General features: G+C 42.6%; 1 protein-coding gene across 1 annotated transcript; it reads right to left on the bottom strand.

Moving 5' to 3' along the window:
• Positions 1-6711: 6711 nt before the first annotated feature.
• Positions 6712-101245, bottom strand: TRIM71 (tripartite motif containing 71). The gene is made up of 4 exons (XM_048838663.2): positions 99658-101245; positions 30368-30535; positions 11573-11707; positions 6712-8506 (listed from the first exon to the last, which is right to left on the bottom strand). Exons 1-4 carry the CDS (start codon positions 100531-100533, stop codon positions 7055-7057), a joined length of 2631 nt encoding a protein of 876 aa, XP_048694620.2. The 5' UTR covers positions 100534-101245; the 3' UTR covers positions 6712-7054.
• Positions 101246-122172: the final 20927 nt, after the last annotated feature.

Below are 122172 nucleotides of genomic sequence, written 5' to 3'. Positions count from 1 at the left end.
AATTCACCCCCCATACACCATGCATTCTCTCACCCACTTAATTCTCTCATCTCCAAGTCTACTGAAGACCCCTCCCCCCATAGTTTCTTTCAACATTTGTCCAAAGCCGTGTGGGCTAAAGAGGACTGCTGCCTGCATGACCAATCATTATGCAATCTTGAAGCTAAACTGTGCTGCCTGGCACTTGTGCCCGCCAAAGGATCCCCAATGTACTTCACAAACAGCACATTTAGCACCCCGAGAGGTAAAGGAGTTATCACCCACATTTTACTGATGAAGAAATGAAGGCACCAAAATGAATCGACGTGCCGAAGGCTACACTGGAACTCTGGAAGAACTGAGAATATATTTTGACACAAGGTCTCATATTTCCTACTCTTTATTCCTCTGGTGTTTCAGAGCCCAACTTACACATCCTCAATTTTTGTTTTAGAAACTTTATCGTTTACAGAGAACCAGTTTTACTTTCTCCAAGATGTGCTTTGTCCTTTCTTCCAGGATGCAACAGAAAGATTTTTGCTTAAATGGATAACACACATAGACAAGAGACCCAAGTTTGCCATGAAAAACTCACATTTATTTGATTAAACAAAAATAAAATAAACTGCATAGGAACATTTTAAAGTCCAGAGAGACACTGCCTTTGTTTTAAGGCTGCCAGTAGCTGATATATCATCTCCTTGCTACATCCTTCAGCCTTCTCTATGGACCACAAAGATACATTCAGAAGCCTCCATTAACACAAGAGTTCTCTAACATTGTTAGTTTGTTCTACGTAACAGTTTGCCCATAACCTGTCATGCTTTCTTCTTTGCAGTACGTAACATTTTAAGTTACAAAGTCCAGCAATTTTTGTCTAAATAGACAAGTGAACCCTTTTTTGGATGGTGGGGGTTGTGCTAATGGAAGGGTTTTTTTGACCTGACCTGTTCCATTAACAGTTTTATATGCTCTGTTTTTAATGAGCTGCTCAGAGCAAAGTCTGTCCCACTGAGAATTTTTTATTATTCGGAAAACAGCATGATCAATCAGTAAAATAGAAAAGCAGAGTGAAGCAGAACAGGAAACTACCAGAGCAACTGGCTCAAGAAGCACAACTTCCAAGAACTGACAGAATCATTCTCGATGCTCATGGCATTACTGTGCTGAACTATATCAAGATGACAGTACTTCTAATTCAGTAATTACGTTTTATAAGATGGGTTTGTATCTACAGTAAATCAAGCGAGGACTTAAACTGTCTACAGATTTTTGTTAGACTGGTCTTAATTGGACAAAGCTTCCATTTGTTTTTGAGGTTTCCAATTTCTGTGAATCTATGCTTCAACAAAGGACCAAATTAAATGGTATGTAGGGGCCCTCACTCTTTTTACTTAAAATGTATCAACCACCAACCAAGATAGGCATGACAAGTAATGCACAATAGAAACAATAGTCACATACAGTAAGAACCCTCCCCTCCCCCCACCAATTCGGGTGACTAAACACACCTTACAAACTAGTTTAAAACTTGTTAGTCATTTTAGGAGGAAAAAAAAAGCAAAACTCAGAAACAGGACATCTCTTCCTCCGAAGGAAACTACTACATAGACTGAGAAATATTCCACAAACCTATAAAGGAGTTTACTGGTTTGGTAGTTTAAAGAAAGGTATCTACTCTACTTCGCTACATAGACACATAACATTCAGTCAGTAAGGCTCTGTAAAAAGAGCTTTAAAACAAAAATATCTACCTGAGTTGTAAGCTGATACAATCATTAAGAGAAGGTCTAAGACCATGCAGGTACACAAATCTTTTTTAGAACCATTATTGGTTAAACCATGATGGAAAAAGATGCCAAACTGGCTTGTTAACCCGTAAGATCACTTAAAAAGACATCAAGGTACATTTTCCACCATAACATTTACCAAACCCAACACAGCATATAACCATTAGTGGTTTTCTGTACCCACTCTGCCAACTTTTGTCACTCAACAATGACTAGGGGAGAAAAACAAGAGTTTTTAATACAGTAATCTGATAATGTGCTTCTCTAAACTTTACATGTAAAATAATGGGCCTGTTGAATGCCACTATTAAAGTCAAATAAAAACCCAACACAAGGGCTGCCTCTGGTAAGAACATTCAGTCTGAACTGCCCTCCAGGAACTTGGTTGCACTGTCATGGTGGAAAACATCCTGTTGCATCAAGAAAACTATATATACAATCACCAAGTCAAAAAATCAATCTCATTCCCTTCAAGCATTTGGTATAGCATTGCGTTTAAAGAAATTATACCCTTAGAGTCTTTTCTGACAGGATACATTTGTAGGCATGCAAAAATAGATAAAATATTTTTCTCTTGTAGAGAGAAGACCTAAAGGTCTTAAGGACATAAGAACTCTGCAAATAAAGACACAAAGCATGTCATGTCAACCAGTACGTGTCATAATACTGAAAAAAAATCAGTTTCCCTTTGCATAATTTCTAGTGAAGACGAGTCACACTTACAGGAGGATGATTAGAATTAGATTTGCCTGAGTGTACGAATATTTGGTTTTATTTACAGTTCTTTAGCAAGGGCAGCCTAATATTTCCACAAGGAGGCAAAAACAACAAAAAAACAGCCACTTGTACACATCTAATATTTCCACTTAAACAAAAATGCATCTCCTACAGGCAGGATGTACCCTTCCCCTGCACGCAGACTAACCCTTTCTTCTGAGACCTATCTGATACTAAATTGAGGTAGATGCTTTACTTCTCCATGGTGAAGTAGAACTTTAAGAAACAAAAACAGTTGGGTCTCTATTTGTGCATTCTGTACCACAGCAAACTGGGTTCCACTGATCTCCAAAGGACTCAAGGACCTGAGGTACAATATTTGTCTAACGCAAGTACCAGTGTTTAATTTTTTAGACAGCTCCAAACTGTTTGTCTAAACATCTCTATTTTTATTTATTTTCTTAAATACCCTATTACCTTTTGGCACCATTTGGATTCACTCCTTTAACAAATAAAAATAAAAACACTTTGGCACATGTTTTTAAAAACCAGAACTGAACATAGAAATTTTATGATCTTCAAAAGAAATAAAACGTATGGCTGGATCAAGCCTAAAGACTGCTCTGGAAATAAATTAATTTGGCTTAACTATAACTAAACAGACTGAGTCGATCGCCAGCAATTCCCAATGGAACGCCACAACGAAGTGCCTTCTTCTGTTTCCAACTTGATTATTTTTGGCCCTCATATACACTAAATTTTAGGTTTTTCCCTCTTTATGGTATGCACTTGTGGGCTTCCCCATATAAGTTATACTTAAAGGGTACAAATGAAAGGAGTGACTTACCGGAGGGTACTGCATCATCTAACATCATGGCTGCCTCATAAGCCCTCAACCAGGACATCACTGAAACTCTCACTAAAACAGTTCTGAAATAACAGGACTGCTTCATATGGCTGAATTAGGAGATTATGAGCGTTAACGGATAACATTTCACAAAGCAAAAATTTACTGACAGCCAACATTGGTTTAACCTGGCACAGTTAAATTCCTTTGGGAGCATTCAGAGCACAAGTCTGTAGATCCAAATCTGTTATTCTTCTCCAAAGCTAGAGCCCGGGGGGTGGGAAGGGGTGAAAAGATAAACCAACCTTCTCCTTCCCCTAATCCACTTCTACCAATTCAGGAGATTATACTGAACAGTTTAAGAAAATGCAGGGGTTTGTAACCCAGCGTCAAACCTTTGCTTACCTTTCCTACACTCCTCTCCTGTATGTCTATTCGCCTATTTTCTACATGTATCAGGACACTGGAGGCATTATCCAACAATTGTCCATGAACATACATAGAACAAACGCTGAGCCAGATTTGAAATCCTACCAATTATATACCAAATAAACAAGCCCCTATGGGACATATGATGTTGGCATTAAACTTTTCCCTATAATATTACACTACTTACTCTCATCGTATTATAAGCACTTCATTTTATAAGCTACACTAATATTTTTCAATGAGAACAAGTGTGCTTAGCACTATCTATTACAGTAACAGTATAGGAAATCGTTTGGGTAGCTATACAGCCGTTTTTTAAAAACAAAAGCCTCCCAACATGTGATGTGAAACACTTCAAAGTCAAATAGTCTTGTTTGTGCTGTAAGCAGATCCAGTGAATTAAGTAAACAGCAACTGTAAAGAAAGACATTGTGCCTCCCCCAAATAAAGACAGGCTTGTGGCCTTCTCCAGTCTTGTGCAGCAACATATGACATAGTGACGGTCAATGGAAATTCCACCAGCCTTCACATCTCTATGCAATATAGGGATGGAGACAGACAAGAAGAATTTTGTTGCAATTCAACTCAAAGCATGTCAGGAGCCCCAAAACACTTTATATTTAAAAAAATAAAATAATAAAAAAAAAAGCCTGGGGGCTGGGGTGGCCACACAGGGAGAACAGAAAATACAAAAGGTCACCATCAGTAAGCATTAAGCATAATAGCTTTTCTGGCATAATCCAGCAGTGACAACCACAAAGGTCAAGGTAAAAAGGCCAAGCATTTTTAGTAAAACAGAGGTGAAATGGAAGTATTCTGCAAATTGTCAAATTAAAGCTTTCAACCGGTTATCTTTGGTATCTAGGTCTTTGAGTCTAATTTGTTTTCACAGCCAAGTTAAAAATAATTCTCTCAGCAAAAAACACAGAACAAACAAACAAAAACAAAAACAGTATCAGCTTCCACAGGCTACCACAAAAGGAAGGAAAGTGGGTTGTGAAAGCTAAAAGGGGTAATTTGCTTTCCCTTACACACAAATTCTGAAGAGTCATATACAGGTTTAATGACAAATCTCTCTAAAAGATTATCTTGGATTTTTTTTTAACACTATCCCTAAAATTAAACCCAGTTTATGCCCATTGCTGAGCATTTGCTTCATGAGGTGTTAGCTGAAAATAGCACAGTTACGTTATCCTGTATAATTTAGGGTTGTTGGTTTTTTTTTTCGGTTTTAAAAGGGTTCTTGTGATCTCACTGACTCCCTCTTCATTGTCCACCTCTTAAAATCCTCACCTTCCTACGTGGCTGCTGTCATAAGTCTGGACAAATTATTAGGATTTCTAAAAACAGGAAATTAATTTCTTGGAGATGTTATGGTAATACAGAAAGCAGTGGAAGCAAGTGAAAGTGCACCTTGAAATTTCTTATTAATGTGGAAAGTCCTTCAATATTTCAGGTTGCTTGTGTATGTGGTGGCTGGTAGAAGAGATGAACCCTTTCTTCTTCAGGCTTTTAGTTAATAACCTTGCTTCTCTTTCAGGGCTCTTCTCTTGCTGGAATTGATAACACTAATCTTACACCACTACAGAGGAAAAAAAACCTAATTGATGCATGAACTCTTCAATTCTGCACAATGCAAAATCTCTCCATCCCCCATATTAGCCTTTATGGTTTGCCAATAACAGTCCCATCCAGAAGGCAAGACAATTTCTCAAGAGTCCATGTCAACATCAATATCTAACATATTAAGATGCAAGCTATTGAAATGTGGACTGTAATCCACTAGGGAATAAAATTCACGTGGCTTGGTAACCAAAGCCCCTCCTCAAGATCTCAGCTTCTCAGAAAAACAAGAAATTCCTATCCCCATTGGAGCTAAATTTTGCAGTTTATGGAGTTTAAAGAATCTGACTAATCTAGTTTTTAGACACTGTCCCCATTTTAAATGCAGTTTTTCGGTGATGCCAAGGAATGATGATGCAGAGCTTTATATGGCTCCATTTTTCCCTATGTTGGTTACCTTTCACCAGGTGCCATTAAGAATGCCTGTACATTAAAAAATGTTCTTCGATCCTTTCAATCCAACTTTTTTTTTTTTTTTTTTTTTTTTATATAAAGGGGAGGGATGAGGGAAAAAGAAAACAAAAAGTTCAGCTGATGTCACTGACTGGTTTTGTGATCTGATTTTTTAAAAAATGTGGACTTCTCTGAAATGCACCCTGAATTTCCAAAGTTGTGCTTTATGTTTATTTTTGGGAAAATTTACTTTGTCCTGACAAACCTATTAATCTTTACTCCTCTAACTAAAGCCTTTATGGGAACAACAAAACGAAACAAAAAAAACCCCACAGACATTTCACATGAAACAAATTTTAACTCCAAGGTTCAATCTTCCGTGTTTTGATGCAACAGGCATCGATACACATAACAGTGACATACATATGATGGAAGGAAGAATGGAACCTTGTTTTTAAAATGTGGCTAATAATCAGACAAAGGGCTATAAAGAAATTATAGTACAGAGAACACATTACAGAAAGTCCTGCTTTTTTCATTAAACTTTTTATGACAACTACATGAAGTCACCAAAAATGATTTTTTTCCCCAAGAAATTTGTGCATTTTCACAGGGGCTTCACTTTGTGCTGTAGGATTACTGCACTTTTCAAAAACACATATGCAAAAAAGCAAACTTGCTTTTCCTGACTAGCGAACCTCACCCACTTCCACAAAAAGATCAAAGTCTTCTGGGAACAAGACACTATGTTGAACAATAAATCAAACACACTGAGGTATAAAATGGAGAACAGGAAAAAGTTCTCTGCTGCAGCAGCATTTAAAAAAAAACAAAAACAAAACAAAAAACCCCCCACAACCCCCCCCCACAAAACCACAGTATGATCAAGAACACAAATCCTCTACAAATATCTAATGCTACTGATTTCCCCCCCCCCCATTAAAAAAAATTAGAGTGCGCCTTTTTGGCTTAGTCTACAGAATTCATCATGCACCCACCTCATGTGTTCAGCAACACATGTTGGTGCATGATGCCCCATGTGGGGAAGAGGTAAAACTTACTGCGGGGGGGTGGGGGTGGGGGAGAAGAGAGGAGAACAAAAGATAATGAGGTAGATAGAATTTATAACTTCACAGGATCACTCCCTGCAGAAAGGATAAGTACATTCATCTGTAAAAAATTAAAGATGAGGTAGGTTTGAATTAACGTTGTATTTTTTCGTTCTCTTAAAAAGAATTTCCCTGAGACAGTTTCTTCCTAATTCAGATAGCACAGATTAGAAGATAAGAATTCGATTGTTTCCGAAGTCAACCACAACAATCATGCCATCAGGGGTGACAGCTATACCTGAAGGTCGGTCCATCTGACCAAAGCCACTTCCCTGAGTGCCAAATTTGCATAAAAAACTACCATTTGACTCAAATATCTGCACTCGGTGGTTCCTGGAATCAGCCACAATGATGCGCCCCTCTTGATCCACAGCCACGCCTTGTGGGCGCAGGAACTGGCCGTTGCTGGTGCCTTCTGACCCAAGGAAGCGTGCCGACTGGCAATCTGGATGGATGACCAGGAGGCGATGGTTGTTGAAATCGGTCACTACCAGATGGCCTTCATGATTGAAAGTCACACCCCTTGGAGAATCAAAGTGCTTCCAGAGTGCCCCTTCGAAGCCATATTTATTCAGAAACACACCATCAGGTCCAAACAGTTGAATCCTATGGTTCCTCGTGTCAGAGACCAGGATTTTGCCCTCGGTGTTGACTGCCACGTCCCACGGGTAATTGAATTGCCCATTCTTGGTTCCCTTTTCCCCGAATTTCAGAATGAACTGCCCATCAAATGTAAAGATCTGGATGCGATGATTATCCTTGTCAGCCACAACAATCCTACGCGAGCTATCACAGGCAACACCAGCAGGGCGATCGAACTGACCAGGCCTGGAACCCAAGGTGCCAAATTTGTGGTGAAACGTGCCACAGGGCTTAAACACCTGAATGCGGTTATTACTGCGATCAGCAACCATGATGTACCCTTCTTTGTCTACACAAACTCCCCAGGGGCGACACAGCTTGCCATCGTTGTCTCCCTCGCTGCCAAATGAAAGCCCTGGTAGTCCAATGCCAATGTAACTGCGCCCAGATTTTACCATGACTTTGAACGGACTGTTCTCTATGTGCTGGTTGCACATCATGACAGAGACTAGATGCTCTCCCTCAAGCTGTGGTCTGTAACTGACCAGGTAGGTTCCATTCTGCTGATCATTGACATCTGCACCGAACAAGTTTCCATCAGGGCCCATCACCACTGCAGAGATCATATCGCCCCCTGAAAGGCGTGGTTCACCATCATGGTCGTAGCCTATCACTGTGAAGGAGGCCGCTTTGCCCTGTAGTGCACGTTTGAGACCTTCCCCAGTGGCTTTGGTCAGAGGAGCAAAAGCCCCACTGCTGACAAACCCCATTGATTTAATGGCCATATACAGAGCCTGGTCAGGAGGAGTGAACATGACTCTGTCATCCTCCTGTGGCTGTAGAAGGCCTCTCACATTCTTCAGCTCCTGCACTTGAGCCAACATGCGATCCCGAGCCAGGAGAATATCCATGCTACGACCCTCCTCTAGGACCTGCTGAACTGCACTAATAGTGTTGTCCAGTTTATTTAGATTCTGACGCAACTTTTCAACTTGCAGGTAAAGGGACTTGGCTTTGACTTGACGAATCTTTTCCACCTTAAAAACAAGCAAAACAAACCCATTACATTTATATTAAAAGACAGCTAATAGTTCAGAAATATTTTTCTAGTGTTGCTTTCCTACCAGTAGTGCAAGTAGGGTAGCCCTCTCCAGTACGCAGTATCGGCAAGAGATTTTTAGGGGGTACCCGAAAGACTTGGGGCTGTGGTCTGCTCCTTAAAGGAGCAGAACATGGCTAGGGAGGGCATTCATTCTTTATATGGTTTTAACAGCACAATGCATATGCTAACAAACTTAAACAAAGCCTATGCATATGCTAACAAACTTAAACAAAGGCTTTGTTTAAGTTTGTTAGCATATGCATTGTGCTGTTAAGTTGGTCGAGCCCTTAAGAAGGGAGCGGTGGGGGGAAGGAAGGTATTTAAACAGTGTTTTTGATTCTGTTTCTCCCCATTGGTCTGAATTATCCATGACATTCATACTCCATCACATCAAGTCCAAACCATTAGAAGAATGCCTCTGCTTGCACTGACCAGAGGATGTTTGGATTCTGATGTCAGCCCAGTTATGCAGCCTGACAGGTATCAGGTGTTGTCCCTAGTGTATATAGAATTCTTCTTTGCAGCCAAACTAGTCTGACAGACTCCTGAAACTCTTACTATTTGCATGTCCATAGACCACTTTTGTGGTAAGAGGTTCAGGAGTCTGTTCTATTCCTATAAAGGAAGTTGAATCTCCCACTAAAATGCAATGTTTGGGTACAATACCATGACACAGTTTAGTTTATCTGTCCAGAGACACTTTTCATGCATGTTCTGCCAGGCTGATTTTGATTGCCCCTCCTGTGTCATGCTGAAGAAAATAATACATGGCACACACAATTCTATGCCTCTTTTCCATCAAACCCAGATCGTGAAGCATCTTTGCTTTCCTAGTGCCTGGGGGAGAGCAATACTTAGATAAAGGCAAGCTGGCAGAAGCTTAGTTTGGACATAAGGGAAGAACTGATAGTGTGTTAAGGGAAAGTGGGGTGATTGTCTTTCCTATCCTTCTTTCATTTAAGAAGTTTTCAATTTGGGGTGCTGCTGGATCCTCAATGACACCTGGAAGTACAGGTGGCACCAGGGGCCCAAAGCATCGTTTTACAACTGCATCTGTTAAACAGATGCAGTTGTAAAATTTTAGACAGGTAAGGGGGGTATTGGAGGGGACAGGAAGAGCGTGGGGGCCCCGGGCTGGGAGGAGTCACGTGGAGGGTCACGTGGGGAGGTCACGTACCCTTCCTTGTGTCCCCTCCCATGAGTGCAAGAAATGATTTTTACTTGCACCACTGTTTCCTACATAAAATTGGAGCGTAGTTGCCACAGGGATGTTAAGAGATCATGAATGGAAGGGGAAGTGGTCTGCAGGACAAACGCTCTGTGAAGATGTGGTCCATGTGAGGAAAATAATTAGGGGAAATGTGGATGCACATTGCAAACTGAACCTGCTGAGAATCACTGGCCCCTCCTCTGACAAATATAGCCTTAATTAAAAGCAACACACACTTCTGCCATGACATTTTGCTGCATTAGTTTGCTACTTAAAAGAAAGGTCATTATTAACAACTAAAAATAGTCTTCTTTCTTTGCAATTGTCTCATCTTCCAGTCACAGGGAGCACTAAGTGTCTGGCATAATAGGATTTATAGGCAGAGTGACAATTTTTTTTCAGTTTATATACATGTTTTTCTTCAGTACTTTAGAAATCCATTCAAGATGTTAATGGCAAGAGACACATGCCTTGTAAAGTTAATGAAATGTGTAATCACTTCATTGTTGCAGAGTGTACTCCACCATCAGTAATGCAGCCAAGCAAACATTCAGAAATTTCAGCCAGTGTGTCCATACGGTCAATGTACATAGCGTTTGAAGACTGCAGTTATATGTTTAACAGATGAAGGAAGAAGTTCTGCAATGGTGAAGTGTGGACATGTGTTATTACACTTACAAGACATGCAGTTTCTACCAAGTGTGTTTTCAACATGGACATTTTAAAAAGATGCTCATCCCTTCCTTAGAACAGCTCCCTAAGGCCTAATATTCAAAAGTGACTAGAAAATCACTAATTGCTTCTGAAAAGTTAGGCCTAAAATGCTACTTACATTAATAATAATAAATAATTAAAGTCTTTAATTTTATCACCCTGGAGGCTTGAACTGAGAAGAAATGCAGGCAGGAGGCGCATATTTTAAAGCCTGGAGTTTCCATATAGTCCAGTACCTGCATTGGGGGCGGGAGAAACGACTCACACTGATCAAAACTCCCAAAAAAGAACCCCAATTCTACTCCTAAAACTATAAAAAGACTATAAAAACAATAAACCACTCTAAAACTAGCTGTGTACAATTGTACATTGTTAAGTGCGTCACACACAAGAGGACACTAATAGTTCCGGGCCAGACCATGCAGCGGCGAGAAAGAACTGGAAATGCGGTTGGTCTGCCCCACCCTTGGATGAAACCATGAGGCAAGACAAGGGATCAGCACGGACCAACAGACCCTACTAATTTCAAAATCTCCAGCTGCAGATGCACTGTGCACATGTGTTAATCCTCCATGGAATAGAATAGGGACCATCACTCGAAGAAGTAGTCAGAATTCGTCTGTTTAATAACTGAACAAGCCCTGTTCCCTGTGCTGCTGCAGGGCCATGCAGAAATCAGACAGAAACCAAATTTCACAATTTCTCTGCGAACCAGAAATCCTGTATTTTGGCCAGCTCTGTTTGCAGATCCAGCAAGAATCAGGGCTACTGCATTTCCTATCCATTCCTCTGTGACCGTACATTTTTGTTCTTAAAAGTACACATTTCGAATCCCATGGATATATATTTATTATGAGCCACATTCTACCGTTCTCATTCAGGTTGAAAATACCTTAATCCTCAAATTGATTTTAAAATGGGACTACCTGTATTGTAAATACCACTCAAAATACAACTCAACACAAGGGTATCATAATATGGCCCTATTCTAATTTAAAGACAGATCAGATTTCCATCTTAAAGGTTAATTGTTAGTAACTAGAACAGCTAACTATACCTATATAAAAAGCTTTTTACCTTCCACAGCAGCTCACACTCCCGTTCTTCCAGGGCCTTCTTATGTCGAGATGTCATAGCTTTGACTTCAGACTGCACCACCTTTGCTTTCATCTCAACCTGCTCCGCCACAGCTTGCGCCTGTTCAATACTCAGCTGGAGAATAAACAGGACACGCATATTGCTTAGTCAAACCAATTTAAGTTGCATTAGGTGATGGGTCTTACATTTAACCCAATGCCTCCAGCACTAGAACAGAAATAGGTCAACTGTGCTCTCATAATGCTATTGTAGGACAAAGTTCAAGGCAGCTGTTTTCATGTAGTTTTCCCGAGTGCATGTCAGTTTCACATATTAGATGCTGGAATTTATACAAAATTCACTACATAGGACCAAATTCTTCCCCAGCATAGCCTGTGAAACCCCACTGATACCACTGCAGTTGCACAGGATTCAAGTTAATGTACAATTTGGTCCAGCATGCACATGTTGATTAAGTCCAATATAAAACCTACATCCTTTAGACATGTGTGTTGAGAATCCAAAATGACCTTCTGATCCCCAAGTATTTTAGACTAACAATGCATTTGCTACAGGATACAAATCTAGTCTTCTAGTAAGACTTCTGTTTTCCACTAATGCAGAGGTCTCCAAAGTTGGAGCATGCCCCCACAGAAGGGCAATAAGGAACATCTGGGGGGGAGTGAATGCAGTGGGCCAGGCCCAGTCTCCACAAGCGTGGGGAGGGAATGCTACCCAGCCCCTCCCCACCCCCAGCTGTCCCTGGCTCCCGGCCCCACCCCCAGCCTCAGCTCCATTCCTGGCCCAGAGCAGAGGCTGGGAGCGGAGCCGCACTTTGCCGCAGGCCAGCCACTGGCCCCCACCGCAGCCCAGCTGTGGCTTTGCTCCCAACCCCAACCTCAGCCCCTGGCCCCAGACCCATCCATAGCTATGGCCCCAGCCTCAGCCCCCTTACACTTGTCTGTGTTTCTTCCCCCTGCCCCCCCACTCCCAAGCCACAACCCTGCTCCCAGTCCTGGGCTGGGTGGGGGCTTGGACAGGGATAAGGGGAGCTGTGACCCTCAGAAGTTGGGAACTACTGTACTAATGTATGCCATTTCTATGCAAGTCAATTGTATGTAGACAGCAATACTTTTTATATATGGCTTAGTAAAATAAATCAACTTGGAGAAAGGAGTGGCTGCACATGAAAATAAAATTAAGTCTATTGACACTTTAAAACTGGAGAGACATGAGCAAGTGTTTGATAGAGACTGAAACTTCAAGTCCTCTAGACACAAGTGTAGTCAACTTTCCTGTTTTATATTTAATAAAGTGAAACTATCAGCAATTTCAGAAGCATGGAAGTTGCAATACACTAGGGTTGTATGGCTAGGACCTCATGTTTTGACAGCTGAGGCTAATAATCCTCAGAAATGCAATCTTGAGAAACAGAATAGAGAAAAAGTGTTGTAAGTAGCTGTCTATCTAGTAGGGGCTTCAAACTAAGTAGAGTGTCTTGTGGTAATGGTCATTGGATGGGCTGGTAGGGAAGTTGTTAATAGAATCTTATGACATCTGGATCAAATCTGACTTGGGTTAGGAACTTTTAAGAACATCACTTTCGATAAAAGACTGTCATGCTAGAACTCTATAATCTGATTATAAATGTGGGTAAGGAACATCTACATTTAAGACAAGGGGAGCAATATTCCTGACTGGTAGAAGATCTCCTTGATAAGAGCAGAGAGGAAGTTACTTTTAAAAGGAAACTGCAAAAAAATGGGATATTAAAGTTCCAGGCACCTAAATTCGGCCTCTCAAAGCTGGATAACTTAGACCAGGGGTCGGCAACCTATGGCACACGTGCCAAAGACGGCACGCAAACTGATTTTTAATGGCATGCTGCTGCGTGCCAGGTCCCAGCTGCTGGCCCTGCTCAGCCCGCTGCCGAACCCAGGCCGGGACCCCGGCAGGCAGCAGTGTGCCATTAAAAATCCTGCCCGCCCCGCCCGCTCTTCTCCGCCCCCCACAGGGGCAGGGTGAAGAAGCTTGGTCCTTCCGGCTGCTGTTGCAGAGCAGGCAAGCTCCCCCCACCTCTTCCCCCAGCATGCTGGGTACCTGCCCCTCCTCCTCTCCCTCCCTGCTGCGGATCAGCTGATGGCCCTTGCGGGGGAGGGGGAAAAGCAGAGCCGCAATGTGCTCACTGCTCTGGGGAGGAGGCGGAGAAGAGGTGGGGACGGGGCGGGAATCAGGGCATATTTCTTCCGGCAGCTCGCAGAAGCTACTGGATCGCACGCCTTGGTCTCATAGGTGACTTTAATTTTCCTGATATCTGCTGGGAGAGCAATACAGCGGTGCATAGACAATCCAGGAAGTTTTTGGAAAGCGTAGGGGACAATTTCCTGGTGCAAGTGCTAGAGGAGCCAACTAGGGGGGGAGCTTTTCTTGACCTGCTGCTCACAAACCGGGAAGAATTAGTGGGGGAAGCAAAAGTGGATGGGAATCTGGGAGGCAGTGACCATGAGTTGGTTGAGTTCAGGATCCTGACACAGGGAAGAAAGGTAAGCAGCAGGATATGGACCCTGGACTTCAGGAAAGCAGACTTCGACTCCCTCAGGGAACGGATGGGTAGGATCCCCTGGGGGACTAACATGAAGGGGAAAGGAGTCCAGGAGAGCTGGCTGTATTTCAAGGAATCCCTGTTGAGATTACAGGGACAAACCATCCTGATGTGTCGAAAGAATAGTAAATATGGCAGGCGACCAGCTTGGCTTAACGGTGAAATCCTAGCGGATCTTAAACATAAAAAAGAAGCTTACAAGAAGTGGAAGGTTGGACATATGACCAGGGAAGAGTATAAAAATATTGCTCGGGCATGTAGGAATGAAATCAGGAGGGCCAAATCGCACCTGCAGCTGCAGCTAGCGAGAGATGTCAAGAGTAACAAGAAGGGTTTCTTCAGGTATGTTGGCAACAAGAAGAAAGCCAAGGAAAGTGTGGGCCCCTTAATGAATGAGGGAGGCAACCTAGTGACAGAGGATGTGGAAAAAGCTAATGTACTCAATGCTTTTTTTGCCTCTGTCTTCACGAACAAGGTCAGCTCCCAGACTGCTGCGCTGGGCATCACAACATGGGGAATAGATGGCCAGCCCTCTGTGGAGAAAGAGGTGATTAGGGACTATTTAGAAAAGCTGGACGTGCACAAGTCCATGGGGCCGGACGAGTTGCATCCGAGAGTGCTAAAGGAATTGGCGGCTGTGATTGCAGAGCCATTGGCCATTATCTTTGAAAACTCGTGGCGAACGGGGGAAGTCCCGGATGACTGGAAAAAGGCTAATGTAATGCCAATCTTTAAAAAAGGGAAGAAGGAGGATCCTGGGAACTACAGGCCAGTCAGCCTCACTTCAGTCCCCGGAAAAATCATGGAGCAGGTCCTCAAAGAATCAATCCTGAAGCACTTACATGAGAGGAAAGTGCTCAGGAACAGTCAGCATGGATTCACCAAGGGAAGGTCATGCCTGACTAATCTAATCGCCTTCTATGATGAGATTACTGGTTCTGTGGATGAAGGGAAAGCAGCGGATGTATTGCTTCTTGACTTTAGCAAAGCTTTTGACACAGTCTCCCACAGTATTCTTGTCAGCAAGTTAAAGAAGTATGGGCTCGATGAATGCACTATAAGGTGGGTAGAAAGTTGGCTAAATTGTCGGGCTCAACGGGTAGTGATCAATGGCTCCATGCCTAGTTGGCAGCCGGTGTCAAGTGGAGTGCCCCAGGGGTCGGTCCTGGGGCCGGTTTTGTTCAATATCTTCATAAATGATCTGGAGGATGGTGTGGATTGCACTCTCAGCAAATTTGTGGACGATACTAAACTGGGAGGAGTGGTAGATATGCTGGAGGGCAGGGATAGGATACAGAGGGACCTAGACAAATTGGAGGATTGGGCCAAAAGAAATCTGATGAGGTTCAATAAGGATAAGTGCAGCGTCCTGCACTTAGGACAGAAGAACCCAATGCACAGCTACAGACTAGGGACCAAATGGCTAGGCAGCAGTTCTGCGGAAAAGGACCTAGGGGTGACAGTGGACGAGAAGCTGGATATGAGTCAGCAGTGTGCCCTTGTTGCCAAGAAGGCCAATGGCATTTTGGGATGTTTAAGTAGGGGCATAGCGAGCAGATCGAGGGACGTGATCGTCCCCCTCTATTTGACATTGGTGAGACCTCATCTGGAGTACTGTGTCCAGTTTTGGGCCCCACACTACAAGAAGGATGTGGATAAACTGGAGAGAGTCCAGCGAAGGGCAACAAAAATGATTACGGGTCTGGAACACATGACTTATGAGGAGAGGCTGAGGGAACTGGGATTGTTTAGTCTGCAGAAGAGAAGAATGAGGGGGGATTTGATAGATGCTTTCAACTACCTGAGAGGTGGTTCCAGAGAGGATGGTTCTAGACTATTCTCAGTGGTAGAAGGGGACAGGACAAGGAGTAATGGTCTCAAGTTGCAATGGGGGAGGTTTAGGTTGGATATTAGGAAAAACTTTTTCACTAGGAGGGTGGTGAAACACTGGAATACGTTACCTAGGGAGGTGGTAGAATCTCCTTCCTTAGAAGTTTTTAAGGTCCTGGCTGGGATGATTTAATTGGGGATTGGTCCTGCTTTCAGCAGGGGGTTGGACTAGATGACCTCCTAAGGTCCCTTCCGACCCTGATATTCTATGATTCTATTCTATGATATCCCTTCCAGCCCCCTGCCGTGAGCCGCTCTGGGTAGGGGGCTGGGAGCACCCCCATGACCCTAGCCCACACACCACAGCCCTCTGCCCTGACCCCTACACCCCCCACACACCCCAGCTTCCTGCCCTGACCCTTACACCCCCCCCACACCCTCCCAGCCCTCTGCTCTGACCCCTGCACCCCCCCACTACCCCAGCCCTGACTCCAGCACCCCCCCACTCCATGCCCTGACTCCAGCACCCTCCTCACATACCCCCCAGCCCCCTGCCCTAACTCCTGCACCCCTCACATACCCAGCCCCCCCCACCCCATGCCCTGACTCTTGCACCCCCCACCCATACCCAGCCCCCCCCCATGCCCTGACTCTTGCACCCCCCACATTCCCACCCCTACCCTGAGCACCAAACGGGAGCTCCTGCACCCCTTGCACCAAATGGAAGCTGCCCAGGTAAGCACTCCACACCCAAACCTCCTGCCCCAACTCTGAGCCCCCTCCTTCATTCTAGCTCCTGGCCAGACCCTACACCCCAGCCTGCTCCTTCACCCCCAGCCCTGTGCTCAGTGCTCTCCCACCCTCAGCTCAGTGCAGAGAGGAAGAGAATGGGCTAGAACCAGGGAGAAGGTAGGTACCCACTCTATGTGGGCAGGGCTGGGATCCCAGACTGGCAGCGGGCTGAGCAGGGCCGACAGCCTGGCTGGCAGGAGATGGCGGACGGAACCCCAGACCGGCAGCGGGCTGAGTAGCAACAGGCTGAGCCCACTGCCTGTCTGGGGTCCCGACTGCTGGCCCCACTCAGCCTGCTGCCGGTCTGGGGTTCTGGCTGCCAGTCCTTTGCCAGCCGGGGTCCCGACCGCAGGCCCTGCTCAGCCCGCTGCCAGCCTAGGTGAACGGAACCCCAGGCTGGCAGCGGGCTGAGCGGGCCGGCGGTGTAAGATCAGCATTTTAATTTAATTTTAAATGAAGCTTCTTAAACATTTTGAAAGCCTTGTTTACTTTACATACGACAATAGTTTAGTTATATAATATATAGACCTACGGAGAGAGACCTTCTAAAAAATGTTAAAATGTATTACTGGCACGCAAAACCTTACATTAAAGTGAATAAATGAAGGCTTGGCACGCCACTTCTGAAAGGTTGCTGACACCTGACTTAGACCAAATTAACAAATAGCCTGTGTTGTAGGAAGAGTGGAGATTCTGTGGCTCAATAGATGAGGTCAAGGAACTGCAGCCTCAGCGAGAATGGAGTGATGAGAAGGATTCTGAGAAAGATGCATGGAGATGGCAGTAACCCATTTTCATTCCTGTAATCACAGTCTGCTGGTCTGTGAGGTCTCCCCCAGAAGCAAGACAGAGCTCCCCTTTAATGAAAGGGCTGGAATATGTGGGTTAGATGAGAAGCAAGTTCTATTTCCTCTTAGGAGTCTGCTTTAGACAGCCTTCCAAATGGCCTCTGAGAACTAAGAACCGGCTCAGTTGTAAGCTGCATTGGCCAACTGAATACAGTTTAGAAGATGATGATTCCAGTTTTACATTTAAACAAACAACAAAACTAAAGAGGATCTGAAAGCAGGTGCTCAGCAGAAGGCGTCCATAACTCTCATGTGAAGCTATGGAGGCAGACCCAGATTAATTCAGTCCTAGTCTGACGTGTTCAAAATGAATTGCTCATCTTCTACCTCACCTGCGATTGGCCAAGTAATCTAAATATTTATCAGCTTCCTCTGCTACAGTGAAAAGGTGAGTGTTTCTTAAATTGATCTGGAGCTCCACCAGCTACAGCAAGAGGTAATCTCATTTTAAAACCTGTCACTTTAATACTGCTAGGAGCCTTGTGGGTTTTTTTTTTTTTATGGTGTATCATTAAGATAAATTTGGCTTTTTGTATTTTCCTCTAATAGGTTACCTTTCCTCAAGATAGTCAAAGAACAAATCCAAGACAAAATGAATCCTCCACATAAACAAGGCTGATTTTGTGGTCTAATTATCCAGTTGAAGTAGAAATCTTTTTAACTCTATCTGAATCAAACTCTCCTAGCTCTCCATAGACAAAATTCTGCTACCCAGTGTGTTGACACTTCCATCTTCTCTAGAAATCACAGTTCAGGCAGCCTCAAAGATCCATTTTTAAATCTGTCTTCTTTTCAGGGTTCAGTTTCTTTCTCAGCTTGGTTTTCAGTAAGTACCTCAGGAATACTCTACTGTTGAGGCCAACACATCTCCTCCTACAGAGAGTCCCAAAATGAAGTTTTATTGAATTGTATTGATCATTTCTAGTTATTTTGGAGTGATCTACCTAGATGATGAAAATGTAGTGCTCAAAGACAAAGACTGCTCTTTCAGGATTTGACATGCCTCAGTTTCTGTTGTCTTTTTATTCCTGTTTTCATAGCCCAAACCTTAAAATACACCACATACAAATAAAACGTGTGCGTGTGTAAAAAGCAGTCACTACAAAACCCCAGCTGACTGTGGAAGGGAGAATAGTCTCAATGAAGGATGGCTGTAGCACTGAAACACTGCCAATCACTGAGCTATTCCTGCCAGCAACCTTTCAACCCTGCCAGCTCTCTGCCACAAACCTACTTGTACAGTAGCAACTATGCAAAGCGTACAGAACTCTAATATTAGAGGAAATGTCGGGCATACTGTATTGTTCATACTTTCAGATTTCAAAGCACGTATTATTACATATACTGCAATAGCTTCTGTTGGGATAGTCTTTATTCTCCACGTACCTGGGAGCTTTTAAGAGGATATATAATTTTTCAGTTTATTATTAATAGGAATAATTACTTAGTACTTACACAGACAACATTTTACATTTTCAAAGCACTTGAGCTATACAAACACCCCGGCATATACAAACATAGTGAGAGGCAAGGTCTGGGCTAAGGAGCCCACTGGGTAATACTGGAATCAAACATTCCATTCCAAGGTGAGACAACGCATCCAGACCTGCTCAACCAGTTCCTACACTCCGTAGCCAGAGTGGAGCTCAGTGGTACTGCCACAAAAAGGGGGAACAGCAAACTGGTATCAGAGGCATTCAAGGACACTTCAGGCTCTATCAGAGAAGTGCATCTTCTGCCTAGACTACATACACTGAGGAAGTGCATTCTGCAATTTAATATGAGACAGTCTACCACTGTGACACTCCAGAGGCCATAGGACTAGGACTTCAGAGATGTCTTGACATTAAAGGGGTGTTATCAGTTACATTCACTGTGATATAAAGGCAAGGGTGCACAGCTGGATGCCGGAAGAAACTAGAAACTGATTGACACTCAAAATAAAAGAGGTGCATTTATTTAAAGACAAAAGGAACGTTAGAGATCTGCTTATGAACTGTGTGTAGTGTACAATTAGGATCATTCAAACACATAGCTCAGAGCACATCTGTTTTCCACTCTTTAGGAGGCAAGATGAATATATGAAGAAAACCGTATCCAATCATTATAAAAAAGCTATAACAAATTATGTTGCATCAAGTTTTTACTGGTCTCCTATCAATATACTAGAAGCTAGAAACTGGGCCAAATGCTGGCATAAATTTTCAGAAACAGTTCCATCTTGATTATTTCCCATCAGACTGGTTTAATTTTTTATATCAGTAGCATAAAAATGACTGACTTTTTAGAACCATTCTTCCCCTATTGTTCCAAGATTTGACAGAAAGATTTGCCATTTAAAATCTACATAAAAGGACTACTTGATAATCCCACTGACAAACTACATGAAAACAATTTGCATCTTTCAAAGACACGGATTTTCTCCAGTCCCTTTTGAATCGTATGTAACACTCAAGAGCCAGATACTCAGCTGTTGTAAATCTGCATAGCTCCACCGAAATTAATGTAGCTATACCAATTTACATAAGCGAAGGATCTGGCTAATGTAAATGTTATCTGTGAATATAAAAAATACATTAAAATAGAGTTAAGGTTGAAAGTATGTATCAGTAACTCAAGAGTAAAATCCTTACAGGGATGTCATAATTAACATCACAAAAAGCATTACAAGACCAGGAAACTTAGAAAGAATCCAAACATGTTAAGGTATAGGTGTCTTAACTGTGCATTTCCAAGTAACTTCAATTCTAGCCTATAATGACACCATGCAAAACAAATGTACAATTATAATTAGTATATTATGGTATTTGCTGGTCTGGATTAAATTCAACTGGTTTCTAAAAAACATATTTGATTTTTCATTTTTGACTCATGAGGTCACAACAGGTGGAGTTAAGTGTTCTAAATGCCTTTACTACAGCGTTTCCAAATTTTAATATGTTTACATTTCTTTTAAATTTATGCCTTGACCCTAACTCTGAATCCTGAATTAGTAATGCTTGTTTTAGGGAGGATTACAACAGCCCCTGTGATGTGTTTATTCCGTGAACTACAGCTATATATCCTTCACCTTAAGTCCATTTAAGTAAGTTTTGTCTGGGAAGCTTCCTTTTGTAAAAGATTTAAAATGTCAGAAATGAACATCAAACAAGAATGCCAAAGAGAATGTTACACGTGGTATTTCTAATGGTTTGGAGATCAGCAGCAGCATCTTTAAGCCTTTTTACTTTAGCTTTAAGGGCTAATTTCACCAGTACACCACGTGGCTGCTTTCTCCCCCTCTGGCGCAGAGCAAAGCAGTCCGCTTCCATCTCCCCATTTCCTTCTGCACATGCCCACCTCACCACAGGCTTTCCTCCTACCCACTCCTCTGAATAGATTTGGTGCAACAAGTAGTTTGAGACGTTTTTAGGATTAATGGACATTTTTTTTTTTGCAATTCTTCATAATGGAAAGTGTCTTCTTCAGCTACTGGTTCCCACTGTTCCCCACACAAGTGAAGCCAACCTGGCTTCAACTAAGATGGTAGCTCCCCTGTGCTGTCAGGAAGCAGCATCTTAGGGCACGTCTTCACTAGCAACGTTAAAGCACTGCAGCGGCAGCAGTTTAACGTGGCTATGCAGAGAGCTCCCAGTGCTAAAAAAACCCACCTCCACAAGGGGAATAGCTACCAGCGTGGCTCCCACTGCTGGTGCACTGTCTACAGTGGCACGTCACAGTGCTGAAACTTGCAGCACTCAGGGGGTGTTTTTTCACACCCCTGAGCGAGAAAGTTGGAGCCCTATAAAGTGCCAGTGTAGAGAAGCCCCTTAGTGAGTGAACTTTGGCACCATCACTATTGGCAACAATGTGAAAGAGGGCACCTTTATGAGATTAAATCTAATTTGCAAGTGGGCTAAACAGATGGGTTAAAATAGCAAAGATGCTATATATAGCAACTAGTGACAAGTTGCGTTTCTGGATTTGTTTTGGCTTTTAATACTTTGTCAAATTAAGGTAAAACTGAAAGCTCCAATTGCTTTGCTGGTATTTGGGATGTTAGTGCTGCTTCCAATGTGTCCCTACTCCAATCCCTATCCAGTGATATTCCCCAAGTAAAAACTGACTACCCAGAGCTGTATCAGTTTGTCTCTGCTCAATATTTACTGGGTTTAACTAAAAACTATTCCTAAAATCCACCTAATTAAGCTGGTTTAAGTTTTCAACATAGACTAGGGCCAGAGACCAGCCAGATGGAAATTTTTATTTGTTTGGGGGAGGGAGGGGAGATTCTTTTGAGTTGAGAGGGGAGCTGAAGGAAGGGGGACTAAAACAAAAACGCAGAGTTTTGATGGAAATAAGGCTAAAAAAGCTAGAAAACTGGCAGACTAGAAATAGTAACAAAGCTCCATTTTTAGAGCAAAAAGCAGACAACTTTGGTTTGCATTTTTTACATATAAACTTTTCCCAGAAACTTTTAGGCATGAGCAATTTCCAGAAACGCCAGCATTAGCAACATTCATTTTTCCTGACACTCTTCCCACCCCAAGTTTTTAATTCAAGGAATTTAGCAAACACAGCGGGACAAAGAAGAATATTAAATACTTGAAGGGATTCAATCAACCTAAATATCATATGTGGTAAACAAACATTTCTACCACTTTTATAAATAAAATCTTAAATCTAAGAGTGATTTGAGTAAATCTGTTTGATCTGACACTATTTATGGTGTTTACAGTTTTACACTTCTTTTAGCTTGGGCAATAAAAAAACCAAACCAGTTTCACTGGCAAAATCAGTGTCAGTTTCAGGATCTCAGCGCATGGGGGATGGTAGTTAAAACAAGCTGTTCAAGTGGATTTATTTGTAAATTGTTGACATGTTTCTATTTGTCCTAGGCTTTATAGGGAGCTCCAGTTTGCCAAAAAGTTATATTTTGGACCAGATACAGGCTGACCTATAATAAAGTTTATCGCTATTGTTTGCAATGCCCTTTTACAGCGCACACACACACAAGTCCATGACATCTTAAAACTTAGAAATAAAGACCCTTTTCTTATACAGTAACTAGCTTAATACTAGTGCAGAACCTGCACAAGGCACGTCCTTGCAAACGAGACAGTTTAAGGAGAAGTGTAGAAACAGTGGTTAAAAAAAAAAAGATACACCCAGCAGGCCTTGAGAATATTGGACTTTTTTGGATATTTACTATGCAGCTTCACTGGTGAGAGCACTAGATCTGACAGGGCACCAGCATATTCACCCCTTTGTCATTTGACAAAGCTCAGAGTAGATCTAGGCAACAATGCTGGTGAACAATGTTGCCTTGCCTACATTAGTACTCAAATCAGTTCAGCAGCAGCAGCGGTGGTGCAGACAATTCTCTATCAAACTATAATTATGTTAAATACAGTTGCTAACTTTTTTCAAAAAAAGAAAAGGAGTACTTGTGGCACCTTAGAGACTAACCAATTTATTTGAGCATGAGCTTTCGTGAGCTACAGCTCACTTCATCGGATGCATACCGTGGAAACTGCAGCAGACTTTATATACACACAGAGAATATGAAACAATACCTCCTCCCCTCATGCTCAAATAAATTGGTTAGTCTCTAAGGTGCCACAAGTACTCCTTTTCTTTTTACGAATACAGACTAACACGGCTGTTACTCTGAAACCTAACTTTTTTCAGTTTGATATGACAATATTGTCCTGATAAATCAGTCTCATTTTATTCCATCAAGGGATTGGCAGCAGCATTTTAGAGTTTTCAGGTTTACAATTTATGTCCCCTGATCTAAGACATCAATTACAGCTAAATAATAAAAAAAAAATAAAAATCCCTTTCTCCCCCAAAACCCCACCAACTAGCGTATTGTTCCACATCTCTCTAACATTAAATTCCTATCAATGGAAGCTAAGCATGGAAAGATTTCGGGTGGCCTTCCAGACTCACTGGTGAGTGGGAGAAGGGGAAGATTGATATGTTTTGCTTTTGGTCTTTCTAGATTCCTTTTAATTTCTTAAGTGTTAGATGGTCAGACTCCACCCCATCTGCTTCCTAGCTGGGTGCTACTTATTACCTTGCCAACAGGCAATCCCCTCAGCAATCCTCTCAATTTATTTCAGTAAGACAAAAAGGCATTGCCCTAATGGCCCTGCCTACCACCAACTCTGAAGTCTTTGATGTTGGATGATAACAGAACCACTTCCTCTGTGTCCTGCTAACAACCCAGACCTGTTACAGTCTTCAGCTTTTAAACAACATACTGTCAAACACCACAGCAAAGGCAACTAAGGGATTGCCCAGGCTAAACAAGGTAGTGTATTCCTAAAATCTCGTTATCCAACTTATTTGAATCAACATGTTTTGAAACCATTGTAGATGGCGTAAATTGTATTTTAACATATTAGTCTGGAGGCCAATGCTATGGCAGGTTAATACCCACCTCAAACATCTATTAAAAATAAAATTTGCCCTGTTGAGATAGGGTTTTACAAACAAGTTCACTAACACATTTTTTTAAAACCCACACCTCTTTTATCCTAGTCTAGACATACCCTGAGATGCATGTCAGCAGGAGCGGCAGACTGAACTAACTCATTTACAACATCCTTTTCAGATTTTAACTGAGTTTCCTCCAGAACCTCAGAGAGAGTTCAAATAAATTTTCCTTTCTGCAAAACTTCCAGTTGGGGTTATCTGCATGCTTTCCAGACATCTCAACATAGGGGGCTCAATATCCTAACTCCTATCCCCACTTGAGCACAGTTTATCTTTTCTTCTCTAAGAAGTTGGAAAATTTTACATAAAGTTCATCAACATGGCAGAAACCTATCACTTCTATCTATCCTTAAGTTCCAATGTCATGGCAACATTCCTTTTAAAGCCTGTAAACACCAATCCTTCAACCAACCAGCGGGATTGCTAAAACAGGAACATGAACTGATCCTCCAAGGATTGAGCACGTCACCTCCACAGCCCTCCCTGTGCTATTTAAATACTAGACAACTTGACTAGTCTCAAAAACCAGTCATTTAAGCAGTTTGTATCAACATTTTAGAAAAGAGACTCAACCAAGCTAGTCTACAAGGTCTGGATGCAGCTTTTTCTGGACCTGTCAACATAGATTTGTTAGAGATGTGGGAAGCATTCCCTATTCCATGTGCGGAACCCATAGCTTCGATTCCCTTATGGGCTAGAAGAAAAAATCTCTCCTCCATAACTGGCTTTCCTGTGTGGCAGCATCACTAACCTTTCAGCTTGACCCTCACCCTCTGAATTTCACGTATACATTTTTTCCCCTCAGTTCTGAATTATTTGTAGGATTCACATTTACAAGATCTTGTAGATCCAACACTTTTAGTGCTTCCCCAGTCCTGAACAGTCATTAACAGCTTCACTCATCATGGAATTAGGTGTCTTCTGCCAGCTGTTTTAAGTGTGGGGAAAAAATTAGAAAGGAATGGTGAGAGAAAGTAAAAGAAGCAGAGAAAGGAATGAGGCAGATTTAGGAGGAGAAAGGTGAATGTGATATAATAATTTTATTAAGATAATGTTGAAATAAGAAACGGTACCGAGTTCAAGCACAGAAGTTTCTGGTTGTCAGGGGATAAGGTACAGATTATCAAGGGGTGCAAAATTCGATTTAGGAGCTGGTGGAGCAAGGATCACATAATAATCTGCAATCTCCCCGACTGGGGGAAAAGTTTAACCGGTCAGAGTACAGACATCGAGATATGGGGTAAGTTATCCACACAACGGCTATGTTCAGTATGCTGGGTATAGGGAGTGAATACGGGGGTGGGGATGAGTCTACCCTCATTTGGTGGGGTTTAATGTTCAGTGGGTTTACGGTTCCAGTTCATACGGTCTAATACACATAACTCTTTGCAGATTGGCACTGCATGTGGCTAATTTCTGCTTTAAAAAAATTAAGAGGCACAGTCTGCTACTCAATCATCCCAACTGGTGCAAATAAAGCATCAACATCAACAGAAGTAAAAAACAATAATCTACTTACTAACAGACAGACCCTTGTGCAGGCCAGCTTGAAGACATTCAACGTTACTGTACTACTGAGGTTCTTTTAGCTACCATACCCTCCCCTTCACTCAAACTTGGGGCACATTAAATATTTCTACATGGTTTCTATGGAACAGATCTGACATCTGTCAACTCTTGCCTCAGAAACAAAGCGGACATCTTAAGCAGGACTGGAAGGAGTTGTGACATACTAGACCCTACATGAGCACAAAGCTTTAGGTGAGCCACCTCTGAGCTCCAGAAATCCCAATGATTTTTTGTGTTCTGGCTCACGTGTCTTTTAGAGGACTACAGTGCACAACCCCCCCAAGAATGAGCCTCCAGAAACTGGGAGAGGAAGAAACAGCCTACAATTTAATATCTATGTTGTAGTAGTACTTCTTGTGCTACTCATAGTATGAGCATAAAAGTGACAGCTGCTGCCCAAGAGCTTAATTATCATATTTATGTTTTGTTCTTTATTTTTCTAGCTTAGGTACTTATATGGCCCACATTACTATACTGAGAGCCTCACAATCTAATGTGTTTATCTTCACTGCACCCCTAAAAGGTAGGGATGTATTAGCCCATTTCACAGTTGGGGAACTAAGGCACAGAGAAACTAAGTGACTTGCTTGAAGTCACACAAGAAGCCTATGGCACAGCAGGGAACTAGTCTCCCATCCAATTTCTCCCAACCCAACCCAACCCAACCCAACCCATAAATCCCTCCTCTCATGACCAGCAGCAGCAGCTAAGAGGCTCCAATTTGTAGCCCTTGGTAAGAGGACGTTCTACCAGATAGAATTAGTGATTTATCACTCAAACCTCAAAATTACTGATGATATGTACTCTCAAACGTAGCTCTATCTTAGTGGTTTTTTTTTTTTTAAATTACAAAGAGTTCCCAGACAAAAACCTCACACATTGCTACCAAACAAGGAACGGAAAGAAATACTACCATGTGGTTTCTGTAATGATTTGAATATTTTAAAAAAAATTCTAACATGTCAAGTTTCACTGGTTTGCTCTGGCTACTCCACCCTACTCTGGAGTAGCACAAAGTAGTGAGAACATACTGGTCTGCAGAAGTGGCTTTATTTCAACAATTTCCATCCCTTTCCTGCCCTCCACATCCCTCCCTCTCAGGCCAAACTCACCCTTTCCCCTACCCTTTGGGTGATTTTGAAAAGAAATAGTTAAGTGTCGTGATTTCTACATCATTTTTCATAACAAAGTTCATCTATCAGAGGCTGGAGCATAACATCTTCAGAAAAACTCAAATAATGTCTGCCCTCCTTCAAAATGGCTGCCTGTCATCTGTTTTTGTCAATGGGAGTGAAGCCGAATTCCCCTCAACTATGCGTAGGACACTGAGCATTTGGGGAATGATGTAGCAAGCATAAAAACATAAGAACAGTCATACTGGGTCAGACCAATGTTCCATCTGGCCCAGTATCCTGTCTTCCAACCAGGGCCAATGCCAGGTGCTTCAGTGAGAATAAACAAAACAGGTAATCCTCAAGTGAGCCATACCCTGTTGCTTATACCCAGCTTCTGGCAAGCACTTTTGTCAAGGGTACCTTGTGGCTTCAGTAGCATTGAGAACAATAGAAAATGGCTGCCATTTTTAAAGAGGGCAGTTTGTAGCCTTCCCTGAAGATTCTGTACCAGCCTCCATGGCAGGAAAAATTTTTTTTTTATGAACATGAACAGCCATAAAAAAAAAAATCATAAAAATAATTAATTGATTTTTAGCCTATACAAAGAATTCAGTGAGTTTTAATCATATGTAAAGTTTTAAAAGTCTGTTATTCAGTTAAGATCATTAAAGACTAAAGAAGTCTGATACCCAGGTGCTAAATTTCTTAAAGGCCTTAATTTAAAATTAATTTTAGCTCCTGAACAGATTTACTTATAAATCCTCAGAGAAAGAATATAGTGTTTTTCATTCAAAGTTTTGAATTCCTGTTTTAAAAGCAAAGCTCATCCTCAACTATGGAGCTGCAAACTAGTATCTCCATAACAGATGCAAGCTGCCAGGTATCTCTCATGCTCCAAATTGGTGATATTGTTTGTTCTGTAGCTCCATTTGGGTGTGTGTGTGTGTTTAATTACAAAGAGTTCCCAGACAAAAACCTCACACAATAGCTTTAAACAAGGAACAGAAAGAAATACTACCTTGAGGTCTCTATAGTGATTTGAATAAGCAATATCAACCTTTTTTAATTTTTTAAAAATTCTAACTTATGTCAAGATTCACTGGTATGCTCTGGCTGCTCCACCCTAGTCCGTTTGTTGTTGGGTGGGTTTGTTTGTTTGTTTTGGGGGGTAGGGGGGAGGATTAAAGATACTTCATGCTGCTACTCAGTTTACTTAGATTCAAGATGGTAAAACATAATAGTCTATTTTTAGGTTAAAAGAATTATAACAGATTTAGATCATATGGTTCTTTGGGATTGGGACAGTATTTTTGTTTTGCATTTGTACAGCATCCAGCACAATGGGCACAGGTCCATGACTAGGGCTCTTAGGTGCTACTGCGCTAAAAAAAATAATAAATCAAGAATTAATTCCACATAAACCAAACAATCTCTGATTTGTAACCTGTGTTCCTTATAACAGAAGGAATATATAAAATCGGAGTGAACATCTGAGAGTTGAACATGCAGAATATATTTATTCACAGTATTACTGCAACCAGTTCTCTTCTAACCCAGGTGCTGAACCAGACATGGCTTTTCCGCACACCCAGATTTCAAAGAACCTTCCAATACCCTCAGCCACCAGCTGCATTTAGGGTGGGGTTTCTGTCCTTACTTTTAACTTACCTTTAGTTAAACTATATTCATTAATATTTAAAATAAACTGAAGAGTTTTAATTAGTTTCTAATTAAGTAGCGGTTATCCTCCTTTTGTACGTTTATTGTGAAGGCATTAAGCATTTCTCCCCTTGATATCTTAGACAAGAGCTGTGCTCTCCAGAAGGAAACGCAGCAGCTTTACTCCACAGGCCAAGCGGCTCGGAAGTAGAATACAAAATGATAATCCCAGCTCTGCTACTAATTCATGGCATTCATAAAAGTTTGTGCTTTGAGGATTTCAGATGCCCAACGGCAAAAATCCAGGGACTGATTTTCAGAAGGTCCTGAGCGCCAACAGCTCCAAATGAAGTCTCACTTACACACTGTAGGTTTTCAGCACCTCTGATAATCATGTTCTAAATGTCTAAAGTTAAGCACTCAAATTGAGAGCATCTTTGAAAATTCAACTTATCCTCAGAGCCTCGGTATTACCATCTGTAAGATGGGGACAAACAAAATAAAACTACCAAGAATTACTGAATCTCTTGATTTTATTGAGAGTCTCACAATATTTGGTGTGGTACCTAAAGTCCTAGCTACAGAAGACAAATGATTATGTGTAAGTGTAAGCTTTCATTTAAAAGAAAAATCTTCTCTAGCCTTCAGAGTTCCAGAGGAAAACATGAAAACGTGAACTGAATATACTCTAAACAAAACAGAACAGAAAGCAAATCAAAAGCACTCAATTTTCAGGGAGGTAGGGAGGATGGTTTAAATTGCATTTTAAAGATCTGATTTAAAGTCTGATTTATGACTTTTTAAATGTTTGAGTTTGGCTATACTGCCTAGAAGGGTGTTATGAAGATTAATATTTGCAGAGCTTTGAAAGTGGGCAGTGCTGTATAAGTGAGGTGTTGTTTATTACAACTTTGGAGAAGATAGTAGTTTAGGGCCTGATTCTGTCCTGCTTCTCACGCTGACCAGTACTTTACTTGGCAAGAAGTTCTACTGACATCAGCAGAATTATCTGCAGAGTCAGGTACTACTCAGTGAGAGTAAGAATGGCTGAATTGGGTCCTTACCTGTATATCTGGTCAAATTCCTTTCTGCCTACCAAAATTCTTCCTGTCGTTTGAAGGGGTATGGCAATTTTCTTCCATCCTTGTCCCGTATTTAGATTTGTTGTGCACTGTTGAACAGCTGCTGCATTCCTCCATAGAAGTGGCACTATTTAATTCTATAACACCTTGCATACAAAATGCTTTATGATCCTTGAATGCAGAAATGCCTTCACCCACTCTCTGCTTAAATTCATCCGTGTTCCTATTCTGAGAAGGTTATATTTGTAATAGATCCCCACTCACCCACACAGAGTGGAATTCTAATCATTCTAATCCAAGTAGCTGATGCTTACTACTTGTCATGTTACACTGCCCAAAACTTCCAACCATGCTTGGGGACCCACTGTGCTAGGCACTGGTCAGAGCCATACTAAGAGACAGTCCGTGTTCTGAAAAGCTGGAGATAGTTGTTGGCAGTTATACAGCAGCAATGAGGCATGTGCCACCTCCAAACCAAGAGGGCTTTACAAGATCAGAACTTTGAGCCTAGAACAAGTTACATGTCAAACTGTGCACGGTCTCATGTGGAAACAGCATGATGTCCCTATTTATGAAAGGATGATGCAACAAAGATGCATGTGCATAGTGTGTTGGCATTTCCTTTGATTTTGCTGCTGACAAGGAAGTCCCTTCCTGAATAATTAAAAGACATCACCTAGCGCAACAAGGGAGAGGGTAGGGGACACTGAAAGGAGAGGCTTTTTGCCCTTCACACACAGGGGACATTAATTAGCAGCAGCACAGCTGGTGGTAGACAAAAAGGGAAGATTTTCTTATCCAGGTGAGCGACTTACCTGAATAGCCTGGCGTCCTTGTTGAGCATCTGCTAGCAGCTGAATGGTGAGGGTTCTGGAATCCTGGAGGGCATCTTGGAGGTAGATAAAGCTATGACCCACATGTCGTCCCATGGTGCATTCCCGGCAGATAGGGACAGAACAAGTGTCACAGTAGAAATGCAGCACCTGGAAAGGACACAGAAGAAAAAATTGTATGACACACTAAACCACCCACAGAAGAAAATAAGTATCTTAACCATAAGAGAGATATTATGGGTAGTAATGATAAGCAAAGTGTTCACAATAGCTTATATAGAGGAAAAGTGATCCCTCTTGAAAGCAGCCACTCATACGTGGACAAAAATAAAATAGAAGTGTGATTGTTTTCTTTGCAATACAATACCAGGATGTCCATCCCACCCTTCTCTCAAGAACGGAAACCATCTGCCAACACTTACCCATTTGGGTATGTCACCTATTGCATGTTTCAGATAACTTTTCTTGCATATACAAACACTGCATAAAGTTACTGAGCCATTTAAAATTTACTGTACTATTGTTGCACTAGGCACATCAAGCAAAAAAACAAGGACAATCCTCTCTCTAATCTTTCAGTCTATCTGCAAGACAGAACATTCAAGGCAAACTGGATGCAAAAGCTTGCCATCACCACCAAAGGTGGTGTCAAAGCCAAGAATTGTGGCAGGTCTCCTGTGCCACCCAGGACTTTCAGTGTCAGTGGAACTTTTGGGAAGAAGCTGGAAATAGGAGGAAGAAATTGTACACTGTAAGTCAGTTACAGAATTTAAAGATTAGCTTGTCCACATTTTTAAGACAAATGGAATCATGTTGGTTAATAAAACTAAACCAGATCCCAAACCCCCATTCACTCCAGAGTAAAACTCTGTATACGCCATATCATGTATTTATTCACTAGCAGTAACTGCTTGCATGTTTGCATTCCATCCAACAGAGGGAAGTGGTACACAGATGTAGCATCCTATACAGATTTGTGTTTTGTTAGAAGTTAAAGAAAATCAGTTGAAAACAGACCTGTGGAGGAGTGTAAAAACCACCAAACAACCTAAGAACAAGAAAGTTCAGAGTGAAATCTAAAACTCTTATACCTACACACATCATTCTTGATATAGGAGATCATAAAAAGTCCTAGAAAATCCAAAACGCTGTTGAAAAGCCAAATCCACTGTACATTGCAAGTAAGGTCTTATACCATAAGTACAGGTTTTCCACCATCCTTAACTAGTAGTTTTAACCTACTCCATAGGAATGACCAAGAGCAAAACAGAAACAAGAACCAAGTAATGTTCATCTGAGCGTGGAGTGGTGGTGGGGTGGAAGGCAAGGCAATCGAATCTAACGGCAACCAACATTCTCTGTACCAACTTGATTTATTTTTTTTTGGAGGTGGGTGCAAGGGAAAGGAGACTACCATCCTGATTTCCTTTTCCTAAAATTTACTCCATTTATTGATCATAATAAGCCAGGCAAGCAGGCTCACTCCTCCACCTGGCGTGGACACATTTTATATTATGCAGAAACATATCTGTAGCAGCATACAAAGTTGTGTGCGTGTAGTTCATCTTTAATTTCTGCATAAGTTTTTGAAGGAGGTTTTCAACAAAACCTTTTAAAAAAATGAGTTACATTTCTGGACACAGACTGTTTTCCTAGAAAAATTAAAGCATCCTTATTAGCATCTGAACAAGACTGATACCTCAAACATTCTAAATGTTTTGGAAAATATCAAGCTGCTTTAAATTCTAAATATTAAATTTGGAACGGGTGCCTCTTCCTGTACTAGAAAATTCCTTTTGTGCATAATGTGGTAAGTCAGTTTACTGTATTATAGTTTTCTCCTGCAGTGCTGTATTTTCAATGTAAGTTTACAAAGAACATACATTAAATATTGCTGGTCCATCCAACTTTTAAACTACAGGGCGGGGGGTGGGGTGGGATGAAAAGCCACGCAAGGTATCAAAGTCAAGTCGAACAAATCTGATATTATTTAAAAACATGCAACATGGATTATGCATCTCACTATCAAGGACGACAGCGGAAAAGAAAATGGCGATCATATGAGCAAGAGTCCAGCAGCAAGTTAAACCGGTCATTAGCTGTTTGAGAGAGTTAATGCCAGAAGCAAAGCTAGGGCAAAGGCCAGGGAACTGTCCTGTCACACAGATCCAGATGCTGCTGCTGCTCAGAATACAATGCCTAATGTAGGACTCACTCAGGCCACAGACAGAGAAACTAATCAAGCAGTTGCTCAATCAACCCACTCCTGCCCTCCCTCTCCTGATGGATGCAAATGAAGTAATCACATTTTTAATGAAACCAACTAACAAAGATGACAATTTTATTTTAGATATGCAGATTACATAGGGGACATGATAAAGTCTTAAGGCAGAACTGAAAAACCAACCTTCTCATTCAAGTGAGAAGGCTGTTGGCAAGTTTCTAAGGCAAAGGTCCCCAATCTGTGGGGCGCGCCCCACTAAGGGGGAAAAGAAGAAAAATTCTGGGGGGTGCGGCAGAGGCCTGAGCCAGCCCCCATGGAGGGCAGGCAGGGAGAGCCACCCAGCCCCCTTCTGGCCTGGGACCAGGCCCAGATGCCGGCCCCATACCCGGGGCCCCAGCCTCGGCTCTGCTCCTGCCCCCACCCACAGCCTCCAGCCCTTATCCTGTTCCCACCTCCCAGAGCCGTGACCCCAGACAAGGGTGGAGGGAGGTAAAAAGTTTGGGGACCACTGTTCTAAGGTGATGTATGTAGAGGCTTTGCAATCTAGATTTAATTACAAGAGAAATAGAATCAGTGGGCGTGGGGGACCATCATTTAATATGACCATGCTTACTCCAGCTCCACCACCCTTTATTAAAGTTAAGCTTTTTTTTAAAAAAAAAAAAAAGCTGTATCTATCCTTATACCCCCTCAGAGACCTCAACATATGTTCACTCTGCAATGAAGATGACTAGACATTGAAAGGCAGCTGGAGGAGGATAGAGAAGGGTAGTTAACTTCAAGGTGACCTGCTAGAATCTTCTAAGCCAGCAGTTCTCAAATTGTGGGTCAGGACCCCAAGGTGAATGGGGTCACCAGGGCTGGCTTAGACTTGGTTCAGCCCTAGGCGGCAGGACTCAGGTTGCAGGCCCCCTGGCCTGGGGCTGAAGCCATGAGCTTCAACTTGGTCCCCCACCTGGAGCGGTGGGGGTGGGGCTTTGACCTTGGCCCCTCCTCAGGGAAGTAGGGCTTGGGTGGGCTCAGACTTCCGTCCCCCCTCCTGGGGTCATGAAGTAATTTTTGTTGTCAGAAGGGGGTTGCATTGCAATGAAGTTTGAGAACCCCTGTTCTAAGCATAAGTTGAAAAAGGCAAAAAGCGCATTACTCTTTTGGAGCCAACTTCAGTTTTAATTCTTATACCTTCATACAACATAATGCAACATATTAGAGGCAGTTTAGCTGCACTGGTTTCTTTATTTATCTGAGTGTTAGAGTCTGTATACACCCCAATGTACCCACAAAGAATCAGAGGGCCAGACTGTCCCCTTCCGTACTATCTGGGTGACGGAAGGGAGTTGCGCCAGAAGGGCTCTGCGCGTAGAAGCATAGTGCCATGCCCACCCACAGCCAACTCCACAATGAATTAGTGAGTAAGAAAACTGACTGCCATCATTTATTATTCACAGTCTCCTTCTCTTAACCCAGCCCCAAAGTTCAGGGCCAGTAGCCAAGTTTCCTGTCCTTTTTTGTTTTTGGTGGTGTTCATTTTGCTTCCCCCCCACCCACTACTAAACAGGGCCACCTGAGCCCAATAAATCTAACAAACTGTGATATCTGTAGCTCAGAATAAAGTTTTGTATTGATTCTAATCGGGAAGGATTAAGATCCAAACAAACACAGACCTTGCAGTTTTTTCTTGCAGTAGAAAGATATATATATATATAAGGGTTGTTTCAAGCAGGCAAATATGTACTAAATTTGTAGAGAAATCTGCTCCTCCTCCCCCCACCCAATTCCCATTTCTGGAGTAGCAGAATCGGAAGGGTTTGGCTCATGATTATTGGACATCATATATCTTTTTAAAAAATTATCGCGAGTCTTAGATTAATAAAAACAGAATCTGTAGAAGGATAGAAAGTTAATCTTCCATTACTGAAGAGCATTCTATCATGGCAAAATGTATTCATTTTTAAGAACAGAATTTAGGTTCGCCTCAGACAAGTTTCAAAAGATTTCAAGTTCTTCCCCCACTCAACCACATCCCCTAAAACCAAACGTATGTAGCTACCTTTGAAAAAGTTCTCTTTCTGGATGTATATTTAACATTTGGGGGTGCCTTCCACTTAAATTGTTATTTTCTTGTTTTTAAAAACCATAAGGGCATAAGATTGTTTTTTTCCCTTGAGACTTCATTTTTTGTCCCACTTGAAGATACACAGATAATGAAAGGGCAGGGGCAGATTGCCACATTGTAATTTAACGGATAGGATTTTGGAACGACCTCTAAGCCATGATAGCGTTATTAACTGCTGCCCACTCATCTCCAATTCCCCAATTTAAGAACAAATATTTTGTGAATCTAGCCTCAGAAATAAACAGCCATCTTGTTTGGGGCAGGAAGTGTAGAGGAGGAAAATTGGAGCTAAAGATCCCCCTTTCCTCCTGAATTAAAAAAAAAAATTAATTAGGGATCACATGAATTATGTTTACTGCATTTACTGTTTGGTTTTGTAATTATTACTAGGCTGTTCTGCTGTAGAGATAGTTAAGGAATAAGATTTTATTTTTTCTTTTTAAATATACCATTCTCCACTTTGTTAAACTCTGGGCAATTTTAGTCAGTTAACTGGAAGACTACTGGAAAGACAGAAATGAAATATGTAAAAAGGAAGAGTAACAATGTTCTTATCAATTTGAGAATTCCAGTTTGTCACACTTAATATTTTAAGACGCTCCCTCAAAAAAATACATCATCCTGAGAAGGAGAAAGAGGCAGGAAGGTGGTGATGGGAATGATTTTAAAGATGGTTAACAGTGATTTATTCCAAAATAAGTTAACCATGGGTTGATTATTTCCAAATAGAAAATATTTCCGTGAATTGGTGGCATACAATTTTAAACACAAAACAATAAAGGCAGCCTACTTCAAATTAAACAGAGTCAGTGAACCCTATCAGAGGGCTATTCATCTTTTACAGCCGCAGGAGCCCAAGAAATACGACAGCAAGACAATAAACGTGATTGCTTCAGGAAAGGCTGTACAGTGCACTGTAAAAACATTTTACAACAGCAGAATTCCTGGGTGTCGTTCTCCCCATTTTTTGGTCCATCTGTTTTCAAAGGGTATGGGGGGGATGGGCGGAGATGTTGTTAAATGTCCCCTGGGATTCCACAGCAATCAATCAGCATCTGATGAATGGCCACTAAAGTTAAACTCTGACCCGACTCTACAATTCCCACACCAGCTCTCCCTTCCTTACTGTTGACCAGCTTCCAGAATGCCCCACCCACCTACCTCCCCTCACCAAAATTTCCAAAATACCAGGCACAGACAAAAGCATTGGAATGTAGTAGCCACAAGGAAAATTCAGTGAAAATAGTAGTTGAGGAGCCTTCTCTTAACTTGTGTTTAAAAAGTGTCCTCTTGGTGAAGCCAAAGTGTGCCCTTTTGCCTCACAGCTCTCATTAAAAACTGATTTGTCTCTCTGTAAAAACTGTATATTTTTAAATATGTGTTTGCATGTAGCTATATCTCTAAGAGGGAACAAATAGATTTCTTCAAGTTCTTATGCTATCCCACCATCATATGCACAAACAATATTGACACTGAATGTAACTGATTACAATAGTTTTTAAAACTACAACATTAAGAACCTACTGATGGAGGCAAAAATATTTAGAAGTTAAAGAAAGCCAGACATTAGGGCTCTAAAGTTTACTGTAATGTTTACACATTATTTCTCATTCTGCCCTGGGAACAGATACAAAATATATGGTGAAAAATAGCAGCATGGAAAAAAAAAAGAACCTCAGTTTTACACTTTTGAAACAAGCTCAACACTACTTTTACAGAGTCCAATATCAGTTTAAAAAGGCAAAAAGCATATCTATTCCATTCAGCGCAGAATTTTGGAAGTTCATATAGCAAAAAGCATTTCACTTCTTTTAGCTGTACTGACTACTGCATCTATTACTGCCGTCGCTTGCTTGGTAGCAAGTGCAGTAGTTAGGGTTGTCAGACTATGAAAGTTTTAAAATGCTACAAACATTTTAATCACCACATTTTCCAATGAAAAACGTGTTCTGTTTCTGTTCAAGAGCAATGTTGTAGAAGAGTTTGAGAAAAGTCCTTTTGGCCGTGTGACTTCAGAAGCATATTTTTCCATCCTCCCTTGCTGGGGCTGGGGAATATATGTAAAATAAAAATCAAGCTATGTGAGAAATGAAGATTTGGGTTCCGATACTCAAATTTGTATAAATAGTCATAGCTCAATTGCAGTCAAGAGAGCTATGACATTTAACTCAAAAAGCAGTTATCAATGGTTCACTGTCAAACTAGGAGGGCATATCAGTGGGTTCCCTCAGGGGGTCAGTCCTGGGTCCAGGAGCATTCAATATTTTCATTAATGACTTGGATAACGGACTGGGGAGTATGCTTCTAAAATTTGCAAATGACACCAAGCTGAGGAGAGTTGCAAGCACTTTGGAGGGCAGAATTAGAATTCAAAATGACCCTTGCAAATTAGAGAATTAGTGTGAAATGAACAAGATGACATTCAATAAATACAATTGCAAAGTACTACACTTAGGAAGGCGGGGGGGAGGGGAAATCAAATGTACAACTACAAAATGGGAAATAATTGGCTAGGCAGTAGTACCACTGAAAAGGAACTGGGGATACAATGGATCACAAATTGAATCTGAGTCAGCAACAACATGAAGTTGCGAAAAAGGCTAAATATAATTTTAAAGTGTACTAACAACAATATTGTATGTAAGACATGGGAGGTACACCTCTACCCCAATATAACACGGTCCTCGAGAGCCAAAAAAATCTTACTGTGTTATATTGAACCGTGTAGGGAGGGCCTGGTAGGGAAGGCCGTGCCTCCCCAAACAGCCTGGCCCCACCCCTATCCGACCCCCACCTACTTCCAGCCCCCTGACTGACCCCTCAGAATCCCCAACCCATCCAACCCCTCCCCCCCCCCGGCTCCCTGACCACCCCCCGAGACCCTCTACCCCTTATCAACCCCTCCCCCCCTCCAGCCCCCTTAAACTGCTCAGAGCAACATGTCGGAGTCAGACACGCTGCCGCAATAGGCTCAGACTCCATGGGTGCTCCGGGGCTGGAGCACCCACAGAGAAAGCGTAGTGGGTACAGAGCATCCAACGGCAGCTCCCCACCCCAGCTCACCTCTGCTCTGCCTCCTCCCCAAGCATGCCACCACTGCTGCACTTCTCCTCACTCCCTCTAAAGCTTGCCGCTAATCAGCTGTTCGGCGCAGCAAGCCTGCAAGGGAGGGAGGGAGAAGCAGAGCAGCAGCATGCTCGGGGGAGGAGGTGGAGGTGAGCTGGGGCGGGGAGCGGTTCCTCTGCACCCCCTTGCCCCCCAGTTACTTGCTGAAGCCCTCCCCGCGCCCCCACCCCACCCCAGCTCACCTCCGCCCCACCTCCTCCCCTGAGTGAGCCGCCGCTCCACTTTTCCCCACTCCCTCCCAGGCTTGCACAAGCCTGGGAGGGAGGAGGGGAAATGCTTTACCACGTTATATCCTATCACATTATACCGGGGTAGAGGTGTAATTGTAAATTCTACTCCGCAGAAGTGAGGCCTCAGTTGGAGTACTGCATCCAGTTCTGGGCGCCATGCTTTAGGAAAGATGTGGACAAATGGGAGAGCCCAGAGGAGAGCAACAAAAATTATGAAAAGTTTAGAAAACCTGGCCTATGAGGAAAGGTTAAAAAACTGGGCATGTTTAGTCTTGAGAAAAGAGGACAGAGGAAACCTAACATCAGTCTTTAAATATGTTAAGGGCTGTTACAAAGAGGATAATCAGTTGTTCTCCACGTCCACTGAAGGTAGGATGAGAAGTAATGGGCTTAATCTACAGCAAAGGAGATTTAGGTTAGATGTTTGGAAAAACTAACTACTCCATAAGGATATTTAAGTTCTGGAACAGGCTTACAAAGGGAAGCTGTGGAATCTCCATCATTGGAGGTTTTTAAAAACCAGTTGGACAAACATTTGTCAGGGATGGTCTAGGTTTACTTGGTCCTGTCTCTGAACAGGGGTCAGACTTGATGATCTGTTGAAGTTCATTCTGGCCCTAGATTTTATAATTCTATATACCCAAGGCGGGGGAGGAGAGAGAGAGAATAAGGCCCTGAAAAATTAAATTTGTGGTATATCTGGCAGTCAGTGCCACTGTTAAGTCATAAAAAAAGTGAGAAGGAGCTGAGTTTGTAGGTCTTTAACTTTTTCAGTGGAGCAACCTTCAAACTGTATTAATTTTTAAAATAAATTATATGCATGTAAAATATGAGAAGGTGCTGAGCTTGTTGGTGGAGATCATTTCTTTGGGTGATTTGTTTACCTTATTGGCACTACAGAAGAAAGTGTCCAGTTGTAAGCTATGTTCCAATCTGCTTTAAATACCAGTTTAGCAGAATTTATAGCTGTTAAAACACACATATCCAGAGCTCTGTGTTCAAGTACATAATTTTAATAGTCACCTATTAGCTTGTATGTATGAATGTTTTGAAATGTAAATATTTAGTTTGACAACAAAGCTCTAATGTTAAGCCAGTATTTTCCATACCGTCATTATAAGAACCATCCATCCAAAAACTAAGAACCTTGGAATTCCTTAGTGTGAGGACATAATGACTCCACAGGAAACTATATCATGAAATCCATGGCAGGACACCTGAAAATTTAAAAAACAAAACTGTCTCTGTCTTGCACCGAAGGCGAGCCGTTCCTCAATAACTGCTGAGCCCAAGTCTGTGTTTAAAATTGAATATCAGATCTAGAGGGCGTTCACTCCAAAATTAGGGTTAATCTTTGTCCAATAGGATTTTTACAAGAATACTGGCAGCATCTCAAGAAATATTAAAACTCTTAAATCAGACAAGCCAATATGCGGAGAAGTTAAGCATCAGGAGGGATACCAGCTCATGATTTAGTGCTGCTCAGCAACTTGAGAGCAAAATAATGCTCTTTTAGTCTCCATTTAAAGATTCATAGAGTTTAAGTATAGAAGGGACCATTAGATGCCCTAGTCTGAACTTCTGTCTATCACAAGCCATAGAATTTCATCTAATTACTTTTGTATGGAGTCCAACAGCTGCTGTTTGGCTAATGAAGATCTTCCAGAAAAACGTCTAGTCTTGATTTAAAGATCAAAAGATGGAGCATCCACCACTTCTTTTGGTAGTTTGTTCCAGTGGTTAGTCACCTATGTTGTTAAATATTTGTGTGTCTGGCTTTGGAGTCCAGCAGTTGGTTCTTGTCTTTCTTTGCTAGACTAAAAAGCATGTTAGTAACACAGTATTTTCTCCCCATGAAAATACTTATATGTGGTTATCAAGTCACCTCTCAACAAGCTAACAAATTGAGCTCTTTAGATCCCTCAGGCCAGGTTAGTACTCAACAGGCTTTGCTGCTATAGCTATACTAGTGTACACACACACACACAAAAATACCAGCAAAGTACTCTTAGCGTGGACACAGCTTATACCAGCAAAAAGGGAAGTAACTTCCCTTTTTGAACTGGAGTTTGAGGTGTCTGGTCCCAATTTGTCCCACTGTGCTCCACACACCTGAGACCACAGAATTCTTGCAAGTAGTGTCTGTTGGTCCCCAGCTGGGTTCTTGCAGTCCTCGTGCTCTGCGCAGATGGTATAAAGGGTGGTAAAGACTAACCATATCTCCAGTTTCTTCTCTAGCCGCACATCAGACGTGATCCAAAACACAGGGGAAGGAGGGCAGGCAGTGGAATATAGATAGGGACCACACGTCTTGACAAACTCCAGCTACAGAGGGTAACTTCCCTTTCATCTTTGAGTGACAAGCAGTATTCAGATTGGTGGAGGGTGCGAGGCTGCAGATGGTATAGCTGCCTGTAGAACTCCTGTCCCAAAGGAGGCTCAGACCAACCACAGATCAAAGAGGCTGGATCCAGGTGTAACATCTTGTGAATGCATGGCTGGAACTCCATGTTGCTGACTTGCAAATACAAAGCAGGGATACCTCTTGAAGAGATGCTATTGAGGCTGCTACACTCTCATAGAAAGCCTCTGCCCTATGTAGGAGAGGAAAATGTCCCAACTGATAAAGTAGGAAATAACCATAGATCCATTTAGAGATTGTCTCAGAGGAAACAGCTTGTCCTCTGACTCATTCAGCTATGGCAACAAACAGTCTAGGTGACTTTTTCATCTTTTGTTCTCTGGAGTTAAAATGCCAATACTTGTCTTACACTAAGGAAATGAAAGTCTCTTCTCTCCACTGGAAGCCTAGGGATTCAGGCATAATACAAGTAAGTGGATAACCTGATTTATGTGACACTCTGAAACTACCTTAAGGCTGAATTTCAGGTGTAGTCATAGTGAGACTTTGTCTTTATGGAATATTGTGTATGGTGGGTCTACCATTAGGGCTCCATGTCCACCTACCCATGTGGCTGAGGGGTTGGTAATGAGGACAGGTGAAACATTGAACATGTAACTACATGTTTGAGAAGGCTGTGTTGCCCCCACTTGGATAGAGTCAGGGAGGGATCCAACCTCTGGAGTGGATGTAGAGGAGGATCTGCTCTTGTGCCTATGAGATTGACCTTTGTTTTCCTGGTGAAACTGCAACAAAAAGTCCCTGAAGTTTGCTGTTTCCTCCTTCTGCAGCAGACCTTGTGCTAGGAGGAGTGCTCCTCGCTCAAGCTGGCCCATGTACAGGGCCTAGGTGCAACTGGAGCCTCATTGCTTTCTCCATGCGGTGCTTCTTTAGTCAAAGTTCTTGCTCCTTTCTGACTCCTGCATTCCTCATTCTAAGATATATAACTTTTCATATGGCTGTATTAAAAGGCACTTTGTTTGACTGGGCCAGCTTACCCAGAGATCCAGCTCACTTAATATAACTGCCCTATCTCATTTTTACCATTATGCCAATCGCCGTCACCTACAAATTTTATCAGCAGCAATTTTATATTTACTTTCACATCATTGATAAAAATGTTGAACAATATTGGGCCTAGCATCCCTAGGATCCCAGTGGAACCCCACTAGAAATATCCCCAGGTAGCGATTCCCCATTGGCAACTACTTTAAAAGTATGTTACATATACACAGTTACCTTTACCAATCAAAATATTTTTATAATCCCAAAGAATGAAATCCGTATTGTTTGGAAAGATGTATTTTCCATGAAACACATGTTGATTCATTAATTATTCTTATTCTCTAATTCTTTATCACTTTAATCCTATATCAGCTTTTCCATTATCTTGCAAGGGGTTGATATCAGGCTAACCGGCCTATAGCTACCTGGGTCATCTGACTTGCCTTGTTTGAACACTGGCAAATTTTAAAACTCTTCCAGTCTTCTGGAATTGCCCCAGTATTTCATTATTAAAAGTTATCAGCAGGCTACAGATCTCCTCAGCCAATTCTTCTAAGACTCTTGGGAACAAGTTATCTGGGCCTGCTGATTTAAATTTTTTTATCCCTAGTATATGTTGTCTAACATCCTCCTTCGTTTCTAGTGGACTGGAAGGTACTTCATCATCCTCCAGTTATGTGACTGCATCATCCTGATTCTTTTCAAATATAGTACAGAAATATTTAACACTTCTGCCTTTTCTGCAGCATTAACAATAATTTTACCATCTCCACGTAGTAATGGGCCTGTACCATTGGTAGGATCTCTTTTGTTCCTAGTGTACTTAAAAATACTCATTGCCCTTAACCCTGACATAGATTTTTCCCCAAGGTCTTCAGCTTCCCTTATCAGTTTTCTATCTTCATAATTTCTAATTTATATTGATAGCTATACATTTCCCCCTTTTCCTATTGGTTATATATAGCTTCCCCCCTACCCCCCAATTTCTGCCTTCAGTTTGCCACTGGACCAGGATGGGCTTAGCCAAAGTTGTCCTCTTTCTTGATAGTGGAATCATGGCTTTTTGGGCATCTAATCTCTTTCTAAAATTCCAAATTTTCATTTGCGTTTTTCTATCCAAGTTTTCCCCTCTGTTAATTTCATCCAATTTTCCTCAGCTTTGGGAAGTTAGACCTTTTGAAGCCCCAAGTATATATACACACTACTGGTTAGAACTGCCTTCCATTTGTCTGTACTGAATGAAATCAGGTCATGAGCACTGGTCCCTAGGCAACCAACATTTTAGTGGCACTATTACTATTTCTACCCATTTTATTTAAAGTATTTTAGTTCCGCATCACTGTCAGCTATTTTATTTCTGGTTATTCTTTTAGTACTATGCATTGTGGGACTTTGTTTTTTGAGATAGGAAACTTGCAAATCTCATGAATATCTTTTCTAGCTCCTTTCAGTAATTTCTCTCTATTCCTACACTGCTTAGGAATGAGCAAAGAGAAAAAAGTTAGCAGAAAACATATTCAAGGAAAAAAATGGGTTAAGTTCTACACTTGAAGTGAGTAGTGCTGGCAAAATTTACCCTGCTCTGTCCCGCCACCAGGGAAGGATATACCAAACCTCTGCAGTTATGCAAAAACTGGGGCCTAGGTTTTAAAAAGTGACAGCAATTTTGGGTGCCCAACTTGAGTCACTTGATTTTCAGAAAATCCTGAGCACCCTCTGAAAGTCAGGCACTTTAAGGTGTTTTAATTTGGGCACACAAAATCACTAGTCATTTTTTAAAGTTTCTGTTTCAGTAACTCTCGTTCCTCTTATCAGTTCATCATCAACAGGAAATCAAGAGGACACACTGCAGATTTCTGAATTCTGTCTAGTCACAGACCAGAGAGCAACAACACAAGCTTCTCTTCACATCACTACACGTCAACCCTGTTCTGTCCTTACATCATTACCAGTGAAACAGTCTATTCATGCTCATTTGTTTTTTGTACGGTAAAATGTTGCCAGAGGTGAAGATTAACAGAAAGCAGTGTCCTTGTTGGTAATTGTGACTAACCTTAAATAAATACACAAATTTGGAACTGTGCCTTTTTTACTTCTCTGATATACAGAAAGTGACTAAGGAATGCTCTCTTTTAAAAAACTTAGAAATATCAGAACGTGCATTCTGGTATTCCTGAACTTGTTTGAGTACCACTGGAGCACTCTGAGGATGTATAGTGCTAGTCCGTACACCTTAGCTGGAGATGTGTGTTTGGAGCGGGGGGCTTAATCTTTATCAAAGAGGCCCTCTTTCCAAAATGTTGCTTAGTTGATATTAAATAGGTATTTTTAAAATGACTAAAAGATTCTTGTCCCCTTTTGACTCTTCTGATGTAAGTTCACTAGATGTCTAGTCACTATAAAGTCTTCCTAGTAAAACAGATCCCGTGGTCCTAAATGTACAAAGAGTATCCTGGGGTAGGGATGGGGCAGAGGGTGGAGCGTACAAGTGAAAGAATCACAGGATTTTCCAGCCTTCATTGTACATCAAAGAAGCACAAAAGGGCACATACCCAATTTTGTTTTTCGTCACAAGTCTCCTTTGATTCGAGGTGTGTTTAGTGCTTATATATTCTGATACTATAGTTCCTATAGAGAGACTGGGACTTTGTTGAATGTTATGGAATTTAATATTTAATCTCTTTCTGTGACAGTTTTCCTCTGTATTTTTTTTCTTCAATTGAGGATACAGGTTTAACACATTCTGGAAATAAAATTTTTTCTCCTTTCACATTTTTAGTGCATAAATAAAATGCTTTCCCTCTATGAAAGATGATAAAATAATGAGCAAGTACAGATTATACATTTTCAGTTCAGGATGTAAAAAGTATTAGAAAATTGTACATATTATAGATAAACTATAGCAGTGGATGCTACAGAGTCTTGAATGCTTTTGTTTGTTAAAGTTTCTTTGCTGGATTATAGCAGTTCATATACAAAAATGATAACTGCACTCTAAATTTGTATAAGATCCGCATTCCCTCCCCCCTTTAAAAGTAACTGTTTGAATTTATCCAACAATTCAGACAAGTAATACTTAAATGGATTAGAGAATATTTTTTTCCAATTTCTTTACTTTAGAACCTCAGAACAAAACGTTATGGTGGTTCTTTCAAAAGTTTACAACTGAACATTGACTTAATACAGCTCTGAAACTTTACTATGCAGAAGAAAAATGCTGCTTTCCTTTTTTTTTTTTTTAAATTAAAGTAGTTTACATTTAACACAGTACTGTATGTATTTGCTTGGGGGGTAGAGGGAGGTCATCTCCGCTGCTGCCTGATTGTGTACTTCTGGTTCCAAATGAGGTGTGTGGTTGACTGGTCATTTAGTAACTCTGATGTTTGTAACATGGAGATTCTACTGTATTTTGTCAATTTGGCAGCTTTTTGGTATAGCTGTCTCCCTCTGTTTGTATAGTTCTTTCCCACTAACACAGAAGAGGAAAGAAACTAGGAAGGGAAATTGTAAAGAACAAAACAAAAGTGACTTTGGGGCAGCTGTAGTACCTAAAAGTACTTTCAATTCATTTTTAAAAAATTGATTAGATGTCAAGTTGACACTGTCTCTTTAAATCAGGATGCGAATCATAGAATATCAGGGTTGGAAGAGACCTGAGGAGGTCATCTAGTCCAACCCCCTGCTCAAAGCAGGGCCAATCCCCAATTTTTAGCCCAGATCCCTAAATGGTCCCCTCAAGGTTTGAACTCACCACCCTGGGTTTAGCAGGCCAATGCTCAAATCACTGAGCTATCCCTCCGCTCCCCCCCCCCCAAGAAAAAAATAATATAACTGCATCTAGCTGGTTTTCTAATATTTAAAGTTTTGTACACCAATTTCTGCCTTTAAGATGCACACACTATTGGCTTTCGAGAGAATACTGAACAAAGGCGGCCAAATTTGGCCCTATGTTAGTCTCTTAATTTGAGAAATGTTAATTTGTTTTTAAAAATTTTACAAAAATGTTTTTGCAAATATTACAGTCTTTATGGGAAAGCGAAGAAAATAGTGATGACTCTCTGACTTTAACAGAATTAACTCCAAAGCCCCTACAAGAGATGTAACAGTTTATTTTGCTAAGTGGACATTAATAGGTTGGGATTTAAACAAGTCTCATTTTTACACTGGTGTTTGAACAGTTACTATTTATTTTGACTTCCATTTGAGAAAAAAATGGTATGTTGGGCAAATGAGGCTGCATGTTTCTTTTTAAGCATTCCCACCTACTGGGAATGTCAATGTTACGAGTGGGAGCTGCATGATTTAGTGATGAACAGCAATCCCATGACATTGTTCAGAGCAGGGACTTTGTCTGGTGCCATGCACATTGAGGGCATTGTAGATCTAGAGGTCACTAAAGTAAATAGGGTCTCTATGCAGTGACTGTCTTGAGGCAAGGTTTACTTACATATGATATATATAGCATATGTGAGGTCAGACTGCTGCATGGTTTTTGGTTTATGCTTCAGATCCTATTGCAAGCAAAGAAAGTGCTATTTTGTTCAACTTTTTGGAGAAGGTCAGAAATATTACAGCTAAATTTAAAAAAGGTATAAATGATTCTATAGCTATTAACAGTTGCAGTCCAAGACAAAAAGAGAAGAGTAATATAATCTTATGCTTTAGGGTGTAAACTGATCACCTGGGATATTAGGAATTCCACCCTCCCATCACCCACTTTCTTGGTGCAATATTGCGCAACTGACCAGGTGTACTCAGGGAGGAAGAAGTCTGTTCCTTTAAGGCAGGAGTCTAAGGCCCGGCCTACACTATGGGTTTAGGTCAAATTTAGCCGCATTAGATCGATTTTAAAATGAATGCATCCACACAACCAACCCCTTTCTGGCGACTTAAAGGGCTTTTAAAATCTATTTCTGTACTCCTCCCTGGCGAGGGGAGTCGCGCTAAAATCAACCTTGCTGGGTTGAATTTGGGGTAGTGCAGACGCAAATCAATGGCATTGGCCTCCGGGAGCGGTCATAGAATCATAGAATATCAGGGTTGGAAGGGACCAAAGTGCTCCATTGTGACCGCTCTGGACAGCACTTTGAACTCCGATGCACTAGCCAGGTACACAGGAAAAGCCCCAGGAACTTTTGAATTTCATTTCCTGTTTGGTCAGCATGGCAAACTCAGCAGCATAGGTGACCATGCAGTCCCCCCCAGAATCGCAAACGAGCTGGAGGTATTCTGAAAGTATTCTGGAATCATTGCAGCACAAAGCATGGCAGCAAATGGTCCTGGGTTTTGGTTGCATTCAAGAAACATTCAGTCTATAGCTTTCTGTGTTAGCCTCAGAAGAATGATGTCATTCATGGTCACCTAGTTGAAATAGGGGAATTTTTGTAAGGGAACAGTAAAAGGACCCCATTCATGCTGGGCTGTTTGCGCTTGGCTAAAAGGGATCATCCTGGAGAATAGCCACGCGGTGGGGTGGGGAGAGGTGTGTGCTGGACATCCACCCGAAAACCGCAGTCCCTCCTTTTAAATGTGAAACCCAACCCATTGCTTGCTATGGGAAAGGATGGTGCTGCAGTTTGAAACCATTCCCACATGTTATGTGTAAGAAGCCAACCCCGCGTACCCTTTGCCTTACCATGGCTGCATGGAAACCGAAAAAAACCGCACTTGCGATGACATGTTTTCCGAGCTCATGCAGTCCTCCTGCACTGATAGGGCACAGCTGAATGCATGGAGGCATTCAGTGTTAGAGGTTAGGAAAGCATTAAGTGAGCACGAAGGGAAGAGGCAGGAGGCAATGCTGAGGCTAATGGGGGAGCAAACGGACATGATGAAGCATCTGGTGCAGCTGCAGTAAACCCAACAAGAGCACAGACCCCTGCTACATCCATTGTACAACCGGCTGACCTCCTCCCCAAGTTCCATATCCTCCTCACCGAGAAGCCCAAGAACGTGGGGGTGAGGAGAGAGAAGAGGCTCCAGGCACCCAGCCACTCCACTTCAGAGGATGGCCGAAGCAACAGAAGGCTGTCATTCAAACAGTCTGATTTGTAGTGTGGCTACAATAAGCAATGTGGTCTTGTCCTTCCGTCCTCCCACACCCCACCCCACCCCACCCCACCTATCTTGTCAGTTATCTCCCTTTTTAAACAAAAATTAAGAAAGAAAGAATACATGGCCTCAAAACAATAGTTACTTTATTTCGAAGGGGGGAGGGTGGTTGGCTTACAGGGAATTAAAAACAAAGGGGGCGGGTTTGTGTCAAGGAGATATACACACAACTGTCACATCGAAGCCTGGCCAGTCATGAAACTGGTTTTCAAAGCCTCTCTGATGCGCAGCGCACCTTGCTGCGCTCTTCTAATCGCCCTGGTGTCTGGCTACTCAAAATCGGATGCCAGGTGATTTGCCTCAACCTCCTACTCCACCATAACGTATAAACATCTCCCCCTTACTCTCACAGATATTATGGAGCACACAGCAAGCAGCAATAACAATGGGAACGTTGGTTGTGCTGAGGTCTGACTCAGTCAGCAAACAGCACCAGCGAGCTTTTAAACATCCAAAGGCACATTCTACCACCATTCTGCACTTGCTCAGCCTATAGTTGAACTGCTCCTTACTATTGTCCAGGCTGCCTGTGTACGGCTTCATGAGCCATGGGAGCAAGGGGTAGGTTGGGTCCCCAAGGATAACTATTGGCATTTCAACATCCACAATGGTAATTTTCTGGTCTGGGAAGGAAGTCCCTTTTTGCAGCTGCTCAAACAGCCCAGAGTTCCTAAATATGCGAGCATTATACACCTTTCCCAGCCATCCCACGTTGATGTCAGTGAAATGTCCCTTGTGATCCACCAGTGCTGGCAGCACCATTGAGAAGTACCCCTTGCGGTTTACATACTGGTTGGCAAGGTGGTCCGATGCCAAGATAGGGCTATGCGTTCTGTCTATCGCTCCACCACAGTTAGGGAAACCCATTGCAGCAAAGCCATCCACTATGACCTGCGCATTTCCCAGAGTCACTACCCTTGATAACAGAACGTCAATGATTGCATTGGCTACTTGGATCACAGCAGCCCCCACAGTAGATTTGCCCACTCCAAATTGATTCCTGACTGACCAGTAGCAGTCAGGCATTGCAAGCTTCCACAGGGCTATCGCCACTCACTTCTCAACTGTCAGGGCAGCTCTCATCTTGGTATTCCTGCACTTCAGGGTGGGGGAAAGCAACTCACAGTTCCAGGAAGGTGGCCTTACGCATGCAAAAGTTTTGCGGCCACTGGGAATCATCCCATACCTGCAACACTATGCGGTCCCACCAGTCTGTGCTTGTTTGCCAGGCCCAGAATCGGCATTCCACTGTATCAGCCAGCCCTACTGCCGCCATGATGTCCCAATTGCCACAGCCTGTGCTTTCAGGAACATCTGTGTCCATGTCCTCAGGAATATCGTCCTCGTGCTCTTAGCTCAGTTCTGCATATACTCCAGGATAATGTGCAAGGTGTTTACAATGCCCACAACAGCAGCGGTGAGCTGAGCGGGCTCCATGCTTGCCGTGGTATGGCGTCTGCAAGAGAGCAGAGTTGCAGCGAAAGCGGCGGATGACGATGGATGCCACGAGAATAGATATTTATACAGAACGACGAGAGGACCTGCGAGGTGGAATCATGGCACCAGGAGAGCAGAGTTGCAGCAGAAGCGGTGGATAATGACAGTTAGCAGTCGTACTGCACTGTCTCCTGACAGCAGCACCCAAGACACAACAGCAGTGGTGACGGTGAGCTGAGCGGGCTCCGTGGTATGGCGTCTGCATGGAAAAAAGGCGCAAAACCATTGTCTGCTGTTGCTTTCATGGAGGGAGGGGCAACTGACGACATGTACCCCAAACCACCCGTGACAATGTTTTTGCCCTATCAGGCATTAGGAGTTTAACCCAGAATTCCAATGGGCATCAGAGACTGCGGGAACTGTGGGATAGCTACCCACAGTCACCACTCTGTAAGTTGATGCTAGCCACAGTAGTGAGGACACACTCCGCCGACTTAATGTGCTTAGGGTGGACATACGCAATCGACTGTATAAAATCGATTTCTAAAAACTGACTTCTATAAGATCACTATGAAATTGGGTCGTTGCTATACCCTTAGTCTATTCCAATAGGCGGACCAGGGGCCAAATCCAGACCACCAGACACTTTTGAACGGACTGCAAAATCTTTTTATTTACTTGTAATTATCATTAGTTATTATTTTTGTATTATTTTCTGTGGAGTCTGGACAAGTCTTGACCAAGAAATTTGGACCTTGACAAAAAATAATTGATTACCCCTGCATTAAGGCATTAGCAATTGGTGACTATTACAAGCAGGATAGCTGGCTGGAATGCTGCTCTGATGAGGTATGGTACTAGTGTTACATTGCTTTCTCCCTTGCCCTCTTTTTAAAGAAATCATTTGCATTCCTGATAATTGAGAACTTGATGGGATTATGGTATCGTTATTGTACTGCATATTCAGCACTTGTAGATAAATGTCTAACGAATAAAAATGTATGGCCATGAACTCTGGGAATACAATTGGTTATTACAGCAAACCGACTTTTTATTGAGAATTGATGGTAAGTTCTTGTGTGTCTGAAAATTGATTTCTATTCACAGTATGCAAAAGCAGATTATGACTACTCCTGGGGGGAATTCTACACCACTGCACATGCACAGAATTGATGTCCCCCACAGATTTCTTTGCTTCAGCGCAGAAAAATGACTTTCTGACAGGGAAGCAAAGGGAAGCCACAAGAGCAGCCATGCAACCTTCCCCAGTAGTATGTTCAGGGTGCTCAGGACAGCTAGCAGAGAGGTAAATCGCTGTGGGACAAGAAGCAGGACTGGGGAAGACCTGGCTGGTGGCTCCTATCCTGTGCTGGGCTCAGCTGCTAGTCTCGGCTGGGCTCGGGAGGACAGGACTTCCTCCTCCCCTGCACGACATCTGGGGCCAGGTCAGACCCACCCCCAGATTTCTCTCCCATCTGCAAGCAGCTCTGAAACTCCTCCCACCCTGCACTTCCTGTACCCATCGCTCCTCAGCTGCAGGGGGAGGGATTCCTGTGCAGGGAGCTGCTCCCCCATCCGTCCAACCCCAGTGCATCCAGACCCCCTCAGACCCAGACCCTCCCCTCCTTCCAGCACTCAGATCCCCCCCACAATGAGCCCGACTTCCATTGCACCTGGACCACCCAGATGAGCCCCACGAACCCAGATCCCCTCCCCAGTGAGCACCAACCAACTAGACCTGGATCCCCACACCACTGAGCCCCACTCCCCCAGCACATGAACCCCCCCCACTGAACTCCCCAGACCCCCACTGCTGAGCTCTATCCCCCCCAAACCAGACACCTTACCCCCCCGCCACTGAGCCCCAACCTCCTTCACCTGGACCCCCCTGCAGACCCATTACCATTGCACCCAGAACCGCCCCCCCCCCCCCAAAAACTCCTGTGCATCCAGATTCCCACACTCTCACCTGGATCCCACACTGAGCCACCTGTGCCCAGATTGGTCCACACAGAACCCTCTCAACCCACACCTGGAACCCTCCACATTAAGCCCCTCCACACTTGGATTCTGCCTTGCTGAGCCTACCTGCACAGACCTCGTCACCAGGCATGGAGGGGCAGAGCCATAGGGTGTTTCTGGGGCAGGCTGGATCCTTGCACTGTGTCAGGATTGGGTGCAGGCTCACCGCTGAGTCTGTGTCCCAAGGGATGGGGGGAGCTGCACAGTGATCTCCCACCTCTGTGCAGTCCAGTGGCCTGTGGTCCCCAGTGCCATGCTGAAGCCTCCATATTTATTTGACAAATAAAATTTGCAGAATTTTAAAATATTGTATGCAGAATTTTAAATTTTTTGGCACAGAATGTCCTCAGGAGTATTATTATACAGTAAGGTTTTGGTTACTACTTATGTACAGTAGGTTTTGTTGAAAGCAACTTTAACAAGGTCTGCTTTTTAATGTTTTAAGCAGATTGCATCTCCTCTCGCAGATGTGTAGTTCTTCTATTCCTTGCACTTCCTTAACCATGCTTTGAGCCATCCCTTATTATACAAGTTAGTTATACAGCTCCCACTTACAGGCTCATGATGAACAAAATCTTTGCAGCAACTTTAAAAGTTTAACATTTACTTTGTAGAAATTCAAAGAGATTTTAACTGACTTTCAGAAGAATGGTGTCACAAAATTTAAAATTAGAGGCTTCTTGTCACTCAGTTCTGCAATGCCAGTATAAAGATCGAGCATGTTAAAAAAACAAATTCCGAAGGAGGCAAAGAAACTCTTGCATTTTCATCCTGTATTACTATTTGCATTTAGTGCAGCATTATGGAGGTTTTTCTTGCAATTCCATAGTTCAAGTTTGGGAGTCACTTAAACAAAGCAATTATATCCTCAAACAAAATATTTGTGATGACTTCACGTGCACCAGAGAAAAGCAGCAGTTTATACAAAAGTGTACAGTCATACAGGATAAAGGTATTACATCACAATTGCTTGCTTAGATCAATGCTGAATTATACCATCCATGTAAAATAATTATTATTGGGTTTTAATTTATCACAGAGCATCTTATTCCCAGAAGAGAAATTAAGATATTCTCCTTTGAGAACAAGAGGCTTTGGTGTTTGTAAAAAAGAGATCCAAGACCACACTTATTTATTCTGATTAATATGCTTGTTACTCTTCATTTTTAGGAGAATTATACTCGTGTGTTGTATGGAGGATGCCTCCTGAAAGCATTTTCTGGTGATGAGCAACTGTGCTCCACTCCCTCGAAGCGAGCTCTTATACTTAATGTTTGTTTTGGAAGACTTAGCTGTCTCAGCAGCCAGAAGGGCATTTCAATAACCATACAACAAGCATTACTGCAGGTTATTCTTTAATCCCCTGCGTATGACCAATGAGTGAATTCTTGTCCATCTATCATTTTATGGTACAACACACAGTTATTGCCAAGAAGGTACTGTAAATCAAAAGAAAAACAGATCTAAGAATAAAAAGATCTAATCACAGAAATCACCAATTGTTTATTCAAACATTTTCATCCCCATCACCATGTAGCAATTATACTGAATAAATATTGGCGTTGTTTGACTACAAATATTGGATCAAAAGGCCTTTTGGTGGAAAAACCACGAATAGCTTCTAAAAAAGACAAATATTAAAGATGAATAGGTACATGCTGAAGAGCTCAATTTCCTGAACTATCCAGCTTTTGATCATAAAAATCACAGGCTGGGAGTCTGGAGATGTCAGTTTCAGAAATGTCAAAACCAAACAAGTCACTTTATCCTTTCGTTGTGACTGCTTCCAAATTTGTGAAGTGAAATTCTATGGTTTGTATTCTGATCATCTAGGTAGACTTTTCTGGCCTGAATCTATGCAAATTAATACATCTACTCCACAGGGTGGAGCTGTAAATCTTAATTCATTAATCTTAAAAGTACTTTGGAGATATTCTGATAAAATGGACTGTAAAATATACACTAGCAGCAATAATCTACCCTCTCTTGGCCAAATAGTAGGCAGTTAGATTTAAACAAGGTGAGGTCAAAGTTTCTCAGAACAAAAATATTTCTTTGAGTGAGTATCAGTTTTGCTACTTTCCTCTAGTACAGTCATGTAATTTTACACATCTCCTCCCTCCCCAAACTTTTTAAGTCAGACATTTATTGCAAGCATTCCCTGTCAAGGAGAATAAGCTAGCAATACCGCAGTGCCTGGATATTGGCACTTTTGTTCATAATGCTATTGTGAAGGCAGTTTGGGGTTTGGGCTCGGGGGGAGGTACTATAGATTTTCCCCCACCCACCTCAATACACCACCATAAAAATTTAGTGCATGTTGAAACTAGTCATTCTACAGATAGCTCTGGTGCCTTCCCTCTGTCATTCATAGGCAGTAAATTGAAAAACCCATTCAATTATTTTTTTTAAAAAGTGTTCCTAAAATATATCCCACACATACACCAATCAAGAAGTTGGCTGCGTGGGGGAATGGAATTCCTACATGTATTTTGAATCAGTAAGGAAGAGAAAATCCCTGGTGAACAAATGTTTTTAGAAACAGTAATAATGCATGATTCAAGAATATCTTCTTTGGCTCCCTTGATTTTAAAAGCGTTTTTTCTTCCCCAAATGGCCTTTATATCACCCCAGATCTTACTACTATAGATTTTTTGTTGATTTTAAGCCTTGTCTAGTGTACAAAAAATACCTTTTGCTTACAACAGGATCAGCAACAAGTGCAGCTAAACTGGTGCTGAGCACTGCTCATCTACAACAGTAGCCAAGGGCAATTTAGTCATAGCTGTTAAAGGCTAGAAGGACCATTATATCTAGCCAGGCTAGAGAATTTCACTCGGTAATTCCTACATCAGATGTGTGTCCAACACAGTTCAAGCACACCCATTGTTGACACTCTTGTCATCAATAGGTATCTTCTTCAGTAGCACAGATAAGGTTGGAGAACAATTCCACCCTAGAAACAGTTGGAGACTAATCTGAGTGAGCCAGGAGTTAGTTTGTTTAGAAAAGGGAAAGAGGCAGTGCTCAACTTAACTGGAATCATTTGCATTTAGGAGTTTTATTGTGTCCTCAGATTAATACAAAGAAAATGCAAATGTGGTTTTAACTTCAATCTGTTACTGAAAGCAGTCTCAACAGTAAAGTGTTAACTTGTTTAAAGTGGTTCTATTGTTAGAATATTCAAGAATATTAACATTTTTAACAAGAAAACAGCATACACCTTTCAGCGCTGAGAGATTTAGAGGTCCAGCTATTTTGTCAAATGTCTATATTTGCATACGAGGTAAGGTGTGCCAGAAGCCCAATCCTAAACAATATTTTAATTAAAATAAATACTATTAGTGCAGTGTTGATGTTCTCTATTTAACTTCCACACCCCAAAAGGGAGAAGTTATCAGGAAATGCTAAATGCTTCCACAGCAACTTATTTCTGCCACATTGCACATATTTGTATTTACTAATTTAGATACTTTATGTGTATTTTACTGTGCATGGACACAGTTTGTGTAAATTAATGAGAACACTAACTGTAAGCTTTATGGGGTTAAATATGTAAATATAAAATGCTTTCTTAGCAGTTTACATTCAAAGGAAAAGGAAAAACAAATGGTTTTTGTGGTGTGGACAGGGGATAGCCACACATGTAACCAGGCTCCCCAGCATGGTAGAATTAAGCGACTGAGTCAAGTCCCCTCATTGAAGGCCCTTTAAGTATGCAACCTGCCTTGCCGCAAACCCTCTTCAAACCACTCTTGCATATGGCATAAAAAAGTCTCTGAACAGGATTTGCAAATAGCAGCTATCCTCTTACCCACATCTTGGCAGTTCCTATCCTGCAGTCCTTTCAGCCGCCTAGTTCTTAATTGAAAAGGTCTAAAAACTGAGTATCACAATCGTATGTATTTAAACACCTGCATCGTTTTGCCCCACTTTACAGTGCAACAACAGTACACACTTGAGGTAAGGAAAGTTATTAAATTCAAACTACATTAAGCCCCATTTAAATCCTGCCAGCAGTTTCCCAAGGCAGGCATTCTAGCCAAATCAAGACCTTTAAAGAAAAAAGTAAGGTGACGAAGGGGAGGAAGAGGATTTTGAGATTTAAAGAGGATTTTGAGCCATGTCTCACTTAAAAAACAACCAACACAAACCAAAAAAAAACCCCACCCCCACGCTCAGGCTCCTGTGGCTCGCTGCTCTCTAAAACCATAATAGGGCACTAGTTTGCTATTATTTCATCAGAAAGAACATCTACTGAATTAGCAACATCACTTTATGCAACTCCCCTTTCCCAGTAATAATCAGACCCAATCCTGATTCACTTAAGACTTAACAAGATCACAGCTTGAGGTGATATAGCCACAGGCCATAAAAAAGACTAATAAAAATTTTAGAAGCCCATCTGTTCTGCAAGATTAGCATCCTATGCTTATTTAAAGGATCAAGTTTGAACCCAGCTTTCAGAGTCACACTGTGGGTCTTCAAGGAGCCATGTAACCTGGGTCCCTTGACCAAGCACAATCTGTCAATTTATTTTGGCAAATTTACTTAGTTGTGTTACTAAAAACAAGAAAAAGATTTCACGTGCTCAGGGAGAAGGACTGTATCTAATCCCTCAGTGGGTCTCTTCATAGCAAGTATAAAGGCTGGTCATGTTAGGCTGCTTTCCCTCTTCCATTATCATCACCCCTTTAATAGCAGGCTCAAGTTATAGATTTTATGATCATTAGAGATCAACTTGATGTAACGTTCACCTCACATTTAGCACATGCAGTGTGTGTATGGTTCTAATGGTTCTAAGAGGAAAAACCATTACATGCAACTCTGGTCCTTTACTAACCTAGTAATAGAAAAAAGGTTACAACATGAACTGAAGTGAGCTGTAGCTCACGAAAGCTTATGCTCAAATAAACTGGTTAGTCTCTAAGGTGCCACAAGTACTCCTTTTCTTTTTGCGAATACAGACTAACACGGCTGTTACTCTGAAACCTGCCTGCTCACCCTGCAAGTTCCCACAGTGATCACTTTTCTGCCACCTCACCCTTCCTTTACCCTCTACAGAATCACACAAACTTGCACTCTCCACAATGAGAGATCACCTCTCTTTGGTTATGTCTACACTGCATTTTAAAAACCAAAGCAGTGAGTCTCAGCACCCATGGCTACAGAATCTGGCTCACAGGGCTCACTTTATGGGCTTGTCCACACCACACAGCTTTTAGCAACAAGGCTGTGTTGACACAGCCTTGTTGCTAAAAGTCAGCATGTGTAAACATTCTGCCGACAAAATACTTCCAGCCCTGCGAGCAGAGTTAGCTTTGTCGGCAGGAGCCACCCTTCCCAGGCTTCAGAGTCCATGTTCCAGCCATTGGGCGGGCCCCAGCCTGCAGCCATGGGCTGTGAGAATTGCTGCCCTGGGTTTTAAAACGTTGTGCAGACATACCCTTTACACCCATCAGTACAGACTTTCATCCACAAGTTTATACACAGAAGAGGAGTTTAAAAGCGACAACTATTTTTAACAGGTTTCAGAGGAACAGCCGTGTTAGTCTGTATTCGCAAAAAGAAAAGGAGTACTTGTGGCACCTTAGAGACTAACCAATTTATTTGAGCATGAGCTAGGAAAAACTAAGAGAATGGAAGGTAGGCTTTTACATTCAGTTATGTTTTGTTTTTAAACAGACCTAGAAGAAATGGTGCTTTAAAGAGATATTAGGATTACAACACAGACTTAACAATGCATCTTAATGCAAGGCAAGTGTTCAAATCCTACCATCATATACCAGGAATTAAAGTTAGGTGGTAGAATAATCTATAGTCTCACTGGAAACATGCAATCTGTGGCTCCAAAAAAAATGAGTCAACATTCTGTATTGCTCCTCCCCCTTTTTTTTTACTTAAGAGGATTTTGTTGTTTTGTCCTCAATTCAGAAACAGGCCTCAAAATGCAAGTTACATCTGGAAACAGACAAAAGCCAAATGCCCAGCAGTTTTGGAAAATTAAAACATTGGGTCAGATTCAAATGAACTAGAAAGCCAAAAGGTCAAAGCAGCTTTAAATCATTAGTTTCCCAGCTGCCACCAAGGCATAGAGATGACCTTTGATTTTGTAAGAAGTGGCCCAAGCAATTTTCTGATGGCAGTATGGACAATCTGGCAGAGTGGAAAAATATGTTTAAAAAAAAAAAAAAAGCCTTAAAGGCACAAATTAAACTATAACCTTTCCACTCAAGCACCAATCTTTTGTGTGACTCATATTAAGGTGTGTTACTATCTTTATATTCATGGGGTAAGTTACATGTAAAAATAAGTCACCACTCTTGTGGGACTGTGTTTTTCAGCATAGTTGAAACACGGGGCAGAATGTAAATTTAGTAATTATGCTTTTTAGATTTCATGTGCAGTTAATTTTTTTGTGGTGGGCATTTTTTTTTAATCTTTCAAAAAGAGTATAAAAAAATGAGTTAACAGTCTCTTCCATTTTTTTTAAAACCTACTATTGTTACAAGTATCACCTAATTCTAATATAAATGCAGGAAACTGAGGGGGAAACCCAACACATTGTATCTAGTCCCTCTGTACAGGCAGTTTTTCATATACTTGGGACACGGTGAAGTCAGAGAAAGGAAGGGTAGTTTATTATTCCACCCTTCTCCTGGCTTCCATTGTTTTGGATCCCCCCCTCCTGGGAATAGCTCCAACGCCTGTCTTTGCTGTTGTTCATAGTTCTGTCAACCATCAGCCGAGAGATACTGACTTAGTAGTTCAAGTGTCGTAGCTGTGTCGGTCCCAGGATATTAGAGACAGGGTGGATGAGGTAATATCTTTTATTGGACCAACTTCCATTGGTGAAAGAGAAATGCTTTTGAGCTACACAGAGCCTTCAGGTCTGGAAAAGGTATTCAAGCCTAGTCTACATTAAGATTTTATTTCAATGTAGCTAGGTCTCTTAGCGGTGTGAAAAATCCACACCCGAGAGACTTAGTTATACCAACCTAACCCCTGGTGTAGACTAGCACTAGGTGGCTGGAAGAATTCTTCCATCGATCTAGCTACTGCCTCTCAGTGAAGTAGATTACCTACACCAACGGCACTCCTGTCAGTCGGTGTATGTAGTATCTATGCTGATGCACTACAGCCTTCAGTACACTGCTGTCTACACTTAAAATGCTGCAAGTCCTCAGGGAGTGTCACAGCTAAATACAACCTATTCCAGGTTGTATTATTTAGCATAAGTAGTTAACATATTCTAAGAGACCATTCAATGTGAAGTGGCTTGTTAACATAGGACAAAAAAGGAGGGTTAGTGGGTTTCTGAGTGTTGTAATAAGCCACAAATCCAGTGCCTTTACTAAATCATGATTTTTAGTGTCTAGCAAAGTTATGACTAAGCTCCCAGGCTCTTTTGAAGGTGTTGTGCAGATATAATTCAGGATAAAGACTGAAGGCATGTCAACACTGCAATTAAAAACCCGTGGCTGGCCTGTGCCAGCTGACTCAGGCTCACAGGGCTCGGGCAATGTAGACATTCGGGCTCTGACTGCAGCCCAATTAAATAGGCACTTAACTCGAGTGCAAGTCTGCTGCAACCAGCTAGCCGTGGTTGTCTCATTGTAGTATAGACATATCTAGAGAGGTCAGATATGGAGTGATCGTTTTGTGAAAAGTGTTCACCCATAGGTTATATGGTGTTTTTGTCTTTTTTTAGGTGAATGTTCATTTGAGAGCCTAATGATTGTCTGGTTTCACACGCATAGTTGTTATTGGGGCATTTAGTGAACTGGATGAGGTACACCACATATTGTAATAGGTATGCATATATAGGACCCATGGACCTTGAAAGGTGCGTAGTGAGGAGCACTGATCATTGTAGCAGTGGAAATACGTCTGCAGGTTTTGCATCTGTTGTTTTGGCAAGGTCAGATAATGCTTTGAGTTGGCGGGTTCTGGTCTGCAAAGAGACTGCTTCTGATGATTAGCTGGGGGGGTTGTTTGAAGGCCGGAAGAGGAATCTGGGAAAAAGATTTTTCAAGACCCATCAAGGATGGGTTGTAATTGTTTAATGAGGCCCTGTATGGGTTATGTGTGGGCTGTGAGGAGGAGGAAGAGGAGTTGTTTTTTTTAACTCCTGTATTGAAGCAGGTTCTTTAAGGGTATTTGGGTGGCTTATTCCATGATGCAATCTGCTTCTCTGGTGGAGTGTCCTTGTGTACTAAAGGCTGTTTTAAGTGTGTTAAAATGTGTATCCTGGACTTTCCCCTCGGAGCACATTCTGTGATATCTGCGTATTCGGCTGTAGATAACAGATTTCTTGGGGCATCTGGCATGGTTACTGCACCCGTGGAGGTAATGGTGGTGATCTGTGCATTTCCTGTACATCACTGTCTGCAGGGTTCCCTTGTTGAGGCTGATTGCAGTGACCAGGAATTTGATGCTGGTGTGGAAGTGTACTAGAGAGAGAGTTTCCTGGATGGGTGGCGGTGGTTGAAGGTGTGGTAGAAATCCATGAGGGAGTTTAGACCACCTGTCCGAGAATGACAATATCATTGATGTATCTCAGGTATATCATTGGTTTCATAGTGCAGTTGTCCAGAAATTCTTCCTCAAAGTGGCCCATGAAGAGTTGGCATATTGGGGTCCTGTGCCCCCTTGGGGCTACCAACTGATGTGCCAAGACTACTTCTGCTCCTGCTTTTCTGCCCTGGCAGCTTGGGACTTCAGTGCTCTGTCTGGTTTGAGCCAGACCTGCTAGCCTGCTGCAAACCCAGACCCAGGTCTGAACCACGTCCCTTAACAGCTTTAGGCATAAACTGAAAGCAGCTTAAGAAGTGTTCCTGTCTTTAATACTCAGCTGCCCAACTCCCAATGGGGTCCAAACCTCAAATAAATCCGTTTTACCCTGTATAAAGCTTATACAGGGTAAACTCAAATTATTTGCCCTCTATAACACTGACAGAGAGATATGCACAGCTGTTTCCCCCCCCCCCCCAGGTATTAATACATAATCTGGGTTAATTAATAAATAAAAAGTGATTTTATTAAATACAGAAAGTAGGATTTAAGTGGTTGCAAGTAATAGCAGACAGACCAAAGTGAATTACCAATAAAATAAAACATGCAAGTCTAAGCCTAATACAGTAATAAAACTGCATACAGATAAAAATCTCACCCTCATAGATGTTTCAATAAGTTTCTTTCACAGACTGGATGCCTTCCTAGTCTGGGCACACTCCTTTCCCCTCGTACAGCCCTTGTTCCAGCTCAGGTGGTAGGTAGGGGATTTCTCATGATTGCAGCCCCCTTTGTTCTGTTCCACCCACTTTATATATATATATTTTATATAAAATCTTTTGCATAAGTCGGGAATTCTTTGTCCCTCTCTGGGTTCCCACCCCTCCTTCTAAATGGAAAAGCACCAGGTTAGAGATGGATTCCAGTTCAGGTGACATGATCAAGTCACCGTACGACTTCATTACCCATATGCCAGCACACAGATATACAGGAAGACTTACAAGGAAAACAGGGCCATCTACAGACATTTGTCCTGGTTAATGGGAGCCATCAAGATTCCAAACCACCATTAATGGCCCATACTTTACATAATTACAATAGGCCCTCAGAGTTATATTTCATATTTCTAGTTTCAGATACAAGAGTGATACATTTATACAAATAGGATGATGACCACACTCAGATTATAAGCTTTGTAATGATACCTTACAAGAGACCTTTTGCATGAAGCATATTTTAGTTACATTATATTCACACTCATCAGCATATTTTCAAAAAAATCATATAGAGCGCAACGTCACAGGTCCCATCCCAGGACCTATGGCTGTTCCCATGGTATTGACAAAGCATTTGTTGAGGAATGTAATATTGTTATCGCAAAGATGAAATGGATGAGTTTGGCAGCACGTTTGGGGTGGATATCTGAGGGTTGTCTCTTGTCTTGTAGATATTTCAGGCAGGCAGCGATGCCATCATCGTGAGGGATTTTGGCGTATAGGCAGGTGACAGCCAAGGTGAGAAGGATGGTGCTCAGATTGGGGTTATTAATGTTGAGGAGTTTCAGGAAGAAATCTGCTGTGTCCTGAAGGTAGCTGGCCCTTTGTGTGATGAGTGGTTTGGGGATGGTTTCTAGGAGTTCTGATATTCCTTCAGTAAGAGTGCCCTGGCCAGATTTGATGGGTCTGCCTAGGTTCCCTTGTTCATGTATCTTGGAAAGCGTGCAGAAGGTCCCTGAGGCGAGTTCATTGGGAATGAGGTGGTAGAGTTTCTCTGGGGAAAATAAGGATATCAGATCTTCCCCAGACAACTCAAATTCTTGGGTGAACTATGGTATGGGGTCTTCGAGTTCTTTATAGCAGGTTGAATCAGAGTTGTTTGTTGGCCTCATTGATGTAGTCATTGAGGTTGAGAACTACGATGGCACTCCTTTGTCTGCTAGTTTGATCACTATCTGGTTGTTGGGTTTCAGAGACTGTACAGTTGTCTTCTCAATGGAGGAGAAACTGTGATGGACGTGATGTTTGTTCAGGAGAAATATTAACTGTGAAATCCTTAAGCAACCAAAAGGAATGATAAAGCGTGTGGCTTTGTCCACTGTGGAACATCCAGTCAGAGGATTCTTTTTTCTTTTGACTGTCGCTAGGGACGTGGTAATTGTAGGTGATGTCCTCATTGCTGTGAAATAATTCTTTGAGGCAGAGATGGCGAAAAAATTATTTTAGTTCTTCAAATGTTAGTATGGCATCAGCTCCTGTGGTGGGGCAGAAATTCAGTCCCTTGGAGAGTATAGATAATTCACTTCTTGTTAGGGGTAGTCTAGATAAAGTGATGATGTTGGGCTGTCATGTAACATCCATGTGGTGGGTCCTGATGTCATGGTTTCTCCCAGATGTGGTGCTCTGTGGGTTGTGGAGTTGTTGTAGTTGGTTCCACTTTTTGTTTTTGTGCTGGATGGCTCTCAGTTCCACTACCACAGACCAGGTTCTAGGTAGTGGTCAGTTTCACTGCAGCTAAGTTTTAGAATACTGCTGCTTGACAGAGCTACGAGCTGCAGCAGAGGCACTGAAGCAATCTTTGAGAGCAAAGTGAATATGGCATTGTCAAAAAAAGCTTAAATGCTGCTTTAACAACCAGCTTCAAAAAGATTTTCCATATTTACAACCAGAAAAGAAACACCTGTATTATGTTCAATATGCCAGTTAGTATATTCCATTTTGAGTGGAGGGAGGACATCTACAAAAGAACCCGAAGGTACCACTAAACAAAGTTGCTTGTACAGCACATGGTAGTTCAAATTCTGTTACTGATTTTTTTCGCAAGGTTGAACCAACAGCGTGAGTACGACCTTGCTTTGCAAGAAGAAATACATACCTATCATACCATTAGACAAAAATCACAGTTCATAGGTCAATGGACTTTACTTCCAATTTAAATAAAATTCAGCAACCCAAAATTCTCATGTAGGCGGACAAAGTGTGAAGCAACTGCTGTAAATGTTTTTGCTCCATGGGCAAAAGATGAACAAATGGATGCCTGGAAAGATACTGCTGATGCATTGAATCACAGACATGTAAAGTTACTTCCTGTCTTGCTTTGCTATTTCAAGGCTTTTGAAGGCTGTGTATGCGTGCAAACTAAACTGCAGATTTTACCAAACTAGCTATATTATCAATAAGGAACTGAAAATAAGGTTGCAGCATTCTCAGCAGATAATACAAACACAACCTTTGGTGGCCTATGCAGACATGGAAGAGAAAATTTGCACATCAAATAAAGACAAGTTTAAAAAGCGAAGTGATTGGCCTTGAATTCCCTGCTCACATTGTGCACAACTGTGCCCGAACTGCAAAGGATACAATCCCGGTAAACATTGAGAGGATTCTAATTAAGAGTTGGAATATTTTCATATATTCACGGTTTGTTTGGAAAGACTGAAAAGTTTTTGAGAGTACATGGGACAAGAATATTGGAATACTCTGGCATACCGTAATGCCAGATTGCTGATGATGTTACCTGCTTTGGAGACAATCCTTCAACTTTGAGACACTGAAGTCATTTTTTTTTGTCAGAGGAAAAGTGCTCACAAAGTATTTGAAGAATCATGTACCAAACTCTGGCTTGCTTTTAACCACGCGAATGAGACACTTTTTCATTACACAATCAAATCACTTGAGGGAGACGATTGCTATGCTGCAGGGTTAGCCAATATCTTAATCTCAAAAAGAAGTTGGTTACAAGGTATGAATACTTTGTGCCTGTTTTAGTGAGCAAATTATTTAGAGACCTAGAAGGAGTGGGGGTTGTGACACATCAGTGCTATCTTAATGTGTCAAAATCTTTCTTTGATACAGCCATAAAATACATATGTGCATGGGGAAAGCATACTGACGATTTGAGAGATTTGAAATGTCTGCTTTTAAAGAAATGTTCTTTAAGATCTAAGATTGAAACAGTAGCCTAGTTACTGCAGAAGCAGCACCCGAATGTGACAATTAATGAGGATGCACTGTTTGATGAAAAAACTGTGTTAAATGAGTTTGTGACAGGGAAACCACGTGAATTAAATGACACAACTACAATGATCACAGTATGTGGCAGATGGGATGAAGTATTCTTTTTCTTGAACAATGTTTGTGTATTATTTGTAACTAATGTCTGAAAGCATATCTTTAGTGAATGTGTCACATCCGTGGGGGATTATATGCATATTTGTTTTATATTTATAGTGCATATGTGCAACTGTTAAAATAGTAGCTGCTAAAAACCATTTTGCCTCACTATGCTCCACAACTTACATGTTCAGTGTTGTCAACTTTGTTGTGCTCCCATCCTGTGTCTCCCCGGATTTGGTTTACAAAAATATGGTCACCTAACCTAAAGGGAAGCACATCCTAAGACGTGAAGTTAGGCCATCATCTGGCATAGCACTTAAATACGTGCATAAACTTCAGCACCTGAGTATCCACATTGAAACTAGTGCTTTGTCACACGGGGGCCTTAGTGAATGGCATGACTAAGTACTTAGTATGTCACGGTACAGTCACTGGACTAGAACTAAAATTGTTACAGACAAGCGATTAGAAAGGAAATTGGAGTGGAGGCTCTAGCAGAGCAATGGGGAGTGCAGGTCACCCGGCAGTCCCCTCTCCCCCACCCTCCCAGGACAGAGACTCAGCAGTCAGGCACAGCACAAAGACCCGGTCCGCCTCAGGAATGCTCCAGGGCCCCACCCCTCCAAGAGTCTTGCTTGCATGCCAGTCCTTCCCCCCCAATCCAGATGTGGGCAGGCAGACTCGGCCCAGCAGGATCCAAGTGTGGAGGTGCTTAGCGGGGAGGGGATCCAGGTGTGGGGTGAAAGGGTTCTGTGGGAGGCAATCTGGGTGTGGGTGACTCAGTAGGGGGTCCAGGGTCAGGGGGGATTTGGATGTACACAGGCTTATTGGGGGGTTCCAGGTGCAGGACAAATGGGCCTCTGTGGGGAGTCCAGGTGAAGGTGGTCAGTGCTCAGCAGAGGGTGGTTTGGGTGCAGATCCAGATGCAGGGGAATGGGGCGGGGATCTGGGTGTGTGGGGCTTGGTCGGGGGAGTCTGGGCTCAGTGGGTGGGAGTTCCAGATTCTCCCACCGAGTCCCCCATACTTGATGCACAAAGGTGGGTAGATGTGGGGTGAGCGGGGGAAGGAAAAAGATGCTCTTTGTACAGCTGGGGAGCAATGGAGACAGGAAGCAGTGTTGGGTAGGGTGTAGGGCCTTCCTGCAGCTGGGAGGAAGTCCCCGGGGGTGGCTCTGACCAGTTTCCATGAGCAGCCTGTGCAGGGAAAGAGGAAGTCCCATCTCTTCTCCCCCTCCTGGGACTAGCAGATGGAGCCCGGCATGGTAGGAGCCACCAGCCCTGTCCATCCCCAGGCACACCATGACAGTGGACAAGAGGGACAGAGTCTTGCATGCACACCCAGCCCTGCTCCCCGGGGCGACGATTTACAGCTCCCCCTGGCTGTTCCCGAAGCCCAGACCAGACACGCCTGCTCAAAACCGCTGCCCAGCAGGGGCATGTGAATCAATTATTCTGCAGGGAAAGGCATTAATTCTGTGCTTGCACAGGGGTGCAGAATTCCCCCAAGAGTACAATCTGCAGAATCTTGGTGAATTTATGTATTGGCCCAGGAGCCACCTAATCGATCTCAGTACAGGAGACATTATTTCTCTGCCCTGGAATTAATCATCAGTGCTCCCAAATACTGGACTTTTGATGCTTAACAGAAGGAAGGATATTTATTGAAGTTTCTTTGGGAATCAATGCGAGGACAGCGTAAGGGCTACTTCTCTGAATTAAAAGTAAAATGCTGTGTCTCATCTAAAAAATGCCCAGCTTCTAACTGGAGATAGTAAGGGAGGTCTACTTTAATGAATAAGTAACATAAGGGCACTTCCCGAAGTGGTTCCATGCGAGTAGAACTGCTAGCATCAGAATGAGGTGGTGTTCTATGGCATTGTGGAGATGGAATAAGGATTATTCCTTTAAGGAAATATTTATGTTGGTGTATACAAGCTTCATTTGCTTGGACATAAAACATTATACTACAGCGACTTGAGCTTTTCTCTTGGGCACTCAGGCCTTTCCTGAGGAGCTCAAGGCAATGGTTCACTTGTTTAACATGGTAGTTAAACTACAGCAGAATAAGTTCTGTTTGACTTCTCTCTAGGGATAATCACTTCATCCAATTTTCCTTTTCAAACCAGTCTAGTCCTGGATGGAGAATTGGTTTTGCAATAGCAGACCTCTGAGACAGAGAACATCAGAAGGTCCAATGCTAGGTTAATCAGACATGAAAGCCACAGCCTCTTCAGACCAGAAGTCATCTCTTTCCCGATCTTTTGTATGGTCCTGGGGTGCAAAGGAAAAGCTGGGAAGGCATACAGCAGAGACATTGCCCAGCTTTGTAGGACCATTTGCCACCTCATGTTCCATGTCCTGGCACATGAAGAGGCCACTGGACACTTCATTGCGGTTTCAAGATGCCTCTAAGTCAATCACCGGCCCACCAAATTGACTTACGATGGAAGATATTTCTGGGTGCAGGTTCTATTCTGCTTAATCCAACATCTACCATGTAAATCTTAGCATTTATCACCCCTTATATGGGCAGTGCAGCGAAATAGGAAACTTTGCTCCCCCAAGGGCAGGAGAAGTTGATTTTCACTCTGGGATCAGGCTGATCATGTTCTCTCATTTTATTTATTAAAAACCTCAAAGATGACAACTGTTACAGCCAAAACAAATCTACTATATCCATGATAGCACTGTTCCTATGAGACCTTAATGAATCACTGTGTTCCAGCTGGTGGAGCGGTGTTCTCTTTCTGGTACATATTCCCTAATTAGGACTGAGATTTGAATAACCCACCTCCATTATCCCTACATGGTATCGGACAGAAGAATCACTCTGCCTGGTTCACCAGCACGTAGATTTCTTCAAAGAGAGTATGACTTTGTGCACACACTTGAGAGAGCAAAGAATATACAATGGGACCTTTTTTCCCCACCACATTTAACTCTGTCAGCCCTATAGGTAGAGACAACATAAATTACTGGGTAGGTAGCTTATGAGCCATCTGGTTCATTGAAGTATGTCTGTGTATAAGATCAGCATTCCCAACAGGCTCCAGTAGGAACTGGATTTTTATTTCTGTGACACTACTTATTTTTCTTGAGGCCATTGTCCATGAACATTCTTCTGAGATGAAACCTTGTATCTTGATGACATTCATCCTCAGCCCAGGCCAACGACTGACTACCTTTGTGCCATTTGTCTGTTTATCATGAATCCAAGGTACTCAAGGAACAATACAACTGTGCATTTCCTTAAGGATTTTGAAAACCCTTATCAGAAAAATGGTCCAGCAAGAGAGAAATGAATTTCTTAGTGTCAATATTAATTCTACCAAGACCTTGGAAGAGACTCTGGGATAACCTGCCAGATCAAGTGGCAACAATTACAACTGGAAAAACAGAAAGCTGCCATCCATATTCAAAATGGAAGAACTGTTTGTAGAAGATGGATAGTATCATGACCCGGCATTTCCATGGGTTGGTTGAGCTGGGAATAGGACAAATCTGTATCTGAGATTCTTACACAGTTCCATATAGAGTACTCTACCAACCAGGTAATGTCCAGTTGCCTCATTTTGTCCAGTTCTCACAAACTGACAGTCTAGCACCAATCAGGATAGCTAGGATTATCTGGAGGACTCCCTATCAGCCCTGAGGCAGCCAATGACTTTACCTCAGCACATGGCCCTTGTTCTAGCTACCAGCTGCAGAGTGATATTTTCTCCTGTTGTACTTCATGGTCTGCTTCAATGTGCCATATAACCATTAGTCCTTTCTATCTGGTAGGAGCCAGGATTTCAAGTTGATTTTCCAGATGACTGAATAGCCTCCTCATTCCACAAAGTTTTTCACTGAATCACTAATATCTGGGAATTGATTTGCCTGAGCATTTATCTCAAAGGACCAAAGCCCCCCCCCCCCCCCCCCCCCATGCATGCGCATAAAAGATTCATATCCCACTGTCTGTTCCTAGGAGAAGCTCATAGACCATGTGCTATTTAGGTTGTGAGAGACCATACTTTCAATGCTGTCCACCCATGTTTGCATGCTTTCACAAGCAATGCTAAGACACTTAGGGTGTCAGATGACCGTTCATTTTGGGGGATGGCGAGGGGGGTTGCTCTAATGCCAATTAATAGCATGGGGAAACTTATGGCCTTCTAAAATGCAAGCTGAGGGGCTATAAATAAATGGTGCTTTACTGCCTACTTGTTCTTCCACAGCTGAGTATTGCTCCTTTCCTCCCTCACGTGCTAGCTGTTGAAGGGAGATGGGGTCAATGAATGGCAACCTGCAGCAGAAGCTGGAACAATAACCTAGACATTCAGGCACGGTGACCCACAGCAGCAGCTGGGAACAAAAGCCCAATACTTTCACAGCCTTACATGTGGCAGGAAATTCCCATCCTTCTACTACATTTTCCCAGAGGGTATCGGAAGTGATATAGAGCTACCTAGCTTGTGTAAGGCAAATGCAGATCTCCCAAGCAGTGTTTCGCAGGCAGAGTACTCAGTACTGTAAGAGTCTATCCTCTCATGGGGGTTGTTTTTTAAACTATGTATTTTATTATCTGATCCCCCTAATCAGTCAGGTCTTAATTGATTCAGACAGCTAGCTTTGCTCACCCAGGAAGGAAGGAAGGATGCAGCTATGCCCACGCCCAGAGCTTCAGCAAGTTCATGGCTTTGTCTTTTTTGAACTGATCTGCCTTGCTGCAATCTGCAGATGAAACAATGCTATTTTATTTATTTCCCCTTTGGGAGTTTGTCCCTATAATTCTGCTTCGGGGGGTGGGGGTGTGAAATGTGGCTCAGATTCCTCCATGTATATTTCAAGCAACTAACAAACAATTTCCCTATTAAGGCTGCACTTGTGCCCCCCTCACCCACGGGGGTCCTTTCTGGGCCTCAATGATGGGCTCCCCAGAAGCTCCACCTCTCTGTACTTCTTTGGATCTACCTGAGCCAGATGGTCTGCCCCCCCCCCACTCCGAGGCCCCACCCTGGGATCAGAAGGGGTCCGCAGGAGGCTTGTTATACAAGTGGCAGAAGCGGGAGTGAGCCGAGACTGAAGCCCCTTAACCACACACACACACACCCCAGCAGTGTCTAGTCCCCTCCCTGTTACTAGCGTGAGGGAGGTGGGGAGGAGGCAGCAAAGCTCCCTAGCCCAGAACATGGCTGCTGATGCTGGCTTTAGGGAGGTAGGCACATCTTCCATTTGGCATGATACCCTTTGTCCTACTTCCCCTTATGGAAATGGGGAAAGGGGAGCTGCTAGCCCCTGGAACCAGCCTATTCCCAATCTTGTCTGGCTCCTTATCGGCCTGAGACATGGGGCCCAAAGCAACCTCATCCAGCCTGGTCTGATAGAGGAAGGGGTTGGGGCTTCCTCTGCCCAAAGCCAGCTGAGCTCCCCAAAGAGAGGCTCAACAAGGAATGAAGCAGGAGACACCGACCCTTTTGCCTCACCTCCACCAAATTTTGCAGGGGGCAAGTGCCTCAGACAGGGAACAGAGCTGAGAAGACAAACCTGCCCAAAGGAGAATACAGCCCTAGAACACAGCCAGGAATTAGACAAATTATTGAGCCAAAAATGTTCTGAAATCTGAAGCAAGGCTTGGAATCTCCCTCAGAAGAGCTCTGTTGCAGGGAGGACTGGCTGAGCTGTCAGCCACTAGAGAGGCAGATAAAAATTAGAGGTGTGCCAGTGACAAATAGGTCTGGTTCTTCCCCCTTATGGCATGATAAAGAAATAGCAAGGAGGTTACTAGCGAGAATAACTTGCAAGTCTTTTGTAATTGAAGGCACTATCCATCCTTCTGTATAGGTGCAAAGAGCTACCAGGACTGAAGTAAAGAATTCCAGACAATGGTTTAATTTTTGGCATACACAGTTGCATGGGATGAAGTGGGTTTTAGCCCATGGAAGCTTATGCCCAAATAAATTTGTTAGTCTCTAAAGTGCCACAAGTACTCCTCCTTGTTTTTGCTGATACAGACTAACACAGCTACCCCTCTCAAACAGTTATTACTATTAAGTGTTGGCAGTGTGTGTAAAATGCAATATGAAGACAGTCCCTATGCAGCTACACAGATGGATTAAAAACCCCAGTGTACACCAAGCCTTAAAATGCTGCTATTCTGAGCATACAGATTCCTTCGAACTGAGCTTACTTAAAGGAGCCATCCAGTGAGACAACAGCTCCCAAATGCTTCTTGATCAAAAACTGATACAGACAGGGAAGGCGGAGAGAATGAGTGTCTAAAGGAACATTACTAAGAATGTTAATAGCAGGAAACTTTTATTAGATGATTTCTTGGCATTCTTTTTTAAAAAAGCAGCAAGCTTGAGAGTGAAGGATCCTGATCAATGCAGCTTGCTATTAAAAAAAAAGGGGAGGGGAGCAGAAGGTCAAGAGGAAATGATTAATCGTGTGCAGAAGCCTTGCGGGATGGGTCCTGGACTGACTTACCAAACAATGCCCTCACTAATAAGTAGGTCAAAAGACCCTTAGTGTGAACAGAAGCCTTCTCATCCCCAACAGTTACATTTATTCACTACTTCCAATACAACACACTTGTTTTATTTGAATCCAGCTATCATCAGAAGATAGGTATTTTGAAAGGCAAAATTATAACTTGCTGTCAAATGCAACCAGCAAGTTAGAAGAGTTAAGGTATGTTTGCAAGAATTTTGTCAGCATTGTATCATTATTGATCTTAAACTATAAAGCTTTGAAATCAGGCAGAAAACTCAGGAGAGAAGGAAATCCCTAAAATAATTGCATGGAACTGAGAAAGTACAGATGAATTGTTACCATGTTTCTATATATTGAAGAGTAGCAAGAGACTGCAAACTATGGAAATAGGAACTCTTCCCTATTTAGGTAAAATAATTTATATAGTCTTTATGCAAAAAGAAAAGGAGTACTTGTGGCACCTTAGAGACTAACCAATTTATTTGAGCATAAGCTTTCGTGAGCTACAGCTCACTTCACGAAAGCTTATGCTCAAATAAATTGGTTAGTCTCTAAGGTGCCACAAGTACTCCTTTTCTTTTTGCGAATACAGAGTAACACGGCTGTTACTCTGAAAATAGTCTTTATGGTGTCTAACAAACTCCTTTGCAAACAGTGTAAAGAACACTCAATGCAGACAATATTTAAAAGCAGACTAGCAAAAGAGTGTGCTTTTAAAAACTACACACTTTAAAACTTCAGAAATGTCAAGTCTGGTCTGTCTAGGTGTCACTGGAAACTTATAGGTCTCAACTTTGTAGGCTTAGTCCATTTAATGCTTCCACACAAGCGTGCATGCTGGTAGGGTTTAATAGTGCTAGAGCGAAGGCGAGATCATTTCAGAAAATTCTCAGTTTTCACAAGCACTAGGAATGCTTACATCTTTTTGTTTCACTCCTTCCCCAGCCTGAATATCATATCATATACTACCTACTACCCAAACAACAGGAGTCAACACTGTTTTTAACTACTTAAACATGAAGACGACGACTACCTTAGAAAGCTGGACCTAAATTTCACAGGAAAGCCCTGGTTTCTGTTTTTGTATTTGGGGTGGGGGGGTAGACAACATTATAGGGAAAATTGTGGCAGCTTCAAAGCACCCAAGTTTTTACCTTATTCTTCATTTTCCTGTTTAATTAACAGTAGAGTAATCCTCAAGTTAATTTATTGTGATATGCATTCATTTTATGGTGCCCCAACATTTTCAGCATTCCACATTTGTGCATTCCCAATACAAGCTCACTGGAGCAGTTGTCAGTGGGCAAGGCGAAGCTGGAGGCTTTGGCAGGTGGGTATGGGGCTGCTTCAGAATTAATAGCCTATTTTAGTTGGGGAAGTTCACATCTCTTTGGAACTGTCTGCAGATTTTCTGGTTCAAGACTACAACATTGCATCCTAATTACATTTGGAAGGGTCAACAGCTTTTATGGTTCTGAAGGGAAACTTATGGCTTGTATACATTTAGGTTAAAATGGCAAAACCCTTATGTCACCATTATTAAAGCAGTTAAAAACAAAAACAAACACCTAATGTGGGCACAGTTATACCAGTATAACATTCTAATTTGGGACTTCTGTGGGGGCTCAGCATACCTAAAAAAACAGTCAAGCCACGGATGTTTAATTCATTATGAATCAATTTAACTCAAGCCACCTGATAAAACATTTAAGTATTTATAATTCAGTAATTTTATAACAAAAATTATTCCCTCTAGTTTTCAATGGTTACCTTTAAAACTTAAGTTTGCTCACACAAGACAGGGAAGAGCATTGGTTTTACTAGTGACAACACAAAAACTACAACCTTCTTTTTAGCCTTAGGCCTGAACAGCTCTTTCACCGCTAACTGGGTCACATACACAGGTGAACAATTGAAGAGAGAGTCTGTGTAAAGGAATATAGGCAGTTTAAGGGTTTTTCTATATGTACAATGACACAGTTGTGCCGCAGTAGCGTGTCTGGTGAAGATGCTCTATGCCGACGGGAGCTCCCGTCAGCATTTAAAAAACCCAAAAAAACCCCACACCACAGACCCTCTGCAAGTGGCATAAGCTAAATTGGCAGGAGAAGCTCTCCCGCTGACATAGCACTGTGCACAGGAATTCTTATGTTGGTGCGACTTATGTCGCTTGGGAGTGGAATATTCATGCCCCTGAGCGACATATATTTTGCCAACACAGGCTGCAGTGTAGACAGCTTTCGTAAATGCAACACAGATCTCTTGCATACCAAATCCCAGAATCTATCGTATATTCAGACATTGAAACATTTGTTTTTTATTCTTGTGAAGCTTCTTGGAGCTAGTTCTCCATCTCTGCAGTGTCAAGAAGAAGAGTTTCCAGCAGCAGGGGGTTAATGAAAGCTAAAGCATCTGTAAACTGAACTAGAATTCCCTACCCCCTCCTGTGTCTCAATTTGCTGATGCACAGGACTGGCCTGGCATTGTGACCCGACATGCCAAATACAGGGACATTAGAAACCCAGAAACCCTTGACTCCAACACACATGCTCAAGTGCATAAAACTCATTTTGCTCCACATTGGTGAGGGAAGCAGATTTCAGCCAAGAATAAGCAGCACTACTATTGAGGAGAATCAAAATCTGACTTATAAATCCCCCCCCCCTTTTTTTTTTTAATAAAAAGAGGACCCAAGCTAGCAAGCCTTAGACTAGACACACAGCACTGAAATTTCCAGACAGCTGAGTCACCACAACTGAGGCTTAACCCGCAGGCCCCACATACTCAATAATTCCATGTTCATTCCATCAAGCTTTTTTTTTTTTTAAATTAACTTCCAACTGTGTCAGTATTTGTAATAGTTATGGAGGTCTTATCTTGCTTTGAATAGGTTACAGTGTTAACTTTGCAAGTTGACAGATGCATTCTGAAAGATCTAAGCTGTACTTTCCAAGTGACCACTTTAAAATGACAAAACTCTTTGGCCAGAAATGGAAAGAATGTGCTAACAACAACACAGAATGGTGGGGGCATCGACTTGCGTTCATGGAGAGATGGACAAGCCGGACAAAGGTGACTTTAAAATGAAGGTGGCAGGGCAACATGTGATTTTCTTGCACAAAATAAAGTGTTCCATCTTCTCTCATTACCTTTTGATATTCTCCAGTTTGTTCCTTGTAGTTCACTCTGAGCATTCGTTGGAGGAAAAGTACTCTGGTTTAACAAGCAAGTTCTAGTAGTTCTGCTGTCCTGTTCTGTGGCTGGGGTTCACAACAGGCCAAGGTCCACTGTTGGTCACATGCTTTATGAGATATGCAAAGTACTTTTGGGCTCACAACAGAGGCTGCTCATTAAAGGTAAGGAGAGAAGGGGCAAGCAGCAACAAGTGCCAGGTCACAGAAAACCATGCTTTGCACTTCTGCAGTGCCAAAAACTCTTTTAGAACAGCAAACTAGTCCTCACTCCTGTAACTGTACAGATGGTGCAAACTCAGGCAGGTTAATTGAGTAATTTAACTCTCCAAGGTCACACAGCAAGTCTGCGGCAGTCAGAAATGGAATCCCAATAACTTCTCATCCCCATACTTTAGTAAACAGGAAATCAATCCCCAGAAGTACCAGGGCCTGGGACCCATTCCCCAATATCCGGTCACACCCTTTCCCTCGCTGCAGTAGATGGCTGCCAGGCAAGCCTCTCCTCACCCCTAAGTCCTCACTGGATCAGAACAAACCAGATTTATGGAAAAACAAAATTTTAAATTTCAGCCCCCTAAATGATGGTGTTAAAAAGACCTAGCTTGCTTTCATAAATGCAAGTGTGACTAAATAAAACTCACCACCACCAATAGAGAAAAGCCATCCATAACAAAGACCTGAACAAATTTTGTTTGAAGCTTTTTTTTTTTTTTAATCAAAACAGAAGTTTCTGTGGAAAAGTTCAACTGCATTTTTGTCAAAAAGAAAAGCTTTTCAGTTTATAAAATTTTTGGCTTCCTGATAAAACCCTTTCATTGAGGTTTTTCTGAACAAAAGGTTTTGAATTTTTTGCAGTAACAAATGGGAAATGTTTCCCAACCAGCTCTATACATGACTACTACATTTAGGACTTCACACAATTTGAAACGGGGGAGGAGAGGGAGAAGAGTAGGAGAGGCAAGAGAACTTTGTTTTGGACTACATGAAACATTTGTTGTTATTCTTTCAGCCATATTCCGTACAGTTAAGTTTTCCTTAGGACCATTTAAGCATCAACGTAAGAGATACAACAACCATGCAACCAGGCAGCAACAACCAAAGGCTGAGCATTGCAAATACACTGAGCAGGGGCTGGGGGAGGGGAAGAGAGGAGGAAGCCATTTGGCTACTAAAAAGGATCTTTCTTTCAAAGTCGTAGGGAATGAATGTCAAAATGGCTTTGGGGTGGGAGGTCAGGCATGTTTGAAGTGTTAAACTCCTGTCCTTCTATTTGTCAAGAAGTTAGGTTTTTTTCCCCTCGCCCCATCAAAATAGTTTTAAAGCAACTGAAAGTAGTTTTGAACAGATTTAAGAAGATTTTGCATTTTTAAATCCATCACAGATAGATACTTAAGAGAATTTGAGACAATAATCCATTTATAAAGCTACTGAACAAATGTTCCATTATAGAAACATCTTTTGGGAGACTATGGATATTTTGAGTGATTTGTTTGAGAGATTTAACATTGGCCTTAAAATCCTTCATCACCAAAGCCCATTTTGAAAGTGAAGTTTATAATGCTTGCACTATGTGAAAGCCTCAGCAACATTCTTTTAATAATATTAATACAGACATTGAGAAGTAGTGATAAGGTTAGAGACAAATATCAGCAAGACCAATACAGCACTCCAATACACCACTCATTTTTTAAAAACAGATTCTTAAAAGAACACTACTATTTTCTCTTGGTTTTGTGGGAGAAAACATGCAATACTGGAGTACTTGTGCATTGTTGGTTGAAGAGAATTGTGGTTGTTAAGATCAGGAATATAGCTACTTGCTTACATCTCTGTTTTAAATACTTGCACTCTCACAGCACTTGGAGATTAAAAGTGCTTCAAATGGTGATAAGTGTTTGAGCTGGTCAAAAATCTGTCAAAATTGAGGGAAAAGTAGAGCAAAGTTGTTGGGATTTTTTGTTTTTTGGGGTTTGGTTTTGTTTTTTAAAGAATAGTATCATCTCCATTCCTCTATTCCCCCTCCCGCATCTCCATCTGTAACAAGAGAGCTGTAAGGATGTTAAGCAAAGATACAGTGGTGTTAAGCAACTTTCCCAAGTTCACACAACACCTTGTCTTCACTGCAATAAAAGGCATATTTTTGTTTTGTTTACGTCAATGTAACTGAGGCGCGTAAGCTATCCCAAGGTAAAAACCACAGTGAAGACAAAGCACTTTAGTTTTACTCATGAAGTAAAGTAGGCAAAAAGTCAGTGCTATACACCAGCCTGGGGTTGACCTCACTTAGTTTTACTCTAGTTTGCCTCATGAGTGCCTTTTTTGTGTTTACCACCTCAGGACAGCTCATGTGTATTAGTAAGCTTTTTTTTTTTTTTTTTTTTTTAAATTAAAACAGTGAATCAGTGAGAAAAAGATAATAACAGAACCTAGAATTCTATGGCTGGTATCCATGCTAATTATTTTTGATTCACAGGCATGGGGAATCTTACACCACTCTCCCCAAGATTTCTGCAGCTCCAAAGTTAATAACTGGTGGATTCTAACTGTGCGCTGTCCTTGCTAGAGGCCTATTGTAGCACACTGTTTAGTTCTTCTAAGTGGCTATATTCACAACTCCATTTGCTATGTGGACATCCTTAACCATCCCACTCTACCCTGTTCTCCTTCCTACTGTAAAATTAGGGCTGTCAAACAATTTAAAAATCAATCACAGTTTTAATATCACTGTTAAACAATAACAGAATACCATAGGTTTAAATGTTTTTTAATGTTTTCCACATTAAAATATACGGTTTTCAATTATAACAGTATACAAAGTATATACTACTCACTTCATAGTATTTTTAATTCCATATATTTTCACTGTAAAAAAGATAAAATAGTATTTTTCAATTCACCTCATACAAGTACTGTAATCTCTTTCACAATAAAGTGCAACTTACAAATGTAAAATTATTTTTCCTTAACTGCACTCGAAAGTAAAACTGTAAAACCTTGCAAAGCCAGCTACAAAAGGGACAGGTGAATGCCTGTTCTCACTTTCAGGTGACATTGTAAATCAGAAGCAGGCAGCTTTATCTCCTGTAAATGTAAACAAACTTGTTGAGCAAATTGCTAAGACAAACAAGAAGTAGGACTGAGTGGACTTGTAGGCACTAAAGTTTTATATGGTTTTGTTTTTGAATGCAGTTATGTAACAAAAAAATCCACATTTGTAGATTGCACTACAGTACTTGTATGAGGTGAACTGAAAAATACTATTTATTTTTTAAACAGTGAAAATATTTGTGATAAAAATATAAAATGAGCAGCAGACACTTTGTATTCTGTGTTACAACTGAAATCAATATATTTTAAAAAGCAGAAAAACATCCAAAATATTTACAATAAATGTAAATGATCTATTATTGTTTAACTGCAGTTTTAATTGCACTGTTAATCACAATAATAATTTTTTAAATCAAGTTAAGTGATTAACTCAAAACAAATTGAGTTAACTGTGATTAATTGACAGCCCAAGGTAAAATATATGGTTAGGCATCCCACAGCGCCCTTTCCCACATGCAGTGGATACCACTTTATAAGCCTGACCTCTGGGGATTATCCCCTGCGCCCAAAGTATTCCATGGAGCTTAAACAGCTACATCAACTAAAAGCCACAGGTAGATTTAAAAGAGAAACATCAGGTTGTTTTGCTGAACATATTGCTCACACCACTGTCTGGATACATGCTACTGTGCAACATTAGTGACCAGCTGATGAACCATCTCTCTGCTTGGAGAAGCAGAGAAAATATATCTGGCTCAAGGAGGAGATAGGTCCTTCTGGCTATATGGAGCAAGGAGAAAAAAACAGACAAATTTTAATTCAGTCAATGGACAAAACGATCAGTAAATCCCTAGAAGCACCTTGCTGGGAATGGGAACCTGTGAACAGATGTGCAAGATAAATTACAACAAAGTCCATGAAAGGTTCAATATGATCTGGGTAAAAGCTTCAAATAAAGGCCTCCAAGCAACTGTTTGTGGACAGTGGGAAACCTAAACCCAAGGTCTCAGGAGGAGATGGGAACAGTAGGCTGAGAAACCCATATAGCAACAGGGGGAAGGAAACCCCCAATTCAGATATTTAAGCTATATCTGTTGAAGTGTATAGTTTGAGGCATGGACGGTGCTAGGGATAGGAACGAGATGGAGCCAACCTACCCAGATGTTCCTGACGGGATTAGATCATCATGGTCAGTGTTAATATTTTTTCCAGCCCAACCACCAACCCTTACTGAATGATGGAGTGGTCATAGTTCCCCACGCATGTGATCGTGGAAGTAGCATTTCCTAACAGCATAAAGTTAAGACAGATTAAATCACGTGGCTCAATATTGACGCCTCAGTGCCCCAGGTTCCCCGTGATGGATTCAATCCCTTCAGTAAAGACATCCAATTTGATCCCAATTCCCCATATTGAATTATGTGAGAGGAATGTTCAGGAGTCACAGTGGGTAACAAACAAAGGCATCAGGGTTGCTAGCCTGTAAACAAGGAGCTAAATCCTTCACAAGCCCTGCCACAGTGTTACTGAATTCTACATGTTTTATAGCGGAACAAACAAGAATACATACCACTATCTAATCTAATGTAGCTGGATGTAAGGTGAGAGATGAGACAGTTTTCAACCCTTAGAGCGTCTAGTAAATATGAATATCACATGAATGATGTCATCTGAACTTCAGTCTGACAGACAAGGCAAATTCTCAATTAACCTTATTAAAACAAAAAAAAAAAAGCCACCATCTCTCTCAAGTAAAGCTTCCCTTAATTCTCTTCATTGTGGCTTAGGGTGGCGATGGCAAACAGAAGGAAAGGGCAGCAGTGTAAACAGATATTAACAACCCAACATTTAATAGCTAGCCTAGGGAAAGCCCAAGACTGCCCTACCACTAAATTTTTTTTATGTGGCTACCATATATTGGAAGATGCAGCTTCAATCCACATGTTCAGGCGGGGCCAGACATAGGTGTCAAGGTCACAAGCTCTGCCACACCATGATCAGAAACATTTCAGGGAAGAGTTAATTTATGGCAGCAGGGGTATTTAACAAAGAAGAGCCCCAGACCTCAAGGAATGGGGTCCTTCTGGAACACCACGTGGGAAAAAGAACATGACAGGCAGGACAGCTTACTCTGAAAAGCAGTTTCTTGGACTGGGAGGAGCTTTTAAAAAGTGTTTAAAATGGGTAAGCTCCCATACAATAAGTTCTACCTTACTTGCTCAGAAAAAGGAAAAAAAAGATCCACAAAGGCTTGCTATAGTAACTCAGAGCTACACTGCTCATGTTCAGCAAGAACTTAAAACAAACAACCCCCTTCTTCCTCCCCCTCCCCACACACACGTGAGTTCTCTCACTCATGTTCCCAACTGAAAACTATGCAACACTTTAGTAGGCAAAAAACAGCCTTCCTGTTGTCTAGCCAAGTGGCAGCAGGAAGCACTGTCAGGCAAGTGCTAAGAACATCAGATATGGATTATTCTCTTTTCTTAGTCCTCAATTCATTTAAGAAAGGTAGTATTCTTCTTTCCCTGCCCCCACCCTTAAGGGTCGTGCATCCATTTTTTGCCTAAAGGGCTTACATTTTTAATGTAATAATTTGAATAAACTTTTTAAAAACTGGTTTTTGGACCCATACCTTAGAAGTAACCATGACATTTCTTCTACCTCCTCCAGCGAGAACTAGTATAGGTGCTGCTATCAGACCACTAACACCCACAGCACAGCCAGCTACACAATTAACTGGAAAATTGCTAATCGGTTTCCAAAAAGAGAAGGTTACTTACTTACTTCATACTAACTGGAGTTCTTTGAGCTGTATGATTCCCCCGGGTGCTCACTGTGGGTGTGCACACACTTGAGACTGGAAACTCTTCAACAGCAGTGTCAGTTGTTGGTCCATGCCTGCACTCTTTTTGCATCCTTTTGCTCCCAACCAATGGCATAAGAGGCAGTGGGGAAGAATGACTTCCTTAAGTTCATTGAAGAAGAGGATGTAGTTAGAAATCCATTTTGAAAGTTTTTGGGAAGAGACTGCTTCCCCTTTCATTCTCTCAGCGACAGAGATAAATCGCCTCAGAGATCTTTGGAAGGGCTTTGTCCTGGTCAGATAGAAGGCTAGAGCTCTGCATACATCCAGGGAATGGAGGCTGCTGTCTTCACTACTACTATGAGGATTTTCTGTGAAAGAAAACGTAAGCCAGGTCTGTCACGAGGATCCCAAGCTCACCTGGTGATAGGGGTTAGGAAGGCGATCTTAAAAAACACGCTTATCGTTGTTTTGTTTGTTTAAAAGGGATCAGGAGGCCAAGGGCTCAAATGGAGGGGTCATAAGTGTCAACTGCACCAGGTTCAGGTCCCAGACAGGCGTAATGCCAACAAGAATGTTCTGATGATGCCTTTTAAGAACCTTACAGTTGTGGAATGGGTGAAAACTGACTAATTTTCCCACTGGCAGATAAAAGGGATTAATATTAATAGCTGATAAATGTACCTGCAGTGACCTGATGGATAGGCCCAGTGACTTCAAGGAGAGAAGACATTCTAGAATAGGAGGTTAGTGATGCTGCTGATGCCTATAGGGAGAACCTCTTCCACAAGGCATAGCACTTCCTTGTAGAGTATTTCCCCCAGTTGAGAAGATGGATTGAACCTCCTCTGAACAAGACAATTCCTTTGCCCATCCAAAAAAACTAGGCCTACCAGATGGAGGGACACCAGGTTGGGGTGGTTTGTTCTGCCTCCGTTCTGGGACAGTAGCCTCAGAAAGGGCTGTAAGTGTATGCATGGGTAAGAAGCCATCTAGAGGATAGTGAAGAACCAGAACTGCTTCTGCCACCATGGAAGCAGTAATCCTGATAGCACCATGACCTGCTTGACCTTCTGAAGGATACGAGGTAGCAGGGGAGTGGGAGGGAAGACGTACATGGACAAGTCCGGCCACTGCACTAGGAAGAAATCTCCTCTGGAATTGTGCCCAAGGTGTCCCAAGAGCAATAGGCCAGGCATTTCCTATTTCCCTGGGTTGCAAAGACGTCCCATAATTGTAATGCCCACTGCCCAAAAATTCTGCTGGACCACCACAAGAACAGAGCTCTCATTTGAGCGCCTCATGAAAGTGTCTGCAGAGGTGGTCTGTTACGGAGTTCACTGCAGAAAAGGGTTCTCTGATGCTGGACATGGAATTACAGAATTTCATTGCGTCTCTGCAGAGAGGGGTGGATCTTGCTGCCCCTTATTTGTTTATATAATCAGAACGGCCATACTGGGTCAGACCAAAAGGTCCATCTAGCCCAGTATCCTGTCTTCTGACAGTAGCCAATGTCAGGTGCTTCAGAGGGAATGAACAGAACAGGTAATCAAATGATCCCCTGTTACCCAGTCACAGTTTTCCACAAACAGAGGCTAGGGACACTTCAGAGCATGGTTTTGCATCCCTACCCATCCTGGTTATAACAAGCAAACAGTGGTCAAAATGTCTGACACTACCTGGACATGAGAGGACCTGATGAAGGGCAGAAATCTTGCTGTGCAAACTCTTGTGCAGCCAGGAACCCTGAGCTGTATGGTTGTCCAGGTGTACTCCCCAACCCATGTCATCCGTCATTATAGGTCATCCGTCATGTCTTTATAGGTGGAATAGGAACAAAAGGAACCCCTATGCAGACATTGTCCTTTATTTCCCCTCAGATGAATGATTGACAGATGTTACAAGACCTGTTTATCCAGAGGGGTCTCTGCTTGGAGCCCAGACCTTTCTCAGCCATGCCTAGAGGCACTGGAGACAGTGCCTTGCAAAGGGGGTCAGTGCATCAGGCCATGTGGCTCAATGAGACCAAACTCTCATTGAGGGCTGAGTTCAAGTTGAGTAGTGAGGTCACTCATGGGGAGGAATCTGTTGAGGCTGGTATGCCGTGGCTCAATTGAGAACAGATTCACACCAAATAAATTCTATAAAACTCTTGGGTTAAAGTGGACTTTTCTGGATTTATCTGGAGTCCCAAGGAGTGAAACAGGTCAAGAAAGGAGGAGACTTCTGATAGGACCACCCCCTGAAGAGCCAGTCATCTAAGGAAATATTGGTTTGCATTGTCAGAGCTGGTGCTTTGCTACCAGAGCAAGAACCTTTGGCAAGACGCTTGGGGCAGTTGATAGGCTGAAGGGCAACACTGTATTGGAAGGGCTCTAGGCCTACCATAAAACAGAAGAATCTCCTGTGTACTGGGCGAGTATCCTCCAAACCAAGGACTGCATACCAATTGCCTTCATTCAGGGAAGGGATTATAGCAGCCAGGGTAAGCATCCTGAATCTTGATGATGGATGAAGATATCCAGCTGCTAGGTCCAGGATAGGTCTCCAGACCCCCTTCCTTTTGGGGATTAGGATGTATTTGAATTAAGGGTCCTTCTACCTGTGTTGAGGCTATATGTGGTCTATTGCTCACAACTGTATCAGGGAGCCCACCTCCTGTTTGGGAATCCTCTCATGAGTGGGGTCCCTGAAGAGGGACAGGCAAGGGAGTTTTGGAGAAAGGGAAGACAGGAATTTGATTGTGTAGCCGATTGAAATAAATGTACAAGACCTCTCTATCTGAAGTTATATGCTGCCACACTGGAAGAAAACGGATCAAGCAGACACCAAAGGTGACGGGGGAAGACTGGTTGTGCAAGGACTGGTTGATGGCTCAAGTGCCCTGTCAAAATGCCTTCTTGAGAGGTGCCTGGGGTCTGAAGAGGGGATTGTGATGGTGTGAGATGTCTGTCATATCCTTGGGGGCTGGTCAGTACCTACGAGGTGGCAGCTTAGAATGTTTCCTGCAAGGTGCCAGGGTGCATGTTCCCAAGGAGCAGAGCATGGCATCGGAGTCCTTGAGGGAGTGAAGCTACGCAGTCTTTTCACTAAACAGGCTGTTACTCTCTAAGGGGAGATCTTCAACTGTCGCATGGACCAAGGGAGCGGACCTGGACTGGTACAGCCTGTGTCATTCCATTACAGCCTGGACCATGAGGTAGCTCAGGCTAGAGTGAGAGAACAAGAATTCAGTCCCTTTGGAGGGCACAGAGTACTTCTCAGCCCTCTTTAGTGACAGGGCACAGGTAGCTGATGTGTGCCAAACAGCTTTAGCAAGCTCCCATATGGGCTCATTGACTGTGAGCACCACTTTAGAAGAGCCAGAGTGTGGAGAATGTCTAGAAGCTTATCCGTGGGAGGATCCTGAACCTTTCCCAATGGGATCTGGAGGGTTTCTATAACCCTCCTCAGGAGTTCCTGGCCTATCATCTGTGGGAGAGGTGAGACGGATGCCACCGCCTCACCCGAAAATGAAGATGCTGTCAGTGAATTGGACAATACCAACTGTTCCTGTTAAGCAACAGGTGGCTGAGACTCCTCCCTTGGAGGTGATCTCTGGATGACAGTGCCCAGGGTCCTCATAGTCTGGGTTCCACATGTATGGATTCCATGGTCCCACAAATGGCCAGGGGGTAGGTATATAAGGGAACAGATACTGACCCCAGCAGGGTACCATTGATCCCTAACCCCATTGTATGGGTCATAGTAGGACTTCCAGACCCTCCTGGAGTTCTCTGTCTGGGCTGATGATGTCTTGTGTTTGGGCTGCAGGGGAAGCCACTGGCACTGTGTTAGTAGGGCACACTGGGGGTGAGGAGGGAAGAATTTACTGCCAGATAGCTGGGGTAAGTCCGAGAGGAAATATGTACGGTTTGTGTACATGCAGCCTAGTGCAATTAAAACCTGGTCCATGACTGAAGCTTTTAAGTACAGTAAATACAAACAAGGGGCAGGGGGGTTAATATACTCAGCAAATTTTTCCAGTCATTCGCTCATGCAAGGAGATGACACAGAAGTAACTTAAAGTAGTCAGTAAAGATCAAGTAGACTTTCTGCTGATTTCTGATCCCATAAAGAAATATGCTTCCCCAATAAATTAAAAAAAAAAATGCTGACACAAAAATGGAAGCTGTGGCTCCTTCGTCCAAAAATTTCAGTATAGTTGAGTCATTTAATCCCTTCTCCTGGCCTACGGGACTAGGTTTCAATGTGGGGGATGGGGAGAAGAGGTGAACGAGAGGAAGGAAACTATAGTTTGGTACCTTTAAGTTTTATTTTAGATAAGCAATCGCAGCAAGAAAAATGTTTTCTTGCTCAGAGACATTGGTCAGTTAATTTCAGTTTGCTGTCCGAATCCTGCACTTTATCTTTTTTCCCCACCCTGTCTTCCAACTTTGCATGTTTAGCAGAGATTCCCCCAGCCTTAGTTCTGCAGTTGCTCCCTTTGCTCCCCAATGAGTAAATGTAACAGGGGAGAACTGGCTAGGAAAATTAGGCCAGTCCAGAAGAAAGCAAACTAACAGTGGTTCTCAAACTTTTGTACTGGTGACCCCTTTCACACAGCAAGCCTTTGAGTGTGACCCCCCCCCAATAAATTAAAAACACTTTTTAATGTATTTAACACCATTATAAATGCTGGAGGCAAAGTGGGGTTTGGGGTGGAGGCTGACAGCTCACGATCCCCCAGGTAATAACCTTGCGACCCCCTGTTTGAGAACCCCAGGATTACACTATAGATTTAAGCATTGACACTAGTTTTTACAAAATGAAGCTTTTTGTGAGTCACTATATTTGACTTGGAGATGCCAGAGCTAAATGTAGGTTCTCAAGAAATGTATTGTTTACTAATGTCTTAGGTCTTGGTTCTAGCTGTGTTGCTCTGTATAAGTATGGGCTTGAAGCAACAGCTGGAATCACATTTGTAATGAAATAAAGCTAGAAAGCAGTTTTGACACCGTGAATGACCTCCAAATCAAACAGACTATAACAAACAGAAGGGTCCATTTAATACAATGCAGTATGCAATTACCCTGCCACATGCATGATTAATGAACAGAATTGTGATATGAAAACAAGGATATTCATTAGTCTAATTGTTTAAGCCTAGTTCAAAGTGTAATACATTTTTCATTTTGATGGCAACATTAAGCTTATTATATATACACACACACACACACACGTATATGGTTCCCCCTTTCTTACCCCAAAAAGGTATACAGCTCTTAAGTGGGGCTTCATCAAGGAACATAAAGTCAGAATACCAGTATATATTGTGAGCAATCTCACATCACTGGCCATCATGGACATGACACAATGATGAAAGAAGAGTCTTTGGAACCAGTCCAAACCCTTGTGTACAGCATGTCGCTGCAAACTAAGTATTATTTAGGTTGTACATGTTGAACTCACCAATATGCAGCCAATGCCACAAGGCCCATACCAAGATGAACAACGGGGTCTATGTTCCTTATACTTATCCTGCCACAGAATAGTGAGCAGAATCTGTCTCATCAGAAGCTCTCATTTACAAAATTAAACTTTCTAGCCCAAGAACATAACTTTCAGACTGTGACTGCTGCTATCCCATCTGCTCATGTCTATAAATTACCTCTTGGAATATTGTTTTAGTCTTAGCCTACTCCCATTCAGTTTAACTCTGAAGTCTAATGATGACAATATAAAATATCAGCACTGAATTATCTGACTGCTAAGCATTTTATCAGACATACAGCCATTGTTCTTAATCTTTTTCAGACTGACAGAGAATCCATGAGAGACCGTGATGGGTGGCTGATTGTTGCCAATGATTGCTAGAATAGGGAACTAGGAGTTCAACCTCCAAAAGATCTCAAGTCACCTCTGCCCACAAGGAAGGAAGGTAGATGAATTCCTTCTCCAGTGAGATTAATAGTTTTTCCTGGTTAAGCCTCATCTAAAGATTCTCAATTCAAGAATTTTTGACTCATCTTTGCTACAAACATGGCTATCTTCTTTTACATATTCTGCTGACTGAACTTTCTCTGAAGCAGTCTATTTTGTTTCAGACTACTTACAATTCAGGGAACAAATGACCAGATTTTCAAAGGCATTTTAGGTGTCTAAAGAGGCAGATGGGATTTTCAGAAGCACATACAAGTGTAACTCACATTGGCTTTAGGCACTTTTTAAAGTCCCACTTATCCATATCTTTAGGCACCTGTCATAAATATAAAGGGAAGGGTAAACACCTTTAAATCCCTCCTGGCCAGAGGAAAAATCCTTTCACCTGTAAAGGGTTAAGAAGCTAGGATAACCTCGCTGCCACCTGACCAAAATGACCAATGAGCAGACAAGATACTTTCAAAGCTGGAGGGAGGGGAGAAACAAAGGCTGTCTCTGTCGGTGTTGCTTTTGCCAGGACCAGAGCAGGAATGCAGGTCAGAACTTCTGTAAAGGGCTAATAAGCAATCTAGTTAGATATGCATTAGATTCTGTTTTGTTTAAATGGCTGATAAAATAAGTTGTGCTGAATGGAATATATATTCCTGTTTTTGTGTCTTTTCGTAACTTAAGGTTTTGCCTAGAGGGATTCTCTATGTTTTGAATCTGATTATCCTGTAAGGTATTTACCATCCTGATTTTTACAGAGGTGATTCTTTTACTTTTTCTTCAATTAAAATTCTTCTTTTAAGAATCTGATTGCTTTTTCATTGTTCTTAAGATCCAAGGATTTGGGTCTGTGTTCACCTATGCAAATTGGTGAGGATTTTCATCAAGCCTTCCCCAGGAAAGGGGGTGTAGGCTTTGGGGGGGAAAGATGTTTCCAAGTTGGCTCTTCCCCCATTATATATTTGTTAGACGCTTGGTGGTGGCAGCGATGAAGTCCAAGGTCAAAAGGTAAAATAGTTTGTACCTTGGGGAAGTTTTAACCTAAGCTGGTAAAAATAAGCTTTAAGCGGGTTTTCATGCAGGTCCCCACATCTGTACCCTAGAGTTCAGGGTGGGGGGAAGGAACCTTGACAGCACCTAAATACCTTTGAAAAATCTAACTCGGTCACTACATCCTGCTGTTTGGTATGGTTGGTCTCACTACTATAGTAAGCCCTGTAATGGATACAGTTTGAAGATGAAATATTGCTCATTTTCGTAGATAATGACAATTAGCACCTATGAGACCTGTGTGAAGCCTTCCCCAAGCAAATGAGCTTGCCTGCAGCCATTCATCAGCACCTCTCTACACTGAGGGTATTCTACACTGCAATAAAAAACAAAAAACAAAACAAAACAAACCACACATAACCCTGTGGCTGGCCCATACCAGCTGACTCAGGCTGCCTGTTTGCACTGTAGGCTTCGGGTCTCAGGCTGCAGCCCGAGCTCAGGGACCCTCCCAGTTTGCAAGGTTCTAGAACCTGGGCTCCAGCCTGAACCCAGAAGTCTACACTGCAATTAAAGAACCCAACTTCCACAAGCCTCAGTCAGCTGGCAAGGGCCAGCTGCAGGTGTCTAACTGCAGTGTAGAAATACCCTAAGAATCTCTGTATAGTCCCTGAAAAGGAAACCAGTAGCTAATGAGTCAGGAAAAAGAAAAGCCACCACAAACTAAATATGGCCAACTCACATAAATCCACATAGGGACATATAAGATGGAGATTAGAATAGATGATCTGAAGGTCTAACAAAGGAGATACATTGTGCTGCTTCTTAGTGAAGGTTTGTCAATAGCCACCACCTTTGAATTTCAATGGCTCTGTCACATAGGCAAACACTTACTACAAAGGAAAGCAAAAATAGTCAAGTATTAGGACACTTGTAATCATTCCTATTTAAAATTAGATTGGCGCCAACCTTGGACTAAGGCAGTTTCAAAGCTCTCATGGTTCAGTAGTTATTTTGCATTGTTTCTTGTAGTTACTGCTGTTTTCAGACTGATTCCTTACTATCAGGGGCAGCATCCATGCCTAGCTCCAACAGAACTTCTCTGCCTCTACTCAACGGTTTATGTTACATGGCCTCCCAAGGGTTTACAGTCTCAGAGATGTTGTTTTTAATTGCATTTGTGACGCCAAACCCCTTGCGCTTTTGTCATGTTGCAGTTTGTTTCCAATAAATGTGTCAACAAATCTGGTATCTGCTATTTGTTTGCCTTTGTATTCAGTCTTTGTGCTTTAGTATTTTTTAAGTTAGGTGCACTTCAGTTTTCATTGCTTGCCAACGCTCTAATTTGAGAGGCACAATTTTTATCAGCGCTACAATGCCCATCGCTCTCTTGAGTTGCATTGGGGTCGCATCCATTTGTGGTTTAAATTTTGGCCCGGTTATCCATTGGAACGAATAATTTAGCTTCCACTTTGTTCATCTACTCCCACAACTTAGCTCGATTACATAGATCTGTAGCATAAGGCTCAATGATCTAACTTGCCAGACAGTTTCTTGTAAAAAGCTGTGCCATTCCCGAGTGACATCCTTGATTCTGCTCTAATTTCTCTGCAGTAACATTTGCTCTTCAAAAACGCTTGGAAGCACTGGCCTCGGGGGAAAAGGAAGCAACCCCACCTATCCAACAAGACACTCCACTGCACATGCTTTCCCCTCTGGGGAGATGATGAGAGAACACATACACACGACAAATGTAGAGTCATGTTCCTTAATTCACTACTGGAAGCTCAGAGGCTACAGTGATGAGTAGGGCTCTACCATATTCATGGTCCACTTTGGTCAATTTAATGGTCATAGGATTTTAAAATTAGTAAATGTCATTATTTCAGGTTTCAGAGTAGCAGCCATGTTAGTCTGTATTTGCAAAAAGAAAAGGAGGACTTGTGGCACCTTAGAGACCAACCAATTTATTATGCTCAAATAAATTGGTTAGTCTCTAAGGTGCCACAAGAACTCCTTGTCATTATTTCAGATATTTAAATCTGAAATTTCATGGTGCTGTAGTTGTAGGGAGCCTGACCCAAAAAGTTGTTGTGGCAGGGTTTGCTAGGTTATTGTAAAGAGGGGTAGGGGTGTGTTGCGGTACTACTACGCTTACTTCTGCACTGCTGCTAGAAGTGGCGCTGCATTCAGAGCTAGGCAGCCGGAGAGAGGCAGCTGCTGGTCGGGGGCCCAGCTCTGAATGCAGTACCAGCAGCAGCACAGAAGTAAGGACGGTATTGTATGGTGTTGCCACCCTTACTTCTGCACTACTGCTGGCATGGCACTGCCTTCAAGGCTGGGGACCCGGCCAACAGCCGCCACTCTCCAGCCACCCAGCTCTGAAGGCAGTGCAGAAGCAAAGGTCACAATACCGTGATCCCCCTAAAGTAACTTTGCAACGCCCCTGCAACTCCCTTTTGGGTCAGGACCACCAATTTAAGAAACGCTGGTCTCCCCTATTAAATCTGTATAGTATAGTGTTAAAGCACACAAACGACCAGATTCACGATCCGGGACACGTTTTTCATGGCCGTGAATTTGGTAGGGCCCTATCAATGAGCATATTAAAAGTCAATATAGAATAGTTCTAACAAGTTCCCTTCCACAGTGAGGGATTCAGGTGGTTTCATTTGCTCGATTATTTGCAAGCATATAGTTTACTTCCAGTACCATGTAAAAGTTGCAACACAGAAGTGCTAGAAAATCTTTATCCTAACACCCTGCACCCAGTTACCCGACATGACATGGGTGAAGATCACAAAAATATTAAGCTTGTCCCATGACAGACCAATACTGACTAGTCCAGTGGCTACTCATAATCCATCCATACTACTAAACAGAATCATATTGTACGAAAACAATGTTAGTAGGTTCCTTGACATGATAGTAGGTTGTATTATGTAGTCATAATTTACTTTACAGCACCAAACAAATGGTTCTCTAGTGCAGCATATTCTAAAGATTCCTAGGGTGATGGAGTGTTCTGTCTTTTTTTTTTTTTAATAAATATTTATTTTCAGGAATTTTAAAGCTACTGGGGGGGGGGGGGGGGAATGTGAAGCTTTGTAGCTATAATTAACCTGCATAATAGTGTTAGATAGTAAAAAACTAAACATAAAGGGGTAAAAGTCTACTTGCATTAGCCAGTCATCCTAGTCAAAAATCCTAAAACTTTGCACATTCAAGAGCAGGGGGAAAAAACCCTGTAACAGTTCCTGCAGTTCATCAGCATGTGTGGGCATTGTATTTGAAAAGAGATAAGCAATGGATCTGGTAGAAAAGCAGTAACAGTAGGCTTGGAAGGATTACATATTTTTTAATTGGTACACATCAATCTCACTGTACACACAAACTGACAACAACCACCTTCCAACAATAATAAAACAGAAATTTAGGCAAAGTAAGAAAAACGCTGCTTCAGAACTTAGTCAAAATCCAGTGATGTAGACTTTTGAATTAGGCTGGTTAGAAATGGACTAGTGAATTAATCGTAAAATAGGTATGATTTGTTGAGTTTAGGATATTTACTTTGTATATTTTGTCATGTGGACAATTTGCATTATGATGTATGAAGTTTTAAGTTTTGGAATCTCAATGTCTATCATTAAATTGTCTGTCCCCTGCATAATTTCCTGCAACTGTGAATTTAAGAAAAATGTTTTAAAAATTGCTTAATAAGAAGCCTCTATTATCCATCAAATAATAAAAAAATATATATAATATTGCCAGGCCTACATAACAGCAACATAGAAAGCCATTTGAATATCATATACTCTTGACATTATGTAGGCTAGGAAAAAAGTGTTTTTTAAATTTATTTTAACTCAAGTAAAATTTGAAACAACTTAGCACCTAGTATAGGCATAGTTTAACATAAGCTAGCTGGTTGTAGTATGTCCTAGGGGGAGCCCAAGTTACACGACAACCAGCTAGCAAAAGTTTAAAAAGGCATTAAGCTGTTAATGTAGCAGATGCAGGTACATTTGAATTTTCTAGTTTGATATATATATAATATCAATCAGCCTTTAGAAAGGAAAACTGTAATGCAATACAAGATCTAACTGCTACAGCCAAAAAAAAAACAAAACACCCCTACCCCCCACAAAATCCACAGTTCTGACACCTCTTCATTTCTCTTTTGAAGAGAAGAAAAAGAATTGTAAAGGCATTTGAACTCACAGGTTCACAGACAATCACAGACATGAAGGTCGCTATCTTAAAACAAAAAAACTTCAAATCCAGACTCCAGCGAGAAACTGCTGAATTGGAATTCATTTGCAAATTGGATACTATTAATTTAGGCTTAAATAGAGACTGGGAGTGGCTAAGTCATTATGCAAGGTAGCCTATTTCCCCTTGTTTTTTCCTACCCACTCCCCCCCAGATGTTCTGGTTTAACTTGGATTTAAACTTGGAGAATGGTCAGTTTGGATGAGCTATTACCAGCAGGAGAGTGAGTTTGTGTGTGTATGGGGGGGAGGATGTGAGAAAACCTTGATCTATGCAGGAAATAGCCCGACTTGATTATGTAAAGAGTTGTCACTTTGGATGGGCTAGCACCAGCAGGAGAGTGAATTTGTGTGGGGGGGTGGAGGGTGAGAAAACCTGGATTTGTGCTGGAAATGGCCCACCTGTTGATCACTTTAGATAAGCTATTACCAGCAGGACAGTGGGGTGGGAGGAGGTATTGTTTCATGATTTCTGTGTGTATATAAAGTCTGCTGCAGTTTCCACGGTAAACATCTGATGAAGTGAGCTGTGGCTCACGAAAGCTCATGCTCAAATAAATTGGTTAGTCTCTAAGGTGCCACAAGTACTCCTTTTCTTTTTGCGAATACAGACTAACACGGCTGTTCCTCTGAAACAGGTTTTAATGTTAAATAGTACTGAAGCAGACAGGAGTTCTCAGTGTTGATATTACTGTTGCCAACTCCTTGCAAATTAACTGTGAGTCACACAGTTTTGGAGCCCATAGCAGCAGCTCTTGAGAAAATGCAAAAATCTCCTTTGTTCCAGTGATTTTCAGAGTTGGTTTGAAAACAGGGGTGCCCAGCTGTGGGCAAGAGACCCTCTGGAGGACCAGACCTGTCCTTGCCACTGCCCTGTTTTCATCCCTATGAAAGGAACAGAGGGTCATGGTAGCAGGAGAAAGGGAGGCGTGGAAGAGCCCAGGGAAACAAATTACACCTAGCTACTTGCAGTTATGATTGTTTAAATCAGAATACATTAATTTTATTTTATTGTCATTGTATAACTGATCAAAATATTTAAAAGACGTTTTACAAATACACTGAGATTTTTTAAAACAAAGATTCTAAATAATTATTGTGTTAAAAACAGTCATGGCACACTGAGGCCCAGACAGTAGATGACCCCTTAAATCTTATCCATGTACGCATCAGTTATGATGTCACCTGGCATTGTCCATCTAGCATAGGATATGTACTGCTAGCCATCACAAGCAACAGGATTTCTGAGAGTGCAGGAGTTGGTCTCCCCATGACAAGAGAAGTTCCAACCCCATGCGAAATTCAGCCCTGCTGGAAGCTGGCAGTCTCTCCCCTTTGCTTCCTCTTGGGAGAACAAACCAGCAGCTCAGCAGAGCTCCACTCCCTCTTCCCCTCCTTGGAGGGATGTGAACAGGACAGTGCCGCCTCCTCCTCCTCCCCTTCTGCACCCGAAGAACCCTAAGAGGAGCAGTGATCAGGCTGGGGACTGAACTGAGAAAGAATGGGGGACAGGATTAATTGCTGGGCAGGCAATGGGGGTGAGAGCTCCTTTAGCAGGGCCAAAAATCACCTTTCCCAATACACTTGTGAGAAGAGCAACACTAACTCTCTCGCATACACCCAACAGAATTTTTAAAAAATTCAAGAGACTAAAAAGCCCACAATATAATTTTAACAAAAGAAAATAAAAGCATGATTTTGGGGGTCTGACTCATGATTTTTGATCTCTTGAGATCTGCATAATTTCAGTATTGCCAGAGAAGCAAAATTTCAATATACACCAACGAGCAGCTTGTACATGCACACAATATGCATGTCTTCACTGTGTTTTTCGTGTAATCTATTACATACTCAGCAATTTATAGTTTAGTCTGCATATAATTTCTAGCCAGTGTTGCCAACTTCTAAAAAAGAGACAGACTAGGCTTTTTTTTTTTAATTAAAGAAAAACAAAAAACACACAACCACCAACACACAAAAAAGCACTTATCTAAACAGTTTCAGGGACTTTGAGTTTCTTCAAGTTTTGTTTCAGTGGAAACTGTCTGAAGTCATGCTTAATTAGGCAAATAAAGTAGTGATGTCAGAATTTACTGACACCAGAATAATAAGATTTCTAGTTTGTTTAGCCAAAAATGCTGTAGGAATGTTTGGGCAAAGATTGTATGGTGCTTGCTACCATAACAAGGAATGCAAACTGGTCACGTTAAACACCAAAAAACACTATTAGTAAAAAGTAAGAATCTCTGTGTGATGAAGCATAAAAGAGGAAAAACTACATGTTTAAAACAAAAACAATGAGGAGCATGCATCTGAAGAAGTGGGTTTTTTACCCATGAAACCTTATGCCCAAATAAATCGGTTAGTCTTTAAGGTGCCACCAGACTCCTCGTTGTTTTTGTGGATACAGACTAACACAGCTACCCCTCTGATGTTTAAAACACAAGATACATTTGAAGTCACTGTATGTTAGATATGAAAAGTTCGGGACCAGAGAAACTTCTGGAAGAATCAGCAAGCAATACACCAGTCCAATACATATCCATATAATCCTCAGAAACAGAGGATTCTTTCACTGTAATATCAGAGCACTATTTTGCATCAAACAAGTAAAATTTGTGCATTGTTACAAAAGCTAGATGGCTGAAGATATTTACTTCTACACTCCTAAAATGAAAAGGGTTTGCACTGCTCTAAACATGTGCACTGGGAGGACAGAGAATAGGCTACATAGTGTCCTGGTTTAATACTCTTCTAAATTAAAGTACGTATTGAGCAACAAAAACAATTCACCCCTAGTGGACTATAATCGTGTTATATAGACTATTTCTGTTCAGGACTAAGGGCATGTCTACACAGGAAGACAAGCCAAATTAACTCCAGGTGTGAATTTAAAAAACAACAAAACACTTGTGTGGATGCCCTCATTCAAAAGTAAGGTGGCCTTTGTGAATTATGCTGAAGTGAACTAAAATAACTTTCTTCTGAAAGAAAGTGTTCACACAGGAGTTTAAATGCGCTTAAAAGTCACATCTTTAGTAAATTTGGAGTAACTTCCTATGTAGAAAAGTCTGGGAAGAGAGTCTTAAAATAAAAAAAAAACATGATTGTTAGACTACAGAAAGTAAAGTGTTCAACTGCAAATTTAAAATAGGATCTTACTCAAAAAATCCATTTTTCTTTTATCAGAATCATATTGCTAAATTTGTTTTATTGCTTAAGGCACCTCTGATCATCGAAGAGTCAACATTGCAAAGACCTTGACTAAACTAGGCTTCCCCCTCTCTCCCCCTGCCCCCTGGTCCCATTTTCAAATGGAGCTGAGCCAGTGACAGCAACAAAGTCAGTAATAATGGGGACACTAATGTAGATGGCTCCTGGCAATTGATGATATTCTGTCTACACTAACGCGCCTATCATTACCAGCAACACAACTGAATTGGTGGTAGCAGGGATTGAAAATTTTGTGCATGAAAAAAAAACCCTGGTGTAGACACCCTTTAAGAGGGAGATGTGGTTACCATTTCATTCTGTGTTTCATGAGAATTGTTTAAGTGACAGTTAGTTAGCCCTCTGCAAATCCTAGGAGACAACGGAGAGCTCAAACATAACCAAGATCCTCATCTGAGGTGCAGAACTTTAACAACTGTCAATTATGTGAAAGAAAAATTAAAAGATCACTTAAATACCAGGCGAACTAAGGAATATCAGCTGGGCTCACTTGATACAGTTATCATTGGGACCCAAACTCTGAATCCCACAATGCCTTTTTAAAAGTTAGTTCTTGGAGTAGAGCCATGTTTAATAAAGATGCATCTGTGTGCAGCATTTACCATTACAGTAATGCTCAAAACTACTATTGCTAAGAAATTCTTCAAATTTCATATTGTAGATATTGTCAACAAACCCAGACACTAAATTTTGCTTAATATTAGGTTTTTACATAGCATCTTTCAGCCACAAATCTCAAGGCACTTTACAGAGCAAAGCACATTAAACCCCTACATGAACACTTTATTGTGAAAGAAAGTGGTTTTAGTTCACTTGTTTAGCTTAATTCACAAAGGCCACTTTACTTTTGAAAGAAGGCATCCACACAGGGATTTGATGCACTTTAAATTCACATCTGCAGTTAATTTGGCTTAACTTCCCATCTAGACAAGCCCTTAGTCCTGAACAGAAATAGTCTACATAAACAAGATTAAAGCCCAGTTTGCTTCATTTTTCTTAAGTGCAACATTATCATATTAAAACATTAAAGAAAATGGGGCTCTATGCAATTTTCAGTGTTGCCATAAAGTCTCACTGAATTGTCAATAACTAGAGCACTACCAAATTCAGGGTCCATTTTGGTCAATTTCACGATCATAGGATTTTTAAAATAATAAATTTCACGATTTCAGCTATTTAAACCTGAAATTTCACAGTGTTGTAACTCCTGACCCAAAAAGGAGTTGTGTGGGGGTCACAAGGATATTGTAGGGGGAGGCTGGTACTGCGACCCTTACTTCTGCACTGGAGCAGTGGTTGCTGGCCAGGAGTCCAGCTCTGAAGGCAGCACTACTGCCAGCAGCAGCACATAAGTAAGGGTACGGCTACGCTACTCGCCAGATTGGCGGGTAGTGATCGATCTATCGGGGATCAATTTATCGCATCTAGTGTAGACTCGATAAATCCCCGATCGCTCTGCCTTCGACTCCTGTACTCCACCGTGGCAAGAGGTGGAAGCAGAGTCAACGGGGGAGCGGTGGCAGTCGACCCTGCGCCATGAGGATGCGAGGTAAGTTGACCTAAGATACGCTGACTTCAGCTACGAGAATAGCATAGCTGAAGTCAACGTATCTTAGGCCGATTCCCCCCCGCCGCAAAAAAAGGGTAGACCAGGCCTAAGAATGGCATGATACAGTATTGCCACCCTTACTTTTATGCTACTGCCTGCAGTGCTGGGCCCTCAGTCAGCAGCTACTGCCCAACTGCCTTGCAATACCACGACACCCCTTCCTTTCCCACCCACCCCAAAGTAACCTTGCAATGCCCTTTTGGGGCAGGTCCCCCAGTTTGAGAAACACTGGACTCCACCTTGAAATCTGTATAGCATATGGTAAAAACACACAAGACCAGATTTCACAGTCCATGATGTGTTTTTCATGGCCATAAATTTGGTAGCGCCCTATCAATAACTTTGTATAGAAATAGTCATAGCATACAACACAGCTGTGTAGTCTGAGCATCAACAGTATACAGCAGAACAAAACCCAACTTATCTAAAGAGACCCTCCCAAACAGACTACAAGAAACTTCATGTATCTACAGTAAAAGGCTGAATGACTATGTTGATCCTGTTGTAACTTTAACTTCCAGTTCCAAGGAACCTGGGAACTTCAATTCTGAAGCTGTGAACAAGTAACTATCCATAACACTCACCTCTATCCTCTCCTAACATTAATGCACATGTACTTATGTTTTAAACTACTGTTAGAGCAAGAAGATTCCAAGCTGAAGCTGCCACTCCAGCCTTCCTTTGGAGTTTCTTGGCTTTTGTTAGTTACATTATTAGCTATTTGAATGAATATTTTCTTTTTAGTGGAGTGTTTAAATAGTGGCTCAGGGAAGGCTGTTTTTCCATTAGAGGCTCCTAAAAGTAAAAACCCCTCATTTAACAATGCATTTTGTTAACAAGATGACAATTCTCACCATTTCTCATCCACTCTTCCCCATGCAGTATAGTTTTGCTACCACAGATCTTTACTTCTTGGTCAGTTATGTTTCTGTAGAACAATTAGGAGGTTTCTGCCAGAGGATGGTCTTAGTATTTTCAAAGTACTTATTCATTTATCAGACACCAGATGTACATCAGTTAATATACCACCACCACTACGTGGCCATCAATTAGTACTTCAATAATGAAATGCTACAAATATATTACTAAATTTCACAGATCTATATTTGAAGCTGTAATGTAAATGAAACATTTGCCATTTTACAAAGAAGTCAGAGTGAAGTTTTATAGAAGAGGATGACCATCACAGGAGGAGCTCCATTGCTCATGTAATAAACTTTAAAAAGTACCCCAGAAAACGTTTTTATGTAGAAAACACATACATCTAAAATAAAAAGAAGAAGAATGCAAGATGGCTTACTCCTCCCTTGGAATTTAACCTGTATTAAGTGGGAGCTCCAGCTCCTGAACTGCCCTTAGCTGGTTGCTGGAGAGTACGGAGCACACACTTTGAAAACTGTAACACCACTCTTGTCATAGTCTTACTGCATGTGGTTGTGCTTTGGTAGGAAATTGTGACAAAGAACTTTAAGAACACTTAAAAGAGTGAATGAATTTCACTACAGTTATCACCAGACATCCAATAAGTCTGTTCTAAACTAAAGCACTATGGGCCAAATTTCCTTCCTTTAAAAATATCTGGCCCTTCATGCTGAACAAGTATTGTTTCAAAGGGTAATCGTCTACCCCATTCTGGATTTTACACTGATAGTTACATTTGTTATTTAGGACATCCACTAGTAGACAGAAGAATTTTGCAAGCACTACAGGAGGTCCAAGTGCTAATGAGGAGATTTTTGCATTTCCGCTCATTGTCCCTCCCCCTTCTCCAGAACATGCATGCCTTTCTAAAACACTCATTCTATTAAATTTAAATATTCTGTTCTTTGCTCCTCTAACAACCTTATCAAAAAGCTGAACTAGAAAACAAATCAATCAGAATTACATTGGCATAAAACTCTAGTAGCCTAGTTGTCGCTACAAAATAGAACTAACACTTCCTAATGCATCCAGTTTTTCAACCAACTGAAAAGATATTTATTCAGCAGCGTCCATGGAATTTTTTTGCACTCATTCAGTCTTCAGGCAGGGATCTTATCTCCAAAAGTAGTACAGAATCAACAAAAAAAATAACTAGAAGGGAGTAAATCATCCTGAACAATGAAGTTAATGGAAAATTCCACTGAGGCATCATGCTAAGCTCTAAAGAGGAAAGGGAAAGAGAGGAGTGCCATTTTCCAATTTTAAGTTAAGTCAGTCCAAACTGACACATTGTCACTATTTTAGGACAGACAGACATTTCAGCTATATGTTGAAAAATGTGTGTCTTCACAACTAACGTCTTTAAGAAACTATAGTCAAAAATAACTATATTATTTTAAAAAAATTAGTTTGGTAATATCAAAACTCCTTTGTAATACAAATATATAGCTATAATCTTAACCAGGAGTATGTAGACAAGTATGAACACATTTGCCAAAACTGATTACTTCCTTTGAAAGTTTATTTTTCCCGCTACATCATATTGTCTTCTTCCAACACCTTTTAATGGTTTTCTACTTCTACAATGGAGTATTCAGAGCATTGCTAATGCTACACCAATATCTTGTAGACAAGTCTGTCCTCTTTACTGTTAACACCATCAAAATGAATACTTAACTCCAGAAGTAAGATTCCTTACTGTCAGGACTTAAGTACAGTAAACTTGACTATCTAAATATTCTCTGGTTTCAGAATAGTCTGTATTCGCAAAAAGAAAAGGAGGACTTGTGGCACCTTAGAGACTAACAAATTTATTTGAGCATAAGCTTTCGTGAGCTACAGCTCACATTGCATCCGATGAAGTGAGCTGTAGCTCACGAAAGCTTATGCTCAAATAAATTTGTTAGTCTCTAAGGTGCCACAAGTCCTCCTTTTCTTTTTGTAATTGTTCTCTGCATTCCAACAAACCTCTTCAAATCTTTAAAAATACAGTTCTACATGTTATTTGGTTTTTAAACTTTTGAAAAAAGTATATAACGATTCCCCATCCCCTCAAGCCAGTTTACCATGTATTCCAAAATTTTGATCAGCTATAAACTTGAGATTCAGGGACTCTTTAAGACTGTTTCTAATTTCACTATATGTGCATTCAAGTTTTAGGGGAAATCCGTTACCCAAACTATTTAAGTCTATAAAAGTAGTTTGTGCTGTGGAAAGCATACATCCCTCCCCCCACAACCACCCCTCTTCTCCACAAAAAAGTAAATGAGACAAGGTGGGTGAGAGAGACCAACAGAAGTTGGCCCAATAAAACACTCTCACTCACCTTGTGTCTCTAATATCCTGGGACAGACAGGGCTACATATGCATATTTAACACACACACACACACAGAAAAGCTATACACATTCCCTATCTCACAGGTCTGACCAGAAGGCAGATTCACAATCATACTCTTTGTCTAGGTGTACTAATTTCTCCACCATAGAAAAACAAGAATTTAAAAAATGCACAACCATCTTTTGAAGTAAGCAATGAAACCCAATGACAATTTTTCACCTACAGTACTTTTTGGTTAGCAAAAATAGGTGTTAGATCTCTGAAGTCAATACTTCTTCCTCTGAAATATTTATATTTACAATACCAAGTGAACTGTTAAGAACACTGGTTGGTCTTCTAGCAGTGCAGAGCCAATGAAACAGTAAGTTTATAGATTAGTGCTCTTAGACAATCAAGAAAAAAAAAGAAACCACATTCATGGGGACAAGAAACAATCTCCAACTGAAACCAAATGGAAGTGGAAAAAGGTTTAGAACTCCTCTCTTCCTCCCTCCCTCCCCCCTTTGATTAAGGCAGGAGAGTGCAGTTGAGATGGGAAGCCTCCCAAACAGGACAGTCTGAAGCAAACCAGCACATTCTCCCTGCCAACCACTAAACCGGTTTCTGGGAAAGAACTTTTAAAAGCTTATCCGGCTTTCAGGCCCATTCGGAAGTGCTTGTTCTGAACGCAAATATCCTCTCCCAGGTTACCACAGCCAGCGTTACACAAAAGACACTCTGATGTTACACTTCTGTTTCTGACAGGAAAATTAAGACACGCTAACCAGCTCCCTCCCACCCCCTCGAATATTTCCGGCTCGATTTCCCAGGGCTATCAGCGATCGCTAGCCGAAGGGAGAGGACTCAAGAGGAGCCGCCGGCTGGGGCGAACAGAATCCAGGCACGGGCAGAGTAGCCGCCGCCAGCCCTCTCCGGGTGCAGGCGGCGGTAGCCTGGAGCCCCAGAAGGGCGAAGGGACTCCATGGCACCCGACGGGAAGAGCTGGGAGAAGGGGCCCGAGGCAGAAGGGCGAGCGGGCGTCAGCCCGGGGGGAGGCTTCTCAGGCGGGGGAGCGCGGACAGCTCCGGGAGCGGAGGGAGGTGGGGGACGGGGCGCGCGGGAAGGGGCAGCCCCGAGGGGAGTGAAATCCCGGCCGGCCGGCCGACGCCGGGGGGCGGAACTGGCGCGGGCGGGTTGCTCACCTCGTCGTCGTGGTGCTGGCAGTAGCTGGCCCGGTCCGGGAAGACGGAGGCGAGGATGCTGTAGGGCGTGGCGGGGTACGGCTGGCCCAGGGCGAGCGGGGCGGCCGGCCCGGGGGCGGCGGCGGCGGCGCCGGGCGCCCCGCCGAAGCGCTCGATGAAGTGGTCCTTGGTGAGGCGGACGCGCTGGTGCGCCCGCACGCAGTTGTCGCACAGGTGCTCCTGGCAGTCCAGGCAGCGGGAGCTGGCCGCGTTGCCCTCGTCGCAGGAGCTGCAGCGGGGCTCGCCCTGCCGGCTGTGCGGCCGCCGGAGCAGCAGCGAGGACGAGCCGCCCCCGCCGGAGGCTGACGGGGACTGGGCGGCCGCAGAGGCGGCGGCGGCGGCGGCGGCGGCGGCGGAGCCGCTGCCGGCCGGGCGGTGCTGCTGCTGCTGCTGCCGGGGGTGGTGGTGCCGGTTGTTGCCGCCGCCGCCGCCTCCCCCGCGGCCGTTGTTCTTCTGCTCCTCGGCGGCGGCGGCCGCCACCACCACCACGTCCAGCAGGTTGCTGAGGAGGAAGTTGGAGGAGGGCAGCGCGTCCATGCCCGAGGGCTCCGAGATCACCACCTTCTGGTCGCAGATGGGGCAGCGCAGCTTGAGCGCGTCCCCCGCGCCCGGGTGCTGGCGCTGCGCCTCCAGGCACTGGCGGCAGAAGGCGTGCAGGCAGGGCAGGACGTGCAGGCGGCGGGACGGGGCGCAGGACGAGCCGCCCGCCGAGGAGGAGTTGGAGGTCTGCGAGGAGGAGGAGGAGGTGGAGGAGTTGGAGGAGATGGGAGCCGGCGAGCCGCACATCTCCTTGCACAGCGGGCATAGCTGGAAGTCCGCCTCGGGAAACGAAGCCATTTGCAAGCGGCCTGGCTGCCGGGGGCGGGGGCACGAGCCGCGGGGTGCAAGCGCCTCAGCAGCAGGGACTCATGGAGGAGCCGGGTTGCAAATCGCCTGGCATCGATTATTAGTCGGTGTCTGCAGGAAGCCGGGTCCTCGGAGCGCCTCGCCCCCGGGGAAGGTGGGGGGCGCTGGGTGCGGTTGTCCCGTTCGCTGCTTGCCAGTGGAGTCCGCCTTCCCTACCCGTACTTAGCTTCCAATCCCGGTTCGCATTGGACAAATTGTATCGAGTCCCCAAAACTAGTCACTGGCTGACACAGAGTCTCTGCCTGTTTCCCCCGGGATGGGCAGTTCGACAACGTGGTTGGTGACTATGTTCTTCTTCAAGTGCATGGGCGCCACTCCTGTAATCTCCCTCCCCCCCAATCCAGTGTGAACTGGACCGAGCGCTGCGGGAGGTTCGGCTCCGATTTCCGCAGCAGCGGGAGAATAGCGTCGGGGGGTCTGCGGGGCAAGCCCCCCCCCGACCCTGAGGGGCTGCTGGGCGGCGAGGCAAAGGGCTTACAATTTAGCTCCTCTCGTTGGGGAGGGGGGGGGAAGAGGAAGGAGAGAAATATTTTGTTTCGGTTTTCCCCCTTTTGCGGCTCAGTCCAGCTCTAGGAGAGGCAGAGACACTGAAACACAGTGGACAAGCAGACTCCTCCGGCTCCAGTCCTCCCCCGCCGACGCCTGCTCCACCACCGCATGACTGGGGGATGGGGATGGAGGGCGGTGTTGGTGCCGGACCCCCCCCGCCCCGGGAGACACTCAGGCTGGCGGGATGCAATAAAGAGAGGCACCCAACACTGCAGCGAGATCGCTTCGATGCTCCGCGGCCCCGCTAAGCGCGTTCTCCCCAGCCCTGGATCGCTCCGAGCCGCTGCCCGCACGCTCCCCTGGGCTGGCTCTGCTCCCGCTCCGGGTCAGCCCCAGACCGGCTCGCTCCAGCACGCGGTCTCCCCTCTAGACTCGCAGCCCGGGCAGGCTCGGGGTGGCTTGCACACGCTGTAGCAGCAGCGGTAGCCGCCGGGTAGAGTAGCAGCGGCAGGTCCCCGCCGGCCGCCCTGAATTATTCATGGGGGGTGTATTATATTCGCTTGCACAAATTGGAGCCGCTGTGCAATGCTATCCGAGAGTCCCACGCTCACCCCCCTCCTCTCCGGTGCTCGCTCGCTCGCCTGCCTGAGCCTCTGCAACGACTGGGATCACATTTCCTTTGTCATCTCGCCTCTTCGTGTGGTGTTTTATTAGGAAACAAAAGTAAAAAAAAAAAAAAAAAAACAGCTTCCCCCGCAATTTGCACGACCAAATCCACGAGCAATTGGCACCGGGTTTGAATTAGCAACAGCGGCAGCAAAGGCAATTACTCACTCAGCAGCAGCAGAATCCCAAGTGATACAGATAATGTTGGATTCCAGCAGAGCCATCGCACGGGGGGGGGGAATGGGTGGCTTCTCCCCTTCCCCTCTTTGTCGCGGTGGGGGTTTGGAGTGGTTGCTTTCCCCTCAGGTTGAGTTTGAGAGCATGGCTTTTGCAGGGGCTCCGGGCAGCTCGTGCTTTGGGTACGCGCCCTCTCCTTTTCCCTCTCTCTGGACGCCTGTTATTGAAACTGATCAGAGTTCGGAATCCTTTTAATCTCCAAAGGAGCGAACTCACTTCCGCCTGAGCTCTGAGGGGGTGGCTAGGGGGAGGGGGGTCTAAAGGCAAACAGGAAACATTAACCCTCTTACTATTGCTGGCTTTTCTGTGCTGCCTCTTGCCCTAGCAGCCGTGGATTCCTGAATCTTCTAGTAATTCGGCTTTTTAAGACTGCGAGGGCTGCTTATAGTATTTTAAGCATTCCAATGCTTTGTCTGACCGTCTTTATATTAATTAGTCCTTTTATAACTGCGAGATACGTTTAACATGTACGAATTGTAATTATTTTACTTTTTGTCTTTTATACGTGTAATCATGTGATTCTCATTTGTAAAGAAGGAGCGACTTGATGTTAAAACCTATTGCGAGGACAATTATACAACTTTGATTAAATTTTGAAAACATCTAATTAAAAATATAGTTCTAAGCCTTAAATCACTCAGTTTAAATAACACCTCTTGTTATGTCCTGGACAACTATTTATTGACTAAACCCCCATATCTGTGATCCAGTTTAAAATTAAAACAACAAGAAATCCTGTATCAAAATGTAATGGGTGGGTGAAAGGATTCTAGGATTAGTATTTAAGAGCTCTTTAAGAAGATAAGTAAATACACAAAGCTAGCCTTAATGTAATATTAAGATTGCAGAATAATTTTTTTTAAATAAAGGTTTAGTGTTTTAACCAAGCTCTCAAAAGGCAGGAAATTCCAAGAGTTAAAGTTGCTGCCTCACTGTTAACTCAGCTAGGTTGCCTATCCTCTGTATATATGGTGTTCTTTAATGCACCATACATGAACAGATACATGATGTTTTAGAAATAATAAGGGAAACAGAAACTACTGAAGAGACTTAAAAAATGAAAATGAGGTAGGGTTAGAGTTAGAAATGAGCTACAAAGCCCGAAAGGGTAGAAAGATATAAATGAAAATATGAGGAAAGTGCTCAAACTGTCAAAACATGACATAAATAGGGTATGAAACAAACAGCTAAAAGGCAAAAGCTAATAAAATAAATGAGCAAAACAGGAAAAAGAAAAACAGGGTAAAAGGACTGTATATCATTCTTCCTCCTCTTTTAGCTCTGTCCTGCAAATATTTATTCACATGCTTTCCTTTTGTGCCAAGAAGTAAGCACATGTTTAAGTATTTGGAGAACAGGGGCCTTACTCTGTATGGTCCCGGATGCTGCAAAGAGATTTGCAAATGAGGACCTTTTCTCTTGCACAGTCTCATTGACAAGAGTAGGACTCCCTGAGAACATAAAAGTCCACACATACAGATCAGACTATGGGAGTGGGCTGTAAAGTTGATGGGACTGCTCACGTGCATTTATTTATGTATAGGTACAAATGTTTACACTACAGGATCATCGCCCTAGATTGTAATATCTTTAGGGCAGGGATTTGTCATATTTTTAAAGGACCTAGCACACTTTCTGATGATATATACATTTATACTACATACTACAAATGTCCAATGTGGTTGAGGTAATACTGTAGAAGACATCCATTTTGCATTTAATTTCCTCATTCTGTTTTTGTTGTTTTGTTTCACCCAAAGGAATAAAAGGAAAAATACCAAGCTATCCATTGTGTACAGGTTAAACGCACTACAGGCTTGACCAGGGGAGATTACAAAATCATTGTGCCACAGTCAGACTTCTATTATCTGAAGTCTGGTTAACCAGAATTCTGTTATCTGAAAGTCAGTTGTGTCTCCCAAAATGTGAACAAGCTTAGGTCTACTGGACCGGCAGAGGACTCTACTACTGGGGAGCTTTTTCTGTTTAATGTAGAGCTAGTTGGCTGATTCATACTGCAAGGTGCAGTGGCTCACCAAACAGCTAACACGTGCAAACATGGTCACTTGGTTGCTCAGATAAGAGCTTCCACCAGCTTCCTCAGCGGATCTTGTCAGCTTCTTCATTCAGAAATAATCATCTAATCAGACAGAATTTCCAAGGTGGACTATTTCCATGTACAGCATACACCCCTGCGGTGCATGGTGACACTATTTGGCTTTTTCAGCTAACAAACTCGAACAAAGGAATTTTGCCCCTCCATGCTCCAAGTGCCTCTGCTAGGGTCCCGGTGTTTCACACACATTCTGTAAGCTCCTCAGCACTTATAAGATCCACTGTATTTGTGCTAAACCTTCTAAGCCTTACAGCACACAGTTTCTTCCTGTTTCAGCAACAGAGCTTGTAAACTGCTGTAAACAATTAGCTATCTACAGCGTTTCATATGCCACAACCATCACCTTCAGAGCTGAACACCTACAGTGGTTTTTTTACATTGAAATTCTACCTCCCCCTCACCCTTTAAAGATCAGATCAAGTTACTTGTTTTGATTACGGGTGGGTTTTTATTTTGAGTCCAAAAAAACATATTGAAGTAAAGCTAAACTTAGTTTTGCATTTAGTTCTAAAAGTGGTCAGATCCACACACCAGTATTAGCTAACTGATCATTCATATACACCTCATCTATCTTTAACTGCACAGCTAATAGCTTAATGGATTCTTCTGCTGAACGTGCTTGCCCCCACATTTTTGAATCAGCAAAATTTTGTTACGTTAAAAAACATTTCCTCCCCCTAATGTGTTAAATCATCTACTGTTCACTAAAACCCTCATCTTGCAAAAGTGGATGTAATAGTCTAAAGGTGATGGGTGCAGCCTACGAACTTCCACTTTCATGGGTAGAAAACATGATTAGAAACACTTTTCTATTAATTTTTTCATGGGCAGGTAATTAAAATTTGCTTGTGAAAATTGTCCTAATTTTCAGGCCATAGTCTCATTCTCTTCTGTAAGCTAAAACGAAATATTGATGCTTCTGTGTTTGTCTAGTAATGTTTCTCTGCATTCTGCTAATTCTCTTTTGGACTATTGTGCAAGTGTTCCCCCCCCCCCTTTTTTTTTTCTTTTTCTTTTAATGTGTTTGACTCACACTTGGACTTAAATTTTATTTTGTCCTGACTTAAATATAAATTAAAACATCATTACCAATGCTAGTTTGAGACCATGAGTTAGAATTGAGACTACGAAATAATTTATTTTGAATTAAAGTACAAATTCTAATACCTAAACAATATTAGAGTTAATGTCCATTCAGTTGGAAATCTATATCTGACAATAGCACTTGTCTAGTCCTCCATTAGTGCTGTCTCCCTGTGCTCATCATAACTGTGTCTATGAATGTTTTGTTCCGGTCCCTCTTCAAACCAGTGGAGAATAGCATGATGGGGCTGGAAAGCAACTGCACTTGAGCTATTCACTAGAATCTGCATCACATCTTGGAGCATGCTTTTGCCAATATATATGTGGAGGCTTGTTTTGATTAATGTCATCATGGAAAGCCCATGTTCTAACACTGAAGTGTTACAGGACAATTATTATTGTATTCTAATACATCCTGAAAAGCAGATTACCTGCTGGTTAAAAGCTTTTGTAAACATGAATGTGCACTGTAATTTGTTGTGGATTTGGTAGCATTTAACTGTAATTTTAGAAGCAACCACTGATATAGGGAGCTCTCCTTTTCCTCCTCCTTCAACACCTATGTAAAGCAGTCCAGCTGATTGTTAATTTGTACACTGCCATACTGGACCAATTCTTATTTTATCAACAAGGCAGTATATAGAGTCAAAGCACTGAAACCATGTACATGGTAATTGCTGTAGCCTGGGGAATCTGATCTCTGTATGTGCATTGACAGCTACAAGCATACTGATCTGATGGTTGGTTTTGTTTTTGTTTTTTGCATCTCTACCTCCAAAGACCCAGAAATGTTTACCCTGTCAAATTATCTATCTCTGGAGATAAGATTGTAGACATAAAAGGCAGGGTTGCCTTTCACTGCTTTGAGTTCTAGCATATTAGTTTTTAGCTTTTGCACAGCCTCACGCAACACAAGATCCTCTCCTGGTGAATAAGTCCATCATAAAACACAATGTGCCCACAAACCTGCTTGTCTTGATCTCCTTAAGAATGCCCCTGACTCACTTTATTACAAATAAGTGATGGACAAACCATAGCTTTTTATCATTTCCTTCAGTGCTCTAACAACCAAGTATACTTGGTGGTTAAATCCAAAATATCTGTTTCCAAAGGCCTCAGCAAGCGCTCAAAGTTGGCATCATCTTTTGGGATTTAAATAATAAAATATGACACCATATTTCAAAATTAACTCTAGACAGGGATAATATTTTTGAGATCCAAAATAGCTAGCTTATGGTTGTGGCTGATACAATGCACAATACCATGAAAAGTATCTTGTCTCTGTTTGGCTTGCACACCATTTGAATAACCGATAGTCCCAGCTGCACCATCTAAATCCAGCCAAATCAATTCTGGTTTGATCTCTTTCGGGCTTGATCCTCACAACTGCTAAAGCGACCCCAGATTCCAAGTATACTGTGTCAGCTAAGAAAGTACAAGATTTCCCCACCTGTACATTGACTCTTGCTCAGCTACATATCCATCCATGAGCAAGTACAGTAATAAACCAAACTTTCTCCATATTTCTCTGCGATACTTCCCTAAGTGACTTTCCAATTACCTTTATAAGATCCAAGGGATCCTGACTTAGAGGGCAGAGAAAGGGCAAGTGCTGCCTACATAACATAATTCTCCTGAATCTGCAGGAACTGTCTACTCATCATGATTCATCCAAGTCCCCAAGACTCTATGGTGGATTTAGCTGGCTTTGGGATCTGTTTGTGGGAAAGCTAGGCTGCAAGCTGGGAAAGAGGGATGGCTGGGGAGGCAGAGCCTTCCCCCCACACCAAGTCTATGGAACTTTTGTGGAGGGTAAGTTAACTTATCCACCTTCCCGCTCTGCACCCTTCAGGGGCCAGCAGGGAGCCTATGTCAGAATGGCTCCTGTACAGTCATACTGGCTGGGCAGAGAGGGGCCAGTCCAGAGACAGGGCCTTCATCCAGGTGGCTGATGTCTCTGTCCCTTAAAATCAACTGGCTTTTCTGGTTAACCCTCCCTCCCCTCACTTCCATGGAGAGTCAAACTTTGCTCCCCTCAAGAACGCGTAGGGAACTGAATGAGAAGAATCTCAGTTTCCTGTCTCCTGCATGTGAACAGCCTGTATTTCTGGGTGTTCTAAAGAAGGGCTCATTGGGCTGTAATTTCTGAGTCACCTTTTTCAAACATGAAAACAACATTGGCCATCCTCCAGCTCTGCTACTACAGTGGGGGGGTACAATCTGGGAGAGAGAAAATACAGATTTTTTAATGCCTCAGAACTGTCAAATGAGTGCCATCCAGTGCTGATAATTTATTACAATTTAATTTCACAAGGACTTCTATCCCCTCTGTTCCCCAGTATCGCTAACGCTAAGTGCATGTCTGTTGTCACAATTTCCTCTTATACAACAACTCTAATACTTACCATGTACCTATGATCAAACTGAGCATCCATCAATTGAACACCTGCACTGGTTTTAATCCCAGGTGACTGCACTATAGTCATTACCTCTCCAAATTATGCTCAATGCTAGGAGCTGGGAACTCCTTAAATTCTAATCCTAGACCTACCAGTGATTTGCCTTGGTCAAGTCATTTAATCCACTACAGTTTTCAAACTTGGGTGCCTAAAGATAAGTATGGCTAAATTAAGATCTAGATTGCTAAATAAGTGGCCTGGTTTTCAGATACCAACTGCTCACAGTCCCACTGACTAGATGCCATAAACAGTTTATAAAATGCATGCAAAAAAGCCACTAGAGTAATATTTAAAAGCTCCCAAGCCCATCCCCAAATAAACTTTGCCCCCTTCATATCACTTCCCCCTGCTCAACAAACATCACATTCACCCCAAATGAGATCTCTCCCTCTATATCAATCAGCCCACATTTCAGTTCACTTCAAGGAAAGGCTAGGAGAATAGATAGCCTTGTAACATACCATGAAAGTCAAGAAATCCAGGCTCCTGGCAGGCAGTAGGTGAGACCAGGTTCCAGCACTGAGGGCTTATAATTGAAAATGCACTGCTGCCAGCCCCCTGCTGTTTAAAGTGCATGGGGTGGGGGGAAGGGAGCAGAGGTGGCTATCCACTGAAGCACTCCAGGAGGTTGCAACTGCCATGGTATCCCACTTAGGGATTGCTTTCAGTGCACAGTTAACCCAAGTTATAATTCAAATGTTGCCACTAATTCCCCTCCTATTCACACACACAAATCCTTAACTTTAGTGTGGTGGTGTTTTAAACTCAAGTTGGCTGGCCAGTCGGGCAATGGGCTAAAGCAGTGAGTGAATACAACTCATCAGCTGCCAACATATCCACACACTACTGTTTCAGAATTAAGTGGGTTTTAGCCCATGAAAGCTTATGGCCAAATAAATTTGTTAGTCTCTAAAGTGCCACAAGTAATCCTCGTTTTTGTTTTTGTTTTTGTTTTTTTTCACACTACTGTGTGAATCCAGACTAGCTCTCTAAGTGCTGCTCTCCTCCAATGCCTTCCCACTGTTCCCCCTGTGTGCCCAGACTAATTCTCCCACAATGCACCGTGAAAGAATTCAGTGCAGATCAACTTATTGCTGTGCTAACAATCATGGGATGTGCCTCCAGAAGTCTTAATGCCACATGGGGGTGAGTGTGGATACAGCAACCTGAGTGTTATTTCTAGGCTTGACAGAATTTGATGGTTTTTTTTTACAATTTTCACAGATATCTATATTTATTTTTAAGCATTTGTTTCAATTTTTATCAATTTAGATTTTCAGTTGCACAAAACCGGATTGTAAGTAATTTTTATTTTATCTATTTAAATTTTCACAGTTGCAGGAAATCATGAGGGGAGAGTTAGACAATAATAATTTAATGAAAGTAGATGTTGATTCAAAGAGGGAAAGCTTTATAACCATTTAAACACAAGTTGTCAGTATCACATATCAAAATATACAAAGTAAATATCCTTAAATTAAAAATTTAATAAGTTCTAAATTTCAGTGATCATCGATGGAAATATTTTTTTTTGGTTGGTTTGTGTGTAGGGTGAAATCAACATTTACCCACAAAAATCTAATCCTTCCACACCTAGTTATTTCACAGTGCGGCTGCTTACCTTTGAGGTAGGCCAACTTGAGAGGAATAACTTGAATGTAGAGTGAGATAAATTAACTCTGCAGTGAAGATATACTCTTAGAGGTATAGTCTCTGAGATAATCAGGTCCAAAAGCATTTAAGGATTTATAGGTCAAAAACAACACCTTCATCTTCAGCTGGAAACTAACTGGAAGCCAGTGCAGTCTAGTGCACACAAATGTAACATGCTCCTTAAGTGAACTACTGCTTAATAAAGAGAGAGCCACATACTGCATTAGCTGAAGTTTCTCAGAAGTCTTCCCGTGTAATCTTATAATATCAGGCTCCTGTAGGAAAAGCCAGGGAGGGGACTAGGAGAAGTTTTCGCAAGGTTGGTCTTGTAGAGTTTCCTCCAGATTCCTCTGTTTGGGGAGGGAATGGGATGAGGCATTTACACCCATGCAAGATGCAAGGGATTCCACCCCCCGAGTCCCAAGGATGTCCAGAGGTTTTCTGGAGCCGCAGGGTGATCTGTGTAGAGGCCCTGGCTGTTAGTCCTCCTTCTGGCCCCTGATTCAGTTCCCTGACAGTTTGGTTCCAAAGGAGCCATGTTGCAAGGCAATCCTGATCAGGTAGTGTCCCTTCAATACTACTTTTCTGAGTGAGCAGCATGGTGTCCCCTTTATGACAGAGGTAATTTCAAAAGGAATCATATTACTTGTGTACAGTACAAAACTCTTTTTGCATGCCTCAGAGGATGCCATGTATGATTTCCAAAACATACAAGGCCAGATCCTCAGTGAGTGTAAATTGGTGTAGCTCCATTGAAGTGAATGATTTGGCCCAGGTTTTAAGCATATATGTATACACTTGTTCTTAGGGAAGATATTCATAGAATCATAGAATCATAGAATATAAGGGTTGGAAGGGACCCCAGAAGGTCATCTAGTCCAACCCCCTGCTCGAAGCAGGACCAATTCCCAGTTAAATCATCCCAGCCAGGGCTTTGTCAAGCCTGACCTTAAAAACCTCTAAGGAAGGAGATTCTACCACCTCCCTAGGTAACGCATTCCAGTGTTTCACCACCCTCTTAGTGAAAAAGTTTTTCCTAATATCCAATCTAAACCTCCCCCACTGCAGCTTGAGACCATTACTCCTCGTTCTGTCATCTGCTACCATTGAGAACAGTCTAGAGCCATCCTCTTTGGAACCCCCTTTCAGGTAGTTGAAAGCAGCTATCAAATCCCCCCTCATTCTTCTCTTCTGCAGGCTAAACAATCCCAGCTCCCTCAGCCTCTCCTCATAACTCATGTGTTCCAGACCCCTAATCATTTTTGTTGCCCTTCGCTGGACTCTCTCCAATTTATCCACATCCTTCTTGAAGTGTGGGGCCCAAAACTGGACACAGTACTCCAGATGAGGCCTCACCAATGTCGAATAGAGGGGAATGATCACGTCCCTCGATCTGCTCGCTATGCCCCTACTTAAACATCCCAAAATGCCATTGGCCTTCTTGGCAACAAGGGCACACTGCTGACTCATATCCAGATTCTCGTCCACTGTCACCCCTAGGTCCTTTTCCGCAGAACTGCTGCCTAGCCATTCGGTCCCTAGTCTGTAGCTGTGCATTGGGTTCTTCCGTCCTAAGTGCAGGACCCTGCACTTATCCTTATTGAACCTCATCAGATTTCTTTTGGCCCAATCCTCCAATTTGTCTAGGTCCTTCTGTATCCTATCCCTCCCCTCCAGCGTATCTACCACTCCTCCCAGTTTAGTATCATCCGCAAATTTGCTGAGAGTGCAATCCACACCATCCTCCAGATCATTTATGAAGATATTGAACAAAACCGGCCCCAGGACTGACCCTTGGGGCACTCCACTTGATACCGGCTGCCAACTAGACATGGAGCCATTGATAACTACCCGTTGAGCCCGACAATCTAGCCAGCTTTCTACCCACCTTATAGTGCATTCTTCCAGCCCATACTTCCTTAACTTGCTGACAAGAATACTGTGGGAGACCGTGTCAAAAGCTTTGCTAAAGTCAAGAAACAATACATCCACTGCTTTCCCTTCATCCACAGAACCAGTAATCTCATCATAAAAGGCGATTAGATTAGTCAGGCATGACCTTCCCTTGGTGAATCCATGCTGGCTGTTCCTGATCACTTTCCTCTCATGCAAGTGCTTCAGGATTGATTCTTTGAGGACCTGCTCCATGATTTTTCCAGGGACTGAGGTGAGGCTGATATTAAACAGATATTAAACAGATATTAAATATCTGTTTCTTGTGTTTTTAATTTCTGTGTACAAAAATGCAAATAGGACTAGAGGTATAAAATCATTCCATATTCCTATTCTGAAACACCTTGATTGGGCCTGGCATGGGAGATATAACTAGGCTATTTGAAAAAAACAAAGGGTAACTTTCTGAAAATGTCGGGGGCTGTAGGTATAGATTTCAGGTGCAGGAACATTAAATCAAGACAGCGCTTCCCCATTCAGGCAAACTCCAGTACATCAGCTATCTGGTCACAGCTGCAGGTTTCAGTCTGGGGAAACTATAACTGATTGTCTACACCATTTACAAAGAAGAATATAGCCTTTCATTTTAAAGGAAAAACAAATTTATCTGCTGGTGTGCTATAGATCGTTTGTATCTATTTTATTTAAAAGAAAGAGAGAGCTGGGGTTATGTTAAATCCGACAGACCCTTTTGTTATCCAGTAACTTTAAGGATAACTGTGTGTGTGCGGGAGGGGGAGGTTGTTTCTGAAATAAAAACAGCTAAGTAGCTTGTGAGGGTTTTACAGGAGAGAGACGGTCTTCCTCTGTGTTTTAAAAGTGCTAGCACCTTTTGGGTGGTACTGCAAATCAGTAGTAATCATGAGAAAGGAGAGAGCTCTGACTCACAAAGCAAAATCAAATGGCAGAAGCTGCATCTCAGGAAGCTTTACAAAGACAGTGGGTATAGTGCAGGTGAAGGAGAGCAGAAAAGTAGGAAATCAGGGAAACAGATGTGACTATGCCAGGATCCGAGGATGGCGATCTCAAGATTCAGGAGAAGGATTCCCATGCTTTCCCATCTGGCAGCAAAGGAAGTTATGTGAAGTGAGGGGGCAAGGGGCCTCCTCTCTCTTTCTTCTCCATTTCTTTCTCTTCTCAATTCCCATGATGCCATGAAATATCAACTGCTGACATCAACTATATGTGCTGAATGCAGGTATTGTTTTTATTGTGCTATGCTACACTATATATAGATTAGATGCCAATCTCTGCCATTAACCAGAGAGAAGACACATGGGGAATTCACTGGGAAGTTGTGCCGTAGGCACCACATTCTTTTCCTGTATAGCAAAATAAGACCGAGTATATTGTAGAACTGGATATATTCAAGGTAAATTATTTTTTGCTCTATTTGCTGAGCTGAAAAATCATTAAAGATTAATTTGCAGTGATTATTTTTAGCATCAGGAAAGTAGCAGCCTTGGCCTTGTAGAGCCCTCTGCAAGAAGCTTGAAAAAAATGCAATATGAATATGTGAGCAGCTTCTTGCATTAAAATAAATGGCTATATATTAATTCCCACAAATTGGACCTTATGCTAGGTTATATTATATAGGCCCAGATTCTATTTGATGGAAAAGCCTCACTAGGGGTCTGAAGTTAGGTGGAAGAAAAATCTGTGGTCTTGACCCCGTTGTTTGAGGAGTGAGATTTATCAAAGACCCCATGAGATATATTGCAAAAGGCCTAAGAGCAGCAGTAGAAATTACTGAAGCCCAATAAATCCACTGCGTTTGGAGGTAGGGGGTCCCAAAGCTTGCAGCTGTGATGACAAAGCTGTATATCCAAATCCTATCTCAGCACCACTTGGAGGAATAGTAGCATTTTAAGGTATAAAGGATCGCAGAAGTATCTGTGCAGTGCTCTAGCCGTGTAAGTCCCAGGATACTAGGAAGACAAGGTGGGTGAGGTAATATTTTTTACTGGACCAACTTCTGTTGGTGAGAGCGATAGAAGTTGGTCCAATAAAAGATATTACCTCTCTGAAGTATCTAGCACTGCCTGACAGATAATCTGTTGCACATTAAACCCTGTTGAAGTAATTTCTGCCAACATTAATTTAGGCGGAGTCTTACATACATACTTCTCAGTGAGCCATTGGAATTAATCTCATATTCCATTCTTTCCCTCGGGCTCCTCTCTTTTTCACTAGACAGGCTGCTTTTTTAATAACTTAGTTGAAGCACAGAGTTTTTGTATTGCCTTTACAAACGGCCAAAGTCTGACCCTAATGGAATCAATGGGAGTTTTGCCATTAATTTCAATAGGACCAAATCTAGCCCACACCTCAGAATGTCAGATAATTGCTGACCATGCTGTTGTGTTGTTTTCCCTGCATTGCCATCCTAAATCCCTTCTAGACCATTTATGGCTTTTCCTTTCTTAAGGGATAATTTAGCCCTCAGTCAATAGATGGTGCAGTTTGTTACTATGGCTCCTGCCGGGCTTTAAGAAGAATTGAGTCAGGTGAAAGTGTTTAGATACAGTCACACAGCAGACTGAGGGAAAAGAGCAGTTCCTTTGAATTCCTGGTTCTCTAGGTTAATTTTGCAAATTGCACATCACAGTTTGGTGATGACAATGGCATCACCTCTCATGTGCAATCTGAGGAGTGTAAGTAATGCAAAAGGCGGCTTCCATCTGAGATTCTTCCTGGCCTAACTAGATCAAGGCTAGCTTTACACTACAAACTTTTGCCCCCACAACTTGTGTTGGCATAAAGCCACCGTAGTTCATATATCACTTGTGAATATGCTTTGGCTCCTTGCAACGGAACTGCGTATACTCACCAGGAGAGCTTGTGTTGATGTACAGTGAGTGTGTGGTGCACCATGAGTAGGTATCCCAGCGTGCAATTTGCCACTGTTCAGTGCACTGTCTTTTTATAAGTTGTAGCAATGGATGGGGGTGGGGGCAGAAACAAGGGATCAACTTCCCAGCATGCAACTTTCTCCATTCCATAATGTCCTGTGTATCCCATAATTTTCACACCTTTGCTAAAATTCCCATGAATCCCCATGGCCCTCCTTGCTGCCTTCCATCTCAGTCAGAAGTATGGAAGCTGCACAGCTCTGCACTATTGTCACGAGTGTTGTCAGCACAGGACACATGGGCCTCTGGTATTTGCAGAGCTGCAAGAACCACCAAATCAGTGGAGAAATTGACAGTTTCATGGAGGACAGATGGCTGTGGGATATAGCAAGACCCAAGTCAAGGTTCTTGGTAGTGTTCACAAAGCAGCAGCAGATAGTGGAGCGCCACTTCTGGGCCCGAGGAAAGGGCACTGACTGGTGGGATCCCATCATAACGCAAGCTTGGGGTGATGAGCAGTGGCTGCAGGACTTCTGAATGAGCAAGGCCACATTTCTGGATGTGTGTCCTGAGCTCTCCCCAGCCCTGCAGTGCAGGAACACCAGAATGAGAGCTGCACTTATTACCAGAGAAAATTCTCCAGTCTCTACTTTGTATTTTTGATCCCTATTCTGAATAAACAAAAAAAATCACTCGACCCTGAGATGGACACTGCTGACCCTGAGAACGCTCAGTGAAAACTTAAGATTTCTTTAAAAAAATAAAGTGCCCTGGCACAGAGCCAAGTGGGTATGGGTATGGGTGTGGCTTGGCAGAATCACAGCTCTGAGGTAAAGGCCAACAGTGAGCATGTGCAGTAGTGGCAACTTGTTGAATATGTGCAGTAAGGGGTAACAGGTCAGTGAGAGAAGCAGCTAGCTGGTCAGAACTCACTCATCCCAGTCACAACTTGTTGTAAAGGTCAGAGTGCCAATCAGAATTCTGAGATAATGGTCAAGACTGTGCATGTGTGAGTAAGGAACTGTTCCTAGGAATAGGAAGCTAGATAAAGAAAGAGCATAAAAGGCCCTTTGTCAGCAACAGTTTTGGAGTGCAGAGGCTGCATCTGAAAAGGAGATAGGCGTGCAGGAAGAGCCGGAGAGCCAGCAAGAGAAGCCAAAGAAAAGCTGCAGCAAAGAGAGAAAAGAAAGCTGGAGCAGAGCGGAGCTGAGCTGACTGACCAGGAGTTGAACAGCAGCAGCAGTGATGTGACTTTTAAAAGAAAGCAGCAACGGATTTATAGAGTAGCTTATGTGACCAGGGCTCCCGGGGAGCCCACTGAGGTCACTCAATGAGGGCGAACTGCAAAGAATGGGGCAGACAATCCCCAAAAAGTTGGTGGATATTCCAATACTTAGATTTACCAAGCCAGCACAAAACAGCCTCTATAATACTTCACTGGTTACCCAGAAGCCAACAATATAGTTACCTTAAAGTAACCCAGCCTCAGGCCTCCACCCAGACACCCAAGTCAAATATGATGAGGATTACTGAAAATCTTATTCATCATATAAAAAAGTTCTACTAATCCCAAAGGATCAGACACATTACCTCCCAGGTTAATGAATATTTCAGATCTTACCCAAATTCAAACTTACAGACAATTCTTATTAACTAAACTAAAATTTATTTAAAAAGTAGAGAGAGAGAGAGAGAGAGTATTGGTTAAAAGATCAGTGTACTTACAGACATGAGTACAGCACACAGCTGTAGCTCACGAAAGCTTATGCTCAAATAAATTTGTTAGTCACTTAAGGTGCCACAAGTACTCCTTTTTCTTTTTGCCAGTACAGACTAACACGGCTGCTACTCTGATTGCAACTTCAAAGCTCACCATCTCCGCAAAGAGTTCTTTCAGAAATAGTTCTTAGGTTATAGTCCAATGTTTATATTCAGGGTGGTCCAGCCAGGACTGGGATCTCAGTCCTTATGGCTTAGGCTTCCCCTGCACGAAGCCTCAAGCAGAGCTGAGATAAAAAGGATTGGGACCCAAACATCTTTATACAGTTTCAGGCCTTCTTGTGACAGCTCAGAGTCCTTTAGCAAACAATAGGCAATTATGGGGACTTTTGAAATAGATCCATTTCCTAAGCATCACTGGTAATTATCTACACAGATTAACATAAGGCAATTGTCCGTTTTCCATCATTCTCAGGTGATATGCTATACATTTCAAAGAGAGATGAATACAGTGATATCCTATGTTTATGGTTCATCTAAATGTTAATATGTCCTTTTGATCTCTGAATTAACAGAATACAGCGTAGACAGGCACTGTTTGATTACATTGTTAACCTTTAACACTATATATGTAAATACACAAAAACACAAACATTATCTACCAAAATGTCTTTAAGGGTTGAATTTGGATCATTTATCCTGCAGGATGCTTAACCCTTTCTGGTCATGCATCACAGCTTAATATTATTTTAATTATAGTTCAGTATAAGTATAGTCTAAGAGAATATATAGGATTGTGTGTGTGTTATAAGAATGCTACAATTCTGTTATTATTTGCATGTTATTATTTGCATTATATGTAAACTTAAAAGCAATTTAAGATCTGCTATCAGCAATTTGTTGCAAATTGACCCCTTGCAACAAATTTCTTCACTTAGAATCATTTAAACTGCATGCTGTTGTAGTTTACATGCTCTTTAACTTGCAAAAAGGGATTTGTCTCAGGGATTTTGTGCCTTATTTAGGATTTTTAGGATACACTGTATTAGGGATTATTCGTGACTTTAATAAAAAGAAAAGGAGGACTTGTGGCAGCTTAGAGACTAACAAATTTATCTGAGCATAAGCTTTCGTGAGCTACAGCTCACTTCATCGGATGCATTCAGTGGAATCAGCCACTGAATGCATCGATGAAGTGAGCTGTAGTTCATGAAAGCTTATGCTCAAATAAATTGGTTAGTCTCTAAGGTGCCACAAGTCCTCCTTTTCTTTTTGTGAATACAGACTAACACGGCTGCTACTCTGAAACCTTTAATAAAAAGGTACATTATTGTGGGAAGAATACTGCCTGTGTCAATTACTTTATCGAAAGGTTATATCTGTGTCCTTTAGTGTTTCCTTAGCAACCCCGGGAGCTTGTACCTGGGAAAGAACAGATTAAAGAGGCAATAGGTAGGTTACTGTATCAATGCCCTAAAACTCATTTTTTGGGATAACACACTGACAGTGGAGAAGTGAGTGGCGATGACACTGTGGAAACTTGCAATGCCAGATTGCTAGTGGTCAGTGAGAAATCATTTTGGAGTTGGAAAATGCACCGTGAGGGCCATTGTCATGCAAGTGTGCAGGGCTATTAATAGTCTCCTGCTATGCAGGGTTGTGACTCTTGCAGGATATAGTGGATGGATTTTACAGCAATGGGGTTCCCGAACTGCAGTGGGCCAATAGATGGTACCCTGTGACACGCTGTACCTCAGAATGGCACCCTGTAACCCTTGTAATCATCATTCATATATGGCTGTGATATTTCATACAAGGCATGCCATGTAAGATAGCATATGAACGGTCATGATCTGCTGAAACCCATTGTTCTGTCCAAATATACATATAATTAATGTGTATAAAGTTATGAGATTTTGTTGTATGGTTGTTACTGAAATATGCTGTAAATTTGCTAATGACATACGAAGGACCCCGCGTAAGTGGTGGTCAACGACCATTAATCAGCAGGGGAGTTGTCATCAAGGGATTTACAATTCAATGATAGCTGCCCAAGCACCACACAATGGGCACTGATCAACTCTATGATTCAGTTGCAAAAGACCCCACCAGAGGGATTGCTCCACCCAGTGACTCAGCAAAGCCCACCAGGACATGTCTGGGCAAGCAGCGGTGCTGGGCCAATTTTTATAGCGGGGATACTGAGAGCCATTGAACCAAACAGTAAACCCCTGTACATAATGGAATCCACTTCAAAACGGCACCCCCAGCACCAGCACCCAGGGTGGTGTTTTCTAGGCACATGGACAAAGGATATAAAACAGGGAACAGTTGCTGCATGCTTTTGCTTTCTCCTCCCCTACCTACACTGGAAGCAACAGGAATGCCGAGATGACAAAGGTCATCTGAGGAGAGTGGTTCAGGCTTAAGGAGAAGCCTGTGCATTAAGAACTGTAACATCCGGTGGGGTGAGAAAATTGCTGATCTAAAGACTGCCTAGTGTAAGAAGGTTTAAGATTTACATTGTACGTTTATCTTTTATTTTCTTTGGTAACTTTCTCTGATCTTTTATGCCTATCACTTATAACCACTTAAAAATCTATCCTTCTGTAGTTAATAAATCTGTTTAATGCTTTACCTAAAACAGTGTATCTTGCTTGAAGTGCTTGGGAAATCTCAGCTCAGTTTACAAGACTGGTGTCTGTCCTCTCCACATTGAGGGAGGGGCAGCCTTCTGACCAGAGCAAGATGGTATAGTGCATGGGTGCAAGGTTGAGGAGCTGGCAGGAATTGGCTGCAACCTCTCTATTGTTAGTTCATGAGTGGCTGGGAGAAGCATTCATGTAACTCAGTTGTGTGTATCCCTTCCCATGGATGTCTGTGTAAGTGCAGCCCTACCAGAGGTTTGCAGCTTGACATAGCATTGCAGTGTGAGAGGGATCCCAGGCTGGTGAGTCAGAGGGCTCTGCAATCTCACAGGTCAGGTTGCACCCCCGGGATCCTGTCATACACACACAGCCCTGTTTTGGCACCAGACTACCTTACCCCAGAGTTCATCAACAGAAAGGGCAAAGCACTGGTGGATCACTAAGGATGCTTCACTAACATCTCTGTTGGCTGGTGAGGGAAGGTGCATGACGCTCACATCTTTAACAACACAGGACTGTTCAGAAAGCTACAGGCAGGGGCTTTTTCTTTCGTGACTGGCAGATTACCACTAGCGATGTTGAAATGCCAACAGTGATCCTGGGACCCCAGCATACCCCTTTCCCCCGGGTCCAAGAAGCCATACACCGGCCATTTCAACGGGACCAAGGAGAGATTTGACAGCTGACTCAGCAGGTGCAGAATGACAGTTGAATGTGCTTTTGGTAGATTGAAGGGATGCCGGCGTTGTTTACTCAAAAGATTGGAATCAGTGAAAAAGCATCCCAATAGTTATAGCTGTCTGCTCTGTCCTGCATGATACCTGTGAAGTCAATGAGGAAAAATTGCTGCTGGGGTGGAGGATGGAGGTAGAGCAGCTGTCTGCTAAGTTTCAACAGCCAGACACAAGGGCTATTAGGGAGGCCTTGAAAGACAGTGAACCACAGTAATGTGTTGTGGTGGACTGTGATCTACCTGGCCCTGATATTTTGGGGCCTGTTGGGAATTGTGTGCTGCTTGGTATATATCTGTGAATATAACACTGTCAGTGCATTATTAACTTTGTGATGCTTGCTGTACATTTATGATTGTTACACTCACTGATCTGATGACTTGTGTCACACTGTACAATAACAAGTAAGTGGGTGCTTTCAGTACCACGAGATACGCTACAGCATATGGTAGGAACTAATAAAGATTATTTTCCAAACGATAGAATTTTACTGAGTGACAAAACCAGGGCAAAGAAGTCTGTGCAAGTTAAGAGCAAATACATTAAAAACATAATTAATGGAACAGAACTTAACAAGGGGAAAGAACGTTCATGTCCATTTTACCTCCACATACAGCAACCGTGGCTCTCATGGGTCAGTGTATGTGAAGCTGTGGTTATCCTTAGCGTCCCCCGCTGCGGTGTGGCAGGGGTAGGGATGTGGCCCCTAATACCACCTGGAATGTTGAGAGGGGGTGTAAGGAGGTGCTGTAGTGGAGTTCTCCTTGGACTGCAAAGGAAGACGAGCCTGTGATAGTTGAACCCTGTAGGTCCACAAGATCCTGCAGCCTGCACCCATTATGTCCTGGTGCATCTCCCTCTCCTCTTCCTGCTGAGACACCTGGACCTCTCATGTCTGCTCTTTACTTTTCCAGTCTGTCTGTAATGTTCACCCTCCAGGCCCTGGGCTCATGGTCTGATGCAGCCCCGGCTGGCAGGATCTCATTGAGCACATAATTCTGAGTAGTCTTCTTTTTCCTCCTGATACGGCGCAGGTGTGTAGGGGAAAACCCCTACAGGCCATGATGGCAGCAGCTATAGATAAAGCACACAGAGGTACAGTATAGTCACAGCAGAAGTCAAAAGTTAAGATTCATAACTCCCTTTTCTTGCTCCCCTAAAATTTTAAACAAGACATGCTTATTGACACTTCTGCTTCGGCGTGCTTGTGCAGGGCACTATGCACAGCACCAGCTATGGTGAGTATGGCCTGCCAGTGGGGAGAGAAATGAGAAGGGAATTGCTTAGTTGCGTGAAACTATGAGCACAGGGTTAATGGCGCTGAATACTGGTACCATCTTCCACAGGGGGTGGTGATTTGAGGGGATCTCTCACTCCTGAAGGCGACAAAGGCACATAAAGCACAGCTGCTGCTGGTGTCCTGAAGCCACCCATGCCCATATCCCTGGGGTGGGGTCTCTGCCAAGTATGGCATGCAACTCTTTGTAGAAGCATCAGGTCTGTGGCTCGGTACTGGATCGACTGCTGGCTTCCCTGGTCTTCTGATACACCTGGCTGCAGTTCCTTCACTTTCCCATGGCACTGATGCTGCTCCCTGTTGTACCCCTTCTTCTGCATTCCCCCGTGCAATCTGCTCATAGATGTCCACCCATCTAGGTCTGGTCTGTAGTTGGGCCTTCACAGCCTCTTCTCCCCACAGGCCCAGGAGAGCCAATATCTGGTCCAGGCCTGAGCATGCCTGGAGCATGTAACCAGCATGGCTAGTTGGGCAGTTGCACACAACAGTGGAGACGTGCTAGGTGGACTTGCCAAGCTGGATAATCGGGAAAAGGCATTTAAAAAAAAATTAGAGAGTTTTAAGGGAGGAGGGGGCGGCTTCTGGTCTCCGTGACCCCTGGGCAGTGGAGTTCACAATTGTGACCAGAGCAGGCAGTGTCGGGCTGTGTGGGACAGCAGCTGGAGAACTGTTAGGGACAAATGTCTACACTTATGCTACATTGACCCTGGCTAAATGCCACTCAGAGAGGAGGTGCTATTGCAGTACTGTTACAGGGAACTTACACCGGTGGGAGACAAATTTAAATGTAGATACATGCACAACTAGGTCGATGGCTTACGTCAACCTAACTTTGTAGTGTAGACCAGGCCCAAGTGTATGTCTCACTCAGATGGTGGTTGGACCTGCTGTCTTTGGACCACAAACATCTTGAATGTGCAGCATAGGTGCGTATATAGCAAATTCCATACAGTGTGGGGTCCTCCACTAATGGGTTCTTTTCTCTAGTAGCTGGCCACCACTTGGCAGATCCAATGCAAATATTTAATGTTGGACAAGTGAGGGATGAAATACCCCCTACCATCACTCCAAGCTATTCAGGACTTTTCTAGCTGAAGTAGTCTAGGTTGGGGAACATTGCGTCCTGGCAGGAGTTATGAAATGTTGCACATGTGCAAATATTTTCAGAAATCAAATTTTACATTAGTGCCAGATGAGCTTGTACATCAGGAAAAAGAAACAAATACCATGTTAGCTGTTTGACCAATCCAAACTAACCAGACTGTTATGCTGGAAGATCCTAATAGGTGCCATTAAGTGAATTTTTACTCCATGGATCAATCACAGACCTGGTTAAAGTCAGTGGGTATATTAAGCACCCTTCATTCAGGCTAAATGGAAAGAGCAATTAAATCCCCCTTTGAGTAGTGACAACTGAAACAGAAGCCGCCATCCAAGGCATTGCCCACATGGAAAGGCCTGAGCAGAAGTTGAGCCATGTGCACTGATTTGTTGCAGCTGTGTTAGAGAGGCCAGAAGCAACCAGAAAGTGAGAGAAAGCCAGCAGACGGCAAGAGAAGCAGTAGTGAATATGGCACTAGGAGGAAGCCAAAAGACAGAACATCTTTTGGAACAGTACTTACTGGAAAGGCACAGTTGGATTTCTAAACAAAAAAAATTACAACTCT

The sequence above is a fragment of the Caretta caretta genome, chromosome 2, assembly GCF_965140235.1.
Source record: "Caretta caretta isolate rCarCar2 chromosome 2, rCarCar1.hap1, whole genome shotgun sequence".
Lineage (NCBI taxonomy): Eukaryota > Metazoa > Chordata > Testudines > Cheloniidae > Caretta > Caretta caretta.
This window is presented reverse-complemented; position numbering and strand designations above follow the sequence as displayed.

Excerpts from the sequence above, each read along its gene's own strand:
- TRIM71 (XM_048838663.2), bottom strand. The coding sequence starts at position 100,533 with ATGGCTTCGTTTCCCGAGGCGGACTTCCAGCTATGCCCGCTGTGCAAG. Across the intron at positions 30,536-99,657 it reads GCCAGCACCACGACGACGAG|GTGCTGCATTTCTACTGTGA; the intron begins GTGAGCAACCCG and ends TGTCCTTTCCAG. Across the intron at positions 8,507-11,572 it reads AGTGTGAGCTGCTGTGGAAG|GTGGAAAAGATTCGTCAAGT; the intron begins GTAAAAAGCTTT and ends CTTGTTTTTAAG.